A 141893-nucleotide genomic window follows, 5' to 3' on the forward strand; every position below is an offset into this window, starting at 1 on the left:
TATGGGAGTCTGGGTTGTTGCTGGGTTAACTGCGAGGCTCATGAACTACTGTGACTTATGACCCGAGAGATGCTATATAAACTGGAGGATTGTTTGTTGCGGTTGCTAAGTGAGAAAATCTGTGAGTGGGACGTTGACCAATTTGAAAGAGATTTGAAGCCCTGCACTCATTATTCCTCTCCCCACTCAATCTTTCTGATCTCCTCATGTTCTCTTCCGGCTCCTCTTCTCCCCTCCTCCTTCTCCTACCTCCTTCCCCCAATGCTCCCAATTTGTTCAGGGACTGGTTTTTTCCCTTTCATTGGGAGAACCTTGTATATCTCTCTTACAGTCCTCCTGGTTTCCTAGCTTCTCTCGGGAGGTGTGAATTGTAGGTGGGAAATCCTTTGCTCTGTGTCTAAAATCCATATATATAAGTGAGTACATACCATGTTTGTCTTTTTATGACTGGGTTACCTCACTCAGGACGGTTTCTTCTAGTGCCATCCATTTGCCTGGAAATTTCAAGATTTCATTGTTTATTCTGCTGAATAGTACTCCATTGTGTAAATGTAACACATTTTCTCTATCCGCTCTTCAGTTGAGGGACATCTAGGTTGCTTCCAGGTTCTGGCTATTACAAATAATGCTGCTATGAATATAGTGGAAGAGAAGTCCTTGTTGTATGAATGGGCATCTTTCGGATATATGCCTAAGAGTGGAGTTGCTGGATCTTGTGGTAGACTGATTCCCATTTTCCCGAGGAATCTCCATACTGATTTCCAAATTGGCTTTACAAGTTGACACTCCTGCCAGCAATGAAGGATTGTTCCCCTTTCTCCACACCCTCTCCAGCATAAACTGTCATTGGTGTTTTTTATTTTAGCCATTATGACAGGTGTGAGATGGTATCTGAGTTGTTTTGATTTGCATTTCCCTGATGGCTAGGGATGTTTAGCACTTTCTCAAGTGTCTTTCAGACATTTTAGTCTCCTCTATTGAGAATTCTCTATGTAGTTCTGTGCCCCACTTTTTAATTGGATCCTTTGGTGATTTGGAGACTTGCTTCTTGGGTTCTTTGTAAATTTTGGAGATCAGCCCTCTGTCAGATGTGGAGTTAGTGAATATCTTTTCCAAACCTGGGCTACCTTTTGTCTTGCTGACTGTGTCCTTTACATTACAGAAGCTTCTCAGTTTCAGGAGGTCTCATTTATTAATTGGCGATCTTAGTGTCTGTGCTACTGGAGTTATGTTCAGGAAGCTGTCTCCTGTGCCAGTTCATTCAATGGTACCTCCCACTTCTAAGAAGTTCATGTGGCTGGATTTTTGTTGAGGCCTTTGATCCATCTGAACTTAAGTTTGTGCATGGTAATAGATATGGATCCATCTGTAATCTACACGTCCACATCCAGTTATGCCAGCACCATTTATTGAACATGCTTTTTTTCCATTGTATTGTTTTAGCTTCTTTGTCAAATATCAGGTGTTCATAGGTGTGTGGGTTAATATCAGAGTCTTCAATTTAATTCCATTAGTTTACCTGTCTGTTTTGTGCCAATACCAAGCTGTTTTAATAACTATAGACCTATAGTAGGGCTTGAAGTCAGGTATGGTGATGCCTCCTGAAGTTCCTGTATTGTACAGGTTTGTTTTGACCATCCTGGGTCTTTTGTTTTTCCATATAAAGTTGAGTATTGTCCTTTCAAGGTCTGTGAAGAATTGTGCTGAGATTTTGATAGTGATTGCATTGAATCTGTAGATTGCTTTTGGTAAGATTGCCATTTTTACTATGTGGATCCTACCTATCCAAGAGCATGGGAGGTCTTTCCATTTTCTGAAATCTTTAATTTCTTTCTTTAATGACTCAAAGTTCTTGCCATACAGGTCTTTCACCTGTTTGGTTGGAGTTACCCCAAGATATTTTATGTTGTTTGTGGCTATTGTAAAGGGTGATGTTTCACTGATTTCTCTCATAGTGCCTTTATTGTCTATATATAGTAGAGCTACTGATTTTTTGAGTTACTCTTGTATCCTGCCACTTTGCTGAAGGTGTTTATCAGCTGTAGGAGTTCCATGGTAGAATTCTTTGGGTCACTTATGTAAATTATCATATCATCTGCAAATAGTGAAAGTTTGACTTCTTCCTTTCCAATTTGTATCCTTCTCGATCTCCTTTTGTTGTATTGCTCTAACAAGAATTTAAGTACAGTATTGAAGAGATAGAGAGTGGACAACCTTGTCCTGTTACTGATTTTAGAGGAACTGCATTGATTTTCTCTCAATTTAGTTTAATGTTGGCTGTCGGTTTGCTATATATTGCCTTTATTAAGTTTAGTTATGTTCCTGTTATCCCTGATCTGTCCAAGACATTTATCATGAAGGCTTTTTCAGCATCTAGTGACATGATAATGTGGTTTTTTCTTTTTCAGATTGTTTATGTGGTGGGTTACATTGATGGATTTTTGTATGTTGAACCATCCCTGCATCCCTGGGATTAAACCTACTTGATCATGGTACATAATTTTTTTCTGATGTTTTCTTGTATCCAATTTGCCAGTATTTTATTGAGCAGTTCTGCATCAATATTAATGAGTGAGACTGGTCTTTAGTTCTCAATCTTAGTTGTGTCTTTGTGTATTTTCGGTACCAAGGTAATTGTAACCTTGTAAAAAGAGTTTGGCAATGATCTTCTGCTTCTATTGTGTGGAACAATTTAGGGAGTATTGGTATTAGCTCTTGTTTGAATTTCTGGTAAAATTCTATACTAAAACCATCTGGCCCTGAGGGATTTTATGGGGGGTTGGGAGACTTTTAATGACTGTTTCTATCTTGTAGGTGTTAAAGGTATATTTGAATTGCTTATCTAGTCTAGATTAATTTGGTTAAGTGATATCTATAGAGAAAATTGTCCATTTCCTTTAAATTTTCCAAGTTGGGGAGTACAGGTTTTCAAAATATGACCTGATGATTCTCTGGATTTCTCCAGTGTCTGTTGTTATGGCCCCCTTTTCATTTCTAATTAGGTTAATTTGCATGTTCTCTCTCTGCCTTTTTGGTTAGTTTGGATAAAGGTTTGTGTATCTTGTTGCTTCTTTCAAAGAACCAACTCTTTCTTTCATGGATTCTTTGTATTGTTTTCTTTGTTTCTAATTTATTGATTTCAGCTCTCAATTTGATTATTTCTTGGTGCCTACTCCTCCTGGATGAGTTTCTTTTTGTTCTATAGCTTTCAGGTGTTCGGTTAATTCTCTAGTGTGGCTATTCTCCAGTTTCTTCATGTGGGCATTTAATGCTTTGAGCTTTCCTCTTAGCACTGCTTTCAAAGTGTCCCATAGGTTTGGATATGTTGTACATTCCTTTTCACTGAATTCTAGCAAGTCTCTGATTTTATTTCTTCCTTTACCCAGGAGTGATGCAATTGAGAATTGTTCAATTTACATGAGTTTGTGGGTTTCTGCAATTTGTGTTTTTGTTGAATTCTAATTTTAAGCCATAGTGGCCCAACAAGATACAGGGATTATTGCAATTTTTTATCTGTTGAGGTTTGCTCTATTGCCTAGTATGTGGTCAATTTTAGAGAAGGTTCCATGTAGTGCTGAGAAGAATGTATATTCTTTTGTGTTTGCATGGAATGTTCTATAGATTTATGTTAAAGCCAATTGGGTCATAAATTCTGTTAATTTTGGTTTCTTTGTTAAGTTTCTGTCTGGGGGTCCTATTTAGTGGTGAGAGTGGGGGTGTTGAAGTTTCCCACTATAAGTGTGTGGGGTTTAATGTATGATTTGAGTTTTAGTAATGTTTCTTTTACAAATGTGGATGCCTTTGTTACAGTGCATAGATATTCAGAACTGAGACTTCATCATGATGGATTTTTCCTGTGATGAATGGGAAATCACCTTCTTTGTCTCTTTTGATTAATTTTAGTTTGAAGTCTAACTCGTTAGATATTAGGATAGCTACACCAGCTTGCTTCTTAGGGCCATTTGCTTGGAAAATCTTTTCCCAACCCTTAACTCTGAGGTTACTTTTGTCTTTGAAGGCAAAGTGTGTTTCTTTTATGCACCAGAAGGATGGATTCTGCCTTTGTATCCATTATGTTAGTCTGTGTGTTTTAATAGGTGAGTTAAGACCACTGAGGGATATTAATGACCATTCAGTTTTGATTCTTGTTTGTTTTGGATTTGTTTTTGGTGTTGGCATTGTGTGTGATTTTCCCCTATTTCTGGCTTTTGGTAAAGTGTGATTATCTATTGCCTATGTTTTTGAAAGTGTAGTTAACTTCCTTGGGTTGGAGTTTTCCTTCCAGAACTTTCTGCAGGACTGGATTTATGCACATACATTGTGTAAGTCTGGTTTTGTCATGGAATGTCTTGTTTTCTCCATATATAGTAATTGAGAATTTTGCTGGGTATAGTAGTCTGGACTGGCATACGTGATCTCTTATGTTTGTAGAACATCTATTCAGGACCTTCTGGCTTTCAGAGTTAACATGGAGAAGTCAGGTGTAATTCTGATAGGTTTGCCTTCATATGTTACTTGGCCTATTTCTTTCACTGCTCTTAATAGTCTTTCTTGATTCTGTAAGTTTGGTGTTTTGACTATTATGTGGCAAGGGAACATTTTTTTGGTTGAGTCTTTTTGATGTTTGGTAAGCTTCTTGCACTTTCATAACCATGTCATTCTTCAGTTTGGGAAAGTATTCTTCTGTGATTTTGTGGTGGTGCATGCCTTAAATCCCAGACTAGGGGGACAGAGTCAGGTGGATCTCTGTGAGTTCCAGGTCAGCTATAAGACTCTCACAATGACTCCCCCACTCAAAACTTACAACTGCTGTTTGCTTGGCTGTTTGCACAAGTTTTCCATGTTCTTTCTGCTCCCTGTGCTTCCTAGACATTGATGATCCCTAGTGGTTGTGTATACAAAGCATGCATGAGGCTCTGACTTCAGTCTCTTTTGAGTGACAAGAATCATTCAAGAGTCTAGTGATGAGCCAGTCATGATAGTGTAGATCTTCAATCCCAGTGTTTGGATTGGGACGCAGAGATCAGCAGATTTGAGTTCAAGGCTAGCTTGGTCTACATAGCAAGTTTGAGATCAGCTAGAACTATATAGTGAGACCCTGTCTCAAAAATAGTAGTTCGTGATGCCTCCCAGCCACCGTCCTGATGGCTACCTGAATGAATTCACTTGGTTCTCATGATGGCCTAGAGGACTCCTCTGGGCATAAACTGGGTCAATACTTGCTTTAATTCCCCTTCGGTAGTTTGGACATGGAGAGTTCTCATCCCCAGCTGGAGCTTTTGGACTGTGACATATTAGCAGCCTTCTCTCTTCCTCTCTGTTGCAGAAGTCTCAATGAGTAACCCATAAGAAGACAGAGAACCAATCCAGAGTGACCAAGGGCCAGATGAGGGACAGGCCCCAGGTTTGCATGAGTATCTCATAAGTTTGGATATGTTGTATCTTCATTCTCATTGAATTCCAGGAAGTCTTTAATTTCTTTTTTTATTTCTTCCTTATCCCAGGAATGGTGCAATTGTACATTGTTCAGTTTCCATGAGTTTGTAGGGTTTCTGTGATTTGTGTTGTTGTTGAATTCTAATTTTAATGCATGGTTGTCTGATAAGATACAGGGGGTTATTCCATTTTTTGTATCTGTGGAGGTTTGTTATGTTTCCTATTATGTGGTTGATTTTAGAGAAGGCTCCATGTGGCGCTGAGAAGAAGGTATATCCCTTTGTGTTTGTGTGGAATGTTCTATAGATGTCTGTTAAAACCAGTTGGGTCATAACTTCTATTAGTTCTTTTGTTTCTTTGTTAAGTTTCTGCGACCCCCGGAGGGGATCCCCGACCCGCAGGGATGAGGTGATGAGGGTCGCTACTAATTTGGTGGGTCTTCACGAGCAGATCCGATCTTAAAAGTAAACTTCAAGAGGTTAAGGGAAGCAGGCTCAAGACAACTTTTGCTGATCAAGAGTGTTTATATTTGGGGTGAGATGATTCTTATAGGAAAAGAATCTCAGGGGGCAGTACAAGCATGCCAATCAAGTCTCAACTCAAATATACACCAAATAAGGTAAAGACAAAGCTATAATTTTCCATCAGTCGCATTCCACAAATGCTTGTCAGTGTAAGTCAGGTACAGGAATTAGGGAGGGGTAGGAAGTATTCAAAGGAACACTTTAACCTTTTGTTAACAAAGACAATTGCTCTATAAGGGTTACTTCCCCCTGGCTAGGCAGGTGGGCTGCCCTGTGTAAATTTAACTTTTATGGATAACCTTTTCCTTTGTCTCGAGGGCATGTGTGCTCGCAGTCACGTAGGCAAAAGGCCAAGAAGTGGCTGACAGACTCCATTTTGTTCAATGTTCTAGCAGTCCCCAACAAGTTTCTGTCTGGAGGTCCTGTCTAACAGTGAGAGCAAAGGGTTGAAGTCTCCTACTAGTAGTGTGTGAGATTTTATGAGCAATTTGAGTTTTAGTAATGTTTCTTTCACTAATGTGGGTGCCTTTGTATTTGGGGCATAGATGTTCAAAATTGAGACTTCATCTTGATGGACTTTTCCTTTGATGAATATGAAATGTCCTTCTTCATCTCTTTTGATTTTAATTTGAAGTCTAATTTGTTAGATATTAGGATTGCTACACCTACTTGTTTCTTGGGTCCATATGATTGGAAAATCTTTTCCTAACCCTTTACTCTGAAGTAACATCTGTCTTTGACATTGAGATGTGTTTCTTGTATGCAGCAGAAGGATGGGTTCTGTCTGCGTATCCATTCTGCTAGTCTGTGTCTTTTTATAGGCAAGTTGAGACCATTGACGTTGAGGGATATTAATGACCATTGATTGATGATTCTTGTTTGTGTTTGATTTATTGATAATGGTGTTATTGTGTGTAGGTTCTTCTCCCTTTTTCTTTTGGTGTTTGGTAAAGTGGGATTATCTATTGCCTATGTCTTTGTGAGTGTAGTTATCTTTGTTGGGTCTAGGTTTTCCTTCCATCACTTTCTGCAGAGCTGGATTCATGGATACATATTGTTTAAATCTAGCTGTCATGGAATATTTTTTCTCCATCTATGGTAATTGAAAGCTTTGCTGGATATAGTAGTCTGGGCTGGCATCCTTGTTCCCTTAGCGTTTGTAGGACATTTGTCCAGGATCTTCTGGCTTTCATAGTTTCCATTGAGACGTTGGGTGTAATTCGGATAGGTCTGCCTTTATATGTTACTTGGTCTTTTTCTTTAGCTAATCTTAATATTTTGCCTTCTGTAGGTTTGATGTTTTGATTATTATATGGTGAGGTGACTTCCTTTTCTGGTCCAGCCTATTTGGTGTTCTGTAAGATTCTTGTATTTTCATACACATATTCTTCTTTAGGTTAGAGGAGTTTTCTTCTATGATTTTGTTGAGTATGTTTTCTGTACCTTTGAGCTGTATTTCTTCGCCTTCTATACCTATTATTCTCAGGTTTGGCTTCTTCACGTTGTCCCATATTTCCTGGATATTTTGTGTTAGGGATTTGTTGGTTTTGAGACTTTCTTTGGTTGATGACTGTATATCCTCTTATGAGTCTTCAACACCTGATATTCTCTCTTCTATCTCTTGTATGCTATTGGTGATACTTGCATCTGTAGTTCCTGATTGTTTACCCAGCTCTTCTATTTCCAGCATTCCCTCATTCTGTGTTTTCTTTATTGTTTGTATTTCAGCTTTCAATCCTTCAACTCTTTGAGTTGTTTCCTTCATTTTTTGGTTGTTTTTTCTTGGTATACTTTAGATTCTTTAAGAGATTTGTTTATCTCTTGAACTTTTTGTCTCATCTTTTCCTCCATCTCATGTATTTTTTGTTTGTTTTTCTCTTCTATTTCTTTAAGGGATTTCCTCATTTCCTCTTTGAGGGTCTCTATCATCTTCATAAAATGATTTTTATGGTCTGTCTCTTCTGCTTCATCTATGTTGTGCTTTTCAGGTCTTGCTGCATTGGGTCTCTAGATACTGGTGGAGTCATGTTGGTCTCTTTCTATTGCTGAGTGAGCTCTTATTCTGTTTTCTTCCCATCTCTTCTTCCATTAGGTGTTGTTGGGGTCTTTCTGTCTCCACTGGTCTCCTTCTATTCTGAAGCTAAAGCTGGGGATGCCAGAGGATGGAGTCTAGAAGGACTGATGCCTTTCCTGAAGCTAGGGACCGTGGAGGGTGGGGTCTGGAAGGACTGATGCCTTTCTTTTGTGTGCGGGTCCTCTGGATGCCAGGAGCGGCCCCAGGCAGATTGAGGGAGTGGGTCATGGGCAGTGGGGGGTTGGTCCCAGGGGGACCCGAGCTCACCTGAAGCTGGGGAGGCTGGAAGGTGGGGTCTGGAAGAACTGATGCCTTTCCTGTGTGAGCAGGCCCCAGAAGATTGAAGGAATGGGAGATGGATGGAGAAGTATTCCCAGGGGGACCCAAGATCACCTGAGGCTGGGGACACCAGAGGTTGGGGTCTGGAAGGACTGATGCCTTTCCTGTGTGGCAGATCCTCTGAATGCCAGGAGAGGTCCCCTGGAAGATTGAGGGAGTTGGAGGTGGGCAGCAAGGGGGGGGGTTGTCCCAGGGGGACCAAAGCTCACCTGAAGTTGAGGACACTGGAGGGTGGGGTCTGGAAGAGACATCTGCTCTTTACGTAGCTGTTTGCTCTTGTTTTCCGTGTTCTTTCTGCTCCCTGTGCTTGATGATCCCTAGTAGTTGTGTATAGAAAAAAATGCATGAGGCTCTGAATCAGTCTGTTGTATTGCTGTGTACTTAACACAAAAGAGACCATGGCATCAGTCTCTGGTAGTGTGTACATGGCATGTATGATGTGTTGGCTTCTGGAAGTTGTGTATAGTCATGAGTTCCTGGCTTCAATCCCTACTAGTTGTATGGGCTTATCATGCATGAGGCTCTGGCTCAATCTCTAATGATACCGTGTTCATGCGACTCTGGCTGCAATCAAGTATAGTACTCACAAATGTTTCTCGGTCTTTTTTATGATGACATAATCCTATTTAAAAAGGCACCCTGTTGATCTTGAATCTTGTGTGTCATGCATTTCAGATACTACATAGTTGGTTTTTTAAAAAATAGTTTTTATTTTATGTGCATTGATGTTTTGCCTACACCTATGTCTGTGTGAGGGTTTCAGATCTTGGAGCTACAGGCAGTTGACTGTGGCTCTATGGATACTGAGAATTGAACCTGTGTCCTCTAGAAGAGCAGTCTTAACTTGTCCCGCGCTACCGTCTCACCAGCAAGAACGACACGGCACACTTAGGATCCTTCTGCAGAACAGCTTTAATGAGTCTTGAGAGGGAGAGCATAAGCTTACAGAGCGGAGACCCTGGGGAGCGAAAAGCCCAACCCTTATATAGCTCAGCAGTCCCCGCCTCGGACGTGTCATCTCCTGACTGGCTCCTGCTCGTCAGCCCATATGACACCACGGGAGAGGCAGAGAGTAAGGGATGGAAAAGTACCAGGCACGTGCGCACCAAGGTTGTTTACTCCAACTGACAATGGGTGTCGGTGCCATCTTGTAATGGAGAATGTGGGGGCGGCTCCCCACATTAACTTGCTCTTCTGATCCATCTCTCCAGCCCTAAGTAGTTGTGTTTTGCCACTGAGTAGTATTCCATTGTGTAAACATACCACATTTACTTTATCCATACTTCAGTTGAACGGCATCTAGGTTGATTCTGGGTTACCTAAGTAGTTGTTTTAAGGCTACACAAACCTCAGTCCTCCTCCCCAAAAATTAAGTGAATCATTAATTCATTTTTGTTGTGTTTGAAGCAAGAATCAGGTGTCATGTTTGAGTAGCAAGAACCATTCAAGAGTCTAGTGATGAGCCAGGCATGGTAGTGTACCTTCAACCCCAATGCTTGGATTGGGAGGTAGAGACAAGTAGATCTGAGTTCAAGACCAGGTTGAATTATACAGTGTAAGATCCTGTCTCAAAATAGTCTGTGATGCCTCCTAGCAACCCTCCTGCTGGCCACATGAATGAATTCACTTGGTGCTTAGCCTAGGAGATTCTTCCAGGCATAAACTGGGTCAAGACTTGCTCTAATTCCCCCCAGTAATTTAGACATGGAACATTCTCATCCTTAGCTGGAGCACTTAGACTGTGACTTATTTACAGTGCTCTCTCTTCCTCTCTGTTACAGAAGACTCAATGAGTAACCCGGAAGAAGACAGAGAAGCCAATCCAGAATGACCAAGGGCCAGAAGAGGGACAGGCCCGAGGTTTACATGTAGGGCGGCGTGTAAACATGGATACACTTAAAGACACATGGTTTAGAGCATTACCTAAAGAATTAGACCCCTGAACTGTTTTTATTGTTGTTTGTTTTTCAAAACTAGGTTTCTCTGTGTAGTCCAGTCTGTCCTGGAACTCACACTGTAAGCCAGGCTAGCCTCAAGCTCACAGAGATCCACCTGCCTATGCCTCTTTAGTGCTGGTGTAAAAGGTGTGTGCTACCACATCCCAGCTAGACCTCTGAATTCCTATGTGTGTGCATGTGGGGTTGCAGTTTGGTTCTCAGCACCACATCAGATGACATGTAACCACAGGTAACTGCAGCTTCAGGAGATCCAACACCTCTATTCCCTGCAGGTACAAGTGCTCACATGTGCCCATGCAGGCATGTAATAAGCAATTAAGAACCTCTTTTTAAAATAGTAGTCTTTCAGGGAGGAAAATAAGGTTGACCTCTTTCTCTGCCATGGGCATGTACACATATAACCTGCACTTAACCACATACCACACACAAGTGTACACACAATTCTACCGAATTGTCTAGATAGAGGTGTAGGAGGGTGATCTGGGTTCCTCACTTCTACTTAACTAACCTATGTACCTGCCCTTATGCCACTATTCCCCATGAATTAGTGTTTCTTTCAGGGTATATTACATTCTACATTAATCTTCAAAACTTGGGGACCTGTGTTTGTCCCGTTAATTCTATCATGAGCTTTACAATCATTTTGACAATTTCTTGGAGGCCAGTTGGGCTCTTGATATGGACTGCATTTAGTTGCATGGATCTGTGTTTTGATTATAGCTAACTATATTAATAAGGTTGAGACTGAGGTCAATTGCTCAGTCAGTAACATGTTAGTAGCACAAGGACCTGAGTTCAGTTCCCAGAACTCATATTAAAAGGCCAAGTAAAGGGGTATATGACTGTAATCCCAGCACTGAAAATGCAGTCTAGCCATATTGCTAAGATTCAGATTTAATGGGAGAAGCTCAAAAACATGATTAGGAACTAGAGACAGGACTCAGCATTTCAGAGCACTGGCACATTTACATATGACCCAGATTCAGTTTTCAGTGCCCACATGTCATCTCACAACCATCTGTAACTGCAGTTCCAAGAGATCTGCTCTCATGTGGCCTCAGCAGGCATAGCATGCCCAAATACACAGACATATAACATACAGGAAAACAGTCATCAAATATAAATGACTATATCTTCACCAGATGGTACACACCTTTAATCTCACCACTTGGCAGGTAGAGGCAGTCAGATCTTTGTGAGTTTCAGGCCAGTCTGGTCTACAGAGTGAGGAAAGCCATGAATACACAGAGAAACCCTATCTTGGAAAAATGGCAATAGATTAGGTAGATTAGATAGTTTGTATGGAGTGATGGGTGGAGAGATGATGATGGGTGGAGAGATGATGATGGGTGGAGAGATGATGATGGGTAGAGAGAGGATGGGTGGAGAGAGGATGATGGGTGGAGTGATGATGATGGGTAGAGAGAGTATGGGTGAAGAGAGGATGGGTGGAGAGAGGATGATGGGTGGAGTGATGATGGGTGGAGTGATGATGATGGGTAGAGAGAGGATGGGTGAAGAGAGGATAGGTGGAGAGATGATGATGGGTGGAGAGATGATGGGTGGAGTGATGATGATGGGTAGAGAGAGGATGGGTGAAGAGAGGATGGGTGGAGAGATGATGATGGGTGGAGAGATGATGGGGGGAGAGATGATGATGGGTGGAGAGATGATGATGGGTGGAGAGATGATGATGGGTGGAGAGATGGATGGATGGACAGTTAGACAGACAGACAGATGATACATCTTTTAAAAGAAAGAATGAGAGTGATTTAGAAAGACACCAAAAGTCAGCATCAGGTGCTCATATAAGTTCTTGAATGAGTACATAGACCTGTACACACATGTACACACTCACACATGAACAACCAGAGGACACACCCCCTAACATAAGAGACTTCAAATGCTGATACTTCCTCAGCTATAGACAGAATATCCAGAGCCCCTAGCCGATATGTGATGGGATTTTTACTGTCTCTGTCTTGTACAGGTGACCAGAGCTGACTGTTTATTTGTGCCAACCTATAAGCAGGCTGAGGGAGAGCAGGGTATGGCATTCAGATAGGAGGTGGGGTTCTGGTATGATGGGCCTGTCCCCCTGAACCCTTTTTGTGAGTCCTAGGGTTGATCATCATGGGCAGAGCCATGTGGCTCAAGGTGATTTACGTGGGGTGGTCATTTATGAATATTTCAAAATAACTCATAATGCCTGCAAGGTTAGGTACGGGCACAAGCTTATTGGAATTTTTCTAAACACAATTTAGAATAATAGTCTACGCTTAGCAAAATTAGAAGTTTTATTAGGTTTTGAATTAGCATGCATAGTGGATTTTTGTTGTATTTGTATTGGTGTTATGATATATTATACATAGCGTTTTTCTTTATTTTCATTAACCTAGCCCTTTTCGGCAGCATCAGGTAAACAGGCTGGCTTCTGGGCCTGTGTTCCAGTGCCTGGGGATTGCCTGGGAACTGCACAGAGCTTCCAATCCCGGCGGGAGCCAAGCACCCCAGACTCCAGGTCTTCTCTCCCACCAATGAGACCAGGAAACCAGAGGAGCCAGGGAGTCCAGGGAAGCAGCTGTTCCGGCTGCAGCATCAGGTACAACAGGATCCTGCAAAGGGTCCAGGGGGCCAGGTGGGAGGCTAAGCGCCCCAGATTCCTGTTCTTCTTCTCCGCCCATGGGACCAGAAAGAGGACAAGGAATAGAAGAACCACCAGATTATTGGACTTGCTAGCATCCACCAAAAGGGAACTCTGGTCCCCTAACCACCAGACCAGTAAGGGGCTCTTTCTGCACCCACTAGAAGAAGAGACGGGAAAGAGACAATACAAAAACACACTCAGCAACAGAAAAACAAATATGACAGCACCAGATTCTAGAGACTCCACACCAGCAAGACTGCAACATTCCAATGCGAAAGAAGCAGAAGAGAACAACCTTAAAACCACTTTCATGAAAATGATAGAGGCCCTAAAAGAGGATATAGGAAGATCCCTCAAAGAAATGGAAGAAAAAACAAACCAAAAAAATGCAAGAAATGGAAGAAAAAACAAACCAAAAAATGCAAGAATTAGAAGAAAAAACAAACCAAAAAATGCAAGAAATGGAAGAAAAAACAAAGCAAAAAATGAAAGAAATGGAAGAAGAAACATACCAAAAATGGCAGGAAATGGAAGAAGAAACAAACCAAAAAATGCAAGAAATGGTAGAAAAAAAACAAAGCAAAAAATGAAAGAAATGGAAGAAGAAACAAACCAAAAAAGGCAGGAAATGGAAGAAGAAACAAAGCAAAAAAGGCAAGAAATAGAACAAAAAGCAAACCAAAAATGCAAGAAATGGAAGAAAGAACAAACCAAAAAATTCATAAAAGGCAACAAATGGACGAAAAGATAAACCGAAAATTGCAAGAAGCAATGCAAATAATTCAAGGGTTGAAAACTGAAATAGAGACAATAAAAAAACACAATCTGAAGAAAGGCAGGAAATAGAAAAGCTGGGCAAACAGTCAGGTACTACTGATACAAGTATTACCAACAGAATAGAAGAGATGGAAGAGAGAATCTCAAGTGTTGAAGATATACTAGGAGAGATGGATTCATCAACCAAAAAAAACCTTAAGTCCAACAAATCCTTAACACAAAACATCCAGGAAATATGGGACACCATGAAAAGACCAAACCTAAGAATAATAAGTATAGAAGAAGGAGAAGAAATCCACCTCAAAGGGGCAGAAGGCATATTCAACAAAATCATAGAAGAAAACTTTACCAACCTTAAGAAAGACATGCCAATGAAGGTACAAGAAGCTTAGAGGACACCAAATAGAGTGGACCACAAAGAAAATCCCCTTGCCACATAATAATCAAGACCCCAAATATACAGAATAAAGAAAGATAGTAAGAGCAGCTAAGGAAAAAGGTCAAGTGACATATAAAGGCAGACCTATCAGAATTACACCTGACTTCTCCGGGGAAACTCTGAAAGCCGGAAGGTCCTGGATAGATATTCTACCTACATTAAGAGACCATGGATGCCAGCCCAGACTACAATAACCAGCAAAGCTCTCATTCACTATAGATGAAGAAAACAAGATATTCCATGACAAAACTAGATTCAAGCAATACGTATCCACTAACCCTTGGGAAGGAAAACTCCAACCCAAGGAAGTTAACTACAACCAGAAAAACATAGGCATTAGAGAATCCCTCTCTACCAACAGCCAAAAAAACAAAGGGGTGAAATTCCACACATAATTCCACCAACAACAACCACTGCAAATCGAAGAAGGATGAGCAATCAACTGTCATTAATATCCCTCAACATTAATGGCCTTAACTCACCCATAAAAAGACACAGTCTAGCAGAATGGATTCAAAGACAGAACCCTTCCTTCTGCTGCATACAAGAAACACACCTCACCCTCAAAGACAGACATTACCTGAGAGTTAAAGGTTGGGAAAAATGTTTCAATCAAATGGACCCAAGAAACAAGCAGGGGTAGCAAACCTAATATCTAACAAACTAGACTTTAAAATAAAAATCAATCAAAAGAGATGAAGGAGGTCATTACATACTCATCACAGGTGAAACCCACCAAGATGAAGTGTCTATCCTGAACATCTATAACCCAAATACAAAGGCATCCACATTCGTAAAAGAAGCATTATTAGAACTTAAATCACATCTAAAGCCCCACACAGTTATAGTGGGAGATTTCAACACACCACTCTCACCACTAGACAGGAATACCAGACAGAAATTCAACAAAGAAGCAAAGGGTCTAATAGAAGTAATGACCCAACTGGGATTAACAGACATCTATAGAACATTTCATCCACATAAAAAAGAATATACCTTCTTCTCTCCACCACATGGAACCGTCTCAAAAATCAACCACATACTTGGCAACATATCAAACCTCAGCAGCTACAAAAAAATTGGAATAACTCCATGCATCTTATCAGACCACCATGCTTTAAAATTAGAATTCAACAGCAACACAAATTGCAGAAAACCTACAAACTCATGGAAATTGATAATGCTCAACTGCACCATCCCTGGGTCAAAGAGGAAATAAAAAAAGAAATTAAAGACTTCCTCGAATTCAATGAGAATGAAGACACAACATACCCAAACCTATGGGACACTTTGAAAGCAGTGCTACGGGGGAAGTTCATAGCACTAAGTGCCCACATGAAGAAACTGGAGAACAGTTATACCAGAGAATTAACATCACAGCTGAAAGCTCTAGAACACAAAGAAGCAAACTCCCCCAGGAGGAGTAGACACCAGGAAATAATCAAATTGAGGGCTGAAATCAATAAAGTAGAAACTAGGAAAAACAATACAAAGAACCAATGAAACAAAGAGTTGGTTCTTTGAGAAAATCAACAAGATAGACAAACCTTTTGTACAAACTTACCAAACATCAGAGAGTGAACATGCAAATTAACAAAATCAGAAATGAAAAGGGGGACATAATATCAGGCTCTGAGGAAATCCAGAGAATCATCAGGTCATACTTTGAAAACCTGTACTCCACAAAATTTGAAAATTTAAAGGAAATGGACGACTTCCTGGATAGCTATCACTTGCCAAAACTAATCAAGAACAGATAAGCAATTTAAATAGACCTATAACCCCTATAGAAATAGAAGCAGTCATCAAAAGTCTCCCAACCAAAAAAAGTCCAGGTCCAGATGGCCTCAATGCAGAATTCTACCAGAAATTCAAAGAACAGCTTATACCAATTCTTCTCAAAGGATTCCACACAATAGAAGCAGAAGGGTCTTTGCCAAACTCTTTCTATGAGGCTTCAATAACCTTGATCCCCAAACTACACAAAGACAAAACTAAGAAAGAGAACTTCAGACCAATATCCCTCATGAACATTGATGCAAAAATACTCAATAAAATACTGGCAAATCGGATCCAAGAACTCATCAAAACAATCATTCACCATGATCAAGTAGGTTTCATCCCAGGGATGCAGGGATGGTAAAATATACGAAAATCCATCAACGTAATCCACCATATAAACAAGCTGAAAAACAAAAATCACATGATCATCATCTCACTAGATGCTGAAAAAGCCTTGGACAAAATCCAACACCCCTTCATGATAAAGGTCTTGGAGAGATCTGCGATAACAGGAACATACTTAAACATAATAAAAGCTATATACAGTAAACCAACAGCCAACATCAAACTAAATGGACAGAAACTCAACGCAATTCCTCTAAAATCAGGAACAAAACAAGGCTGTCCACTCTCTCCATACCTTTTCAACATGGTTCTTGAAGTTCTAGCCATTGCTATATGACAACAAAGGGAGATCAAGGGGATAGAAATTGGGAAGGCAGAGGTCAAACTTTCACTGTTTGCAGATGATATGATAGTTTACATCAATGACCCAAAGAACTCTACCAGGGAACTCTTACAGCTGAGTAACACCTTCAGCAAAGTGGCAGGCTACAAGATCAACTCAAGAAAATCAGTAGCCCTACTATAAAAAGATGATAAAAGGGCTTAGAAAAAAATCAGAGAAACATCACCCTTTACAATTGCCACAAACAACATAAAATACCTTGGGGTAACGCTAACCAAACAAGTGAAAGACCTGTATCGCAAGAACTTTGAATCTTTAAAGAAAAAGAAGCCCTCAGAAAATGGAAAGATCTCCCATGCTCTTGGATAGGTAGGATCAATGCAGTAAAAATGGCAATCCTGCCAAAAGCAATCTACAGACAATGCAATCCCCATTAAAATCCAAGCACAATTCTTCACAGACCTTGAAAGAACAATAATCAATTTTGTATGGAAAAACAAAAGACCCAGGATAGCCAAAACAACCCTGTTCAACAAGGCAATGTCCGGAGGCATCACCATCCCTGACCTCAAGCTCTATTATAGAGCTGTAATCCTGAAAACAGCTTGGTATTGGCACAACAATAGACAGGTAGACCAATGGAATTGAATTGAAAACCCGGATATTAACCCACACATGTATGAACATCTGATCTTTGACAAAGAAGCTAAAAATATACAATGGAATAAAGAAAGCATCTTTAACAAATGGTGCTGGCATAACTGGAGGCTGGCATGTAGAAGAATGCGGATCGATCCATGTTTATCGCCATGCACAAAACTTAAGTCCAAATGGATCAAAGACCTCAACATAAATCCAGCCACACTGAAACTCTTAGAAGAGAAAGTGGGTGGTACCCTTGAACGAATTGGTACAGGAGACAGATTCCTGAACATAACACCACTAGCACAGACAGTGAGATCAACAATTAATAAATGGGACCTCCTGAAACTGAGAAGCTTCTGTAAGGCAAAGGACACAGTCAGCAAGACAAAAAGGCAGCCCAAAGAATGGGAAAAAATATTCACTAATCCCACATCTGACAGAGGGTTGATATCCAAAATTTACAATGAACTCAAAAGCAAGTCTCCAAAACATCAAACGACCCAATTAAAAAGTGGGCTGCAGACCTAAATAGAGAATTTTCAATAGAGGAGTCTAAAATGGCTGAGAGGCACTTGAGAAAGTGCTCAACATCCTTAGCCATCCAGGAAATGCAAATCAAAACAACTCTGAGATACCATCTCACTCCTGTCAGAATGGCTAAAATCAAAAACACCAAAGACAATTTATGCTGGAGAGGATGTGGTGAAAGGGGGACACTCCTCCATTGCTGGTGGGAGTGCCAACTGGTTCAGCCACTTTGGAAATCAGTATGGAGATTCCTCAGAAAAATGGGAATAAACCTACCACAAGACCCAGCAACTCCACTCTTAGGCATACATCCAAAAGATGCACATTCATACAACAAAGATGTCTGTTCCACTATGTTCATAGCAGCATTATTTGTAATCGCCAGAACTTGGAAGCAACTTAGATGTCCCTCAACCAAAAAGTGGATAGAGAAAATGTGGTACATTTACACAATGGAGTACTATTCAGCAGAAAAAAAAAACAATGGAATCCTGAGATTTGCAGGCAAATGGATGACACTAGAAGAAACCATCCTGAGTGAGGTGACCCAGTCACAAAAAGAGAAACATGGCATGTACTCTCTCATATATGGATTTTAGACATAGATCTGGGGAGTGCCAGCCTACAATCCCATGGCCAGAGAGTCTGGGAAACAGAAACTTCATTCAGTGGCTGATCGAAGAAGAGGCAGACTCCCTCGGTTAAGTACTGAGCTGAACTCAAGAAAGCCAGTAACAGAGAGGGAGGACTGATGACCAAAGGGATTAAGACTAGGCTGGTTTAACCCCCAGAAACAGCTGACCTGACAAAGGTTAACTCTTGAATCCCAGGCATCAGCCTGGGAATCCAGCATGGGACTGATCAAGACCCCCTGAATGTGGGTGTCAGTGAGGAGGCCTAGGTAATCTATTTATCCTTGGGCAGCAGATCAGTACCCATCCCGAGTATACACATGGACTTTGGACTCCCATCCAACAATGTGAGGTGCACTCTCACCCTGAACTCTTGGGGGAGGTCTAGGCACTGCCCTATATGAAATGACAGACTATGGACACCCCCATGGAGGGTCTCACCCTCCCTGGGGAAATGAGGGGACAATGGGGGGTTGGGGGGGAGGGCACGGGAGGAGGGAAAGGGAGAGGGACCTGAAACTGACTTGTGAAGCAACCTTGTTTAACTAAATTTAAACTGAAAAATAAATTTTAAAAAATGAAAATAAAAAACCTAGCCCTTTTCTGCTTTGACTGTTGACCTCCCAACAGGTTTGATCAGGGTTGCTTACAAGAGCTTGGGTGAGGGCTGGAGAGATGGCTCAGAGGTTAAGAGCATTGATTGCTCTCCCAAGGGTCCTAAGTTCAAGTCCCAGCAACCATATGGTGGTTTGCAAACCATCTATAAATGAGATCTGGTGCCCTCTCCTGGCATGGAGACATACATGCAGGCAGAACAGTCTTTATATAATAAGTTATCTTTTTAAAAATTTCCAAGAGGTGGCGGTGCACACCTTTAATCCCTGCACTAGGGACACAGAGGAAGGTGGATCTCTGTGAGTTCCAGGTCGACTATAAAGGATCTCACAATGGCTCTCTATTCAAAATGACACCTGCTATTTCCCTAGGTGTTTACTCAACGTTTCCATGTTCTTTCTGCTCCTTATGCTTCCTAGACACTGATGATCCCTAGTGGTTGTGCATACAAAGCATGCATGAGACTCCGATTCAGTCTCTTGTATTGCTGTGTACTTAATATGTATGAGACCTCCTGGCTTCGGTCTCTAGTAGTGTGTGCATGGCATGCATGATGCCGTAGATTCTGGTGGTGGTGTGTGTATAGTCATGAGGTCCAGCTCCAATCTCTAGTGCTTATGTGCACAGCACACATGAGACTTGGCTTCAATCCCTAGTGGTTACATGTGCTTAGCATGCATGAGTCTCTGGCTCAATCTCTAATGATACTGTGTTCATGAAGCTCTGACTGCAATCAAGTCTAGTACTTACAAATGTTTCTTGGTCTTTTTTATGATGTCATAATCTTATTTAAAAAGGCACTCTGTTGATCTTAAATCTCATGTGTTATGCATTTCAGATACTAGATAGTTTGATTTTAAATAATTTACTTTTTATTTATGTGTATTGATGTTTTGCCTACACATATGTCTGTGTGAGAGTGTCAGATCTTGGAGCTACAGACAGTTGTTTGAGGCTATATGGATACTGGGAATTGAACCTGTGTCCTCTGGAAGAGCAGTCAGTGCTCTTAACCTCTGATCCATCTCTCCAGCTCCAAGTAATGATTTTTGCCACTGAGTAGTACTCCATTGTGTTAATGTACCACATTTTCTGTATCCATTCAGTTGAAGGACATCTAGATTATTTCCAATTTGCCTAAATAATGTTTTTTTTCTTTTGGTTTGGTTTTTGTTTTTTGTTTTTGTTTTTTTTTTTTTTTTGAGACATGGTTTCTCTGTGTTGTTTTGGAGGCTGCCCTGGAACTCCCTCTGTAGACCAAGCTGGCCTCAAACTCACAGAGACCTACCTGCCTCTGCCTCCCAAGTGCTGGAATTAAAGTCGTACGCCACCAATGTCTGGCTTAAGTAGTGGTTTTAAGGCTACCCAAACCTCATCCTTCCTACCCTCAAGCTTAAGTGGATCATTTATTCATTTTTATTGTTATTGAGGCAAGGAGAAGGTGTCATCTTTGAGTAGCAAGAATCATTAAGAGTCTACTGATGAGCCAGTCATGGTAGTGTACAACTTGAACCCCAATGCTTGGGTTGGGAGGCTGAGATCAGCAGATCTGAGTTCAAGGTCAGCTTGGTCCACATAGCAAGTTCTAGGCCAGCTTAAATTATATAGTAAGAACCTGTCTCAAAATAGTCTGTGATGCCTCCCAGCAATGCTCCTGTTGTCCACTTGAATGAATTCACTTGGTGCTCATGGTGGCCTAGAGTACTCCTCTGGCCATAAACTGGGTCAAGACTTGCTCTAATTCCCCTGGGTAGATACACATGGAGTGTTCCTGTCCCCGGCTGGAGCACTTAGACTGTGACTTATTAACAGCATTCTCTCTTCCTCTCTGTTGCAGATGACTCAATGAGTAACCCAGAAGAAGACAGAGAACCAATCCAGAGTGACCAAGTGCCAGATGAGGGACAGGCCCCAGGTTTGCACACAGGGTGTGGTGTAAACATGGATACATTTAAAGGCACATGCTTTATAATGTTACCTAAAAAATTAATCCCATGATCTCTCTTTAATGTTGTATTTGTTTTTTCAAGACAAGGTTTCTCTTTTTTTTTTTTTGGTTTTTCGAGACAGGGTTTCTCTGTGGTTTTGGAGGCTGTGCTGGAACTCACTTTGTAGACCAGGCTGACCTCGAACTTCCAGAGATCCGCCTGCCTCTGCCTCCCGAGTGCTGGGATTAAAGGTGTGCGCCACCAACGCCCGGCAAGACAAGGTTTCTCTGTGTAGTCCTGGTTGTCCTAGAACTCACTCTGTAGACCAGGCTACCCTTGAAATCCCAGAGATCCGCCTGCCTCTGCCTCCCCAAGTGCTGCCGTTAATGGTGTGTGACACCATCTCTCAGCTAGTCCTCTGAATTCTCGTGTGTACATACAGGATTGGAATTTGACCCCATGCACCACATGAAGTGACACATAACCACTGGTAACTCCAGCTCCAAGAGATCCAACACCTCTGTTCTCTACAAGTGCTCACAGGCACCCATGCAGGCATGTAATAAGCAATTAAGAACCTCTTTTTAAAATGGTAGTCTTTCAGAGGGAAAGAAAGCTAAGATTGACCACTTTCACCCCTGTGGGCATGCACACATATAACCTGCACTTAACTATGTACCAAACACATGCGCACACACAATTCCACTAAATTGTCTAGATAGAGGTGTGGGAGGGTAATTAGGGTTCCTCACTTCTACTTAACTAACTTTTGTGCCTGTTCTTATGCCACTATTCCCACTGAATCTTTGGTCCATTGTATTTGGTGTTCGGTAAGCGTCTTGTATTTTCATAGGCATATCCTGCTTCAGGTTGGGAAACTTTTCTTCTATGGTTTTGTTGAATATGTTTTCTGCACCTTTGAGCTGGGCTTCCTCATCTTCTTCTATACCTATTGTTCTTAGGTTTGGTCTTTTCACAATGTCCCATATTTCCTGGATATTTTGTGTTAAGGATTTGTTGGATTTAAGATTTTCTTTGGTTGATGACTCTATTTCCTCTAGTTTGTATTCAGTGCCTGAGATTCTGTCTTCCATCTCTTGTATTCTGTTGGTTACACTTGCATCTGTAGTTCCAGATCATTTATCCAGCTTCTCTATTTCCAGCATTTCTCAGTTTGTGTTTTCGTTATTTTCTCTATTTCAGTTTTCAGGTTGTGAACTGTTTGAATTGCTTCCTTCATCTATTTGATGGTTTTTTCTTGGCTTTCCTTAAGAGATTTTTGGATTTCTTGCAATTTTGGTTTGTTTTTTTCCTTCTATTTCTTTAAGGTACTTTCACATATCTTCTTTGAGGGCCTTTATCATTTTCAAGAGGTTGTTTTGAAGATCATTCTTTTCTGTTTTATCTGTGTTAGGATGTTCAGGTCTTGCTGGTGTAGAGTCCCTAGACTCTAGTAGGGTCATATTGGTTTTTCTACTGTTGACTGTGTTTTTATATTGCTGTCTTCCCATCCCTTCTTTCAGTGGGAGCTCGTGGGGTCTCTTCCTCTCCTGGTGAGTATGGGTATACTGTTCTCTTCCAGTGCGTTCAAGCAGGTCCAGTACTCCGATGGGTCTCACAATGGGTGCAGGTGGGTCTGAGACATGCTAGGCAAGAGACAGGCCCAGAAAGATCTAATCAGGAAGATTTGGGAGTCGGGGCCCCTGAGAAGAGCCCACACTCACCTCAAGCACAGGGTGTGGGGCAGAGGGGACCTAAGAATGAAGTGTGGCCAGACTCAGGGTGCTCCTTTCTGGCAGGGAAGGTCCATTCTAGGTGCAGAGCAGGCCCAGGAAGATGGATGCAGGGGGAATGTTGGGAGTTGGGGACCCGAGAAGAACCCACACTCACCTCAAGCTCAGGGTGGGGAATGGAGGGGACCCAAGACTGAGGTGCCTCCACAAACTCTTAATTTATTTAACAGCCAATCAACCTGTCAGACCAATGATGTCAACAATCAAGTTCAAATTGAGATTCTTATTTTCAGCGGGGTAGTCAGGGGCTGCAGTTCAGGGCAGCATGGAGGATGGAGATGGCCTCTCCTGTCTGCTGGAACAGAAGGGTTGACTGTGGAAGGGAACACAGGCAGCGCAGGGACAGGGTCCTGGTGTGCAGGGCTGGGCTGAGCTCCCAGTTCTTCACATTGAGCCCAGAAGGATCACAGGGATCATGAGACACTGTTGCAGGGAGTCACAGGACAGCTCTGAACACAATGCCACCCTGTCCATGCCAGGCAGCTGTCTTCAAGCTACAGAACAAGAGTCATGAACAATTACTGTGAAGACAACATCCCAACAACCCGCCAGTCACTCACAGGTGATTTGGGGAGTCCCTGAAACCCAATCATGTCCATTTTGCCCTCCCAGACCCCCATATCAGGTCTGGAGTGTCACCTTCACAGTCTGGGAGAGACATATCCGAACTCTGGGAACTGTCCCTGCCTAGTGAACAATATATATATATTCACAGGAAGAAAAAACATGGCCCCTAGAAGACTTTGCTCTAGGAGCTAACACGAGTTGGGAGAGCTCCACAAATATTTCAGGTCCACCCCAAGGGTCTCAGGGACAATCCTGCTCCCCACACTTACCTGGAGTGGGAGCATACTTCCCTCCTTTTCCACCTGTGAGAAGAAAAGCTGTGAGAGACCAGGGATGAGCCCATCCCTAGGAATTTTCCTCAACCTACAGAAGACCCAGGATAGAGACAGGAGCAATGGGGGAGGGGGTGTGTGTGGATGTTTTTCCATGAGGCAGAGCACACTTCTGAAAGGGGCTGAGAGGGAGCTCAGACCCTGCCCTTTCCTACCCGTGTTTCTCCTCATCTTCCTCACAACAATCACCAAGGCTCCAATGATAGTCCCAACTCCAAGGAGGACCAGAACAGCAATGACTGCCATGATGGGGACAGTGGACTGAGGAGGCTCTGGGAATGGAAGGAGAGGAAGGGAAGGTGAGGGTCACGACCCCTGCTCTCAGTGTCACCCTGCTCAGACTCTGCAGAAGGCTCCAAATTTCCCTGAATACAGCTCTGCACCCACTCCCTCCTTACCCCATCTCAGGGTGAGGGGCTCAGGCAGCCCCTCATGCTGCACGTGGCATGTGTATTTCTGTTCCTCCCCAGAAGGCACTACCAGAGATGCCCACTTCTGGAAGGTTCCATCCCCAGAAGGTCTGGTCTCCACCAGCTCCATGTCCTGAGTCTGTTCCTCCTCCTCCTTCTGCCAGGTCAGGGTGATGGCAGCAGGGTAGAAACCCAGGGCCCAGCACCTCAGGGTGACATCATCTTTAGATCCAGGATGATGGGTCACATGTGCCTTTGGGGGATCTATGTGGAAGATTTAAGAAATCCCACAATAACAAGATAAACTGAAATCTGCAAAGACATGCTAAATCAATGATGACACCCTACTATGTGTCTGAACACTTCTGACAGTCATTACTCTAGTGACCTGCAGGTAGAGCTGGTCCCCATAATCACAGATCTGCACATTTTCTTGGGGGGGCGGACCCAGAAGCTAAGAATCAAATGACCCCGCAGGTCCATGTGGTCTTCCTTATGTGATGTTCTACAGCATAAGTTAGGAGCTAAAAGATTGGAAGGAGGGATGGTAAATTCATATCAAAATAAGAAATTAGAGGCACAGAGTACATAACCCTGTCTCTGAGGAAGTTCAACCCCTAATTTGCTGGGGGCAACAATGCAATTTGTTGGGGCTGAGGGAGAGCAAGGGGCTCTGGCTGGTTAATTCTGGCACAAAATAGTTTAAATCGCCTGAGTTCTTCTCGTTTAAAGAGAACACTGACTTAATTTGTCTAATTATCCAGAGCATTAGGGCTTCTTGGCACCTGGGGAGACTGATGCCCATAATACAAGAGGAGGGAGAGAGGCAGCAGCATCTCAGTGAGGAAGAAAAACGGAGTAAAGCAAATGACGAGAGAGAGAGAGAGAGAGAGAGAGAGAGAGAGAGAGAGAGGGAGGGAGGGAGGGAGGGAGGGAGGGAGGGAGGGAGGGAGGGAGGGAGGGAGGGAGGGAGGGAGGGAGGGAGAGAGAGAGAGAGAGAGAGAGAGAGAGGAAAGAAAAAACCCACAATTTAGAATTCTCCCAGGGGACCCCATAAGTGCTCATTCTCAGAATAGACAGAATTGGGGTGAGGGAGGGATGCAAACCTCACTCCCTGGAACCTGCGAGAATGTATTCTTTGCAAAGAGGACAGAGACAGGGACGTGACCCCAGCTGAGGGGGTCTCTGCTTCCTCAGGACTGAGCCCAGCCCGAGGGCAGAGGGGGGAGTTGGCCCATGCACCTGTGCGCAGCAGGTGGTCCTTCCCGGTCTCCAGGTGTCTGTGGAGCCACTCCACGCACTCGCCTTCCAGGTAGGCCCTGTATCTCTCTGTGGCACCAGCCTGCTGCAAATTGTGCCTGGAGATCTGGGCTGCTGTGTCCACAGCCGTCCAGGTCTTCAGGTCGTCGTTCAGGGCTATGTAATCCTCGCCATCGTAGGCATATTGATGGTACCCACGGAGGAGGCGCCCATCCGACCCCACGTGACAGCCGTACATGAGCTGGATGGTGTGAGAGCCTGGGGGCGTGGGCGGGGATGGGGGGACCCTAAGGGCAGCTTGGCCCACCGGTCCCGCCCGGAGGTGGCCTGCATCCCACGTCCGCGCCCCCCCACTTGTCCCACCCCTCGGCCCCGCCCCTCGGCCCCGCCCCTCGGCCAAGTTCAACCTTGGTTACTCTAAACCGAAAGGGAAACGGGATCCCTGTCCCTGCTCTCCTCCTCCTGGACCTCGGACTTGGAACCTGGGGCGACTCTGGCCTGTATGTGGGGACCTAGAGGGGTGTTGTCCTCCCACCCGGGGTCACTCACCGCCCTCGGACTGGTTGTAGTAGCCAAGCAGGGACCTCAGGCTCACTCGGAAAATCTGCTCGCTGTCCTTGGCTTTCCGTGTGTTCCTCTCCCAATACTCCGGCCACTCCTTCTCCAGCCACGGCACCCGGGGCTCGTATCTGGGAGCCTCCGCATAGCTGTCGAAGCGCACGAACTGGGTGTCGTCCACGTAGCCGACGACAATGAACCGGGGCTCCCCGACGCCAGGCCGGGACACGATGGTGTAGAAATTCCTCAGCGAGTGCGAGCCTGGGGGCGGCGCCCCGTGAGACCCCCACCCTCCCCCCGGGACCACGGGCGGGTGTGCGGACCGGGAGGGGAGCAGGGCGCGGGACTCGGGACTTGGGTGGAGAAGGGACCAGAGGGTCTGGCTGGGCGGTACAGGAACGAGGCTTCCCTGGTGCCGCCCCTGCTCCCTCCCCTCCCCCGCAGAGGTTGTTTTCCTCCCGACCCCAGCACTCACCTGCCCTGGTCTGGGTCGGGGCCAGGACAGCCGCCAGCAGCAGAAGCAGCAGCGTGCCCGGCACCATCACCCCCTTCTCAGACCCGGGCGCGTCCGACTTCCGAGGTCAGCTTGGACTTTATAACCCCGGAGTCCGCGGTGATGCTGGTTCAATCTCCGGGATCTCCACACCCAATGTGGATGAGAACTGCAGAGTTATAATCACTATCGTAGCAGAAAGACCTGACACAGGTTAGGAGCTGGAGAACTAAACTGGGGGACATTGGGGATACTGGAGCCCTGGGCTTCTGCACTGCAAACCTTCCCTGGGGACGAACACTTTTCCTCACCCTGCTCTGCTGGACTGAGCACTGTTTGTCATGGCGTCTCTGAGCTGCCTAGGGCCAACTGCTGGTCAGGTTAGTCAGGATGAGTGTAGAGGAGATCAGGAACACTGGGGAGTGTTCAGAGTAGATCAGGACCCCTCAGCTGTGGCTCTAACCCACTCCGTGGCCTGCGAAATGGAAGCTGAGAGTATAATTCTAATTCAACCTTCATCCGGGCCTTGGGATAGTTCAGATCAGAATCAGAGGCTCTAAATGGCCTAACCCTGTGTCTTGATCGGTGTCTGGGCTCAGTGGCCTTCCTCAGCAAGTGTCCTCCAGTGGCCATGGGATCCTGTCCTGTGTGGAGACTGCAAGGTGCTCTCTAGGTTCAGACCCAAAGGCTCATGGCTTCCTTCCTGGGATGCTGTGTCTCCCAACGGTTTCCGTGGAGACCAGAATTTAGATGAAACTAGAAGCTGCACAAAATACCCAGCACACACACCAGCATCATGAGGATGACCAGCAGCGAGGCCACCAACACCAGCAGGTTTGTGACTTCTTAAGGCCAGGGTATGGTCTGGGTAGCTGCATTGCGGCCAATGCTCATTCTCTGTCCACAGAGTCTCCATGGACTCCAGCATCCTCTCCCTCACACAGCAGGGTGTGACAAAGGGTGCAAGCTCCTCCAACTCCAGGTTCAGCCACCCTCTGCAGTCATCGCTGGCAGATGTTTGTTTCAGGATAGGGTCCACTGATCTCAGGCAGCCTTCAGACTCACTGTGTCCCTGAGGCTGGCTTTGAACTCATGGCATCCTGCCTCCACCTCTGCGGTTCTGGGGTCGGAGGCATGCACCTCTGTGCTGAGCTACACAGACACCACAAACCATGTGTATCAGGACGCCATGGTCATTTCACCCTCGGTATTCTTCCTTTCCTCTCTCTCCTGCTGCCCCTCCCCCAAGTGGTCCCCTTGCTCTTCCTGTCCCACAGGGTTAAGTTCTACTCCGCATGTAAAGCCACACATTGTTTCAATATGGTCGTCCCCCTTCTCTGCTGGGAGAGAGATCCCCAGTGAGAACCTGTGGCTGTATCCAGTAGCGCAGTGAACCCTGTCTACACTCCTGTGTTATGTGACCACACTCCTACGACAAGGTTAGTAATTCTAAATCCCCCGCAGTCAGAGACACCAGTAACAATTACAAAGCCTAATGATGACAGCAGGGTAGAGAAGAGAAGAGATTTAAACTGTCCCCTCCCCTTCCCCCCCATGCCCCCACCTCCCCGGGCCCACTCTCCTGCACTCCCTCTTGGGATGATGTGAGGTGACACATGAGCCCGTGAGATGAGGGAGGTTAATGACCAAGGTTGTGGGGCAGTGACTCTGTGGCTCTGAAACCAAGTGGGCCCCTGAGAACTTCGGCTCTGCAAAGCGGACACTGAGGACACTGGACAGAGGTCGGTTCTCACACCACAGGAGACAGATGAGCCGGACAGAAGCTTCATCCCATAATCAGAAAGAAAACATATTGGTTTTTACTTTAGTTGAATATTGAAAGTTTCATTCTTGAGTACTGTGTTTATAGGATTCATTTTTGTCACAAGTTCATTACAAAAATCCCAATCACAGACAATATCTTCTAGGAATTTCCTCCCCTTTTGTTGTTGGATTTGGCAAAGCAGTGCTTTTCTCAAGACAATCAACTTAATTTGTGAGATGTGATGCAATGTGAAGAGACAAGGTTTCTTTCTTTTTTTTAATTTAAATTAGAAATAAGCTTGCTTCACACATCAAACCCAGTTCCCTCTCCCTCCCCTCCTCCCCTGCCGGCCACTAACACTACCCCAATCCCCACTCCCCTCCCCAGGTGAGGCCCTCCAAGGGTAATCTCCAAACTCTGTCATATCATCCAGGGCAGGGTCTAGGCCCTCCACAATAACTCCAGCCTGAGAGAGCATCCCTCCATGTGGAATGGGCTCCCAAAGCCCATTCGTATGCCAGAGATAAATTCTGATCTACTACCTGAGGCCCCATAGATTGCTGAGGCCTCCTCACTGACACTCAAATTTAGGGGGTCTGGATCAGTCACAGGCTGGCCTCTCAGCTATCAGGGAGAAACGTGGTGTCAGGGAAACTCCCATGAATCCACAAGCGTGATCTCTGCTAAGACTCCTGGCAACAGTGGAGAGACTACCTGAACTGGCCATCTACCATGATTGGAGTGGAGACTGTACTAATTGTTGTCAGAGAGCTTTTATCCAGTAACTGATGGAAGCAGATGCAGAGATCCACAGTCAAACACTGGGCAGATCTCCAGGAGTCCTCCTGAAGAAAGGAAGGAGGGATTGTATGAGCAGGGGAAGGGCCAAGATCATGACAGAGGAACCCACAGAGAGAGCTGAAAGCACAGGGACTCTGGACCAAAAGCTAGGGAGCCTACATGACACTGACCTAGGCCCTCTGCATGTGTGTGTGACAGTTGTATAGCTTGGTCTCTTTGTTAGACTTCTAGCAATGAGATCATGACCTGTCCCTAGTGATTAGCTGGCTTTTGGAAACCTGTTCCTCATGCTGAATTACCTTGCCCAGCCTTGATTCAGGAAGAGGAGCTTGGTCCTGCCTCAACTTGACTTGCCATGCCTTGTTGTAGCCCATGGGAGGCCTGCCCCTTTCTGAAGGGACACAGAGGAAGAGTGCAGGAGGAAGTGGGTAGATGAGAATGATGAGCAGGAGGGGGCTCACACAGAAGCAGAGAAGGAAGACAGAGCTGTGGTTGGCAATTAATGTTAATTAAATAGGTTTAATTTCTTAAAAACTAAAAAAGAAATCAAAATAACACAAACAAACAAAAACTCAGGGCCATAAACATATCCAATGATTCAAGAAACCTACCCGCTATGAAATTCCAGAAAAGAGATAACCTTCATTGCATATTCACAGGAAATCTGCTTTATCTTTTATCCTGAGGTTAAAAAAAAAACAACAACAGCAAAAAGCAGTTTATGGCCTTTCTCCCCCTCTACTCTCTGCTACAAAAACTAAGGGTTGTCAGACCCCGCACAAAACCTTCTCCACAGAGCTTGGGGGCAGCAACCTCCGACCAACAGTCTGCTCTTGCTTTTCTGAGGTTGAGCTCAGTCTGTTCTTTCACATGCCCATGAGTAAATCTCTTACAATACAAGCTCTGCACAGTGACCCACACAACACCAGTGGTAAAGCTTATATTTTTGTTATGTTTTGAGACAGGGTCCCACTGTGTAGCCTTGGACGGCAGGGAACTGGCTATGTAGACCAGGCTGGCCATGAGCTCATGGAGACCACCTGCCTCTGCATCACAAGAAAAGCTTACTTTGGACATGTCACTTTCTAGTCAATCCCCACTGTGAAAGGAAGCAAACGGAGGGCTCAGGAGAGGATTCAGTGGGTAAGGCGCTTGCAGGCAAGGCTGAAACACACAGAGTTTAAGAAGCAGAGTCTACACAGTGGAAAGAGAACCAATTCCCAGCTCCCACGAGGGGTCCTCGGACTTCCAAATGCACACTGTGGTACACGTGTACACATACACACAGATAAAAAAGGAAGGAAAGAGAGACAAGGTAAGAGAGGGAGGGAGAGGAAGAGGCAGGGGAAGAGAAGGGAGAGGGGAGAGAGAGAGACACAGAGACAGAGACAGAGACAGAGACAGAGACAAAAAGAGGCAGACCTAAAGATGTCGCCAGGCTTGCCCACTTCCCTTACCTGCACTGATAATCTTTGGGGAAAGGTCTCTCATCACCTCACAGCTCCTGCCCATTCTCTAGTTGACACATCAGCTCTGGTTTGGGACCATGATACCCTTCAAGGAGAGAAATATGGACACGTGGATATATATTCTTTCCCAGTATGTTTTTATTTAAATTAGAAACGTGAATGTTTCACATGTCAATCCCAGCTCCCTCTCCCACCCCTGCTCCCTTGTCCCTCCACCAGCCCCCCAGGCTCCCACCCAATCCCCGCATCATTCCCCAGGAAGGGTGAGACCCTCCTTGGGGGGTCTCTAAAGTCTGTCATTTCATCCTGGGCAGAAGTGTAAGCCAAGGACAACGACAGAATCACAAGCCAAATAAGCCCTTTCCTCCTCAGCTTGCTTTTGGTCGTGGTGTTTCATCACCGCAAGAGAAACCCTAAGACAGCTGGCACTAGGGAGGCCGAGGAAAATAGAAGAATGGCTACAAGTCTGAGGCCAAGCTGGGTTACACACTAAGTACTAAGCCAGCTTAGGATGTAAAGTAAGACATTGTCTTAAAAAATAAAAACAAAAGCAAAAAAAAATCCATACTGGGTGTAGGGACACATTCCTTTAATTCCTGAGCTCAGAAGCAGAGACAAGTAGATCTTTGAGTTCAAGGCCTGCCTGGTCTACATAGTGACCCTGTCTCAAAACAAACAGAAAAGAACCTCCAAAATAAAAATAAATAAGGCAGGTAAAGGTACTTGCCACCAAGCCTTAACCTGACTCCCAGGATCCATGCGGCGGGAAGGAGTGATTCCTACAAGTTGTTTTCTGGGCTCTATGTGTGTATACACACAGACACACAGTGTCATCCTAGCACTTTGGGAATGGGAACAGGATAAAAGGAACTAAACGTCCTCCTCAGCTATATGATGAGTTCAAGGCCAGCCTGGGCTACAAGAGACACCTCCTGATACAGGGCACTCAGAGCTGGAGGTAGCCGCCCCAACTCCTCTTGGGTAAAAATTACAGCCATATCCTCAAAGATGAAAGTCACCTGAAAAGTCACTAAACATATTAGTGTTGGCCTTGAGCTGCTCAGGAGGATGCCAGGTGTGTTTTGCTCAAAGGATACAGACAGGTTAAGGCCCAAACTAGGCAGCACGTCCTGAAGGTCATGCTGTTTCCTGAGATTCGAGGGAGAACGACGCTTTTGGGGCATGTAATAGCTAGACTTACCTGACAGCTTGACACAGTCCACAATCGCCTGGAAAGAGAGTCTCCAGAAGGGACTGTCTAGATCAGGGTGACCTGTGGGCATGTCTCTAGGAGATCATCTTGATTATGTTAAGGTGGAAACACCCAACCTCAAAGTGATTCACACCATCGCTTGGGTTTGTACCTTAGACTGTGCAAAGGGAGAGAGCGGAGTCACTGACTTGGCTCACCATGAAAAGGCACTTGGGGCCAAACTTTACAACTTCATCTATCCCCTGGGACCTTACAAACCAAAAGGCAAGCACTCAACTCCCAAAAGTTGCCTCCTCATTTGCAAACGCAAACCAACACAGACATAAATGAATAAATGCAACTTTCAAATAAATAAAAAATAAGTTCTGCTTGTGACAGCTCACACCTTTAAATCCTAGCACTTCATGAATCAGAGACAGACGGGTCTTTGGGAGTTCCGGGCCAGCCAGGGCTACCTGGTGAGACCCTGCCTCAGGAACAAACGAGAGAGATGAGAGGAGCTCGGGCATGCATGCATCTATTCCTCTCTTTGTCCAACCACGAACACACTTAACTGGTTCTCTCAAACTCCTGCTTCAGTGACTTCCCTGTTCGGGACAGACCTAGAATCGTGAGCCAAATAAACTGCTTCCTTCAAATGCTTTTGTCGGGGTATCCTATCATGGCAATAGGAAGCCAAGCTCAGACAGAGCATAATGCATCGGTGCGGAGCTCTTAGAAAGCAACAAGCAACGAACACAAACTATGGGTTATGAGAGAGGTTCTGTCTCGGGTAACACAATTATGACAAAACAATTGTTATGACAATAGAACCAATACCAATGACGCTAAGAACGTGAGTTCTTGAACTCCGCCGGTCCAGCCAGTTTCCTGCCCATACGGAGTGCTTCACGAGTCCTCGGTCTGAAGTCAGACTCCTACAGCCTCCGTGCAAGCTCCCGAAACTACCACTCCACAGCTGAGCAGCATTGGGTGACTCCCTTCACCTCTGAGCTTCCATTCCCAGATCAGTCCAGTCATTCTCACTCCATGGACAACAGCTACGAGGAAAACAAAAAACACAAACAGGAAAAGGTGAACATGGGTAAAGCGTAGCCACGAGATAGAGACGAGATGTTTGAAAGACAAAACACACCACATCCGGGTCAGGTGGTGGTAGCACACACCTTTGATCCCAGCACTCAGGAGGCAGAGGCCGGTGAATCTCTGAGTTTGAGGCCAGCCTAGCTCAGAAAGCGAGTTCCAGGACACTCAGGGTTATTACACAGAGAAACCCTGTCTCAAAAAAACAAACAAAACATAACACACTTAACAGCCTCAGGTAATACATAGATTAATAGAAATGTTTTAATAGTTGAGAACTCTGTTGATATGAGACATAATTGCTCCAGACAGCACCAAGCTATTCCAGAGAGTATATTGGGCACTGATGACACTCCATCTGGGGTTATTTCTCTTCTTGGCTACTGACCTCTTGGGCAAAGAACTGCCCCTACCTCAACCACTGACTTTGAGCACACTGTCCTAACTGGGCTAGCCGGAGAAAAACTTAAAGAGACTGCTGAACCTTGCCACGTCAGGGGAAGACAGTGTTTAAATTTCCCTGCTTCTGAGATGCTCTGTCTGATAATCTAGGCCTTAGCCAAAGTTGACTGCCCTGATGTTTTTGTGAGACCTTGGGTGGCTGTCCAGGTAGCCTGCTGTTTCTGTCTTCGCTTGCATTTTTAGGAATTCAAATGCTTGCACTTCCCTGCCTACCCGAGTAATATTATTTTCCTTCTCAGGTCTTTGATGAGGTTGAAGACTAGACTGTCACAGCTAATGTTCTCTATTATCTTAGATAGGTACAAACACTAGGTACAAGACTTCAACTTTGCAGGTTAGAATAGCTATCAGAGTAATCTCTATTATATGCCATTACCCTGGGACTGGACATGTAGAATGTGTCTATTGCTCAATGTTGTTCTTGCTGATTGTAAGTCTTTTTTAATTTTTTATTTTAATTTTAAATAGCTTGTTTTACATGTCAATCCCAGTTCCCTCTCCCTCCCCTCCTCCCGCACCCCCATCCCCCCCCAGCCTCCCACCCTATTGCCAATTCCTTCCACATATGGGGATATCTAGAGTCTGTCATTTCACACAGGGTAGGATTCAAGCACTCCCCTAAGAGTCCAGGCTGAGAGACCATCCCTCTTTGTGCTATGGGCACACGATGTCTGTTAGTATTCGAGGGATAAACACTGATCCACTGCTCAGGGCCCAATAGGTTGCCCAGGCCTCCTCACTGACACTCACATTTGGGGGTCCGGATCAGTCCCATGCTGGCCTCCCCACTGACAGGCTGGGGTCCAAGAGCTCTCCCATGTTCAGATCAGCTGTCTCTGCTGGTTTTGCCAGCCCATTCTTTGCCAATTTACTCATCGCTCCTCCCTCTGTCACTGGGTTCCTTGGGTTCAGTTCAGTGTTTAACTGTGTTTGCCTCTGCTTCCATCAGTCACAGGATGAAGGCTCACAGATGGTTATAGACATCAAGTTCATTATCAGGAATGGGCATTCGAGGTGGTCTCTCCACTATTGCTTAGCTTGCCAGTTGGTGTCATCCCTTTAGATCACTAGAGGTCACACTGGTGGCTGATCTATCTTCTAACCTATGATTCCCTCTTCCCCCTATTCTACCCCTCCCACTCAACCTTCCTGTTCCCCCATGACCTACTCTCTCTTCCTCTTCTCCCCCTCTCTTCTTCCCAGCTCCCACTCCCCCACACCCCTCGCCGTGTTCCCCATCTCTTCAGAGGATCTTTCCTCATTCCTCTTCTCTTGGGTACTATGCATATCTTTTAGGTTCTTTGTTGTTTCCCAGACTCTCTGTCAGTGGAAGTGCAGACTGGCACTATCCTGATCCATGTCTAAAATTCATGTATGAGTTGAGTACATACCATGTTTGTCTTTTTGTGACTGGGTTACCTCACTCAGGATGGTTTCTTCTAGTGCCATCCATTTACCTGCGAATTTCAAGATTTCATTTTTTTCTGCTGAGTAACACTCCATTGTGTAAATATACCACATTTTCTCTATCCACTCTTCAGTTGAGGGGCATCTAGGTTGCTTCGAGGTTGTGGCTCTTACAAATAATGCTGCTATGAACATAGTGGAGCAGATGCCCTTGTTGTATGAATTTGCCTCATTTGGATATATGCCTAAGAGTGGAATTGCTGGGTCTTGTGGTAGATTGATTCCCATTTTCCTGAGGAATCTCCATACTGCTTTCCAAAGTGGCTGTATGAATTGGCACTCCCACCAGCAATGGAGGAGTGTTCCCCTCTCTTCCACATCCTCTCCAGCATAAATTGTCTTCAGTGTTTTTGATTTTAGCCATTCTGACAGGAGTAAGATGGTATCTCAGAGTTGTTTTGATTTGCATTTCCCTGATAGCTAAGGATGTTGAGCACTTTCTTAAGTGTCTCTTGGCCATTTTAGCCTCCTCTATTGAGAATTCTCTATTTAGTTCTGTACCCCACCTTTTAATTGGATCCTTTGGTGTTTTGGAGACTTGCTTCTTAAATTTTGGAGATTAGCCCTCTGTCAGATGTGGGGTTAGTGAATATCTTTTCCCATTCTGTGGACTGCCTTTTGTCTTGTTGACTGTGTCCTTTGCCTTACAGAAGCTTCTCAGTTTCAGGAGGTCCCATTTGTTAATTGTCGATCTCTGTGTTTGTGCCACTGGTGTTATGTTCAGGAAGTGGTCTCCTGTACAACTCGTTGAAGAGTATCTCCCACTTTCTCTTCTAAAAGTTTCAGTGTGGCTGGATTTATGTTGAGGTCTTTGATCCATTTGGACTTAAGTTTTGTACAAGGCGATAAACATGGATCTATCTGCAGTCTTCTGCATCCCAGTATCCAGTTATGCCAGCACCATTTGTTGAAGATGCTTTCTTTTTTCCATTGTATAGTTTTAGCTTCTTTGTCAAAAATCAAGTGTTCATAGGTGTGTGAGTTAAAATTAGGGTTTTCAATTCGGTTCCATTGGTCTACCTGCCTATTTTTGTGCCAATACCAAGCTGTTTTCAGGACTATAGCTCTATAATAGAGCTTGAAGTCAGGTATGGTGATGCCTCCTGAAGTTCCTTTATTGTATAGGGATGTTTTGGCTATCCTGGGCCTTTTGTTTTTCCATATAAAGTTGATTATTGTTCTTTCCAGGTCCTTGAAGAATTGTGATGAAATTTTGATAGGGATTGCATTGAATCTGTAGACTGCTTTTGGCAAGATTGCCAATTTTATTATGTTGATCCTACCAATCCAAGAGCATGGGAGATCTTTCCATTATCTGGTATCCTCTTTGATTTCTTTCTTTAAAGACTCAAAGTTCTTGATATACAGGTCTTTCACTTCCTTGGTTAACATTATCCCCAGATATTTGATGCTGTTTATGGCTATTGTAAAGGGTGATGTTTCTCTGATTTCTTTCTCAGTCACTTCATCATCTGTATATAATAGGGCCACTGATTTTTTTGAGTTTACCTTGTATCCTGCCACATTGCTGAAGGTGTTTATCAGCTCTAGGAGTTCCCTTATGGAGTTTTTAGGGTCACTTATGTAAACTATCATATCATCTGCAAATAGTGAAAGTTTGACTTCTTTTCCTATTTGTATCCCCTTTATCTCCTTTTGTTGTCTTATTGCTGTAGCTAGAACTTCATGTACAATATTGAAGAGATATGGAGAAAGTGGACAGCCTTGTCTTGTTCCTGATTTTAGAGGAATTGCTTTGAGTTTCTCTGCATTTAGTTTAATGTTAGCTGTTGGTTTACTGTATATTGCTTTTATTAGGTTTAGTTATGTTCCTGTTATCCCTGATCTCTTTAGGACATTTATCATGAAAGGGTATTGGATTTTGTCAAAGGCGTTTTCAGCATCTAGTGAGATGATCATGTGGCTTTTCTTTCACAGTTTGTTTATATGGTGGATTACATTGATAGATTTTCTAATGCTGAACCATCCCTGCATTCCTGGGATGAAGCCTACTTGATCATGGTGGATGATTTTTCTGAAGTGTTCTTGAATCCGGTTTGTGAGTATTTTATTGAGTATTTTTGCATCGATGTTCATGAGGGAAATTGGTCTATAGTTCTCTTTCTTAGTTGTGTCTTTGTGTGGCTTGGGTATCAAGATAATTGTAGCCTCGTAAAAAGAGTTTGGCAGTGAGCCTCCTGCTTCTATTGTGTGGAGTACTTTGAGGAGTATTGGAATTAGCTCTTCTTTGAATTTCTGGTAGAATTCTGCACTGAAGCCATCTGGGCCTGGGCTTTTTTTGTTTGGGAGAGGATGACTACTTCTATTTCATTAGGGGTTATAGGTCTGTTTAGGTTGTTTATCTGTTCTTGATTTAGTTTTGGCAAGTGATATCTATCCAGGAAATTGTCCATTTTCTTTAAATTTTCAAATTTTGTGGAGTACAGATTTTCAAAGTATGCCCTGATGGTTCTCTGGCTTTCCTCAGAGTCCATTGTTATCTTCCCTTTTTCATTCTTGATTTTGTTAATTAGCATGCACTCTCTCTCTCTTTTTCTTTTGGTTAGTTTGGACAGAGGTTTGTCTATTTTGTTGATTTTCTCAAAGAACCAACTCTTTGTTTCATTGGTTCTTCTCAGTGTTTTTCTGGTTTCTACTTGATTGATTTCAGCCCTCAATTTGATTATTTCCTGGCATCTGCTCCTCCTGGGTGAGTTTGCTTCTTTTTGTTCTAGAACATTCAGCTGTGTTATTAATTCTCTAGTATGACTGTTCTCCAGTTTCTTCATGTGGGCACTTAGTGCTATGAACTCTCCTCTCAGCACTGCTTTCAAAGTGCCCCATAAGTTTGCATATGTTGTGTATTCATTCTCATTGAATTCCAGAAAGTCTTTAATTTCTTTTTTTATTTCTTCCTTTACCCAGGGATGGTGCAATTGTGCATTGTTCAATTTCCATGTGTTTGTAGGGTTTCTGTGATTTGTGTTGTGGTTGAATTCTAATTTTAATGCATGGTTGTCTGAATAGATACAGGGGGTTATTCCATTTTTTGTATCTGTGAAGGTTTGCTATGTTTCCTATTATGTGGTCAATTTTAGAGAAGGTTCCATGTGGCACCAAGAAGAAGGTATATCCCTTTGTATTTGGGTGGAATGTTCTATAGATGTCTGTTAAACCCAGTTGGGTCATAACTTCTATTAGTTCTTTTGTTTCTTTGTTTCTGTCTGGAGGTCCCGTCTAGCGGTGAGAGCGGAGTGTTGAAGTCTCCTACTATTCGTGTGTGAGATTTTATGTGCAATTTGAGCTTCAGTAGTGTTTCTTTCACGAATGTAGGTGCCTTTGTATTTGGGGCGTAGATGTTTAAAATCGAGACTTCATCTTGATGTACTTTTCCTTTGATGAATATGAAGTGTCCTTCTTCATCTCTTTTGATTGATTTTAATTTGAAGTCTAATTTGTTAGATATTAGGATTGCTACGCCCGCTTGTTTCTTGGGACCGTTTGATTGGAAGATCTTTTCCCAACCCTTTACTCTGAGATAACGTCTGTCTTTGATGTTGAGATGTGTTTCTTGTATGCAGCAGAAGGAAGGGTTCTGTCTTTGTATCCATTCTGCTAGTCTGTGTCTTTTTATAGGCAAGTCGAGGCCGTTGACATTGAGGGATATTAATGACCATTGATTGATTCTTGTTTGTGTTTGATTTATTATTAGTGACGTTATTTTGTGTAGTTTCTCCTCCCTTTTTCTTTTGGTGTTTTGTAAAGTGGGATTATATATTGCCTGTGTCTTTGTGAGTATAGTTATCTTCCTTGGATCTAGGTTTTCCTTCTAGCACTTTCTGTAGAGCTGGATTCATGGATATGTATTGTTTAAATCTGGCTTTGTCATGGAATATTTTGTTTTCTTCATCTATGGTAATTGAAAGCTTTGCTGGATATAGTAGTCTGGGCTGGTATCCTTGTTCCCTTAGTGTTTGTAGGATTGTAAGTCTCAATTTGTATATGTTTTTACCTTTCCTTCTCCTGTAATATACTTGACATTTGTTATCATTGTATATGGTTTTTTATATTTTTATTTAAATTAGAAACAATCTTATTTTACATATCAATCCCAGTTCCATCTCCCTCCCATTCTTCCATGACCCCCACTGACTTCCCATCCCACCCCCATCTACTCCCCAGGTAAGGTGAGGTCTTCCATGGGGGATCATCAAAATCTGTTACATGACTTGGGGCAGGACCTTGGCCCTCACCCTTGTATCTAGGCTGAGAGAGTATTACTTCATAGGTAATGGGCTCCAAAAGTCCATTTGTGCACTAGGGATAAATACTGGTTTCACTGCCAGAGGCCCCATAGCCTGCCCAAGCCCCCCAACTGACACCCACGTTCAGGGGGACCTGCTTCAGTCCTATGCTGTCGGACTGGGGTCCATGAGTTCCCACTTGCTCTGGTCAGCTATTTCTGTGGGTTCCCCCAGCTTAGTCTTAACCCCTTTGCTCATCACTACTTCCCTTCTACAACTAGATTCCAGGAGTTTGGCTCAGTGCTTAGCTGTCTTCCATCAGCTGTTAGATGAAGGTTCTATGATGGCAAACAAGATAGTCATCAATATCATTATAGGGAAGGACTTTTAAGGTAGCCTTTCCGCTATTGCTTGGATTCTTAGTTGGGGTCATCCTTGTGGATCCCTGGAGATCTCCGAAGTGCCAGATTTCTCTTTAAACCTATAATGGCTCCCTCTATTAAGGTATATCCTTTCTGGCTCTCCTCTATTCTTCCCCCGACTCAATCTTCCTGACCCCTCAGGTTCTCCAACCTCCTCCTCTTCTCCCCTTCTCTTTCTCCTACCTCCCACTGCTCCTGCCCCACTACAACATGATCACAATTTGCTCAGGAGCTCTTGTTTCTTTCGCCTTCTCCAAGGGACCATGTATGTCTCTCATAGGATCCTCTTTGTTTCCTAGCTTCTCTGGAGGTGTAGATTGTAGGCTGATAATCCTTTGCTCTATGTCTAATATCCATATATGAGTGAGTGCATACCATGTTTGTCTTACTGAGTCTGGGTTACCTCATTCAGGATGGTTTCTTCTAGTTCCCTCCTTTTGCTTGTGAATTTCAAGATTTTATTGTTGTTTTCCACTGAGTAGTACTCCATTGTGTAAATATACCACATTTTCTTTACCATTGTTCAGTTGAGGGCCATCTAGGTTGCTTCCAGGTTCTGGCTACTACAAATAATGCTGCTATGAACATGGTTGCACAGATGTCCTAGTGGTATGAATGTGCTTCTTTTGGGTATATGCCTAAGAGTGGAATTGCTGGATCATTCGGTAGACTGATTCCTTACAAGCTACCACACTTATTTCCAAAGTGGCTGTACAAGTTTGCATTCCCACCAGCAATGTAGGAGTGTTCCCCTTTCTCCACATCCTCTCCAGCATAAACTGTCATTGGTGTTTCTTATTTTAGCCACTCTGACTGTATAAGAGTAAGGTAAACTGGAGAGGATGGAGATAACTCCATCCTCAGAAAGAGCCACCCTGAGAAGTTCCCTCTGTGGCACAAGGCTGTTTGAGCTCCAGCCAAGGAACCATGAACAGTTCCAGGGAGCACCCAAACTGTGCCCACCCTGGACAAAGTGATCCCATCTGAGTGGTCAGGCAATGACTAATTGGGGTAAATAACATCTTCTTGCCACAACTGTCCTTGTGGGCAACTGTTAGTCAATTTTGAAATTCCCCTATAGCCCCCAGTCAATGAATGCAAATGTCACCTACTCTTACCCAATCCTGAACAGACAGGGCACGTACCACCCTGCTTGTGATTTTTTTCCTTTAAAAACCCCTTGCAATTGAGGCCAGGCACCCTTTTCCTGCAGCTGCTGTGCCAGTTTGCTGCACAGGGTCCCTGCCGAGGCTTATAACTTAACACTTAACCTTATGCATTTGCATCAGGGAGTCGGCTCCTTGGTAGCCTCTTTTGGGGTCTCATGAACTTGGCATCACACTGACAGGTCTAAGATGGTATCTCAAAGTTGTTTTGATTTGCATTTCCCTGATGGCTAAGGATGTTGAGCACTTTCTTAAGTGTTGTTCAGTCATTTTAGACTACTCTATTGAGAATTCTCTATTTAGTTCTGTGCCCCACTTTTTAATTGGATTATTTGGTGTTTTGGTGACCAGCTTCTTGGGTTCTTCGAATATTTTGGAAATCAGCCCTCTGTCAGATATGGGGTTGGTGAATATCCTTTGCCATTCTGTGGCTGCCGTTTTTTCTTGTTGACTGTGTCCTTTGCCTTACTGAAGCTTCTCAGTTTCAGGAAGTCCCATGTATTAATTGTGGATCACAGAGTCTGTTAAGGAAGCAGTCTCCTGTACCAATTCATTTAAGGCTACTTAACCATGTTATGATAGTTTACATAAAAGACCTGAAAAATTCTACAGCTGATAAACACCTTCAGCAAAGTGACAGGATACAAGATTAATGAAAAAATCAGACGATCAATGGGCTGAGAAGGAAATCAGAGAATATCACCCTTTTCAATATCAACAAACAATATAAAATATATTGGGGTAATGCTAACCAAACATGTGAAAGACGTGTATGACAAGAACTATGAATCTTTAAATAACAAAATTACAGAAGATACCAGAAAATGGAAAGATCTCTCATGCTCTTGGATAAGTAAGATCAATATAGTAAAAATGGCAATCTTATCAAAAGCAATCTACAGATTCAATGCAATCTCCATCAAATCCCAGCACAATTGTTCACAGACTTTAAAGCAACAATACTCAACTGTAAATGAAAAAACAAAATTTCCAGGACAGCCAAAACAACCCTGTACAATAAAGGAACTTCTGGGGGCATCTCCATCCCTGACTTAAAGCTCTATTATAGAGCTATAGTCCTGAAAACAGCTTTGTATTGGCACAAAAATAGACAGGTAGACCAATGGAATCAAATTGAAAACCCTGATATGGACTCACCCACCTAGGAACACATAATTTTTGACAAAAACACTAAAATTATACAATGGAAAAAAGAAAGCATCTTCAACAAATGGTGCTGGAATAACTGGATGCTGGCATGAAGAAGACTGCAGATAGATCCATATATATTGTCATGCACAAAACTCAAGTCCAAATGGATCAAAGACCTCAACATAAATTAGCCACACTGAACCTCTTACAAGAGAAAGTCAGAAGTATCCTTGAACGAATTGGTACATGAGACCACTTCCTGAACGTAAAACCAGTAGCACAGAAACTGAGATCGACAAAATGGGACCTCCTGAAACTGAGAAGCTTCAGAAAGGCAAAGGACACAGTCAGCAAGACAAAAAGGGAGCCCACAGAATGGGAAAAGATATTCACCAACACCACATCTGACAGAGGGCTGATTTCCAAAATATTCGAAGAACCCAAGAAGCTGGTCACCAAAACACCAAATAATCCTATTAAGAAGTGGGGTACAGAACTAAATAAAGCATTCTCAATAGAGGAGTCTAAAATGGCTGAAAGACACATTAAAAAGTGCTCAACATCTTTAGCCATCAGGGAAATGCAAATCAAAACAACTCTGAGATACCCTCTTGCTCCTGTCAGAATGGCTAATATCAAAACCACCAATGACAGTTTATGCTGGAGAGGATGTGGAGATAGGGGAACACTCCTCCACTGCTGATGGGAGTGCAAACTCTTACAACCACTATGGTAATCAGTCTGACGGTTCCTCAGAAAAATGGGAATCAATCTGCCACAAGATCCAGCAATTCCACTCTTAGGAATATACCCAAAAGTTGCACATTACTACAAAGACATCTGTTCAACTATGTTCATAGCAGCATTATTTCTAATAGCCAGATCCTGGAAGCAACCTAGATAGTTCTCAACTGAAGAAAGGTAAAGAAAATGTGGTACATTTATACAATGGAGTACTACTCAGTGGGAAAAAAAAACAATGGAACCTTGAAATTCGCAGACAAATGGATAGAACGAAAGGACACCATTCTGAGGGAGAAGAGGAGGGGAGAGGAAGACATGAGTGAGCAGGAAGATTGAGTCAGGGGAAGAATAGAGGAGAGCAAGAAAGGAGATATCATAATAGAGGGGGGCATTATAGATTTAAAGAGAAATCTGGCAGTAGGGAAATGTCCAGGGATCTGCAAGGATGACCCCAACTAAGAATCTAAGCTATAGTAGAGTCTACCTTAAATGCCCTTCCCCTATAATGAGATTGATGACTACCTTAAAAGCCATCCTAGAGCCTTCATCCAGTAGCTGATGGAATCAGAAGCAGACACCACAGCTAAACACTGAATCGAACTCCTGGAATCCAGTTGCAGAGAGGGAGGAGTGATGAGCACAGGGGTCACAACCAGGCTGGAGAAACACACAGAAACAGGTGACCTGAACAAGGTGGAGCTCATGGACCCCAGAATGACAGCTGGAAAACCAGCATAGGACTGATCCAGACCCCCTGAATGTGGATGTCAGTTTGGAGATCTGGGAAATCAATGAGGCCTCTAGCAGTGGATCAATATTTATCTCTAGTATACAAATGGACTTTGGAAGCCTATTATACATAGAGGGATACCCTCTCAGCCTAGACACGCCAGAGAGGGTCTAGGCCCTGATCCAATGATATGACAGATTTTGAAGCTCCCCCATGGAAGACCTCACCCTCCCTGGGGAGCAGAAAATGGATGGGATAAGGGGTTGTTGGGGGGGCAGGGGAGGAGGGGAGGGAAAGGGAACTGGAATTGACATGTCAAACAAGGTTGTTTCGAATTTAAATATAAAAGAATTTTAAAAATCTAAGGCTGGTTGTTGGTGGCTCATGCCTTTAATCCCAGGACTTTGAAGGCAGAGGCAGGCAGATATCAGGGAGTTCAAGGCCACCCTGGTCTACAAAGTGAGTTCCAGGACAACCAGAACTGTTACACAGAAAAACCCTGTCTCAAACATCCAAAATAATCTGTAAAATCTGTTACAAAAATTTTGCTTAAAACTAGTAATGGAAGGCTGATAGTTAAATCTATACATAGGCAATTTTAATTTACTTCACCATTATATATATACACACACACACACAGAAAGACAGAGACAGAGACAGAGAGAGACAGACAGAGAGAGAGAGAGAGAGAGAGAGAGAGAGAGAGAGAGAGAGAGAGAGAGAGAGAGAGAGAGATATGATTCAGAACTTGTTTAAACCAGTTAGGTCTGCTACAACATAGATTATAAAACACACACACACACTCAAGTCTGTATGTATATGTGTATGTATATGTGTGTATGTATGTATGTTTATGTATGTATATGTATGTGTGTATGTGTGTATGTGTGTGTATGCATATATGTATGTATGTGTATGTAAGAACAGCATCCACATAGTTTGTCTTTGTCTTAGCTGATGCCTCATCAGAACAAAAAGACCATGTGTCTGGTATCCATCTTTACTAAGGTTAAATAGATTCCATATAATTTCAACACCAACTTAAGATGACCACTTGGTATAAACCAAGTAAGACAACATACCTAAAGCTTAGTATTACATATTTGGCAGTGGTGACACACACATTTAGTCCTAGGGTCGAGGCTAGCCTAGTCTAAAAACGCTAATTCCAGAACAGCCTCCAAAGTCACAGAGAAACCCTGTCCCAAAAACTACCCCCCCACAAACACAAAAAGGAAAGAAAGAATAGGTAACAATGTACCTTCTCTGAATTTGTCAAATGCTAATGCACTAGACATTGTTGATGTACTTATTGCCTGTATATATTCTATATACTTATTGTGTATAGTTTTCCTTATAATAGTTATAACATTTTTAGACAAAAAAGGGGGACATGTAGTGATATCTTGCTTGTACAAATAAAGCCTGTCTAGTTCCAGAACAGGCATCAAATCTATAGAGAAACCGTGTCTGCTAAAGACAAATCTCCTGTGTAAACTGGGAAAGGAGTAGAAGGGGGGATATGGGGGCTGGGAACGTGAATGATATAGATGGCCAAGTTGGGGAGGGACAGAGAGGGAGAGCAATGAAAGAGATACCATGACAGAGGGAGCCATTATATGGTTAGGGAAACCTGGTGCTAGGGAAATTCCCAGGAATCCACAAGGATGACCCAGCTAAGACTCCCGGCTATAGTGGAGAGGATGCCTGGACTAGCCTTGCCCTGTAACCCCATTAGTGACCACACTAACTCCCCTCGTAGAATCCACATCCAGTAACTGATGGAAGCAGACGCAGTGACCCACAGCCATGCACTGGGCTGGGCTCCTGGAGTTCAGATGAAGAGAGGGAGGAGACATCATATGAACAAGGGGGAATCAAGAGCATGATGGGAAAAACCACAGAGACAGCCTACCCAAGCTAGTAGTTGCTCAGGAGCTCTGGACTGACACCTGGGGAAGCTGCATGGGACCAAACGAGGCCCTCTGAGTGTGGGTGATGGTTTTGTCGCTTGATCTCTTTTGGGGCCCCTGGCTATGGGACCAGGACTTATCCCGGGTACATGAACTCTCATTCCCTATGGTTGGATGACTTTCCCAACCTGATTCCAGGGGAGAGGGGCTTGGTCCTGCCTCAACTTGGTATGCCAGAATTTGGGACTCTCCACGGGAGACCTTTTGCCCTCCTAGGAGTGGATAGGGGGTAGGATGGGAGATAGTTGGGAGTCAGGACAGGGGTAGGGAAGGGGTACTTGGTTGGAATGTAAAATAAAATTTTAATTAAATAAAAAATAAGAAATTTTATCTTGACTTTCACCACACAAACTTCATTTTTAAATTTGTGTTCACAAGAACACAACATAACAAAATTTAAAAATAACAATTTCCCAAAAATACAAATATATTTATTAACTTGTCAACTTTCTTGTAGGCCAAAGGAAATTACACCAAAAATACTCAATGAAAGAATAGGTTCTCTTACAATTCAGTAGATGGAGGTACCTGCTGCCAAGTATCTGAGTTTGATTCCAGAGATGATATGGGGAAATACGCAAGCCACTCCCACACCCAGTCTTCTCCCTGATCTCCACAGGACACCACAGCAAAGAAATAAAAATGTTAAGCAAAAAAAAAAAAAAAAAAAAGACAGACAGGTACGGTGTCTTCAACTTCTAATCCCAGTATTAGGGAGACATGGACAAAAGCTTCTTAGTTCCAGGCCACCCCAACCTACACATGGAATTTCAGGACAGCCAGGGCTATACAGAACAACCCTGCCTCAAATATGGAAAGCTTATGACATACTTGGTCATGTGTATGTATATGTAGACAAAGTGAATCCACACAGTATAACTAATATACATAAATTAATTTCACTGTCTTCGACAAACGGCTGTACTTGAAAAGGACATTGCCTTCAGTTTCCAAGAATTTCTTGAGCACTCGGTTTTCAGGGTCTACACATTCATGTGTGTGTATGCATGTGTATGAGACACCTGTGTGCGTGTGGATGTTGGGTTGAGGTTGGGTATCTTCCTCTGTCCCCACCTTCTCCTTTTAGAGACAAGGTCTCTCGTTGAGCCTAGAGCTCAATGAATCATCCAGACTCGTTCACAAACAAGTTCCTGGATCCTCTTGTCTTCCCTTCCCCAGTGCAGGAACCACAGGCACATCACTGCACTCACTGCAGGAATCACAGGCACATCACTGCACTCACTGCAGGAATCACAGGCACATCACTGCACTCAGCCTTCTCTACGGGTGCAGCTACACTCATGGATTATAACTCAGGGCCTCACTTGGGTGGTAAGCCCTTTACCTTCCACAGTCTACTAAACACCTATTATAACCGCCAGCCTGGCCTGGCTTTCTGAAGGGCTTAGCCAGGTGCTGTAGTCAACGTCTGTAATCCTACTTTCAGGAGGCAGGTTCTAGGCTAACCTGGGTTAGTGTGAGACCCTTGTCTCTACCAGCAGTCCTAGACAAGACTAATTCATGATGGTATCTTCTTGGTACATTAACTTCCAGAATGTGTGACCCTGGCTTTGCCAGGTTGGCCCTTTCATAGGAGACTTCATGGATGAAGAAACATCCAGAACCAGCTAGGGTGAACAAATTTTGCAACCTGAAATCAAACAAAAATAAAGCCACAGGAAACCCTAATAGGTTGGAGCTATTGAAGATTGCTTTTCCTCCAAGACACAGTTGAGATAAATGATTCTCTCAAAAAATCAAGTGAGGTGGGGAGGGTCAAAGACGTAAAGTCAAAAAAGAAACATGCCTCCCCATTCCTCTTCCTCCCAGCCATCAAGAAAAGGTTTTGATATCAGTGGTTCTATAATTTTCTGCATGTGTGTTGGTGCATTTAAGGCCAGAAGAGAGCGTCAGATCCTTTTGAGCTGGGATTCAGGCAAATGGGAGCCATTCAACATGGGTGAAGAGAATCAAACTCAGGTCCTCTGGAAGAAGGCAAATGAACTGAAACTAGGCATCTGTTTTGCACCACTTTAAAGGAGTGTGTGTGCCCATGTGTCGTAAGTGGGGAGTACAGGACAATTTCCAAACTCTTCTACCTGTGTGGGGGATCAAACTCAAGTAGGTGGAGTCATCAGCAAGTGCCTTTGCCTACTGAACCATCCCACCATGCCTTGAACTTCTGATGCTCTCATTTAGCTCTCAAAGTCTGAGATTAAAAGCATGGACCACATTTCTAGCTTTGTTTTACAACCTTTTTTGTTTTCAAAGAGAGGGTTTCTATGTGTAACAGCCCTAGCTGCCTTGGAAGTAGAGCTGTAGACCAGGCAGGCCTGGAACTCACATCATTCTGCCTGTCTCTGCTTCCCCAGTGCTGGGATTAAATGCCTGCACCGCCACTGCCTGCTTCCTTTTACAACTTTTTTCATTTCCACTGTTGAGGTAGGATGCAGCTTTGTGGTAGAGTAAATGAATCCTGTAGGCAAGGCCCTGGGTTCTATACCCAGTAGACAAACACACAAAGAGAGAGAGGGAGAAGTATTTACTATTCCACTTGGAATTCCAAATTAGATATTTAATAACAGCAACAACCAAAATTCCAAACAAAATATAGTATCAACCTGGCACAGATTTGTAACATTGTATAACATTACGATTTCTGATTTGAACTATCAAAGAAATGGCTGCCACTGATTATTATTCAGTACAATGAAACTCCAGGAAAACAAAAACTCGATGAAGGTTTCAGACACATTCAGTTAGGCAAAAGGCACTTTATAAATATTTGCTGATTGGCAGTCATGGTGTTGCATACCTGAAGCCCCAGCTACTTAGGAGGCTGAGGCAAGAAGATCCCCTGAGTCCAGAAGTTCCAGTCCAGTCTGAGCAATATAAAAAGATTTCATCTCAAAAATAGCACAACAGGGGCTGCGGAGATGGTCCAGGAGCTCATGGCATTGTCTGCTCTTCCACGTGACTTGGGTTCAATTCTAACAAGCTACATGGCAGTCACAACCTTCTGTGATTCCAGTCCCAGGATATCCAATGCTCATTTCTATGTCCATCAGGGATACGTGTGGGCACACACACACACACACACACACACACACACACACACACACACACACACACACACAGGGGGGGGCAGAAGGGACAATTAGAAATAGTGAAACAGGAGGCTTGGGAGATGATTCAGCATTTAGGAACACTTGATGCTCTTACAGAACAATGAAATTGGTTCCCTGCACCCAACTGAGGCAGCTCACTACCATCTGGAACTCCTTGAGATCTGATGTCATCACTTGGCTCCTCCAGGCACCTGGACACCCATGACACATATACATATACACACATACATTTTAAAAAGACAAAATAAATATCTGGGAGTGGATGAGTTAAACCTATCCTCAAAGGATAGTCACTGTAAGTTTAAGTCTTCTGTGTTCTCTGTGATAGACTCAAAATTGTAGGCCATTTTTCGATCAGTTTTTGGGATGACTCTTCTCATAGTTTTGAAATGCTCAAAGTCCCTCACTAGGGTGAATTCTTTACTGTTGTCCATCAACTTACGACTTGTCAGCAGAGGCTTTTCCACACTCAGAGCATTTATAAGGTTTTTGCCCAGTATGGAGCTTTTAATGAAAATCAATGGGTTCCTATCGACTGAAGGATTTGTTACATTCATTACATGCATGGGCTCTTTCTCCACTGTGGATTTTCTGATAAACTCAAAGGTTTGACTTCAATGAGAAGGCTTTCCCACATTGATGATATTCATATGATCTTCCTCCAGTGTGGTTTTTTTTATGTTCAGTATGGTTTGCCTTCTGAGCAAAAGCCCCATCACAGAGATTACACTGGCAAGCCTTAACACCGGCATGAGTTTTCTCATGATCGATGGCATTTGCTTTGTGTATGTTATCTGGTGTTTCATAAGGGCAGACTTGCACCTGAAAGACTTTGTACACTCTTTACCTCTGTGTGGCTTCTGCTCCTTGTGGTTTTCTGTTGACTGAAGGCTGAGTTCTGTTTGAAGGTCTTGCCACATACAATGCACTCATAGGCTTTGTCATCTGTGTGGATTTTCTTTGATTACTGGAGGATGACATCTAGGAGAAGGCTTAAACACAAGCCTGGCTTTTATAGGGTTTGTCTTTGGTGTGAATTTTCTGATATTGAGCGAGACTGGTCTTCTGCCCGTAGACTTTTCCACACTCATCACACTGGTAGCCTTTTCTCTCTGGATGAGTTTTCTGATGCTTATTCAGGCTCCACAGCGTTTTGAATGTTCTTCCACATTTATTACAGTTGAAGGATTTCTCCCTAGTATGAATCCTCCGATGCCTCTCAGGGAATGGCTTTGAACTGAGTAACTTGCCACAGGCATTACATTCAAACTGCTTTCCCATAGCATGGCACGAACTAGGGCTAACTGATTTTGTATACTCATGAGAATTGTTTTCTGTGCAAGGTTTCCTATCCAAACCCTGTCTCAAATGCCTTCCAAGTAGATGGAATTCTGAGAGCCTGATTCTTGAGGGACCACCTTCATTGCTTGGGAGAAACATCTTCTCGTGGGCATTAGTGACTGTCTTCTTGTGTGTTAATACAACTCCTCTCTAGAGACTCTTCTCCACATTCATGGACATCCCAACCTGTCTTTCAATACCCTGGTCTTTTTCTGGAATGGATCACAGAAAAATGTTCTGTGAGAAACTTTCCACTCCTGTGATTTGAGATGAAGATGCTAGAAGTGGGCCCATTCTGGTCTCAGGGAATTGGACTTATTAGTCTAGCCTCAGTGAGGAAGTGGCTGATCCGATAGGTGCCACCAAGAAGATGGGCTATCGGGGACCCACTGCCAGTCAAGAGATTGTGACAGGGGCAGGAGAGATGCCCTCTTCTGGACACACATGAGCATGCTCACACACAGATACATAAACTAAAAATGAAAGCTATCAGGACTGGAGAGGCGGCTCAGCACTTAAGAACACCTGCTGCTCTTCCAGAGGACCCCAGTTAGCCACCAAGCACTCACTTCTGGTGACTTATAATTGCCTACAACCCCAGACCCAGGGGGATCTGATGCCCTATTATGCCTTCCCCATCCACCCGAATACACAGGGCATACACTCACACAAATGCACACTAAATTTAGAATAATTATCTGTAAACAAAGACAATAACAAAATGGGTGGTGGAGATGGCTTGGTGGGTAACGTCCTGGCTGTGTGAGTGTTAGGACCTGAGTTTGGATCTGCAGGACTCAGGAAAGACTGACATGGCAAGGACACATCTGTAATGGCAGCAACGCAGAGACAGGAGAACTGCTGAAGGCTCATGGACCAGTTAATCGGTTGCAATCAGGACTGAATGAGAGACCCTGTCGCAAATAAGGTGGATGGGTAGGATGGGTGGATTTCCAAGGTTGTCCTCTGACCTCCACCTGGCATCCATGACATGAACACACACACAGATTTTATATATATACACACAGATGGACAGACATAGAGACATACAGAGAGAGAACTTGCATGCAGGCCTTACTGGGAGGAGGGGGCAAGAAGTGTTTTGCTAAAAGCTCCTAGTAACAAGCAGTCAACAGACCCCCATGGGGGAAGGGTGCAACATCCATAGCCAGACACTGTCTCAAAAAACCAAAAACAAACCCCTAAAAACCAAAAAACCAAAACCAAACAAAACTGATAACAAAAACATTGCAGTGGCTTCTGAAAACTAGGACTACAGAAATCTGTTTCACTCCCTTGTAGGCAGAGTTCACTGAGTACTCTGGTAGAAATCAAATTGAACCTTTAAATATCACACAGTCAAATCAGAACCCCGAGGCTTATTCATGCAACCATGAATAAGCCAAGCTAAAAGAAAAGACTCCTGCAATTTAATATTTCAGGGAAGCATCTGGAGATGAACTTTAGACAAGGTCTGTGGTGGCAGCGGTCATACGTGTTCGCTTTGGCTGGACATGGTGGTGCACACCTTCAATGCCAGCACGAGGGAAGTAGAGGCAGGAGGATTGAGAATTCAGGGCAGCCGCAGCTATAAAGCAAAGTCCTGCCTCAGATAAACCAAACTTGGCCCGGCATTGGTTGCATATTCCTTTAATCCCAGCAGATTAATAGAGGCAGAGACAGGTGGCTAGTTGGGAGGCCAGCCTGGTCTACAGAGCGAGTTTCAACTCAGCCAGTGCTACACAGATCCTGCCTCAGAAGTAAATAACAATAATCTTATAATTTAAAGATATTCAGCTTTCCTAGAATGTTCTTTCTGTTTTGCTTTTAAAAAAATATATAGTAATTTTTTTGATTTTTTGAGACAGGGTTTCTCTGTATTGTTTTGGAGCCTCTCCTGGAACTTGCTCTGTAGACTAGGCTGTCCTGGAACTCAGAGATCTGCCTGCCTCTGCCTCCCGAGTGCTGGGATTAAAGGCGTGCACCACCAACGCCCAGCAATTTTTTTATGTAACTTTTTATACATGTTACTCTCAGTTCCCTCTCCCTCCCCCATTCTACTCCATCTCCCCTCTGCTCCCCAGGGAGGGTAAGGCCTTCCATGAGGGATTTTCAGAGTCTGTCATATAATCCCGGGTAGGGCCTAGGTCCTCCCCCATGTGTCCAGGCTGAGAGAGCATCCCTCCATGTCTGTTTTGCTTTTTGAGGCTGGATTTTTCTGTGTATCCTTGGCTGTCTTGAAACTCCCTCTGTAGACCAGGCTGGCCTCGACCTCAGGGATCCACCTACCTCTACCTCCCTGAGTGGAAATGTTTCCACTCTTACAAGAAAGGTAAAATTGGCTGAGGTAACCTCAGCTGTAAGTCAAGGCCAGACCAAGTCACTCAGGAAGACATCATCTCACATTGAAAACATACAGAAAGACATGGAGATCTGCAGTTCAGTAGCACAGTATCTGTCTAGCTGGTGCCAGGCCCTGGGTTCAATCCCTCTCTCTCAACACTAGCACCAACGACAGAAACCAGAGTATAGGACATTTTTTTTAATACAGGCAAGGAAGGAAACATGGGAAAGTCAATATCAGATGGTAACTGTGAACAATGGGAGAATGAGTAACATATGATTTTTTGGGGGGAGGGATTTCACATTTGTAAAAGTTATTATTGCATTTTGCTAATTTTTTGTTTTCATGTGTAGGTGCGTAGGTGCATGAGTGCGTGTGTGCGTGCGTGCGTGTGTGGACAACCTACAGGATTTGGTTCTCTCCTCCCACAATGTGGCTTCTAGGGATGGAACCGAGACCAACAGCCTTGGAAGCAGGAGCCTTTACCCACTGAGCCATCTGCCGGCCGAGCCACCTTGCTGGCTTCTACTGTTATTGTAGTTTTGTTTGTGATACGGTCTCATGCAGCTCAGAACGGCACTGAACTTACTACCCAGCCAGAGATGGTCTTGGACATCTGACTCTCCTGCCTCTGCCCACCAAGTGCTGGAATTACAAGTGTGTATCACCACCCCCAGCTGATTTCCAAGGTCTCTGTTGTTGCTGCTTAGACTTCTTGTATTGTATGCGTACGAATGCTTAGCTGCATATGTGTGTGGACACCGCGTGCATGCCTGGTGCTTGCAGAAGTCAGACTCGGACACCGGATTCCCTAGAACCGGAGTTATAGATGGTTGTGAGCCACAATTCAGGTACTGAGGATTGAACCCAAGTCCTCTGCAAGAGCAATAAGTGCTCTTGACCTCTGAACCATCTCTTCAGCCCCCCGGATTTCAAGTTTTAATAAAACTCACTGGAGGGGCTGGTGATACAGCTCTGTAGTAAAAAACTATTTACCATATGCTAGATCAAGGTCCTGTTCCCCCCAACCCCCCCAAAAAAAACCTCACCTTGGAATCATTCGTTTCTTGTTCTTTTCTAGTCAAGACAACCCTGGGGAGGAATATTTGCTTAGAACTGGGGGGGGGGGAGGCCATGAAAATCAGAATTTCTTTGGAATGTGCCATACTCCCCCATGATCGTGGTCTGTATTTGCCTCCCTGTATTAATTACTTTTCTCCTCACCAGCCAGGCCACAATGAGGAAAGGTCCCACAACCTTCCAAATCACCACCGTTGGCTGTTTTAGATCTTGCGGCCTGGTGGGATAATGGGGAGCAGGCAGAGGGACTCCGGGTAAGGCTGGAGCTCTGAGTTTGATCCCTGGCGACCCCCACAGTAGGAAAGAGCCACCTCCTCCAGGCTGTCCTCTAACTGCGACGCTTGGGCCTTGGCATACACACATTCACCCATACTCACACATACATGCAACGTAAATACATCAAATGAAATTTAAAAACCGCATATGATCCTGTGGGAGGATGGTATAGAGTCAAATATAACACCTTCCTTTTCGTTTTTTTTCCCTCATTTCTTATTTAATTGGTTTATTTATTCCGTGTATGGGTATGTGTGCAGGAACACCGCAGCACACAGGCCGGCAGAGGGCAACTTCCTAAGAATCTGTTTTCTCCTTCTATGACAATGGGTCCCAGGGATCAAACTCAAGTTGTTAGGCATGGTGACAAGTGCCTTAACCTGCTGAGCCATCTCACTGGCCCCAATACCCTCCTTTCTTACTTATAACTCATATATATATATATATGTATGTATGATACATAAACTATATACTATCACATACTATATATGAAATATGTAGCATTAGTAACATAATACATCTTATTACATTTATCACTTACATGTTACACAGTTATTTATTTATTAATTTATACATATTGTTATGACTAAAATGTTAATATATTGAAAGCATATGATTAAAATATATGTGCACATATATGAACATTTTATGTTCTACATGATATATAATATGCGCATAATATATGTATATATGTAAAAGACCCAAAAATACATAAATGAAAAGAGTAACAAAGCACAAATATATAATAAATGATGTTTTAAGTCTACAATCCCAACAGTGAGAAGGCTGACAGGAGGCTAACTGTGAGTTCGAGGTCAGCCTCCTCTGCATCGGGAGTTTGGAAGGCCAGGCAGGGCGACAGTGTGAACGCCTGTCTCAAAAGAACTCAAAGCAAAATGCAGCATTCCCACTTCAATTACATATCCAAAAGAAACAAGAGTAAAACTAGCAGCCGGGCGTTGGTGGCGCACGCCTTTAATCCCAGCACTAGGGAGGCAGAGGCAGGCGGGTCTCTGTGAGTTCGAAACCAGCCTGGTTTACAAGAGCTAGTTCCAGGACAGGCCACTGAGAAACCTTGCCTCAAAAAACCAAAACCAAAAATAAGAAAGAAAGAAAGAAAGAAAGAAAGAAAGAAAGAAAGAAAGAAGAAAGAAAGGAAAAAGAAAAGGAAAAAAAGAATAGAACTAGGCTTAGCGGTGCATTCCTGAAATCCAAGCACTGAAGATCAGAGACAGGAGAAACATGTGTTTTAGGCCAAACTGAGCTATGCAGCAAGACTTTGATCCTAACAACAACAACAGCAAAAAGCCCCACATGGTGGCACACGCCTTTAATCCCAGCACTCAGGTGACAGAGACAGGAGGATCTCTGTGAGTTCAAGGCCAGCCTGGTCTACAGAGGGAGTTCCAGCATAGCCAGAGGTGTTACACAGAGAAACCCTGTCTCAAAAAAACCGAAAGCCAACCAAACCAAACCAAACCAAACCAAAACAACTCCCCCCTAAAAATCCACCACCACCAACAATGAAAACATCTTAGGAAATAAAATCAAGAGGGTGAAGAGATATCTGTACTCCAAGTTTTGTTACAGCACTGTTCAGAATAGGTAAGAAGCTGAATCCCCCTATATGTTCATGGACAATAAAATGTGGTATGTTCATATAATGGAATACTATTCAGCCATATAAAATAAATCTTGTCAATGACAACATGGAAGGAAACAAAGGCCATTATGCTAAGTGACTTAAACTGGGCACTGAAACTGGCGTATAATCACATTCATTTGCAGAACCTAAAGTAAGAACCTTTGTTTCATAGAAGATTTTTCTGTTGTTGGTTTTGCTCTTTTTGAGACAATGTCTCACCTAGCTCAGGCTGGCCTCATACTTAACTGCAGGGCTGACTAGGAGTTCAGACTACTGATCCTTCAATCTCCTCTTCTCGAGTGCTGAAACCACAGGCAAACATCGCCATGCCTAGCAGGAAGCCGGGAGTATAGACTAGTTTATCTATCGCAGAAAGGAAAGGGGTTACAGACGAGGAAGGAGAGCCTGAAGCTCACAAATGTACTCCATGCTGGTATGAAGTTTACGGTAATTCTCTTGCACAAGTGTGGGCAACCACATAGGGCTCATAACCCCCAAACTTATGTGCCCAGTCTTAGGTACGATGCCAGTATTGAGACCTAGACTCAACTACTTATATGACACAGTTTCTTCTCTGTTTTACAGACTTATCAGACTGACCCTGAGGCCCCTAAACCTCCTATCCTTGCAGCCCTCACAGGTCAGGAAACTGCAAATCCAATGATCTAGTGACCCAGAAGTCCCGGGAAGCTGTTTTGGGCCGCAAAAGACCTAGGATGGATTATGGAATAGATAATGCTCAGCTGAGGCCTCCAGCATCCTCCCCAGGAAGAATGGCATGCTACATTTTCTGTCGTCAGCCCAGAAAATGATCTGGTAGGAAGTATCCGAGAGCAATCAAGAGGTCAGCTGGGCTCCGGACCCACACTCAGTCGTGCTAACCTAAGGTGGGCAAATCCTTTTGCCTCCCAAGCCTCGATTTCCCCGGATGAAGAATGGTGGTCTTACACCTGTTCTGGGGGGGGGTCCTTCCCCACAAACTCGGTCCTCTAGCTGTCCCGGCATTGGGGAGAAACTTGGACCTTTGAGCGCCTTCCACTCTTGGCGTGACTTAACCGGGAGAAGCGCTCCCAGTTTAGTTGGACAGAGTGGCAAAACGTTTAAAAACAAAAAGAAAAAAACTACATTACCCAGAAGACTCTGCTGCGCCCGGGCCCAATAACGGACCGGGGTGAGTAGCACTTCCTTGTTGCTCGCCAAGGACGCTGTTTGCTCTGCACATCGGTTCCCGGGGAGGGAGGCTCAATTTGACACCGGGACCCTAGGGTCAAGGCCGGACGCACTTGGGGCAAAGCGCTCGATTCCCCCCCCGGAAAGTCGCGACTATGGAGGCCGGGAAGGACCGCACGCAGTGAATGCACTGTAAACGTGAAGTCGCTGCTCGGGGAACTGAGACAGCCGCCCCCCCCCCATGGAACTCCACCGTTGTCATTGCTTTGGGCACGGGGGGGGGGGGAAGTGGGGGTCCCGGACGTTTCCGAAAGATGCTCAGTTTGAGCTGCACCTGACAGCAGGAAGGACCGGTTAGAAAGCCAGTGACCGTGGAGGGACCGGAACGATGCAGGTCAACAAGAGCCCGTTTGCTAAATTGTCTTGGGCTAACTTTTAGCCCACCTTATTAACTGTTCCTCGCCGGCCTCGGTGACTGCCCTGACACCGTTGTGAAACACAGATGGAACGTTTGGGGTGTCCTAACTTAGCAGACCGCTGGCTTCCACCAACCAGAAAGCAAAGAAAAGAGAGATCTGAGACCTATAGCAGAGGTTTCTCCACTGGCCTCTAACCTACCCGACTGATGTACTCGGGAGTGTATTTGAAAAATCTTTGTTCTGTATCTTCTTTAAACATTTTTAAATTATTATTATTTTTTTACATTCCAATCCCGGTTCCCCTCCCTCCTCTTCCCATCCCCCCCCCCATCTGCCCCACACAGAAGGTAAGGCCTTCCCTAGGAAGTCTACTAAGTCTGTGCCATCATCTCGCTGAGGCAGACGCAAAGCACCTCTCCATCCCAACACCCCTGTGTGTAGGCTGGGCAAGGTATCTCTCCATACAGAACAGGCTCCACTAAGTCAGTCTGTGCATTAGAGTTAGGTCTTGGACCCACTGCCAGTGGCCTCATTTATTGTCCCAGTCGTATCATTGTCACCTATATTAAGGGAGTCTAGTTCAGTCTTATGCAGGATCCCCATTTGTCAGACCTGAGTCAGTGATCTCTCCCTAGCTCGGGTCAGTTGATTCTGTGGTTTCTCCATCATGGTCTTGACTCCTTTGTTCATATTATCACTCCTCCCTCACTTCCATTGTACTCCAGGAGCTTGGTCCATTGGTTAGTTGTGGATTTCTGCTTCTGCTTCCATCTGTTTCTAGAAGAGGGCTCTAACTTCTCTGGGGCTGTGGATTGCGGGCTGGGTATCTTTTGCTTTATGTCTGGTATCCACTTATGAGTGAGTACATACTGTGTTCGTCTTTCTGGTTCTGGGTTACCTCACTCAGGATGTTTTTTTTTCTAGTTCTGTCCATTTGCCTGCAAATTTTAGGATGTCATTGTTTCTTACCACTGAATAGTATTCCATTGTGTAAATGTACCACATTTTCTTTGTCCATTCTTCAGTTGAAGAGCATCTAGGGTGTTTCTAGGATCTGCCTATTATAAATAATGTTGCTATGAACATAGTTGAGCAAATGTTCCTGTGTGAATGTATCTCCTTTGGGCACGTTCCCAAATGTTCTGTATCTTAAAACTTTTGGAACATAGCATTTGGGTTAACCTAAATCTGAGTTCCAGGGCCATGGTCACCCATATTTGGCTTCTGCTTTAAGGTGAGAGCTGTGTTTTTTCCGTCGTCACCGATGGCAAGCAGTTGCACGAGTCATGATGCTTCCTCTAAGGGATCCAGTCATACTAATAACTCCACCTGTTCAGGTACAGATCCACTGAGACTTACGAGATCTCTGTGCAACAGTACTGGTTTAAGAAAGGCAAGGAAGATTAGCGCATTCCAGTTAGGGAGATTTCCTTGAAGGAATACAGGTATTGAAAGACCCCAGGCGGGGGACTTTCACGGGAGGGAGACCCGAACCCAAGGAACACCGAGGCCACGAGCTTGGATGCAAACAGCAAGAGGCTTTATTGATAATACACGGGTACCCGGGGCGTCTCAGTCTCGGGAACTGAGAGCCCCGAGCTGGGGACTCAGGGGTTCTTTTATAGCAAAAAGCGCAGTACAGAAGCGAGAAGCCTAGTTACGGGACCCTGATTGGGTAATTTAAATGAGGCTGGGGCTCAGAACGAGATTTCTCTCATCTGGACAGAGAGGCAATTAAGGTTTCTCTCATCTGGACAGAGAGGCAATTAAGGTTTCTCTCATCTGGACAGAGAGGCAATTAAGGTTTCTCTCATCTGGACAGAGAGGCAATTAAGGTTTCTCTCAGAACTCAATTCTCGGCCTTGGCCCTATCTGAAGAACAAAGGTTTCTGTGCCTGCCCAATCTTTCTGGGCTGGCTGTGCAGACCATAGACACCTGGGCCCCTATCTGGACAGAGATAGTAGTGACTATGCAGCTGTAAAGACCTTGAGCTGAGCTTCCTTCTGATCAAAAAATGACTATTCGGCTGAGCTGTGGGGGAAAGGAATTTTCCATAGGCCTCAGCCACCTGTGCTGGGCCGGGGTCTTTCAGTATATTGGCCCATTAAGAAGCCCCCAGCAGTACCTATGAGGTTGCCTCGATGGAGAAATGAATAGCAAAACAGTGAAGTCGTCTCCAAGTATTTCCAGCTTCCAATCACCTGTAGCCAGTGAAGGGACTTGATTCTGAGAACCACAGCTGGTATTATTTGTCCTTGGCCATTGTGTCCCCTGTTTTTGAAGTGTCCTAACATCAGGGACAGGGCTGTCAGTATCCTGCGAGGAAAATGGTAGGCATCTCATTGTGGAATTTCTCTCGGAATCTAGGAGGCCTAAGAAAGGTCTAGGCCACTTGGGAAGCTGGTCAGGACCTTGTCTCAAGTAGACACTTGTAATTTTCTCATTGTTCTTGTATTCAGGCAAGGTCTTAGTGCACAGCCCAGGCTGGCTTCAAATTGGGAGTTCTGCTGCTGGGATTACAGGTGGACGCCATGGCAACCAACACAAGCACATTTGTTGTGACACCAGCTATAAACCCTACTTTGTCTAGCCATGTCTGAAGGGCATTTTTCAAAGGTTATTTAATGGGTTTGTCAGGAGGAAAAAAAGAGTGGAAATGCTATACGAACTCACTATTTTTTTAAAGAAAAAATATTTCTTAAATGATAGCATATGCTAGCGTAAGGGCATGTGCACATGAGCCCTCAAAGGCCTGAATAGAGCATGTGATGCCTGGAGCTGGAGGTACTGATGTGGGTGCTGGGGGCCAGACTCAGGTCCACTGTTGGTAGCCACTGAGCCAGTTCTCCAGCTCTGCAACTCCTTTGTGGAATAAACGTGTCACCTTAGAGTCTCCTTGGTGCTAATGGAGGGTCAGAATTACTGTTACAACAACCTTGAACCCGAGTGCACTTCCTGCTGTGAGCCGGTAAAGCACCCTTAGCCTGGAGTCACCGGCTACCACGTGAGGATCTGATGATGGGGACTTCACAGGCCATGGGAATTTTCTCTTTTAAGAATTCTTATTGCCAGGGGCTGAAGAGATGGCTCCGTGGCTAAGAGCACTGGCTGTTCTAGAGGGCTGGGGGTTTGATTCCCAGCACCCACACGCAGCTCACAACTGTCTGTAACTACAGTTCTAGGACTCGGCATCTTCAATCAGACAGGCAGACATAAATGCAGGCAAAAACATCCGCCCACATAAAAATAAGTAAATTAGTCAGGCGGTGGTGGCGCACGCCTTTAATCCCAGCACTCGGGAGGCAGAGGCAGGCGGATCCGTGTGAGATCTAGGTCAGCCTGGTCTACAGAGCAAGTTCCAGGTCAGCTAGGGCTGTTACACAGAGAAACCCTGTCTCAAAACCCCCTCCCCAAAAAAGGAATTAAAAATGTCCTATTATCGGATAGAACTATCTTTGTTGTTTGTATATTTATTTAGTGTGTATGCGTGCATGCTTGTACAGGGGTAGGGAAGTCAGAGGGTAACTTACGGGAGTTGCGTCTCACTTTCCACCATGACAGTTGCAGGGATGGAAATCACGTCATCAGGCTGGACAGCAAGCGCTTTTACCCACTGAGCCATCCTGGCAGCCCTAGAACTATTGTTGTGAAACAGCGTGGAGAGGCTCTGTTTGTGCCTGTATTGCTATCACACTCATGTCTTCGTTCTTCTGATTTCTTAGAATCCTTTCTCTCTGCATCTCAGAACCCACATGTTTTTGTTGTCTGCCCTTCTGACTTTGTTTGAGGTAGTTGTCTTTTTCATGAGTATTTATTTATTAATTTATCATATCTGGTTTTTGTTTTTTACTTTATTTATGGTTTGTGTGTGTGTGTGTGTAAACGCACACACACGCACGCATGTAACAGCCTGGGTACAGAGGTCAGAGGACAACTTCAGGGAGTCGGTTCTCTTTCTATGCCATCTGAGTCCAAGATAATCAAACTTGGGTGGGCAAGCTTAGCCACAAGTCCTCTAAACCACTGAGCCATCTTGCCAGCCCCATTACCTGGTTTCTTTTTTGTTTTTGAGACAGTCTCATGTAACCCAGGCTGGCCTTGAGCTTGCTGTATAGCTTTGAAATAATAGCGATCTTCCTGCCTTCGGCCTTGAAGTCCTGGGGTTGTCGGTGTGAGTTTCAGGCCCTGATGACTCTCAACACGGGAGGCTTCTCTCCTTATACCTCTGTGCTTTTCCCAGCATTATGTCCCTGACCCTGAGACTCACAACGGAGCCTGGGCATGACGATAACCTGCGTGGTTTTTGGGCCTTCGTCTCTCTTAAGCTCTTTCAGTGAGGCATGGGCCAGCTCCTCCCATAGAACCCCAAGGCTAACACCAATGCCTCTGTTTGACTTTGCAAGCTTTCTCTGACCTTTGAAGATGTGGCCGTGGCTTTCACCCAGGAGGAGTGGGGGCAGCTGGACCCTGCTCAGAAGACTTTGTACCAGGAGGTGATGCTGGTACATCTGGGTTCCTGGTCTCTCTGGGTAAAGGCTTTCTACTCTACTCGAAAAAAAATACTTTTAAAATATGTTTTGTTTATTTAGTATACGTGAGTGGGTACCACACATGCTGTGTGTGGAGGTCAAAGGGCAATTTGCGGAAACGAACGCTCTCCTTGCACCATTACGGGTCCTAAGAATCAAACTCAGGTCGTCAGGCATGGTGGCGAGCAAGTTTACCCACTCAGCCATCTTGCAAGCCCCCCCACCGTACCCTACCCCACACTAAGACCTCAGACTCATAGGCAGTCTTTTCGGGATCGCACGCACATTTCCGCACATGCACGCACCGTGAGTCAAATGAGAAATATCCCCATAGACTGGGTTGGTGATGCTGTTTGAAGAGGTTATGAGGAAGTGCAGCCTCGCATCACTGAGGGTGGACTTTGAGAGGCTAAGGCCTCGTCCTCGGATTTTTCAGCTTCCTGTCCCGACTTCCATTGCCTGCCTGCTGCTGTGTCTCCCTACCGCTGTGAACTCTGATCCCACTGAAACCCCATGAGCTCTTCCCTGCTATAATTGCCTTGGGCATGGTATTTTATCGCAGCAAAAGAGAAGTAACTGATACACGCATAAATGACACAAAAAAATCTTGAAAAAGAAGAAGACCCTTATGGTCTCATTTCACGCGTTCACGTCAGCCTGACACTCACCCCGCTGCAGGCGCCGGGGCTCCCTGCTCAGCATCAAGATGGCGCTGAGCATCTTCCTTCGTTTGGGCGTGTTCTCAGCACAATGCAGCATTGCACACGGCTGCCATTTCTCAGCGGAGGCGGCGTCTTCTCATAAGATCTTTCTTGACCATTAAATAATCTGCCCTGTGGCGTGGCTCGGTGACAAGGGCGCATGCCTCCAAGCCTGGTGACCTCAGTTTGATTCCCAGATCCCACGTGGGGTGCGAGCCATGCCACCCCAATAGACACGAAACCTTTTGTTTTTGTTTTTTTGAGAAAGGGTTTCTCTGTGTAACCCTTGGCTGTCCGGCTGTCCTAGAATTCATTCTGTAGACCAGGCTGGCTTCAAACTCCAAGATCCACTGCCTTTTCCTCCTAAATGCTGGGAATAAAGGCATGCGCCATTACCATCTGTCTTAAATGTATGGTTTTCTTAAAATCAAAGTGCTGTGGTGTGATCACCAAATGTGCCCCTCTCTGGCATCTACTACCTGAAGGTGATGTATCTGCCTGGCTAAGGCCCTGCCTCATCACCACCTACTACTCGGCCTCTGCTGTAGAGTTCTCTGCGGGGCCTGTGGCTCTCTCCATTTTGTGGTACTTGGGAGCCCGGAGTCCGCAGCCCGGTGTCCGGTGTCCAAAGCCAGTGTTGCTTCCTTTTTCTTCTGGTTTTTGTTTGTTTTTGAGACAGGGTTTCTCTGTGGCTTTGGAGGCTGTCCTGGAACTAGCTCTTGTAGACCAGGCTGGTCCTGAACTCAGAGATCCACTCTCCCTCCCGAGTGCTGGGATTAAAGGCGTGCACCACCACCGCCCGGCCTCTTCTGGTTGTTTTTTAAGTTCTTTGTGCATGTGTATAATGTGTATATGTCTCCTTGTCGGTATGTGTACCACATGCATGCAATGCTCATGGAGGCCAGAAGAGGGCGTCAGTTCCCCTGGAACTGGAGTTAACAGGCGGTTGTGAACTGCCATGTGGGTGCTGGGAACTCAACCGAGGTCCTCTGCAAGTGAGTGCTTGTAACCACTGAGCTATCTCTCCAGCCCCCAGCTCTGCTCCTTAAAGTTGAGTCACCCTGGACCTGTTATCCGGCTCCCCTGTGGCCCAGCATCATCTGCTTAGATGTGGACACACTGAATATCCACTTCCGTGGCTCTTGTCTGTAAGTAAGCTGTTACAGGAGAGGATCCAGACCAGCACTGCGCTGCAGTCTCCGTGTGGATCGTCCTTGCTGAGGTCCTCATGGATAGCACTACAGTCCACACCTTCAGGATTTCGTGGTTAAACAGCACATCGAAAAGAGATGGCTGGGACTAGGAGTCTGTGGTAGCTTATCCGCACCCCCTCGGACCCCTCCTGCGATGAAACCCGAGCCTTGGTTTGGCCATGTATGAACTGATCCTGATAATGGTTATGGATGCTGTGAGAAATTTCTGAAATAGACTCCATATTGAGTCTTTGACCTACAGGAAGAACACTAAAAAACCCTGCTTAGTTCCCCCCCATTTTTTGAGGTGAAACGGTCTACAGTGATAGCCCAGGCTAGCCCTCATGCTTGTAGTGCTTTAGCTGCTTCAGCCTTACAGGTTCCAGGGTTACATGCATATGCTACCATGCCCATCTCAGAATTTTGCATTGCATCTAACTAAAAACTTGTATCAGTGAAGATGCATGCTGGCTGTCTCCCTGGCTTTTTTTTTTTTTTCTTGTCTCCCTGGCTTTTTTTTTTTCTTTTTTTCCTTGTCTTCCTGGCTTTTGTGAGGGCAGGACCGTTCTCCTATACAAGGTTGTTGGGATAGTGGGATCTTTAAGAATGGGATGTAGCACCGGGCGTTGGTGGCGCACGCCTTTAATCCCAGCACTCGGGAGGCAGAGGCAGGCGGATCTGTGAATTCGAGGCTGGGCTGGACCGACAGCCTCCAAAAACAATACAGAGAAACCCTGTCTTGTAAAAAAGAATGGGATGTAGCTCGTTAGAGTTCAGGACTGCTGCCTAGGGAGTGACCCGCCCACACTGGGCTGAGTCTTTCCACATCAACTAATTAAAGACAGTCCTCTGGCAAACATACCCATAGGCCAACCCAGTGTATAGATACGTCACTGAGTTTCTCCTCCAGGTAATTGCAGGTAGTGTTGTGTTGACAGAGCTGACCTCGAACTAGTGATTAGTGTATTCCTTCCTCCACTGTTGTTTTTGTGGGACCCCAGCTAGATCCTGTGAGAGCAGGCAGTGTTCCTACCTTGCCATATCATGCCTACCTCATCCTCCTGCTCCTGTCTGTCCTCCACCAGGGGGGGCACATCAATGGGGTTACCGAGGTAGACTTCAAGAGTGAGCTAAACCTTACTGTTCATTGTATTATCCTCTGCTACAGCAGAAAGACCAAACTAGTACACATAACTTGTTTTGTTTGTTCTGGGTTTTGAGGCAGATTTTCTTATGTAGCCCAGGCTGCCCTGAAACTCACTATGTAGCCCAGGCTGGCCTATAAAGGGCTGTTCCCCCTAACCCCCCCCCCCCCAGACAGGGTTTCTCTGTATTGTTTTGGAGGCTGTCCTGGAACTGGCTCTGTAGACCAGGCTGGCCTTGAACTCACAGAAATCTGCCTGCCTCTGCCTCCCGAGTGCTGGGATTGAAGGGGTGCGCCACCACTAACCCCAGAGGTTGTCTGCTTTACTCAGCTTCTAAAATGCTGCGATTACAGCATTTTACACAGGATGACATATTGTATCTTTGTTTTTCTTCTTTTAACAGAGTTTCTCTGTGTAGCTCTGGCTATACTGGAACTTGGAGATTCACCTGTTACTGTCTCCCAGGTGCTGGGATTAAAGGTGTGCACCATCAACATCTGGCTGTTAGTTACATTCATATATATATACATACACACACATATACATATATATATATGATTTATTTATTATATATTCAGTGTTTTACCTCTATATACCCTGCAGGCCAGAAGAGGGCACCAGATTGAATTGTAGATGGTTGTGAGCCACCATGTGGTTGCTGGGAATTGAACTCAGGACCTCTGGAAGAGCAGCCAGTGCTCCTATTCTCTGAGCCATCTCTCCAGTCCCCGTTATTAGTTTCTTTAAAAAATAAATTAATACAGCCCAGCATGGTGGTTGCACACCTTTAATCATAGTACTTGGAAGGCAGAGGCAGAAAGATCTCTGTGAGTTGGAGCCTAGGTTGGTCTACCTAGTGAGTTCCAGGACGGCAGAACTATATAGTGAGACTCTGTCTTGAAAAGAAAAAAAAGCTTGCAGGGCCTTGGTGGCACACGCCTTTAATCCCAGCACTCGGGAGGCAGGAGGATCTCTGTGAGTTCGAGACCAGCCTGGTCTACAGAGCGAGTTCCAGGGCAGCCTCCAAAACAATACAGAGAAACCCTGTCTCGAAAAAAACAACAACAAAAAAGTTTGGTATGGTGACACATGCCTTTGATCCCAGCACTTGGGAGTCAGAGGCAGGTGGGTCTCTGTGAGTTCAAGGCTAGTCTCATCTACATAGTGGGTTCCAGGACAGTCAGGGCTGTTACACAGAGAAAGAGTAGGTAAAAAAATAACAACAAACCCAAACAAACAGAAAAAAAGTAAAAAAAAAAACCAATCCATTAAAACTTTTAATTTTTGCATGCACACATGCACTCGAATGCTACTTTATTTACTGAGTGATCTTGCCAGCCAAGTATTAGTTTCTGATGGACTGTTTAGTGTGGCGTAGCAAACTTGTAGCTTCTGGGTTATGTGTCACCATTTTTTTTGTGTTGCTGGGAGCAGCTTCATTCCAAGATCCAGGCCAATTCCTGAGGGCTCACAGGTCTTTCTCTTGTTTCTTCAAAATCTCCATCTGCTTTTTTTTTCTCCCTGAAGGGTATCCTGTTCCCAAACTGGAGCTGCAGGGATCATGGATGGTGGCAGAATCCCTTTCCCAAAGCTCCTGCTCTGGTAAGCATCCAGGTGGAAGGGCATGGAAGTCTGGACCAGGTGTCTTCTGGAAAGCTTCTTTTTTATGTCTTTGAGTGTATACCACAGGTGTGTAGTTGCCCTCAGAGGCCACAAGAGGGCGCCAGATCCCCTGCTACCGCAGTTACAGGCAGTCATGAGCTGCCTGATGCGAGTGCTGGGAACTGAACTCAGATTTTTTGAAAGATCAAGTGTTCTTAACGACTGAGCTATCTCCAGCCTGCTGGGGTAGATCTTAGTGTGTCCCTTCAGGATCTGTGGAACCCTGTGATCTGTGGCTCTTCTGATTCTCCAGCCCTGTCCCATGTGTCACTCCTCCTGGGAAGGAGTCCGTTCCATAAGCTACTGTCTCAGGACCCTGTCTGTCTGCTCGAGCTACGACCTAGCTTCTTTGTCACGGACTCTGCGGCTCAAGTGAATCTGAGTGATCACCTGTGGTTTGAAGCATATTCGTTGCTTTTCTATTGCTGTGATAAAACACCATGACCAAAGCAACTTCTAGAAGGGAGCGTTTATCCTTGGCTTATGGTTAGCAAAGGATGAGAGTCCATTATGGCAGGGGAGTAAGATGGCAAGCAGCCAAAATGGCACCTAGAGACACTCACCTTTTGAACCACAATCAGGAAGCAGAGACCACGCTGGGAATGTGTAAGGCTTTTGAGACCTCTAAGCCTGCCCCTAGTGATGTGCTTGCTGGAGTAGTGTCACAGCTCCTAAGCATCCCTAAACAGGGCCACCACCTGGAGACAACATATTCAAATGCCTAACCGCCATTCAGACCACCACAATAAGTGTCACTAAGATTAGCTTCCATGTCCAACTCTAAACTCAGGGACTCGGCATACAACCTTTTCTTGTTCATTCCTGTGTCTGTGTGGACATCTGGGAGCTTTGTAGCACACAGCTAGCTGTTGAGGGACTCTCACACTTTCTGTCTTCAGCCTGTTGCTTTAAGGTCGTCTTGCCATCTGTGGCTGGCTCAGAGATTGCAAGAGGAAGAGACGTCATACCCACTTCCAGGAACACCCGTTCTTACTCAAAGAACTAGGTATTTGAACTTCTCAGAGTACACAGGACTGGGATATGTTACTGAGTGAGCGGTGTGTCCAAGAAGAACAGCTCTCTTTGTCAACGTTAGTGGCCTACACCCGGTCTGTCCCTGGAAATCGATGGCACTCACTGGAGAAGATACAATCCCCAAGTGGTTCTTTTGTTTTGTTTTCTTGTGTTTTTTTTTTTCCAAAACAGGGTTTCTCTGAGTAGCCCTGGCTGTCCTGCAACATCAATTTATCCACCAGCAGTCTAAATTCACAGAGATCCACCTGCTTCTCCCTCCAGAGCACTTGGATTAAAGGTGTAGGCAACCACCACCCAGCTTCCATAAAGAGTAAGGAGTATTTTCCAGGTCAGATAAAGCAAAGGATAATAGCTCTGCCAAGTGTGGCTGTGTAGCTCTAATCTTTTCTTCTCGCTCTCTCTCTTTTCTGAAGCAAGGTCTGTCTACATAGCCCTGTAGCCGAAATAGCTCAGTGTTAAGAGCACTTGTGGAATCCTAGGGTCTGGCTCCCAGCATCTACACGGTGGTCCTGTTGCGCCAGGTTCGCAGAGCCCAGAGACTAACCCAGGAGTCGACACTCTGATGCAAAAGCAAAAGGTCCCTTTTACTGTGCAAGCTGGCCAGCTTGGGCCTCTTTCCATGGTGGAGGAAAGGAGATGCCAACCAGGCCAAAAGAGAAGCTTTTAAAGGGGCAGACCATAAGGTTGAAGGCTACAAATTTCAGTTTCCATGGTTACTTAAGGTCATACAAAGTACAGAGTGAAGCTGTAGTTAGATATTTTAAGCAAGATACATTTGAGTAAGATAAGACGAGACATGAGGTTGCAGCGTTACAGGGTCATAGGGTCTGTCACTTATCCCCTGGGCTGAGGGATCTTTACAACCTTAAGACTAACAATTAGCAGACGTAGGAATTTGGACCCAGGTGGTGGAGGGTCACCTCCCCTTCTCTGAGAGCAGGGCTCAGGTGCCAGCCATGGCATTCCCAGTCATTGGAAGTTCCCTTTTCAGGGCCTGAGTTTTTAATTTTTTTTTTTTTTTGGTTTTACGAGACAGGGTTTCTCTGTATTGTTTTGGAGGCTGTCCGTCCAGTCCGACCTCGAACTCACAGAGATCCGCCTGCCTCTGCCTCCCGAGTGCTGGGGTTAAAGGCGTGCGCCACCACCGCCCGTGGAGTTTTTAAACTTTAATTAATTTAAATTTTTGGTCCTTCAGACCCAACAGCAATCCCTAACTCCATTTGCAACTGTCAACAGAGGAGGGGAAAGGCTTACTGCTCCCGGCCATCAAATAGCTAACAGAAAGCAGCGAACCTTTGTGAAAACGAAACTTACTGAATAAGGAAGGTTAAAACACTTGGATAGACAATGAGGGATGCTTTCTCAATCTGGACACTTTGGGGGAGGGCCCGGGCCCTCCCCGGAACAAAATGACAGACTCTAGAGATCCCCTTGGAGGGCCTTACCATCCCTGGGGAATGGAGTAGGGATTGGGTGGGGGGCTGGAGGGGCTGGGGGTAGGGAGTGGGTGTGGAGGGGAAGGAGAGGGAGCTGGGAATGAAATAGGAAGCAAGCTTATTTCTAATTTAAATATATAATTTTAAAAAGTGTATTAAAAAACCCAAAACACTTGGATAGGCCCTAGGTCATGTTTTTCAGAGCTTGGGAGGCAGAGACAGGCAAATTCACTTGTGAATTGGAGGCCAGCCTGGTCTACTTAGTAACAGGACAGCCAGAGCTATCTACACAAGGAGACCCTGTCTTCAGGGGGGGTGGGGAATGAAAAACCTAAAAGCAAAAACACAGTATGAAAGTCTTACAGAGTCTGAGTGGGCAAGATTTTCCTAGCCTTGGCTGTCTGTCCGGCAACCGCTCTGTAGAACAGCCTAGTTTTGAACTCAGATCTGCCTGTCTCTGCCTCTAAAGTGTTCTTATTAAAGGCGTGCGAGGAAACCGCCCTTCACGGGCAGAATTTTTTTTTAAGGTTTTAATTCGCTATCATAAACAAGTTTGGCCAGGTTATTGGTGGCGCATGCCTTTAATCCCAGCAATCGGGAGGCAGAGGCAGGCCGATCTCTGTGAGTTCAAGGCCAGCATGGTCTACAGAGCTAGTTCCAGGACAGCCTCCAAAACAATACAGAGAAACCCTATCTCGAAAAACAACAACAACAAAATACCATAAGTTTTACAGTTCTTACCTGAAGATGCACATACTCAATAGTGCTTACAGCAAGGTCCTTCAAGTCGATCGACATTCATTTCCACGGGCATTGACACGTCCCTATCTGCATGCTGACTTCTGCAAGCCTTGCTTCCCAACATCCCAGACCCTTTAGGCTTCCAGAGGCCGTCTGGTCCCGCCCCCACCATCCTATTGGCCGAGCGCCCTCGTGGCGGAAACTTGCTTCTCCCGTGCACGTCTTTGACGTCATAAGGATCAGCCAATGGGAATCAGCCGTGGACTCAGTTAGTCCCGAACCAGGTGCGTTCTCCAAAAGGTGCCCCTGTTCCATTGGTTTGCTTGTGGCTGGGTGGCCAGTGTCCTGGAGCGGGCTGGTGCGTGGAGGACACGGCTGCAGGAGAGTTACCCGCCCACCCCTCTCCAGCAACCCGCGGGACTCCAGGTGGCTGCCACTTCTCCAGAGGTCAGGGAAAGCGGTGGCCGCCCTCGGGCGCAGCTTCGCCCACAAGTAAGCGGGATGGGAGCCGGGACAGAAACCCAGGGTGGTGGAGGCCGGTGGGTATCATCCCCACACGGCGGAGGCCGAGGCAGGAGGATGGACGCACTTAGAGGCCAGTTTCGTCTACCATGGAACCCTGTCTTAAGCAGAAGCAGGACACTAACGAGAGGAGGAGCAGAAAGGACTGGGGTCTGCCCTCAGGGTCAGCCTTCCCCCCGCGGCTCCTCCTCCTGCAAGTCCTTCACTTTCTCTGACAGGTTCTCAGCGGGCCTCAAAGTTGCCATGTAGTGGGGGATGGCTTTGAACTCGTGATCCTCCCGCCTCCACCTCCCACGGACTGGGATTGCAGTTGAGCATCGCCACGACAATCTTTTCTCCCACTTTGTTTAGCTACTGGCCGGATGGAGCCCAGCACTTCAACCAGGTGAGCGCCTTGCCACGGCATCCAGAAGACAGGAGTTGGGACTCTGGGGGGAGCACGCTGGGCAAATGGAGCCTCGGCTGATGAATCCAAGATGCAGTTTTTTTTTTCCCCCGGTGAACACCTAGTACCGGGGCTGTGAGCTGAGTGGATGGGGGAGGGGCAATTGAGGGTCCTAACTGTCCTAGTCTCTGAGATGTGGCCAACTCTTCCTCCTTTTCAGGAGGCGGTTCACCATCAATGACTTTGAAATAGGGCGCCCTCTGGGCAAGGGGAAATTTGGGAACGTGTACCTGGCCCGGCTCAAGGAAAACCATTTCATCGTGGCCCTGAAGGTCCTGTTCAAGTCCCAGATCGAGAAAGAGGGATTGGAGCACCAGCTTCGAAGGGAAGTGGAGATCCAGGCGCACCTCCAGTAAGCTTGGGCTGACTGGGACTATCGACTGGGGATTTCAAGCTTCTGGTTCCCTCTGGCTGGCCTGACCTCTGAATTGGCCTGCTTCAGGAGTATCTGCATTTGGTTTTCACTTTGAAGATGTTTTTCTCCGTAGCTGATTCCAGTTAGACCATGTAACATTCTCTCCCCGTGTTGGACACACTTGTGTGGGTCAGATAGCCGCCTCCAGCGTTGCTCCTCGGTCGGGTGACATCTTTAAAAGAAATCATCCCTTTATCCCCAGCACCTGGGAGGCAGAAGCAGGTAGATCACTGTGCTTGAGGCCAGCCTGGTGTACACAGTGAGCTCCAGCACAGCTAGGTTACACAATGAGACCCTGTCTCAAAAGTAGTTGGGTTTTGGTTGTTTGTTTTTGGGGAGAGGTTTGGTTGTATAGCGCTTGCTGTCCTGGAACTTGCTCTGTGGACTACGATGACTTGAACTCTGCCTCCTGGCTGCTGGGATTACAGGTGTGCTCTGCTCCTGTCCCACGAAAAGTAGTCAGTTTTTTTGTTATCTGTGTGTGTGTGAGGGGGGTAAGGACGTGGACCACGTGTGTCACAGTGCACATGTGGAGAACAATTTTCAGGGGTTGGTTCTGACTTTCCACCATGTGGATCCTGGGGGCGGAACTCAGGCTGGCAGGCTTGGCAACAAGTGCCTTCATTTGCTGGGCCATCTGGCCTGTCCCAGCTCTTCTTCATTCCTCCTTCAGACACCCGAACATCCTCCGCCTGTACAACTACTTCTACGACAAACGCCGGGTGTACTTGATTCTGGAATACGCTCCGCGGGGCGAGCTGTATAAGGAGCTCCAGAGGATGCAGAGACTCAATGAGCAGCGCACAGCCACGGTGAGGGGGGTGCTCTGAGGCCAGGGGTTGGCATCTGAGGATGGGAGTTGCTGTCTGTGTCTAGCCAGTACCCCCTTCCCAGTTTTCTTCCTCTATTTTCGTGTGTGTTTGTGTGCGGTGTGGGGGAGGGCACACACGCCGCAGTGTACGTGTGGAAGTCGTGAGACAGCTTGGGGGGAGGAGTCTGTTTTCTCTTTCCATCTTTACAAGGATTACAGGGAACTGGGGTCACCAGGCTTGCACAGCAGACTTCCCTACCCACTGAGCTACCTGGTTGGCTTTCCTTCGTTGGGAATTCTTTCTGTAAAGCCCAGGCTAGCTCAGACTTCCCAGAATTCCCCGCTGATCTGAAATGTGTGATTCTCCTGGGTGAGCCTCACAGGTGCTAGTCTTATAGACATGCCATTATGCCTGGCTCAGGGTGCTATGATTTTCCTCACACAGGGTCATTCCAGATAGTGAGGAGAATGACTTAGAACTGCTCGTACAGCCCAAGCTGGCCTTGAACTTGCAGCTTCCTGAGTGCTAGGATGACAGGCTTGTGCCACCACACCCAGTTTTGGACTGTTTGCATTAGGAATTATTTTTTTGAAGCCAGGTGTTAGTGGCCCACGCCTTTAATCCCAGCACTCGGGAGTCAGAGGTAGGCGGATCTCTGTGAGTTCGAGGCCAGCCTGGTATACAGAGTGAATTCCAGGACAACCTCCAAAACAATACAGAGAAACCCTGGCTCAGAAACCGAAAAACAAACAAACAAAAAAGAAGAATTATTTTTCTGGGGTGCTGAGATGTAACTGGATGGTCCAGTTTCGTGTCTAGTATGTGTATGGTCCTGGGTTTGATCCCCAGTGCAGTTCTAGAATACTAGAGCTCATAGTGTCAACTTGGCACAAGCTAGGGTCTTCAGGGGAAGGGGCCTCAGCTGAGGAAATGCCTCCATGAGATCCAGCTGTGGGGTGTCTTCTCAATTAGTGATCAAAGAGAAAGGCCCCGCCCATGGCGGTTGGTGCAATCCCTGGGCTGCTGGTCCTGGGTTCTATAAGGAGGTAGATTGAGCACGTCTGTAAGAAGGTTCCCTCCATGGTCTGTGCATCAGCTCCTGCCTCTAGGATCCTGCCCTGTTTTGTTCCTGTCCTGACTTCCTTCAGTGATGACCAACAATGCTGAAGTGTAAGTCTAATAAACCCTTTTCTCCCCAACTCGCGTGTTATTTTTTATTTTTCATTTATTAAACTCACAGAGATCTGCCTGTCTCTGCCTCCCAATAGCTTGGATTAAAGATGTGCGGCACCAGTGCCTGGTTTTTAAGCTGTGCTTTTTTGGTTTTGTTTTGGCCCATCTTGCTCTTTGGTCGTGTTGTGTCATTGCAGCAATAGAAACCCCAACTAAGACAGTAGCCCTGACCTGGAATGTTCTATGCAGTCCAGACTGGCCTCAAACTCAAACTGGGAGATGCCCTGACACCAGAGTGCTGCTACTGCACCATACCTGGGGTCCTTTTATACCAAGCGTCAGATTCTAACTGAGCTGGAAAGCTGGATGAGCTGGAAGAGATGCTTGCTGCCTAGGCTGAGCACCTACCTCAGTTAGGCCTCCTGGGACCCACATGGTAGAAGGAGAGACTAAATCCAGAAGGTAGTCATGGGAAGCTGTGCATGCACTCACACATAGAACCACACAAAAACAATAAATAAATATAATGAGAATAGCGTATAAACAAGCCGACTCTGTCATACAGAAACGGGAACCATACAGGTAGTACTGGCAGGTGAGCTGGGTGGAGGTTTGCAGGCCTAGAATTCCAGCTCCTGGCAGGCTGAGGCTGAAGGATCAGGAGTTCAAGGTGAGCCTGATTCATGTCAAGTTCCAGGCCAGTACAGTAGGATCACATAGTGAAAGCCAGTCTGGGCGGTGGTGGCGCACGCCTTTAATCCCAGCATTTGGGAGGCAGAGGCAGGCGGATCTCTGTGAGTTCCAGGCCAGCCTGGTCTACAAAGGGAGTTCCAGGACAGGCTGCAAAGCTGTCTAGAAACACTCTCTTGATAAAACAAAACAGATAAGGAGCCACAGTGAAGACTGTGCTCTGGGCTCCACATATCATCCATGTGTATAAACACAGAAATGTTGGAATCACTGACCAGTGTAAAAAGAAGCTTTCCATTGCTAGCCACTTTGGTTTATCCCCCGCCAGCCGCCTGGGCTCTGCCGCTTTGTAGTCCCCAAATAAACACACAGGAGGCTATATTAATTATGAAGTTGTTGGCCTTGCTTGTTTCTTACTGGCTAGCTCTGACTTAAGTAATTACCCCATAATTGTTAATCTAAGTATTTCTCTTACCGGAGAGGTTTCCCGGCTTTCTACCCCAATGGCGTTACATCTCGACTCTGTTGTGTTTCTCCTTCCCAGAGTTCTCCTGCACTCCTAGTCCCTCCTATCTTGGTTCCCTATAGGCTCAACAGTACTTTATTGACAAATGCACAGGACTTCCCCCAACAGACCAGGAAATGAGATTGCAGTCTTAAAATGCATAATGCCCATTCTGCCTCACCGGGAGTCGGAGAAAGACTGTCCCCCACCAGATTGCTTTTGTTCCTGCAGATAATAGAGGAGGTGGCGCTTGCCCTGACCTACTGTCATGAGAAGAAGGTCATTCACAGGGACATCAAGCCAGAGAATCTCCTGCTGGGGCTCATGGGTGAAGTGAAGATAGCAGACTTTGGTTGGTCTGTGCACACGCCCTCTCTCAGGTAGGTCCGGTGGGAGGGGTCTCCTAGGTGAACTCATCTCACACGAACTCATCTCACACCTATGAGGTGTGAGGATGCCGTTTTTCCCAATTGCATACATTTAAAATGCATTTGCAGATTGAAAGCCTTGGGTGTCCTGATGACTAGGTGGTTAAGATCTCTTCCTTTTGTAAGCATGGAATTAAGGGGTGCAAACAGGCAGATCCTGGAAGCTTGCTGGCCAGTCAGCCTGGCAGAACTGACCAGTTTAGATTTAGTGAGAGACCTTGCCTGAACGGAATAGAGTGGAGAGCAATAAAGACACCGAATGGCCTCTGAATGTGTGTGTGTGTGTGTGTGTGTGTGTGTGTGTGTGTGTGTGTGTGTGTGTGTGTGTGTGTGTGTGTGTGTGTCGTGTATGTACTCAGAAAGATGACACCACCAGAGCTTTTCTGGTCTTTCTTAGCATTTACCTTTGCTAATAAGATTCGGTGCCAAATCAGCAAGCATTCCAGGAAAGCCCTGTTGTGTCTGTGTGGGAGGGGGCATGTCAGGACAACCTCAGGTGTGAATCTTCACCTTATTTGAGACAGGGTCTCTTGTTTGATGCTCATAGTCGGCCGGCTGGCCCACTGGCCTAGGGGTTTCCAGGGATTCTCCTCGGCCTCCCGTCTCACTGTAGAAGGGCTGGGACTATAGATGTGCGCCCAGCTTTATGTGGATCCTGGGGCTCGAACTCAGGCCGTGGGAGCTTTACTCCTGAGTCACTTCCCACAGCCCTCTGATTCTTAATTCATATCTACAGTTAGTGTTTCGGAAACCCCCTTCTTGGGAGGGGGCTCTTCAGGATGTCCCACTACCTGAACAGGGAAGATTCCCCTCATTCTGAGTCCCTATGCACAGCACTCCCTTCTGTGTCCTGCTCTAGGAGAAAGACAATGTGCGGTACTCTGGACTACTTGTCCCCAGAAGTAATTGAAGGGAGAACGTACGATGAGAAGGTGGACCTGTGGTGTGTTGGGGTGCTCTGCTATGAGCTGCTGGTGGGCCAGCCACCCTTTGAGAGCAGCACCCACAGCGAGACTTACAAACGTATCCTCAAGGTGAGACGGGCACCCACGTACATACATGCCATTCGTCAGCGATAACTAGCTATGGTCTGCGGTAGCCAGAAGGTGCCCTGAAGAGTCAGACTGACAGAAAGATCAGGGAGAAATTAACGAAAGAGATTAACTCGATTCTCCTCCTCCTTCCCCGACCTCACTAGGTGGACTTGAAGTTTCCGGAATCAGTGCCCTTGGGAGCCCAGGACTTGATCTCCAAGCTGCTTAGATACAATCCCTCAGAGCGGCTGAACTTGGCCGAGACCCTGAAGCACCCCTGGGTGCGGGAACACTCACGTAGGGTTCTGCCTCCTGTTGCTCAGGTGGTTTCCTGAGCCCTGTCTGCCTCTGTTCCTTTCTTCAGGGAGCTCTCTGGGCTCTGTCTTCTCATCTCTTCTGCCTTTTAAGATGCAAATTAAATAAAAGTGTTTTTACCTGTTTTCTCCTTTAAGTGCACCTTAAAACTGATCGATTCAGTCTTTTTGCTTGTGTGAGTTAGTATTTCAATTTGCGTGGCAGGGGTGAAGGCCAGGGGTCCATATCGGGTATCTCCCTCTTTTTTTTTTTTTTTTTTTTTTTTTTGTCTGTTTGTTTCCTTTTTGTTTGGTTTGTTTTTTTGAAACAGCGTTTCTCTGTGTTAACAGCTTGGTTGGCTGTCTTTGAACTCCCTTTAGAGACTAGACTGGCCTCCAGTTTACAGGTATCCACCTGCCTCTGCCTCCCAGTTGGCGGGAATTAAAGGCATTCACCACCACGCCTGGCTTCCATCTCATTTTTTGAGACGGTGGGTCTCTCAACTTGGACATGAAAGTCACCGGTGGGGCTAGACTGATCAAGGAAACACTGATCCTATCTCCAGCTCCCAGCACTAAGATGACAGGTACACATCGTTGTGTCTGTCCACCTTGTACCTTGGTGCCAGGGCTCAGATGCAGTCCCGTGCTTCCATTCGTGCAGGGAGGAACGCCCTCACCACACACATAAAAACTAAGTACATAGATGAAGGGAGGGGTGGATAGGGAGAAACGATATGTGCGTTGGTGTTTGGGGTCCTGTAGAGTGACCAGTTTCTCACTTTTCACATGCCCAGATTTTTGGCGAAGTTTCTAGACCTGCCCTCACCTCCTGTAGTCTACACTGTATGTTGAAAGGATGATAGTCTCACCCAGTCCTGAATCCTCCCGAGCCGGGTGCACTGTCATGGGTGTGTGTGAAGCCTCCTCTGGTGGGTGACCTGTGCCTACAGTCTTCAGTATTCAGGACGCTGTGGCAGGACAATTTTCAAAGCCTGCCTGCTTCGAAGCCCACTGGACCAACTTATTGAGGAGGCTGTCTCTAAACTTCAAAGGAAACTATTTCAAATAATAAAAGCAATAGCAATAGGTATATCTAAGCTGGATCTGTAGCCTGTTTAAAGAAAAGACAACACTCTTCTTTAGGGGTGGGCGATAGCAGAGAACGAACTACATTACCCAGAAGGCACAGCAGACGTGGTCAGGACCCAGGATTGGGCACATCCATTCTGTCGAGGAGTAGGGGGTGGGGCTTACTGTCCTAGTGCGATACAAATCCTGGACTGCGGGGGGTCCCTTGTCCTGAGCACAGACACCCACGGTGTCTCCGGATGGCTTCGGTGCTGATGAACTTCGGGCAGGTGTGTTGGCAGAGCTTTTTTGATGACCCCTAGGTTTGGAAAGCCTGTCAGTCAAGAGAGCCTCTTGGCTTGTCTTTGGAGTTGTGTCTGTTCAGGAAAAGTGGCTCTGCATGGTCACCCAGTTTCTCTCCGGTCTTAGGTGTCACACCCGGGACAAACGGCTGAGGTGCCTGCTTGACATATCTAAGTGCACCTGGTGGCCAGGGTCTCCCAGCAGCCCTCAGTGTCTACCTGTTCCAGGGTCGTCTTGGGTGGCTTAGCCCACCCTCTACTGTAAATTCCAGCTCAGGGGCTGGGCTGCCCATCCCCCGCTAGCCTTCCCTGTGTGATCCAACCATTTGGTTACCCCTCCTCTATTGGGCTCCTGAATGCTGCACCTGGTCTCCACCCTAGACCCCGACTTGGCTCAGGGTCGTGTCTACTCTGGACTCTTCCAGGTGTCCCTGTCTCTGACTATCCCCGCCCCATATCTACAATGAACTTTCTAGGCCAACATACCTAGAAGCGGCCATGGCCTTTCCTTTTATTTCTTTTATTTATCTTAAATTCACTTAGTAACTGAGAGGGTCATTTATACACATGGACAGTATAGACCATATCTAAAGACGTAGGACTTTGAACCATAGTCTGTAGCAACCTGCCACTTTTTCTGTAACAAAACACCTTGGAAGTCAGTCTGTAAGTCATAACTACAGTGAGCCAGATGACTATTTTCTCGTGATAATCTAGAGGCTTAACCATAACTTCTGTGACTATAGGCAACAGGCGTCTAGGATTTGGTTTAATAACTAGTTCCTACTTGTTGTTGTTGCGTCTGACTCTAATAAAGGTCACACATGGCCCTCAGTTTCCAGAATGCCCCTCTGCTACTTAGCTACCTCAAGCGAAGAATGTCAGGCCTCCAGTAGTTATTTAAAGGACTGAAAGGTGAACAATCCGGAGGCAGAGGCAGTGCATTCCAGACCAGCCTGGTGTACAAAGGATAGCCAGGACTGTTACACAGAGAACCCCTGACTAGAATAAAGAAAGGGGAAAAAAAAGGAATAAAGGAAGGAAGGAAGGATGTCAGGCCTCCAACAGTTGTTTAAGAGAATGGAAGGTGAGTGAAGCCCAGTGTAAGGACTCCATGAACTCATAATCCAGTAGGGCATGGTCTGTAAGTCTCTGTCAACTCATAATCCAATAGGACAAGGTCTGTAAGTCTCCATCAACTCATAATCCAATAGGACAAGGTCTGTAAGTCTCCATCAACTCATAATCCAGTAGGGCATGGTCTGTAAGTCTCTGTCAACTCATAACCCAATAGGACATGATCTGTAAATCTCCATCAACTCATAATCCAATAGGACAAGGTCTGTAAGTCTCTGTCAACTCATAATCCAATAGCACAAGGTCTGTAAGTCTCTGTCAACTCATAACCCAATAGGACATGGTCTGTAAGTCTCCATTAACTCATAATCCAATAGGACAAGGTCTGTAAATCTCTGTCAACTCATAATCCAATAGGACAAGGTCTGTAAGTCTCTGTCAACTCATAATCCAATAGCACAAGGTCTGTAAGTCTCTGTCAACTCATAACCCAATAGGACATGGTCTGTAAGTCTCCATTAACTCATAATCCAATAGGACATGGTCTGTAAGTCTCCATCAACTCATAATCCAGTAGGGCATGGTCTGTAAGTCTCTGTCAACTCATAACCCAATAGGACATGGTCTGTAAGTCTCCATCAACTCATAACCCAATAGGACATGGTCCGTAAATCTCTGTTCTTCCTGACACTTATGATCCTGTTTCCTTTTCTCTCTGGCTCACTGCTGTGCAGCTTTACCCACTGGACCAAAAGTTCCATTGACGTCGCCAGCCTTTACTCTTGCAGTTCACTCTGCCTCAGACAGTCCTCAGATCCCTGCAAGAGTATTCTCCTCACCATTACTGATCATATGGCACTCTTCAAAAATTATAAAATCTGTGTAATTTGTTCGAGCTGTGCAACGAATGATGGGGAAGCCATGGCTGGAGTGTGGAGGTCAAAGGACAGCTTTTAGAGATGATGGGTTCTGGAGTGAAGGTGGGTGATAAAGAATTCTCTAGACTCAAGGTAAATGGGTGTTTTATTGGGGAACAACTTTCACAGATAATAATACAGAACCGCCACATTGTTTCTCAGCCCTTCAGATCCAGTAGGTGGCCCAAAAGAGAGCTAGCCCCTCCTCATGCTTCCCTCTTTCCATCACCTGAGGCCACACACAAGAGGGTGTGGTCATTAACACAAATATGCCAGCTAGGAAGATGCCCCTACACTGGAGATTGAACTCAGGTGGTCTGGTTTGGGGAGAAGTACTTTTACTCTCTGAATTGTCTCATTTGCCCTAATAGAACTCATTCAGTTTTTCCTATAAATCCCAGAACTGGAGATGTGGGAGCAGGAAGATCAGGAGTTCAGAGTCAGCTGTGGCTACATAGAAAATTTGAGAACAGCTTGGACTACTCGTGACCTTGTAACAAAAACAAAGACATGACACCCTACTTGAATCTGTGCACATCCTTTACCCTCAAGTCTCTGACTGATGCATAGGTGACCAGAGGCTGTAAAAGTTAATAGAAACTGATGGAAGCAGATGCAGAGATCCACAGCCAAGCACTGGGCAGATCTCCAGGAGTCCTGAAGAAAGGAAGGAGGGATTGTGTGAGCAGGGGAAGGGCCAAGATCATGACAGAGGAACCCACAGAGACAGCTGACCTGAGCTCGTGGGAGCACATGGACTCTGAACCAAACATTAGGGAGCCTGCATGACACTGACCTAGGCCCTCTGCATGTGTGTAACAGTTGTATAGCTTGGTCTCTTTGTTAGACTCCTAGCAATGAGATCAGGACCTGTCCCTAGTGATTAGCTGGCTTTTGGAAACCTGTTCCCTGTTCTGAATTACCTTGCCTAGCCTTGATGCAGGAAGAGGAGCTCGGTCCTGCCTTAACTTGACTTGCCATGCTTTGTTCAAGTCCATGGGAGGCCTGCCCCTTTCTGAAGAGAGAGAGAGAGGGGTCGGCTGGCTCCAGTTCAGAGGACCCTGTACCAGGAGGTGATGCTGGAAACCCGTAGGCTCCTGGTCTCTCCGGGTAAGTGATGTTACCTCCCCCTTCCAGGAAATATATCCTCAGCTGCCTTCAGTGTACCCTCTGGCTCCAGGCCTTGATTGTCAGGAGCACCCCGGAGTCTACCTTCTTTTCTTTCCACTGCTCCAGACATTTTCTACAACTCTTCCTCAGCTGTATCTCTTCGGGCAAGAAATGTAGTACCTGCAGGCTGCAGGGATAATGTAGAGAGTTTGGCAGTGGTAGAAAAGGGGTGTTTGGTAGAACCTAGAGGCAGAATTTCCAGCTTCTTTAACTAATGCTTTTTTTCCCCCAGGATGCATTTTTATTATTTTTAGTCATTTGTGTGTGTATGTGAGTATCCACAAACACCACAGCCAGCAGGGAATTGATCTAATGAGTCAAGAAGGAAGTCTGGTCTCAGACAGCTCAGTGACTGGTGTTGGTTCAAACTTGGAGAGTTTCACACCAGGCAGCTTATTTTAGACATATTTAAGTAGAGTTCAATGTAGAAAACAATTCCTGGTAATACACAACAAATCTTAAGGCACAGCTGCATTGAAACTCTTTGTAAAGTACTTTTGACCTCTTCTGTAAAGAGAAGTAGCATAGGTTACCTAGGAAAGCAGCCTCAAAGTAATAGCTCACAGGAAGGATCCGATAGAGGACAGCACTTAGATTGACTGAGATGAACACATGAGTCTGGGGGAGCTGGGTGTGGGGATCACAGACCCTCGCCGGAAACCCACCCCTCCATCAGCCTGGGAGCAGGCAGCTTCGAGATAATGTTTACTGAAAACAGTTCAGTGCTATAAAGCTCTTGATAGGGCTCCGATAAGGGCTCGCTCACTGAAACACCATGACTTTGATCCTCCCTACGGCTACATGCTTCTTCCTGCTCCCTGCTGTTTCTCCCCGATTCTGGTGCCAGAGTTTTAACGACCAGCCAGGAGGGTGAGAAGTCTGTGAGAGCTGTGAGAGGTGTGTGAGAGCTCGGTTGGAGAATTGTGTGTGTATGGATGGCAGAAGTCTTTTAAAAGGGAAGCGTTTTTTCTTGGGGAGTTCTCCTAAGCCGACTTGGGGAGCATAAAGTTTTCTTAAAGCAACCGACCAGTCTCTGTGTCATCTATCCCGACCACCTCGCTACATTCTCAGATCCAGGCTGCTCAGCAGGTGCGACAGCCGGGTGTGGCCTGACCAGACAGATAGCACGAAGGTCACCAGGCTACAACTGCCTTCACTTCCAGGCTTCTGGGTGGAAAACGGGTCATGCATCTCTCTGTTTGAAGAGACAACCCTGCATGTTTAACTTTCCTGGTTTCCCGAGTACGTACCTATGAGCATACAGACACCATGTCTCCTACATAAGCGAGTGTGTCAGCGTGTGAGTGCAGGCGATGGAGGAGGCCAGGAGTATTGGGTGACCTTGGAGTTGGAATGAAAGGGAGTTGTGAGCCATGGGTGCCATGGGTGTTAGGAATAAAACCCAGGTCCTCTGGAAGAGCAGAACATGCTCTTCACCTCTAAGCCATCTCTCCAGCCCCTGTAGCTAGAACTTTTTCCTGCTAAGCCCTCTCCCTAGCTTGTCCCCCATTTTCCCCCAAATCTAGTGATACTCTTATGCTTGCATTTGAGAGGCTGAGGGAGGAGGATTGTGAGCGGATGGACAGGTTCAGCTAAGAGTGAGACCCTTGGTACTTTTCTTTTTCTCTGTTTTATCAAATTTGCAGCCGGAAAGGCTCATTTAGTCCTTACTCAGCAGTCTCTGCTTTTCTGCATGTTTTTGTTTTTCTAAAGTGCCTTATGTGGGGCTTTTTTTTTAATCATTTATATTTTGTGGCAAGAGAGTGGCATTTGTGCTATTATGTGTGTATGGAGGTCAGAGGATAACCTGTGTGAGTCCATTCTTTCTGTCTACCATGTGACATCTGAGATTGAAATCAGGTCCTCAGCCCTGGGGGAATTTGGACTTGGAAGTGTCTTTTCTGCTGAGCCATCTTGCTGGTCCTGTGGGGAACATTTTATTATAAGGCAGCAAATGCCATCCATGAGCCTGGCCCCTTAGAAATTTTTTTCCTTGTTTCTTTTTTTTTAGTTCCTTAACAGATTTTTTTTTTGGTTTTTCGAGATAGGGTTTCTCTGTATTGGTTTGGAGGCTGTCTGGAACATGTTCTGTAGACCAGGCTGGCCTCGAACTCAAACTCACAGAGATCCTCCTGCCTCTGACACCAGGTTTCTCCCTATCCCTGCAATGCTCTACCTCTACTGAGATGTCTTTTTCTTTACTCTCCCCCTCTGTACTGCTCTCAACTCCCCTCCAGCCCTCAACCTGTCCAGCACACCCAACTCACTCCCTCAGGTTCCTATCCTCCTATCTCCCAACCCCTGCTCCTGGTTAACCCTGGAGATCTCTTTTTCCCCTTCCCAGGGAAATCCATGCATCCCTCTTTGGGCCGCCTTTGTTCTCTAGCCTCTCTGTGCTGTGGAATATAAATTGGTTATCCTGTACTTTGTGTCTGATATCCACTTATGAGTGAGTATATATAGTGTTTATCTTTCTGGGTCTGGGTTACCTCAGAATGACTTTTTCTAGTTCTCTCTATTTGCCTGCAGATTTCATGATGCTATTGGTTTTTTTGTTTTGTTTTGTTTGGTTTGGTTTGGTTTTTTCGAGACAGGGTTTCTCTGTGGCTTTGGAGGCTGTCCTGGAACGCACTTGGTAGTCCAGGCTGGTCTCGAACTCACAGAGATCCACCTGCCTCTGCCTCCCGAGTGCTGAGATTAAAGCTGTGTGCCACCAATGCCCGGCTTTTTTTTTTTACAGCTGAGTAATACTCTGTTGTGTAAATTTGACCACATTTTCTTTATCTATGTTTCAGTTTGGGGATATCCAGGTTGTTTCCAGGTTCTGGCCGTTATGAATAATGATGCAAAGAATATAGTTGGGCAAGTGTCATTGTAGTATTTTGAGCATCCTTTGGGGGATGTGCCCAAGATTGGTATAGCTGGGTCTTGAGGTAGTTTGATTCCCATTTTTCTAAGAAACTTCCACATTGATTTTCAGAGTGGCTGTTTCAGTTTGTACTCCCATTAAGAGTGGGGAAGTGTTTCCCTTACTCCATATCCTCTCTAACATAAGTTGTCATCATTGTTTTTTAATTTAGCCATTCTGGCAAGTGTAAGATGGGATCTCAGAGTCATTTTAATTTGCATTTACCTGGTGACTAAGGGTATTAAACAATTCTTTAAGAGTGTATCTTGGCCGTTTGAGATTCTTCTTTTGGGAATTCTCTGTTTAGATCTGTACCCCATTTTTTAATTGGATCATTTGTTATTTTGATGTCTAGTTTCTTGAGTTCTTTTTATATATTGGAGATCAGCCCTCTTTCAGACGTGGGGTTGGTGACGATCTTTTCCCATTCCGTAGGCTGCTGTTTTGTCATATTTACTGTGTCCTTGGCCTTACAGAAGCTTTTTAGTTTCAGGATGTACCATTTATTCATTGTTGATCTCAATGTCTGTGCTACCGGTATTATATTTAGGAAGTAGTCTCCTGTGCCATGTGTTCAAGGCTACTTCCTACTTTCTCTTCTATCAGGTTCAGTATAATTGAGTTTATGTTGAGATCTTTGATCCACTTAGACTTGAGTTTTGTGCAGGGTGGTAGATATGGATCTATTTGCAATCTTCTACATGTTGCTAACCAGTTATACCAGCACCATTTGTTGAAGATACTCTCTTTTTTCCATTGTATACTTTTTGTTTCTTTGCCAAAACTCAGGCATTCATAGGTGTGTGGATCTATGTCAGGGTCTTTGATTCAATTTCTTTGATCCACCCGTCTGCTTATCCAACACTAAGCTGTTTTATTCCTTGAGGTGGCTAATGACATCACATCCACAGAAAACAATGAAGTAGTACATTAATGCAAGTGTTCATCTTACTTTCTTCACTCTTTCTAGATTTTTATTATTTTACATAAATAGATGCTTTGAATGCATTTATCTCTGCACTGTGTGCTTGCAGTACCCTTGGAGGCCAGAAGAGGTCATCAGCTCCTCTGGAACTGGAGTTGTTTTCAGTAGTCCCTGTGCCAGGCACTGAAGCTGAGTCCTTTGGAGGAAGTGCAGGTACTCTTAAATGCTGTCTCCAGCCCTTTCTGGTGCAGTCCACAATTCCCTGTACAGGGTATGGTGCTGGCCACAATGCACAGGTCTTCTCCCTTCAGTTAATATAATCCAGGTAATCCCTCACAGATAAACCCTGATCTAGACAGTTGCTCCCTGAGTGTCCCTTCATAGAGATTCTCGATTATGTGAAATAACCACACCAATACAGGACTTTAACATTGAGCACTTCTGGTGTATATAGAGATACCTTATTGCCATGGTTCCTTTTTCCCAGTTTCCTTTCCATTTTTTTCTTGAAATTAAGAAACCTGTTAAATTTCCTTATTAGTTAGTGGATCTCGTCTATAGTAGGCTGGTAACATTCTCATTTCTTTCATATAAGGATGCCCTCACATTCCTTTCTTTCCTGGATGCTGTTTTTATGGCATAAAGGATCCATAGTGGACAAGTCTTTTCAGTTTTTACAGTATTATTCCATTCCTTTCCTCCATTATGGCTTCTGCATAGAAGTCTTCTGTCAATTGACCTGTTCATAATCTGCCCTTTCACTTGAGGTATATTCAAAATGGTTTTGTCTGTAATGTTCAAAGTTTGTAACATGGTAGGTATGAAATTTTTGAGTTTCTCTTTCTTTGTTTTTTTTAAATAATGTCTTGATACATAGTCAGGGCAGGTGGTATGACTTAACCTAGGCTAGCTTTGAACTTGAAGCAGTGCTCCTGTCTTGGTGTCCTGAATAGTGAGATCCCAGCTATGGCAGTCTATCTTGATTGGTGTTGACTTTTCTTTTTGTCTGAGGGTTTATGCCCCTTACCAAACTTGATAGACTTAAAGTTATCTTTCATTCCCATTCTTGGTGTTCTTTTTCAGGAATTTCTGTGCTATGAATGATAAATAAGTTGTTATTGTCCCATGTATCCTTGGGTTCATGCTTTTTGTTTTTCTCTTTATAAAAATTAATGTCTATTGATTTGAAATACCATGTCTTTTGTCATGTCTAGTCTGTTGTACTTCCCCTTTAATACTGTCTGTTTTTAGAGTTTTCAATGTCTTCATTTGCATGTGGTTGTTTTTGTTGTTGTGTTTTTGTTGGGTTGTGAGATGGGGTCTCACATAACCCATGCTGTCCTCAAACATACTGTGTATTCAAGAATGACCTGGATACATGTCGTTTAGGCTGACACCATATTTTAACTCTATCCTGCAGGTGACCTAAGACTCATAATCCTCCTGCTTCCGTGTTCTGAGTATTGGGAAGACAGTGTGTGTGTGTGTGTGTGTGTGTGTGTGTGTGTGTGTGTGCTCCATCACATCTTGCTGTGAGTCAAGTTTCTTTAGTGAACATTAGGGAAATGCAACTCTCTACCACAAATGTAAGTCACAGCCTTGAGGTGAAAGCTTTATATTTGTATACTCTAGTTAAAATGCCACAACAAAAACACTGAAGTCACACAACAAATTTTAGCAGGCTATCTAGCGTTCAGGGGTGACAAAATACAGAGGAGAGCCTGAGAAATATCCCCGCATGTGCCTAATACCTTCTTCTCTCCATAGATGACTCTTCCAGTCCTTTAACTTGCAAATATGAGCAGAGTTACCATTTGTTACTGTGATGATGCTATATATTTCCATAGCACGTGACAAGAAATTTCTCATCTATTCTTTGTTCATGCTAATTCAAGAATATGAGGCTCATAATCCTTCCTATATCCTGAAATGTGGATAACGTAAGATTAGGGAATAATGTTGTCCCATGCTTAGACGCCCGTTTCACTGCGAGGAAGGAGCAGTTGGCCTCAGCTAGGAAGGCTCCCTGCAGTGATAGCCAACTGGAGAATCTGGTCGGTCCCCAGTGTTACGTGTAGCTGTCCTTTTACGGAGGCTTGGTTCCACATGTCCCTTCCTGTTCCCACTCTAGAAAACAGGGTTTCTTTGCAATAGCTGATGATGCCTGGCTTTATTGTATTTGTTTCTGGAGATACAGTCTGACAAGGTAGTCCAGGGTGGTCTTGAACGCGCGAGATTGTCAGGCTGACCTTGATTTGTAGTCCTCCTGTCTCAGCGCTTAGAAATCCTCCTGTCTCAGCTTCCTAAGTGCTGAGATTACACATGTGTGCCATGTTTCCTGCCCCCCCCCATACATGTGTCTCTCTTAGGGTCCTCCTTTTACCTAGCTTCTCTGAGGTTGTGCATTGCAGCCTTGTTATGCTTTGCTGAACATTTCATATCCACTTACGAGTGAATGCACACTGTGGCAAGTCAGTAGTGTTATAACATTGGGGTTGCTATCACTAAAGGTTAAAGTTTTAAATGAAGGAATCTGGACACTCCAAACATTGGCTTTTCAAGGTTTTTGTCATTTATTTTTTATTCTGTTTTTTTTTTTTTTTTTTTTTTTTTGAGACACGGTCTCACTTTGCAGGCTTGGAACTTGCTGTGCACACTGGGATGGACGGGAATTAATAGTCATCTGCCTGCTTACTGAGATTAGAATCGGGTACCACTGTGCGTGGCTTTCAAGATTTCCTTTGTGATCATTTTAAACATTTGTATGTGTATGTGCCCATTCACATTTGAGTGCGATGTCTTCAGATGCCGTAAGAGGTGTCCCCTCGGGTGGAACTCTTCAGCTGGTCATGTGCAGCCTAAAGTTGCTGGGTGCTGGAAACTCAACGCGGGTCTTCAGCAAGAGCAGCAAGTGTTCATAGACACTGAGCTCTCTCTCGCCAAGTCCCCTGAACTGGCATTGCCAACGTGCCATTATTCTTATTCTGTCAACTAAGATATGCAAATTCGGGGCCCATGAACTAGAGGGACTATTTAACTTTGAAAGGCAAGGGCCCCACGAGTGATTTACGTGTTGAAAAACTAAAACCTCCATCCCCAAGACTGGTAGATGCGAAGCCGCTCTTCCTCAACCTCGGAAACAGGAAGGTTAAAGAACAAGTCATGTGCTGGAGATTCCTGAGACACGGCATTAGCCCAAGTAGCCAGAGAAATCAGAGTGAGGGTAGTGGGCCAGGATACGGTTTTCTCCGTCTTTCTTCTGTCCAGGCAGTGGCCTGAAGGAGTCCGGATCAGATAGAGGCGGCGTACAGAGAAGAAACTACATTACCCACAGTCCTATGCCAGGGGCACTATTGGACAGGGCGGGACTTCCGCCTGGGTTGGTGCAGGCTGTGTTCAAACTGGTTTGGAAGTAGGCTGCCTGGTCCTATCCCACCGGCGGAGCCCAGTGGGGAAGACATCCAGACTACAATCTCTTTCTCCATGCCCCTGTGACAGCTGGCGTTCCTGTCCTGGTCGTACCTGGGAGTCATTTCCCCCAGGCTTTGTAGGCGTGTCTGCACCGGGTAGGCTGGGGGCATTTCCAGGTGTGGGTTTGCGACCGAGCCCCCTCTGCCCGCCCACCCGGCTGCTGCACCGATGGACAGAGCTCAGGTGATTGGAAGTTCTCCTAGATTCTCGCCCAGGTCCAGAGGTGTGAGCGTCTCGGACTTGTCACCCTCATTCCCTCATTGCTTCCTCGCCCTAAGTATGAGCACTCGGGGATGTGGAGTAGGGGTGGGGGGTAGTCAGGGGGAACTCCAGGCCCTGCTACTTCGCCTCGGCGGCGGGGTGAAATGTGGAAGGGTTGCAAGGAAGCAATACTCGGGTGCAACAGTGACTTAGGAGAGTTTCAGAAACCGGAAGACTTCCGAGAGCAGTGGTTCAGGCTCCCACTGAGAACCGTAGCCTGAGGCTCAGAGCGTACTTCCTGTGGGTGACTGGGAAATTCATTGTGGAGATGGAGGGACTGTGGCAGGTTTTGTTTTGTTTGTTTTGTTTGACATTTCAACCCCAGTTCCCCTTCTCTCTTCTCTTCTCATCTCCCCCCCATCCCATCTGCTCCTTGGAGAGGGTAAGGCCTCCCCTAGGAAATCTACTAAGTCTGTCCCATCATCTAGTTGAGGTAGAACCAAGATAACCTCTCCACGCCTCACACCCCTATGTCTAGGCTTGGCAAGGTGTCTCTCCATATAGGAAACAAAACAAAACTTTGTGTGGTACAGTTTTCACCAGCAGTCCACTAGCTTCAGAGCAGAAATGTGAGATTGCTGTGTGTGTGTGTGTGTGTGTGTCTTCAAGTGCAGGTGTCAGAAAAGGGTCATCTGGATCCTGAAGTCTGTCAGTACTGGAAACTGAGTCCGGTCCTCTGCACAAGCAGTATACAGTCTTAACCACTGAGCCCTGACAACCATTTGGAATTATTATTATTATTGTGTACGTGTGTAATGTATGCCTGTTCACATGTGCCAAGAAATGTGCATGCTACCGAATGCTTGTTGAAGTCAGAGGACAACCTTGGAGGATTGGGTCTCTCTTTTCACCTTTATGCAGATTCTAGGAATTGAACTCAGGTCATCAGACTTGCAAGGTAAGAGCTTTATCCCCTGAGCCATATCTACTACCTAGCAATTGATAATCTTGTGTCTCTACTATTGATGGCTTGTAGGAGAAGGCAGAGCTGAGATTTGGTTGCGACAGGGAGGTATATTGTAGACAAATTCAAGAAAACCCAGTGTTACAAGTATCTGACTGCTCTCATGCCAGACTGTGTTTAAATGTATTCAGTTATTTCTATTGTGCATACATATGAGGCATGTGAGTGAATGAGTGAGTGAGTGAGAGAGAGAGAGAGAGAGAGAGAGAGAGAGAGAGAGAGAGAGAGAGTTTGGGTTAAAGGCCAATTTTGTAGATTTGGTTCTCTTTCACTTTTACATGGGTTCTGGGCATCAAGCTCAGGTCACCAGGCAAGTGCCTTTCCTCACTAGCCTAAGATGCCATGATTAGCTATCATTTTGCACACTTCCTGGCTCTTTGCTGGTCTGGACACAGTGGAATGACAGAGACACACAGGAATAGAGTAGGCGTCAGTAGTTTCATGACTTAGTGTATCCTATAAGGCTGTAGACTTGGGGAGGAGAGGGATTAAGGGATGTGTATACATGAGATAGACTGAAGGGTATGCTTCTGGTGGGCTCAAGTGTCTCTTCCCATCATGCTAGGGCCGTGTGACCTTTGGAGATGTGCTTGTCGACTTCTCCTGGGAGGAATGGGAACTCCTTGATGAGCCGCAGAGGCTCCTCTACCTCAATGTGATGCTGGAGAACTTTTCCCTTGTGGCCACACTTGGTAAGTGTCTGTGACATTGCTACTTGGCAGATTGCAAATTTCATAGCTTCATAAGTTGAAAACCTATCTCTTAGCCGGGTGTGGTGGATGTATGCCTTTAATCCCAGCACTGTGGTTTGAAGCCAGCCTGGTCTACAAAGCAAGTTCCAGGACAGCCAGGGCTGTTACACAGAGAAACCTGTCTTGGGGGAAAAAAGGTTATTATCACCCCATTTTAATCCCTTTGGATTGTGGAAATGCTTAGCTCAAAGTGTGATGGAGTTTCAGTCAAACTGTCAGGCAGCCATCTGGTGTCTTCTGAAGGCCTGTCTTTGGAAGAATCTGCCCACAAGGATGTGGGTTGTTGAGCTGGGAGCATGTTTCTCAGTCATGTCTGTTGTATGGTGACCCTCAGAACATGGATGGCTACTTCTGGGAGACGGATCTCAAAAGTGATATTTCGTCTTATTTGTACCTGAGTTAGTGAGTGCATCCTATGTTAGGGGCAGAGGTTTACATGGGAGCCAGTGTGTCAGAAGGCAGCCATCATGTGTGGCCATCTTTCAAGCTGCTCTCCACAGGACTTCATACCAACTCATGTTCATGCCAGTGTTTGCTCCTATCTTAGGAAGAACTATTTGTGTGGTGTGTGTGTGAGAGAGAGTGATGGTGGAGGGAGAACACTGATCTGTACTCTTCCACATAGGTTTTGGTTGTTGTTTTTGGTTTTTTTGAGGGTTTTTCAGTGTAATGGCCCTGCCTATCCTATAACTTGCTTTGTCCTTGAACTTACAGAGACTCACCTGTCTCTGCCTCCCAAGTGCTGTGATTAAAACAAGCACCACTAACCCCCTCCTGCCCTTCCACAAACTTTTAAGGGTACCACGAACAAAACCATTAGAGGGTTTCATCAACATGACTGTGCCTGACGTTTCCAACTAAACCAGGTAGATTCTGTGTGAAATCACTTTTGTCTTAGCGCCTCCCAATGACCGAGTCATAGAGCATTCCTGGTTGACATCGACATTAACTGTTTTTCTGTCAGAATGTTACTGATAACCAGTTCTTACCCTGCTCCTGGCTCCTCAGACAAACGGGTAGGCTGTCATTCTGATGAGCGGCCTCTTCACGACAGAGGCAACATGCTGTTCATGAGCTTTCCTGTGCTTTCAGGTTGTTGGTGTGGAGCAGACAGCAAGGAGGCACCTTGTGAGGAGAGCGTCTCGACAGAAGCAGTGCCGCAGGCCGGGACTGCGGAACCAAGTCTCGGGATGCCAACCGCCCACCCCTGTGAGAAGTATGGCCCACTCCTGAAGAGCATTCTGTACCTGGTTGAGCACCATGGCCCATGCCCTAAGCAGGCCCTGCATAGATGTGGGCTCAATGGGACAGGATGCTTCCTCACTGCAAAACCTTCCCGGCACCGGGAGCAATGCCGTGGAGAGAATGCCGTTGGATGGGGTGGCGGAGAAGCCTCAGGTGGGAAGAGCGCAGTTCGCATGGCTGAGCCACCATCTGCGTGCCCAGAAGACGAGATAGACTGGCCAAACAGCGCCAGCCTCCTGCAGCAGCACACCCAGCGCCCGGCGCCCAAGGAGGTGAACCTGCACAGAAACGCTGAGTGCCTGGAGCCTCTCACACAGAGCTCCAGCCTTGGGAAACACCAAGGAGATGGCCATGGGCAGACGGTCTGCAACAGTGACCACTGGAAAGCCTCCCCGCACACCTTCGCCTCTCTCGACAATCGCATGCCTCTTCCTGAGGGGAACCCCTTCAGCTGTCTGCCGGTTGGGGACGTGTTCAAGGAGATGCCAGCTCTTCTGAATCACAGAAGCCTCCCCGACAGAGGAGCACCTTATGTATGTGAAGAGTGTGGCAAGGCCTTTATTCGCCTGTCGCATCTAAACAGGCACCAGAAGTTTCACAGCGCGAAAAGTCACTACACGTGTGACGAATGTGGGAAGCTCTTCCGCCGCAAAGACACACTTACACAGCACCAGAGAGTTCACACAGGGGAGAGGCCTTTTAAGTGCAGTGACTGTGACAAAGCCTTCAGTCGCAAAGACGTCCTTGTTCAGCATCAACGATTCCATGCGGGAGAGAAACCTTACCCGTGTGGCGAATGTGGGAAATTCTTTAGTCAAAGTTCCCACCTTAGGGAGCACTGGAGAATCCACACAGGAGCAAGGCCTTACGATTGCACCGAGTGTGGGAAATTCTTTAGCCACACATCCAGCCTTGTCAAACATCAGAGGGCCCATACTGGAGCCAGGGCCTATGTTTGCAGCAAGTGCGGGAAAGCGTTCGGCTGCAAAGACACACTTCTTCAGCACCAGAAAACTCACACTGGTGCAAAGCCCTATGGGTGTAGTCAGTGTGGGAAGGCCTTCAGCCAGAAACAAATGCTTGTAAGGCACGAGAAAATCCACACTGGGGAAAGGCCCTACGGATGCGGTGAATGTGGGAAATGCTTCAGACACAGCTCCAACCTTGTCGTGCACCAGAGGATCCACACTGGAGCCAAACCTTATGGATGCAATGAATGTGGGAAATGCTTCAGTCACAACTCGAGCCTCGTCCTGCATCAGAGAGTCCACAGCGGAGCGAGGCCTTACGTGTGTAGCGAATGTGGGAAAGCCTACATTAGTAGCGCCAACCTTGTTCAGCACAAGAAAGTTCACACCGGAGCCAGGCCTTACGAGTGCAGGGAATGTGGGAAATCCTTCAGCCGCAATTCTAACCTCATCCTTCACCAGAGAGTTCACACCGGGGAAAAGCCTTTTACCTGCACCGAGTGTGGAAAAGCCTATACGCGAAGCTCTCATCTTCTACAGCATCAGAAAGTGCACGTGGAAGAAGACAGGCTTCCGGTGTGCAGCAGCCCTGGCGACCCTTCAGCTGTAGCTCTTAAGCTTGTTTAGCATAGAATAATTCAGCTGGGCATGGTGGGCCTTGCCTTTAATCACGACGCTTGGGAGGCAGAGGTAGGTGGATCTTTGTGTGTTCTAGGCTAGCCTGGTCTGCAAAAAAAAAAAAAAAAAAAAAAAAAATTCATCCTAGAGAAAAGCCTTATGCAACGAGAGAAATCTGATGCTTCCAGTTTTCAGGCTAATGGTCACACGAGGGCAATGCCCAATTTACTGAGCACTGTTTACGGAGCAGCCATCATCCTGCAGGTTACCATGATCCGTTCTTATATCTAGTCAGGGGAGATTCCCAGTTGGCATCAGGTGTAGGGAGTTCTCATGCGATGTATTCCACTGTCTAAACTGTCCAGGGCTCCTCAGAGAGACATGTCACTGCTCTCTCACTATTACCATTGTTTCCACCCGTCCTTTCTGCCCTAGGAAGACAGACGCTTGCTGGCCCCTCCAGGCAATCATGAATGTCCAAAGCCCACTGAGGCTTCTTTCTCCCACCTCGGGTGGAGTCTAAGCAGGCAGCTAACTTCAACTAAAAGGATCCCAGCTAAGCCCTTCTGCAGACTTGCAGGCATTTTTGTTCTGGAGAACGTTGCCTGTGACAGTAATCTTGCCCAGGATGCCACCTGGAAACTGCCTCGTCCTTCGCAGTTGCTTTTCACGGTGACAAAGCATACTACAGCAGCCGGTATGCTTAGCTTTGTTTGCAATGTGGAGTGGATAGAGAAAGCAGTTTTGCTACGGCCATACCACCCTGAACGTGCCCGATCTCGTCTGATCTCGGAAGCTAAGCAGGGTCGAGCCTGGTTAGTACCTGGATGGGAGAAGGCAGTTTTGTTCTGCCAATGCGGTGCGATCTTTATTTACAGGCGTATTTATGGTGACATATATAGGCACCGTCTTTATTTGCGTCAGATAAGACGACGGGTTAACGCAGAGTTCTTGGTCTAGTTTAACATAGTGTGCCCCCTGGCTGAGGCTTTAATAGAAAGAGCTTTGGGTACTAAGTTACATACTCGAGTGTAAGGATCACCTGTGGTCCCAGTGTTCCTTTCCAAGAACAGCAGGCGTGGAAAGTACATTTGCTCCTGGGAGCGGTGTGAAATGGGTCCCCTGGATGTCACAGATTCCCCCAAGCGTGACTGAGAGCTTTTCATCTTGGATCTCTAGAGTACAGAGCAAGACTCTGGCCTTCCTGGTCACACAGACAAGTGCGACTGACCCAGCCAGTGAGGTGGGGACCAGGAATGGGGCAGGGACAGGGAGATGATGGGGTCGGGGTGACGGTTGGGTGGGCAAAAGGTTTGCTCACTGGAAAGGATCTTCCGCAAATGTGTGTGCACTTAGCCACGTGAAGGCAACGTGCAGAAGAGTCCGAGCCTGTCTCTATGGCAGCCAAGTCCTTGTCAGAGTAAACATCTGAAGTTTTGCCCTGTGGGTCTCAACTCCTTTGGGGTTGAGTGACCCTTTCCCAGGGGTCTCCTAAGCCCATCAGAAAACAAAAATATTTACATTACAATTCATAGCAGTCGCAAAATTACAGTTACAAAGTCACAACAAAATAATGTTGTGGCTGGGGTCACTGCACCACAAGGAACTGTGTCAATGGGTCACAGCGCTGGGAAGGTTGAGAACCCCTGATCTAAAGGTTTGAATTTCTTTTCCATCCTGGATGTCAAGCTTGTGGCCGTTACTGTCCAGTTGGGAATCCCAGCACTGACAGCAGAGGGTGGGTTTCTGTGACTCCAAAAGTCTTCCTAATTTCTACAGGGGGCATGGGCTTCATTGCTTGCCCATTGTTCATGGGTCAAGCATCACTCCTAAATTGTGAAGGGAATGCTACAGGACAGCCAGACTACTTGACAGCTCTGACGTTCTAAGAGGAATGAGAACAGGGATCTCATTGGAAAATCATGTTTTAACAGTAATTTGAATCACTACACGGAATAGTTGATCTAGTAAATACTGGCAGAGTTAAGCTTTCCGTTGGTACCATATTGCTTGAGGTTTTTTTTTTTTTTTTCCTGTTTCTCCTCCTTAATATCTGGTTCTCCTGTTGTTTTCTATGGTAAGTTACAATTAGAAGATATTGCCCATCCCATGAGATCTTGAAGGAATACATCCCAGAAATGTTGATCTATATTTCTTTTTTCTTTAAGAAGACACAAATCCAGGCTGCTGAAATTTTTTCCCTACCACTATCATGGAGTTTGGAATGTTCTCTGAAAGCCTCAAGGCTTACCAATGGCCAAGAGCAAGTACCCCTCTAAGTCAGTGGTTCTCTATCTTCCTGATGCTGCAATCCTTTCATGTGCCCCCAGCCATAAAATTATTTAATTGCTGCTTCATATGTATACTTTTGCTACTCTTTTGAACTGTTTCTCGATGGTCTTAGATCTTTGCTAAGGGATTGTTTGACCCCAAGGGAGTCATGACCCACAGGTTGAGAACCTCTGCTCTGAACCATGTCACCTGTGGTTCTGGGACAGACACTAAGCACTGCCCTTGGATTCAAAACCCACTGTTAACTATTGATTGATTGGCATGATGCAGCCCAGGTAGGTAGGCAGGTGATAGGCAGAACTACCCTCTTGCGGTAGCACCCATATTCTGTCTTGTAAACCTACTCTGACTCCCTCCTCAGTGGTATCCAATGTCCCGAGAAAATTAGTCATTAACCTTAGCCAGGCTGTGGTGGCACACGCCTTTAATCCCAGCACTTGGTGTGAGTTCAAGGCCAGCCTGATCTACAGAGTGAGTTCAAGGACAGCCAGGGCTACACAGAGAAACCCTGTCTTGGAAAACAAAACAAGACTTTATTGATGTATAGTTAACGTGCAATGCGTTACAGATGTATAAAATATAAGATGTATGCTTTCTCAGCATCTGGAGACCCCTGTGAACTCAAAGTATTTGGGATCATGTGTTGGGGCTGAAGAATGGTTCAATGCTTAAGATCACTGTCTGTTCTAGAAGATGTGGGTTTTGCTCACAACAGCCATATTGGTTGGCACACAACCACCTGTAAATCCAAGCCCAGGAGGGGAAACACACACACATACACACACAACTAAACTTAAAAGATAACATGTGTATCCCACATAGCCAAATGACTTGTGTTCCTTCCTACTTCTCCCATCTGTTTCTGTCCCTGTCCACAGACATTAGCACATATTTCGTAGAATTTAGCAGTTGACATTTGGTTAGTATTTTCACGAGGAAACAGTGTTCTGGCATACACACACATGATGCGTGACTGAGTGCTGTTGTTTTGTATCACTGAACAGCCAGCATTTCATTGTATGCCACGTGTTTAAAATCCGTTCAGTTAATGGGCATTCTAGTTGTTTATAGCTTTGGCTATTACAGATAAAGCTGCTATAGGATCTGGATTCAAGGTCAGAGAGAATAAAATTTTATTGCGTGTTACGTGCTGCATCTTACCCATTCGCCAGTTGAAGATGTATTAGCTGTTTTCAGCATTTGACAGTCATGAATAAATCTGCTACGTATATTTGTGTGCAGCTTCTCTTTGGACAGAAGTTTTTCACGCCAAGGAGCAGTATCTACCAAGGAATCTATTAAATGCGTATTTAATGTGGGTAAATTGTCAAGTTGTCAACTGAAGTGTCTCCTCCGTCACCAGTGGATGTAGCTCAAACACAGAGAACTTGGCCAGCATGCGTGAGGTCCTAGGTTCAGTCCTCTGCGTTTGGGGGTGGTGTTGCAAGGATCCTACAAGCAACAGGTATTTGAAGGTGTTATTGGCGGGCCCAGTGGAATGGCTTAGCAGGCACAGGCACCTGCTGTCAAGCGTGACTACCTGAGTTTGATTCCCTTGTACCCATGTAGTGGAGGGGGATAACTGAATCCTGCAAGTTGTCCTCTGACCTCGACGTGAACACGCACACACACACGCACGCACGCATGCACGAGTAAATGGAATTTGAAAAGGTTCAAGTGGCTACCACTTTGAATTGCAACAAGCAGCCAATGGCAGACATTTCCATTTCTTATTGGCATTTTGCATTGTCGACGTTTTGAGATGTGGCTATATAGTCGAGCAGATTTATCAGTTTTTCCTTTTGTTTGCGGTTCCATGATGACAAGTGATGGACATCTTTCCGTTGTTTTTTTGTTTATTTGCTTGTTTCTATAATGGGGTTTGAACCTACAGGCTAGCACATGCCAGGAAAGTGCTCGACTTAGCTGTATCCCTACCCTTCCAAATATGTTTGAGGCCATGGCAAGAGAGCTCAGCAGGTAAAGATGCTTGCCACCAAGACCATCGACCTGTGTGTGACCTCTGGGACTGATGGGATAGAAGGACGTGTCATTATGTGGGGAGGTCCGAAGACAAGCTGCAAAGGCTGCAGACGTCCGTTTCCTTCTCCTTCCATGTGAGAACTAGGGATCAAATTCAGGTCATCAGACTTGGCAGCAAACGGGCTTCAGCAGCCAAGCTATTGCGATGATCTGTGCATTGTATTTCTAGTGTTTGTATTAGCTTGCTTTTGTGCCGCTATAACAAAATGCCTAACGTAGAGCAGTTACGAAGGATTCTGGGTCCAGGATTCTGGGGAGGAAGAGTGGTAGAGACAAAAAATGCAGTGTGATTGAGGAAGACAGGGTTCTCAGATGTGAGAGGAAAGGGCCTCACGGTGTCTGGTCTCCAGACCTGGTGTCGCTTCAAAGCTGGTGGCTAAGTTGAGATTTTCCCATATTGGTCCCAAAGAGAGGAATTGTAGAAAGTAATGGGATGCTTAAGGAATAAAAAATTGAAGTACATTATTATGCCAAGCAGTGGAAGCACATGCTTTTAATCCCAGCACTCAGGAGGCAGAGGTAGGTGAATCTCTGTGAGTTCGAGGCCAGCTTGATCTACAGAGCGAGTTCCAGGACAGCCAAGGCTACACGGAGAAACACTGTCTTGAAAAACCAAGACAACAACATCAAAAATTTTACTCTTTAGGGGCTGGAGATGGTTCAACAGTTAAGAGCACTGGCTGTTCTTCCAAAGGATCCTGGTCTAATTTCCAGCACCATGGTAGCTTACAACTTCCTGTAACTCCTTCCGGCCTTCATAGGCACAAGGCCTGTGAGTGGCACACAGAAATACATGTAGGCAAACTACCTAAAATATCTAAATAAATCAATTAACGAAATAAAATCAATAAAACTATTTTAAAGGCCAGGCATGCCTGAACTGCTGGTACCACACACCTTTAGTCCCAGCACTCAGTAAGCAGAGACAGGCAGACCTCTTGAGTTTGAAGCCAGCCTGGTCTCTATTAGTTCGACTCCAGCCTCGTCTACATACTGAGTTCCAGAGCAGCAAAGACTACACAGTAAGACTCAGTCTTTAAAACACTACACCACTAAGCCATCTCTCCAGTACCCTGCTTTTCACTGTCAAATTGGAGGAATTTAAAAATATATATTCCGGGGGGACTGGAGAGATGGCTCAGAGGTTAAGATCACTGGTTTGCTCTTCCAGAGGTCCTAAGCTCAAATCCCCAGCAACCACATGGTGATTCACAGCCATCTATAATGAGATCTGGTGCCCTCTACTGGTGTGTAGGCAGACATGCTGGCAGAACACTGTATATGTAATAAATAAATAATTACAAATAAAGTCAGCATCCTCTCTTCTCTCTCTCTCTCTCTCTCTCTCTCTCTCTCTCTCTCTCTCTCTCTCTCTCTCTCCCTCTCTCTCTCCTCTCTCCTCTTCTCTCCTCTGTTTTTTGGAGACAGGGTTTCTCTGTGTAACCCTGGCTGTCCTGGAACATGCTCTGTAGACCAGGCTGGCCTCAAATGCAGAGATCTACCATCCTCTGCTTCCCAAGTGCTAGGATTAAAGGCATGTACCCCTACTTTTTGTTTTTAGACAGGGTATTATTGTTTCCTGCCTAGGCTAGTCTTGAACTCCTATTAAGTGATATGTATTAATTCTTTAGCCTCTTAGTTGTTGAAACAGGCTTGTACCATTATGCCCAGATGCAGCCTGTCAACTCCCTGTTAGCATCCCATACTGATGATTCCGTCTGTTCCTTTTTTTCCTAGTGTTTTTAAAGATTTATTTATTTGTTATATATACAGTGTTCTGTCTGAATGCATACCTACGTGCCAGAAGAGGACCCAGATCTCATTATATACGGTTGTGGCCTGCCTTATGGTTGCTGGGAATTGAGCTCAGGACCTCTGGTAGAGCAGCCAGTGTTCTTTTTTTATTATTTAAATTTAAATTAGAAACAAGGTTGCTTCACATGTCGATCCCAGGTCCCTCTCCCTTTCCCTCCCCTCCTCCCACGCCCTCCCACCAATCCCCCCAGTACTCCCTCCTTTCTCCAGGGAGTGTGAGGCCATAAATGGATGTCCATAGTCTGTCATTTCATCCAGGGCAGGGCCTAGAACTTCCCCCCAAGAGTCCAGGGTGAGAGTCCATTTCTCATTGTGGGATAAATACTGATCTACTACCCAAGGCCCCATAGATTGCCTAGGCCTCCTCACTGACACCCACATTCAGGGGGTCTTGATCAGTCCCATGCTGGATTCCCAGCCATCAGTCTGGGATTCAAGAGCTCCCCCTTGTTCAGGTCAGCTGTTTCTGGGGCTTAAACCAGCCCAGTCTTAGCCCCTTTGGTCATCAGTCCTCCATCTCTGTCACTGGATTCCTTGAGTTTAGCTCAGTGTTTAGCTGTGGGAGTCTGCCTCTGCTTCCATCAGTCATTGGTTGAAGGTTCTGTCTCCCAGACTCTCTGGCCATGGGATTGTAGGCTGGCACTCCCCAGATCTATGTTTAAAATCCATATGTGAGAGAGTGCATGCCATGTTTCTCTTTTTGTGATTGGGTTACCTCACTCAGGATGGTTTCTTCTAGTGACATCCATTTGCCTGCAAATTTCAGGATGACGTTTCCCCCCCCCCCACTGAGTAGTACTCCATTGTGTGAATGTACCACATTTTCTCTATCCACTCTTCAGTTGAAGGGCATCTAGGTTGCTTCCAGGTTCTGGCTATTACAAATAATGCTGCTGTGAACATTTCTTAACCTATGATCCATTTCTCTAGCCCTCCTCTGTTCCTTTTATAGAACCCAGTGATACCTACCTACAGATGAGGCTGCAGATCCCAGAGGGTCATATTCTCCTCCAAGGGGTGAGGAACATAAACTAGTCTCTGGAACAAGATACCCAATTGAAACTGCTCTGAGACACATTAGAGATTGCTACAACAACTCTCCCAGTGCTCTTAGCCAAACACTGGACCTCCAAAGATCTTTTTTAAAAATATTTTTCAAAGATTTATAATTATGTACACAGTGTTCTGCCTGCATGTATGCTTGCACACCAGAAGAGGGCACCAGATCTCTTTACTGATGGCTTTGAGCCACCATGTGGTTGCTGGGAATTGAACTCAGGACCTCTGGAAGAGCAGTCAGTGCTCTTAACCTCTGAGCCATCTCTCCAGGCCCCAGTGTTCTTTCTCAGGATAGCTGAAGCAGAAATGTACGTGAGGCTGCCACTAGAATGAGAGTTATTTCTGCCGCGTCCGAGACACACTTGAGGTTTTCTCTCTTTATCCCTTCCACAGTTCCCACCACTCTCAACACAGCCCTAACTGTTCACAGTGAAAGTCACGGGTCCTGGAGTACCAGGAACCCGCCTTCCAGAGACGCATCCCTGGGCAGGGACCCTCGGGAGGCGCCAGTGCTGAGCCCCCAGCCCGCCTCATTTAGGGAAGACAGTTTGCATCCTTCACTGGTCTCCTGCAACTTTTGAGTTTGATACTTAGCTACTAATGGAAAAGCAAACAGTACGTCCACCCTAGAATGCGACATTAAGTCTCGGCTTGTCGTTTTCACAGAACAAGAAAGGTTCCTTTCCTGGATCTTGATTGGTTTCTGGATTATGTAGTTCTTACAACACCAAAGCAAGTTGAATTATAAAGGAGTGACTTATTCTTTTAATACATTTTTATTTAAATTAGAAACAATTTTATTCTACATATCAGTGCCTGTTTCCTCTCCCTCCCATTCTTCCATGCCCCCCTCCGATGCCCCACCCACTCCCCAGGAAGTTTGAGGCCTCCCATGGGGTATCATCAAAGTCTGTCACAACATTTGGGAGAGGGCCTAGGCCCTCCCTCATGTATCTAGACTGAGAGAGTTTCCTTCCATGGGGAATAGGCTCCCAAAGTCCATTCATGCACTAGGGATAAATACTGGTTCCACTGCCAGAGGCCCCACAGACTGCCCAGGCTTCCTAACTGACACCCACATTCGGGGGGCCTGGTTCGGTCCCCAGCTGTCAGATTTCCATCCATGAGCTCCCACTTGCTTAGGTCAGCTGTCTTTGTGGGTTTCCCCAGCATGGTCTTGACCCCTTTACTCATCTCTCCTCCCTCTCTACAATTGGATTCCAGGAGTTCAACTCAGTATTTAGCTGTGGATCACTGCTTCTGCTTCCATCAGGCACTGGATGAAGGCTCTAGGATGGCATTTAAGGTAGTCAGCAATCTCATTATAGGGGAAGTGCATTTAAGGTAGCCTCTCCAATATTGCTTAGATTCTTAGTTGGGGGTCATCCTTGTGGATCTCTGGACATTTCCCTCATGCCAGATTTCTCTTTAAACCTATAATGGCTCCCTCTATTAAGATACCTCTTTTCTTGCTCTCCTCTATTCCTCCCCCAACTCAATCTTCATGGTCCCTCTTGTCCTCCTCCCCCTCCTCTTTCTCCTCCCACCCTCCCCCCTCCCCTTCCCCCACCCTCCCAGTTCCCCACTTCTCAATTTGTTCAGGAGATCTTGTCCCTTTCCCTTTCTCCGGGGGACCATGTGTGTCTCTTGGAGTGACTTCTGAGGGTGTCTGGAATTTGTGTCTCTGTAGCCCAAGCTGTATCTGTATTCTTGGTGCATGTACTCTGTAACTTTATTTTAACGTAACAGGGTCTTTCTCCAGTAGCCCTGGCTGTCCTGGAACTCACAACAATCTGCCTGCCTTTGCCTCCCAAGTGCTGAGACTAAGGGAGTAAGTACACTACCATGCCTGGCCCCTCTGCAACTAAAACACATCAATATTCAGAGATATAGTTCAGGTTTCTTTGTGCACGGAATGCTAGCACATAGGAAATGAACATATCTTACAATACGGATGTGTATTGCTAGAACTGATACACAACAGGGTAGATATGTTTAGTGTGGTTATTCTGGATGTACAGACTAGTTTTCTGAGCCTAAGTGTTTTGGGGCAGGTACTAGAAAAAGATTCCAGATGTGCCAAGTCCTGCCCAATGGGATGGAAATAAAACCCTGTGTTTTTTGAAAAAAGAAAAAAGAAAAGAAAGAATCTCTGTTCTTGTGTACTTGTGAAAACATTCTTTAAGGCCTCTAGTATGATGTAATTTAGAGAATGCATGGGCTACTGAGAAGAACATATATCCCACGGTATTGCACACAATGGTCTAGAAATTTCTGTTAAGTCCCTTTGACTTCTGGTACAATTTAACTCTTCATTTTCTGTTTTCTTAATTAGAATTGCAAATCTTTTGATAACAGTGAGATAGTGAAATCACCCACTATTACTATATTTAGACTTACGTGTCTTTTCATGGCTAGCATTATTTAATGAATATTATGTGCCTTAATATTTGATGCATGAATTTTATACTGCTAGGTTCTTAACATATCCCCTATATGTTAATATGTAGATACATGTGTTGTGACCTGTCTTACCTATTTTAATTTGAAGTAAAGTCTAATCAGATAGAAGTATAACTCTCCAGGACTTGTTTTATTTTCCACTTGCTTGGTATATTGACTTATATCCTTTTTTTTTATCTCTTTGCCAGTGAGAGTGTTAATTATACAAACAACTTAAGTGACTGTTGCTTTAAATACAATCAGTTATTCTTTGCCTTGTAACTAGAGACTTCAGACTAAGGTAGTTATTGGAGGTATTTGGTTATTCTGGTCATTTTCTTTTCTTTTTTTTGAGATTTTATTTATTTATTATGTAGCGTTTTGTCTGCATATATGCATGCATGCCAGAAGAGGGCACCAAGTCTCATTACAGATGGTTGTGAACCACCATGTGGTTACTGGGAATTGAACTCATGACCTCTGGAAGAGCAGCCAGTGCTCTTAACCTCTGAACCATCTCTCCAGTCCCTCTGGTCATTTTCTTGGTTGCTCATATACTTGGTTGATTTATCTGCTCATTTCTTTCGTCTGCATTAGGTGTTTACTTTTCTAGTTTTTATCCATTATACCATTTTACAAAATATTTTTCAAAATGCTGTTATTTTTATGAGTGTTTCACGTGTATGTGTGCATGTGTTTCTGTGGAGTCAACTTCTTCCAGTACCGGGCATGGATAGGATGTTTATACACACATGCAGGGAAAAGCTCACATACATGAAGTAAATAAGGAAATCTTTGTAATTTTTTAAAATTTATTCTTTGGAAATGTGATACATACAAAGAATCATTTTTATTTAAAAATTTCAGACAATGTAGTTCTTTCCCTTCTCCCAACTCCTCCCAGACCCTTCCCACCTTCCAACCTGCCCAACTTCATGTTCTCTGCAAAAACGTTAAAACAAAAACTAAACAAACAAAACAATAAAAAAACACATCAAAGCAATAAAAAAAAAACTCATGCGTTTGCATGCACCCACACGAATACACACAGTCTGTTTTCTGTTGGCCATCTACTCCTGGGCACAGGGTTTGCCCTAGAGCGTGGGGTTGACATACCTAACGACTATTCATTGGAGAAAAGCTGATTTTCCCTTTGCCAGCAGGTATCAAGGGCTTCTTGGTTAGAAGTGGGATGTTGTGTGCACTTGCCCTGTCAGTACCAGGATGTCATCTGGTTTGAATCTTTCTGCCTTGAGCACGCTGCCTGTCTCCGTGGGTTGGCATGTGCGTCAGTCCTGCTTCATAAAGACTTGCCTTTTCCTGGGAGTCATCCTCATACAGTGTTTTTGCCTCGTCTTCCAGAGAGACCCCTGAGCCTTGAGGGGAGGGGTCTGAAGAAGACATCCTGTGCAGGGCTTAGTGATGCAAAGTCTCTCACTATCTGCACACTGTCTAGTTGTGGCTCCCCTAGTTAATTACCAGCAACAAGTTCCTCAGACGAGGGTTCCACCAAGCGCTGGTCTGGTAGAAAGTTCTCCACATCTGAAGCATTTAAGTTTTTTCCAGTGATTTTTTTTACCTTTTGGAATCAGACGACCAGAGGACTTTCCCACATCCGTGCTCTCATCGGTGTTTATCTATTGTGACTCTTCTGATGTTTATAGAGGCCAGAGCTATGGCAATACACTTTGTCACATTCCTTGCATTCATACTGCTTTCTTGTAATATGAACTCTCTTGTGCCTAATGAGGTTGTAATCTGAGGTGAAGACTCTGCCGCACTCATTGCACACACAGGGTGTGCTATGAATTTTTTGGTGTTTCACCAGGTGACAATTTTGCATAAAACACTTCCCACATTCATTGCACTGGAAAGGCCTTTCCCCGTTGTGCACCCGGCCATGATACAAAAGGCTGGACTTTTCCCTAAAGGACTTCCCACACTGATCGCACTTGTAGGGCTTTTCGCCACTATGAAACCGATAGTGACTTGCAAGGCTGACTCTGTTCCTGTAGGATTCCCCACACTGACTGCACTCAAAGGGTTTTTCTCCAGTATGAACACGATAATGACATATTAAGCTCGATTTGTTCCTGTATAATTTCCCACACTGGCTACACTTATAAGGCATTTTCCCACTGTGAGCATTCAGGTGGTTAATGAGAGATCTCTTATAATTGAAGGCTTTGCCGCACTCGCTGCATTTAAAACGCTTTTCTCCAGTGTGGGTTCTCAAGTGCACCGCGAGATGCGCGTTCTGGCTGAAGGATTTCCCACACTGACCGCACTTAAAAGGCCTTTCTCCGGTGTGTATCTTCTGGTGTCGAATAAGCCGGAACTTATGACTAAAGATTTTGCCACAGTCACTACACTTGTAGTTTCTGTTCTCGGAGTGAGCGTCCTCGGCGTCCTCAGAGCGTCTGTGTGGCTGCCCAGCACTGGGGGTCCCCTGAGACTCAAGAGGACTTGAGGCCTCCAGGGAGTCCACCCCTTTGTCTGTGCCTTGTGACATTGTCTCTGACGGGTCACTTCTGCTGGTCTTCACAGCTGGAATCCTGGCCCTTGCTGTTGGTAGGGGTTCGTTATCATAATTCTGCTTCTGCTGTTCGAGTGTGGTTGCATTGACCCCTTCTTCTGCAGAAATACTCTGCTCAACGGCTGATGGCTTGCTCTCCTCTCTGTTCCCACATCCTGAACACAGAGAAATACTAATGAATGGAACAGAGACTACGGAGTGACAGACAACGCATATTGCTACCAATGTTGAGATTTTCCCCAGAATAATGGGGCTAGTTAGGGGTGATAAGGGCCTATTAGCATGCTGACATTGTCAAGATCATCGTGGCTTTCTGTAAGCCTCGGCTACTGGAGATGCAGAGGGCAGCACTAGGTGATCTAGGACCATAAGACATGACAACCAAAGAACCTGCATTCAAGGACTGCTCAGGGTATTTCACACACTAGCACAATCCAGGAAATCCTGTGCTTCACTATTGCAAAGATGGTCCATGGGGAACTGCTTTGGTTTAAAATAACAGGGAAAACTGGGATGGAATCTGTCATTATCCTTTGGCTTGGCACCAAAACATCAGACCCATCAGAAAGACACTTCATATGAACTCATACTGAGTGCGTGTATGAGTAACATCCATCCACCCTCCAAGTACCTGTCCACATACCTGGAGTCAGGAATCTCAGTGCAGGGCTGAAGGGATCTCCTGAAGACTCCAGCTGAGTGATGCCACAGATCTCGGAAGGAACAAGTCCTAAAGTCAAACACAGGACACGTGAACATTCCATGCTAGATAGAACAGAGTGACACGGACCATGACAATCCATGGGAAGGAAACAAGTAAGAATGATCCCAGCAGGAGTGGCTTGCAAGAAACCTCCATCAACCAAAGATCACAGCCGTGTAACAGTCAATGTCAGGGGCTCACCCAGTGTGTGTCACTTGGAGGAGAAAGCAGTAGGTGGGTCATAGGAATGCTGTGTATTTACAGTGTCACTCTGGCCTACCGGTCACCTGGCAGAATGCACTCAGGCAGAATCCTGGTCAGCCCGGGTGCAAAGGACCCCTTTAAAAGAAAGAGCTCCGCCCACTTATGCTGTCTTCTGTTTGCCCCTTCTCTTCCGTTCTCTCTCTGTCCCTTTACCTCTTTTCTCTTTCCTTTCCCCCTCCCCTGTCTAATAAAACTTCTCACTTAAGCTCTGTCTTCCTGGAGTGTTTGTCCCTCCCCCTAGGTCACCCTCGCCTGCCATGGAATCCTCCAAGGTCCCCCATGCACATTATTCCTAACAACCAGACCTTGAGAGCTATAAAGTTGACCTCTATTATGCTCACTATGTGGCTCCTGATCCCACACTGCTTCCTGTGGATCTTTCTGTGCCCAAGAGCAAGAGAAGATGGAAATGGTTCAAGAGAAGATGGAAATAGTTCATGCCCAGGATTATCACTTGCATCCAGGACGGTGGGAAAAGATTCATGGAGCATGGTGTAGCTTTGGGAAAATACATTTCTCCGCGGAAAAGAAGCCAAGCCCCTCAGACATGTTCTGACAAGATGGGTTGCCCTTACCCAATGAGGCCATGATAATGAAGATCTCCGTCATTATTCTGCGGTGCAGGAGCCTCTGAGAGTCATCAAGAAGTGACCATTCTTCCTCTGAGAAGTAGATAGCCACGTCCTTAAATGTCACACAGCCCTGCCACAATGAAGATATATCTGAGTTCATACGAAGCCTCCCTCTTTGGTGCTCTGGCCATCTCCAAGATGGCCATTCCCACTTAGCTTCCTTCCTCAGAGGGTAACCAAGCTCTGAAGCCACAGAAATCCAATCTCTCCAGGTTTCTTGGACTACCGTGTTCAAGAGTCTAATCTAACAGGTAGATGGACAGAAGGAGTCGATCTGTCTTTGCAGTGTGACATCTAAAGGCCCTCGTTTCTATCATACAATTCATATGGATTGCTCTAGATGATCTTACTACGTATGACCAGATTTGTGCCACTGTACTATGCCAAGGCACATGGACTTGGAGGCCATCTATGCACACTCAACATTCACCCATTCTCTATCTGTATTTCTACGTAGCATTCAAGTCCAGGTGCTTAGCCTCTGAGTTATGCACACATTCTGTCTGTCACAAAATCCAACAAAGACCACGGATACCCGTGGATTTCTGAGCATTCTCAATCCATCTCAGTTCCGGGGTTTCTTTCTTCCTTCATTTTCTTTTTTAGTTCCTTGCTTTCTATGATGGTCATCACTGGAATTTTTGTTGTTTATTTTTTGTTTTTGGAGACAGGGTTTCTCTGTAGCCCTGGCTGTCCTAGAACTCACTCTGTACATGAGGTTGATCTTGAACTCACAGAGATCCATCTGCCTTTGCCTCCTGAACGCTGAGATTTATGGTGTCCACCACCATGCCCATCATCATCACTAGAATTTTAATTCCTCTGATTCTTTTAAGACAGTTCTGCCGAAAGTTGGAAACGGTGCTGGCTACTCTTATGTTAACTTGACACAGAAATTAGAGTTATCTGAAGGGAGGGAAACTCAATTGAGAAAATGCCACCATAAAATCCATCTGTAAGGCATTTTCTTAATTGGTGATTGATGGGGGAGGGCCTGGCCCATTGTGGGTGGGTGGTTGTATCCCCGGGTTGGTGGTCCTGGGTTCTATAAGAAAGCAGGCAGAGTGTACTCAGCAAAGGTGTTCCCTCCACACACGATTAATCTTTTGAAGTGTTTTAGCACAGAGTCAGGTGTGGTGGTGCATGCTTTGCATTTCAGCACTCAGGAGGCAGAGGCAGGTGAGTTTGGAGAGTTTGAGGCCAGCCTGGTCTACATCGTGAGCCAGTGTCAGAACAAACAAACAAAAACAGTGTCAATACAAAGACTTGCATGTGCCCTCCGAATGGATGACTCGGTTCACGAATATCCAGCGAAGAATAATACTACACCAGGCATAGAGGCACAGCCTTTAATCACAACACTCCAGAAGCTGAAACAGGTGGGACTCTGAGAAAGAGGCCAGCCTGCTCTACATAATGAGTTCTAGATCAGCCAGGGCTACAGAGTGTGGCCTTGTTGAAACAAGACAAAACAAATACAATAATCAGCACATTAGACATCAAACATCGAATATGCTTTTTAGCAATTATTAGGTGCTTATAATAATGCTATCCGTGATAATATATACACATGTGTGTGTACCTATAAATATGTGTCTATCAATAGAGTCTCATTATGCTTACGTGGCTATCCTTGACTTCACAGAGATCAGCCTGCCTCTGAGTGATGATGAGATTAAAGTTTTGTGCCCCCAAAGCCCAGCCATGCTGTTTTAATTGCCACTGAGTAAGGATAATGACCAGATCCTGTTGAAATGAACACCTTTTTATTTGCTAAGTTCCACAGTCCAGAATCCTACATCCTATGATACACATCAAGATCCCCTGCCCTGCCCTGCTCTGCCGGTTCATGACCCCAGGGCTCTTGTATTCAGGTAGGCCTGGGACCACGTGGCACTTACTTGGGTCTGGGATCCTGGCTCAGCGGCTGCCATCACACTCTGCTGGCTGTCAGGGGACAGGGATCTTTGAACCAAGGTCAACACAAAGGTGTCACAGACTTCAGACATACCTTGGTACCAGAAGACAAAGCTCTTCTTTGGTAACTTCCTGCCCTGGACTACTCAATGTGACACCGATTTTCTGTGGAACTGGGTAACTCAACCAGGAACGTTTTGAAGAGTCTTTTGCCAGCAACGCTTTAAAAAAGAAAGTTTCACACCCCAGGCCTGAATATATCACACCCCATGGCAGGCCTCAGGAGCTGGTGGTCAACACAAAAGGGACTACCCAGGCTTTTGGTGGTGGTGTGTTTATTCAACTGCCTTTTTAAAAAAAATAAACCGAGAAAGTGTATGAAGTTGAGTGTGGGTGTGGGTGAAATCTGGGGGGGAGTTTGTTGTGGAGGGGAAATTATATGACTAATATATTGTATGAAAAATTAAATTTGTTCATCTAGTGAAAAACGGTGTCTCTGTAACGAAAAATAGTTTAGGATCAGATGTCTTGTGCTGCTGGGGGTGATTCCTCACAAAGTTCCTGGATGGGTACAAACTGGTTTACCCTGTATTGACCAGGGCAGGGAGGCAGGAGAGGAGGAAGTCAGACACTCAAGCGACCTGCTCAAGCCTTGGGTAGGGACTGCCAAGTTTTTCTGCCTTGTTCTCCAAGGCAGAAAGGATGCCCGTATCGAGTGAATTCTGAGCGATCCCTAACCCGATTGCTTGATTGTCCCAGGGCGTATGTCATAACCTGGAACACAGGGCCATGATCCCATACAGGGATCTATCCCGGTAGCCCGGTACGGTGAACTTCAACTTTGCCCTCTTTAGGATTGGGGATTTCTCATCTGCATTGAGGCTCATTAAGGCAGTTGGGGACTACAATCTAAATTCCAGGTCTAGGTGGAGACTTGATTTTGTTTTGTTTTGTTTTTCCGAGACAGAGTTTCTCTGTGTCCTGGAACTCACTCTGTAGACCAGACTGACCTTGAACTCACAGAGATCCTCTTGCCTCTCCACCTTGCAAGTGCTAGGAGTCATGGTGTGTGCCACCACTGCCCAGCTGAGAATTGATATTTTAAACTCTGTGTTCTATTACATGTGTCCTTTCCTACTTTAAAATGCCAATCCAGAGGTTAGAGAGAGATGGCTCAGAGGCTGAACGAAGGGTCTTGGTGTGTGAAACCAAAAACAGGAGCCACATCGTTATACATTGTTACTAACCCTCAATGCCTTACAAGAGTAAGTTTCTGTCTCCTAACCCTAATATATCCTGCCAACCATGTTTGTCAACCTATGCTGAACTTGTGACCCGATGATGTGAGCCTACCTCTTTGCCTTGCTAATCTCCTGAACCTAGGATTGCCCTTTTGCCTTAGGAAAATGTGTCTTCCCAGACACCTTGTTGACTTCCCTGTCACATGACACATTCTTGCACTTATCTACCCCACAGGCAGCGGTGAGCCCCGAGTCCCCCAGGTGCTTGAGCCCTGAGTTCCCCAACTCTCCTGTCCGGGTGCTAATGGCCAATTACCTCCACAGCTTTTCTCTATCAACCCCAACCCGTCCCAGGAAAAGGGACCTCAAATGCCAATGAGGTTCTGTTCTCTGGAATCCCAGCTTTGGGAGTGGCAGCCCAGCTGGCTAGTCTACTAAAACAGGAATTAGTTTTTCTCAGGTCTAACAGCCACTCTTGCAGAGGACCCAGGTTCAGGTCCCACGGGCACATCTATCCAGGGTATCTGTTGCCCTCTTCTGGTTCCCACGGGCACACAGGTGTCCACTCTTACACAGGCACCAAAGATTCATACACATAAAATAAGTAAATCCTTCTCAGGGTTGATCCAACTGGGCTTGTCAGTCATCTGCCCAAGAGCAGTTCTAACTCTTTCAGCTGGAATTCTCAATCCCTAAGCAATCTAGGTCCCCTGAGGAGATTCTAAGATGAGGTGGCACTGAGTGTCTGAAACTGTCCTCCGTAGACTTCGCCCGCACAGACACATTTCCCAGCATCCCGCAGAGCCTCTCTTCTTACTTAGAAAAGCAGCCCGGCTGGCTTTGCTCTCCTGGCCAAAGACTGGGTGGCCTTTTCCAGACACTTAGTCTTTTCTTGTTGGTTCCTCAACCCACATCCCTTCCAGCACGAAGCCACTGTGTCCACGAACTCGCTTTAGGGTCTCCATTAGAGGAACAGGACAGCGCCACTCAGACTCAAACATAGCTTCCCGTACGTTTTCTTCTGGCAGCTTCTGGGAGTTACAGTTTGTCTTATCCGCTAAAGTTTTTTGTTCGTTTTTCTTCTTACCAACCCTGGGAAATTGGCTTTGAACTTTCTTTCTAGTCTATTTCATGTATGTATATACATATATATATATATATTTTCATGTATGTATATATATATATTTCATGTATGTATATATATATTTTTGTTTTACATTTTCTTTGCAACCCTCTTTACGTTTTTTCATTTTCTGTATGCTCACAGTTGGGAACGAGGGTCAGATGAATCTCCTGGCATGCAGGTTGTCAGGCTTGGTGGCCGGCAACCCCCCCTCGGCCCCCGCCCCTAGAACCGTCTCACAAGCCCCTAAGTTGTTTTGTTTCTTCTTTTTTTTTCCTCTGTAGATTGTATTTTAATTTACATTAGTGTTTGTGAGCAAGAGTGGGCATGCATATGTTTGCCTCCAGGGGCAATGGGACTTGGATCCCCAGGAGCTGAGGTTCCTGGCAGCTATAAGCTACCAGGACTAGGTGCTGGGAGCTGCACTTTGTCCTCGGAGAGAAGAAAGCATTCGTGACCATGGGGCTATCTCTCCAGTAGCAGCCCCACCCCTGGTTACTTATTTATTTGTGGGTGGGACTTATGTTGTAGCCCTGGCTATCCTGGAACTTGTAGAGCAGAGTGGCCTTGAAATCAGAGATCTTCTTCTCTGTCTCCCAAATGCAGAGATTAAATGCATGTACCACATCTGGCTTCATCCATCCATCCATCCATCCATCCATCCATCCATCCATCCATCTATACTAAGAGAGGGCTGGAGAGACTGCTCAGTGGTTAAGAGCACTGGTTTTTTCTTCCAGAGGCCCTGGGTTCAATTCCCAGTACTTACGTGGCAGCTCACAACTGCCTGTAACTCCACCTCCAGGGCATCTGACCCCTCACACAGGCATTCATGCAGGCAAACCACCAACACACACAAAGTAAAAATAAATAAATAAATAAAAAAGACTAAGAACCCAGAGATGGGCACAGCTAAGCGCGTGTGAGGACTAAAGTTGTGTTTTAAGTTCACATCACTGTGCTTAAGAAATCTATAAAGCTGGACATTGGTGGCGCATGCCTTTAACCCCAGCGCTCGGGGAGGCAGAGGCAGGCAGATCTCTGTGAGTGTGAGGCCAACCTGGTCTTCAAAGAGAGTTCCAGGACAATCTCTAATCCTACAGAGAAACCCTGTCTCGAAAAACCAAAAAAAAAAAAAAAAAAAAAAAAGAAATCTATAAAAACAAAAATGCCTCTAACTTGTAAGCCTCACTTGTCCAAGGACCAACAAGTTCCTAGTATGTCGGGGGCTGTTGTTCATGGAAGATAACAAGAAGACGCATGTTTCCATGTTTGTGAACACAGTTGGCTGCCCCATCACACCTAGCTGGGAGGTACCCAGGCAGGAAGGAGAAGCGTGTCAAGATGCCCACCTGTCACCAACTGGTTGAGGGCAGGAAGGATGTGGTCTTGTCGTTCTCGCCTTTATAAATCTCTGACTAATGTAATTTGGTGCCGTACTCTGGGAATCCCGGGTATGGACATGGCCACTATCCGTCATCCTGGCCAAATCTGACTCAAAAATTGTGCTCGTGGTCTTATTCTTGCCCCATGGGATTAACAGAAAAGCCTTCAAAGGCTTTGGGAAGAAGTAGCCCTCAAGGAGAGGCTGACCTTCAGCTTCTGAAGTCCTCTCCTCTCTCTATGTGTTTGCTGCACCTATTTCCTCATCCCTAGGAAAAAACTTTCTGACTGGCTGATGCTATCTGCTCATGACTGCCACGCTTAAAAGTTTCCACGCTGCTACCTGTATGACTGGAGATTTTTTCCCAGCCTTTTAATTCTTTTAAGTGAGAGAAAACAAAGCTTGCTTCAAACTGTGCTCAAATGTTGTGGTAAGATCTTATTCTCGCCCGGTGTTGGTGTCCATACAATCCCAGCGCTCGGGAAACTTGGGTTTGGAGAATCAAGAGCCTGAGGCCAGCCAGGCACACAGCTCTGTCATAAAACACTCAAGGACAGACACGGAAAGGAAATGGACTTTGCTACTTGTCCTCAGACATATGAAGTCAAGTCAAAACATTGCTAAGTGCAGTAGCACTCACCTCAATCCCAGAATTCAAGAGGCATAGACCGGCAGATCTGTCAGTTCTGACCTAGTCTACATAGAGTTCCAGGCTAGTCAGGGCTATAAAGGGACATCCTACCTCCCTCCCCAATAAAGGCAAAAACAAACAAACCCCACACTCATGTACATAAAAATTTAAAACAATACTATAGAACTATGCTGGGGAATATGCTCTCTCTCTCTCTCTCTCTCTCTCTCTCTCTCTCTCTCACACACACACACACACACACACACACAGAGAAAACCAAGAAAAGCACAAAGTTTGAAGGGTCACTCTTCAAAATCATACATATGTACATGCCTTTAATGTCACCACTGGGAAGGCAGAGGCAGGTGGATCTCTCAGTTCAGCAAGTTTCAGACAGCCAGTGATACACAGAGAAATGCTGTCACTAACCCATATAAAACACAGAATGAGACAGTGCTGCTTAGGAGCACCTGCTGTCTTGCAAAAGGCTTAGGGTTCAACCCAGAACACACACACACACACACACACACACACACACACACACACACACACACACACACACACACACAGCCACTCACAGTCATATGGAAGTCCAGTTCCAGGAGATCCAATGACTTACTTCCTCAGGCATCACGCCTGCATTCAGCACACACACAGACACACAGGCAAACACATAAATGAAAGCATTTGGGTTACACTTCAACATGCGATCACAGGGGGACACCATGGAGCTCAAAACTAGCAAGAATCAGGGCTAGAGAGAGACCTCAGTGCTGAAGAGCACTGTGGCTTTCAGAGAACAGTGGTTTCGTTCTGAGCATTGATACTGTGATTCACAACTCTGTCCCTCTAGTTCCAGGGGGAGAATATGCCCTCTTTTCACCTTTGCAAGCACCAGACACACGTGTGATGACATACATAGACATAAGTAGTATGTGGGCGGACATACAAATATGCAACCAAACACACACACACACAAAAATGAGTGCAGGGTGGTGGCGGCACATGCCTTTAGTACCAGTACTGGGGAGCCAGAGACAGGCCGACCTCTGTGAGTTCCAGAGGCCAGCCTGGTCTAGAGAGTGAGATCCAGGACAGCCAAGGCTATCCAAAGAAACTCTGTCCTGGGGGGAGGGGCGGAGAATCTAACAACAGAAACCCAGCTGAAATTCGGGAGCCCAGAAGAAAAACCTCTGAAAACAGTCATGAAAGACTACAGAGGGGGAGAGCAAACATTTATTCAGGGCACTGTAACACTGAGTAAGAACGAGAAGTCACGTGTCATTACAAACCCAAGGCCCTTCTGTCCCCGCCCCTAGCCAAACTGAGCCACATGGAAACTCCGCTCCAAACTCCACAGTCAAGAACAGAGCTCCCTCCCTCTCTTTTATCTCCCTGGCATCCACTTCTTGGGAAGAGATCTACGAGAGGAGGACAGATCAATGGGCGTGTCTCTCACGGGGGGGGGGAGGCACTCTCCTAACTTCTGAGGTCACGGGTTCACGACATACCCTAGTCCAGTGACCAACCTTTCATGAATTGGAGGTGTGTATGAATGGTGCTGACATCTGCTCTTTTGTCAACGCTCCTTTGGTCCCACTGGGATGTCAGGTGTGCATTTAGATGGCCAAGGGACTTCCGACTTTGGGTTGCCCTTGTTGGACCTTCGTTTATCGAGCGTGAACCTTCCGGTGTTTATACAGGCTAGAGCTACTGCAATACACTTTGTCACACTCCCTGCAGGCGTACTGCTTCGCTACAATGTGAACTTTCATGTGTCTCACGAAGTTGTAACTTGAATTGAAGACCCTCCCGCACTCACTGCACTTAAAGGGCTTGCCATGGACAGTGAGGTGTTCAATGAGGTCAGAGTTTTGGGTGAAATACTCCCCGCACTCACTGCAGCCGTAGGGCTTTTCTGCAGTGTGGCTGTAGAAATGGTTCAGGAGGCCTTCCCGGCTTCTGTACGATTTCCCACACTCGCTGCACTCAAAGGGCATTTCTCCCGTGTGGAACCGGTAATGGACTTTAAGGCCTTCCCTGCTCCTGTACGATTTCCCACACTCGCCGCACTTAAAAGGCATTTCTCCCGTGTGAAGTCCCTGATGGGAAACGAGGGAGATGTTGTGCTTGAAGGCTTTGCCACACTCGCCGCACCTATAAGGCTTCTCCCCAGTGTGCATTCTGAAATGCTTAATGAGAAAGGCTTTCTGGCTGAAGGACTTCCCACACTCGCTGCACTGGAAAGGCTTTTCTCCCGTGTGTATCTTCCAGTGCCGGTTAAGGTGAGATATACTAGTAAAGACTTTGCCACAGTAAGTGCATTTGCAGTTTTTCTTCTCGGTGGCAATGGCCTCTCCACTCACAGTGCTCCTGGATGCCTCCCCACCACTGGAAGTCACCTGATGCCCGAGGAGACCCGAGGAAGTCTGGAGGACCATCGCATTGTCTGCCCTTAGCAAGGCTGCCTCAGCATGTCGGAGCATGGATGAATTAAGGTCTCCTTCCACAGAAAGACTCTGCTCAAAGGGGGGGGTTTCACTCTCCACTTTGATCCAACAACCTGAACAGTGAGAGACACTGATGAATGGCGTGGAGACTGTTGAGTGACAGACAGACAGCGCATATCACTAACAGTGTTCTGAGATTTCTCACAGAACACGGGGGCTAGTTCAGGGTGGCGAGGACCCATCGCCATGCTCGATTTGTCAGTGTCACAGGGCCTAGGGACGTCAGGGACAGCAAGAACGCAAGCATGGAGTGAATAACGGGGAGAAGGGCTGCGAGCCTTAACGCTGTCCTCAGCAACAGCTCTCTACAAGCATCAGCTGCTGAAGATGCAGGACACAGTGCAGGAGGTTGTCTAGGCCCCCAAAGACATGGTGACTGCAGAATCTGCAGTCAAGGATTGCCCTAGATATAATACACTCTAGCAACGGGCAAAACACAACATAAGAGACTGAACCAAGAGGGGGCAGTCCTGGTTCTAATATGTGCATACACCTACAATCTCCACTCTAGTAGTACCTGTCCACAAGCATGGAGTCGTGAATCTCAGTGCAGGCACGGAGAGATCTCCACAAGACTCCACCTGAGTTATGTCACTGATCCCAGAAAGCTCAAGTCCTAAAGGAAAATGACACAAGAGGTGAGTGTTCCGGACAAGGACTGGCTGATCCTCCAGCCCTTAACAGTCCAAAGTAAAAACACCTAATGAGAACAATCGCTATAAGAGTGTCTCGCGAGAGAAATAAATACTGAGCCCACCCCTGCCACAATTCCTGCCACCTGCAGACACAGGCATGCTACCTACAAGGAGACACAAGTATCTGCGTCACAGAGATGCCATGGCATCACCTCAAGGAAGACTGATCACTGTTGAGACTCCCAACCACCTAGTGATGCATGCCATTAATCCCAGCACTTGGAAGGCAAAGGCAGGAGGATCTCTTTGCGTTCCAGACGGCTTGGTTAATACTGTGAGTACCAGGAGCTCTTCCATAACCCGCCACAGAGACAAATATTGTCACCTCAAATGATTTGTTTGCCTTTACTGTTCTTAAGAGAGAAAATGTATTGTGTAACAAGCTGTGTGTATAACCTGCACTTTCAACTACAGGACAGTGTGGGGACAGACAGTGTTCACAAGCCACCTTTGAGAAGGATACGTCTCTTTGTAGGAAAAAAAAAATCTAAGCCTGTACAGACATGCTTTAACAGCATTGGGGGGGGGCTTACTCAGCGAGGACACAAGTTCGAAGATGTCTGTCATGACAGTCTGGTACAGGAGCCTTTGCGAGTCGTCAAGCAGTTTCCATTCCTCCCAGGAGAAGTACACAGCCACATCCTCAAAGGACACACAGCCCTGCCACAACGGGAAAGTTGAGTTTATATGAAGCCCCTTCTCAGGGACTCTTGTCATCCTCAAGACAGTCATTCCCACCTAGATTCCTACACCAGAGGGTACCAGGCTCTGAAGCTATGACATCGAGTCTGTCTTCAAGGTCCCACCAACCACTCTGGTCAGCACTCAGCAAGAACAGGCAGGTGGACTGATGGTATCTTAGTTACCTTTCTATTACTGTCAAGAGACACCACGACCAAGGCAGTTTACAGAACAAAGAGTTTATTGGGGGCTTACAACTCAGAGAGTGAGCCCATGACCCTCACAGCAGCAGGCATGCATGGCACTCGTACAGTAGCTGACAGCTTACATCCTGAACCATGGGTACCAGGCAGAGACAGCTAACTGACAATGGCATGGGCTTTTGAAACCTACAAGTCCATCCCCAGTGACACACCTCCTCCAGCAAGGCCACACCTCATAATCCTTCCCAAACTGTTCCACCAAGGGGGACCAAGTGTTGAAGTCTATGAGCCTATGGGGGGGCATGTGCATTGAAACCACCACAGCTGGAGTCAATCCCAGCTTCAAGGGTGCCACGAACAGTCCCTCCTTTCTAGCAGAGGATTCACGTAGGCTCCCCCAATCATCTGCCTCACACAGATCATATTTGGGTCACTGTCGTCCACTATGTCCCGGGCAGGAAGGCCAGGAAGCATCTACACACACTCTCACAGCTCACACAGCCGTCTTCACACCGAACTTCCATTCCCATCCCAGCATGCAAGCCCAGCCCTCAGCTACCGTGTAACCCCCAGCTCCCACCTTCCAGCTAATCCTGCAGACCTCATGCACACCTCAGGATTCCCCAGCCTTCCCGACCCATCTCCCTTCCAGGCTCCCTCCAATGCTCATCCCTGGAGCTTTAGGACCTCTGAAACTCAAGCCAGTGACTGCCATGAATGGAAACCTGGCCACGCATTCCCTGCTGTGGACATGGGGACCTTACAGCCTGAGCACCTGCCCGGGAAATCCAATGGGAGCAGAGAGAGAACGCCGAGCAAAGAGTCCCCAGACCCCACCATCACAGAGGTCTCTTCTGTGAAGACCGAGGAGTGTGACTCCTGGGCACCCTCCGCTTACCTCTTCCTGGTTGGGAGGCTTCATTGAATAATGGGAAACCTGTAGAGAAACAAGACTGTAGGTAACAAGCGAGGGTGCTGGTCTCCCAAAGGTTCATCCAGGTCCCTCTCATCACTGCAGTTGGGCATACCCAGCTGCCCCCTGGGCTGCACCCCTCAATGCTGTCCCTTACTGGGTGACCATGGACAAGCAATCAGTCTCCTCAATTTGTTCTTTGAGGATACGAATGGCAGCTTGCCTGTCTTATTTACCGTTCTATTGCTGTGAAGAGACACCATGACCCAGGCAACTCTTATAAAAGTATTTAATCGGGGTGGGAAGCAGAGTGGAGAGAGAGAGAGAGGGAGGGAGAGAGAGAAGCAGAGTGGAGAGAGAGAGAGAGAGACAGAGACAGAGACAGAGAGACACAGAGACAGAGAGAGAGAGAGAGAGAGAGAGAGAGAGAGAGAGAGAGAGAGAGAGAGAGAGAGACAGAGAGAGAGAGAATTTGACAACGGCAAATTTTCTCAGCTACACACTTCCAACCAGGCTACACCTCCTAATCTTTCTCAAACAGTGCCACTCCCTGGTGACTAAGCACTGAAACACATGAGCCTATGAGAACCGTTCTCCCCCAAACCACCACACACAGTCCTAGTCCAAAAGGAAAACCATTGCATCAAAGTCAGTCCTACGTGTCAAGGCTCAGTACAGGCTCTTCCTGGGCACATGACTGATGCTTGTCTCAAGAGCTTCACAAACACTTAAACAATCATTTCAGAATGCATGCATGGTTTTATCTACACACATTTAGTTACGAATTTAGCAGCCCACTTGTAGTGGGTGGTCCACGCTGTTAATCCTACAGAGAAACCGAGTGTGTGTGTGTGTGATTTAATTTTAGCCAGGTATAGTGGGGCACTCCTTTAATTGCAACACATGAAAGGCAAAGGAAAGTAGGTCTCTGTGAGTCTGAGGCCAGCATGGGCTACATAGGGCAATCGGGGTCACATGGAGAATTCAAATTGGGTACATAGTAACAGTTAACACAGTAGACTTTACTCAAATGATGAATGTTTTCACATTAAAAAAAAAAGGAAAGGGAAGTACTTCTTTTTTAATCTATCAGAGAGGCTGGAGGTGGAGGCCTTGCCTTTAATCCAATCACTCTGGATGGGGCTTTGTGAGTTTGTGGCCAGCCGCACCTACATGGCGAGGTTCCAGGACAGCCAGTACTGTCTCCGAAGGGGAAAAGAAATCTATCAGATATCTGAAGACTGCTCTACACCCCCAACTCCTGCATTAGTCCACAGGATAAACCTCCATCCACAACACCTTCTCCATACCCAGTATTCCTCGGGGAGGTTTGGAAAACTCCGAATAGATAGATAGTCTCTCCTCCATTCAGATCTTCCGCCACCCGCAGCATCCACAGATAAAAGCTCCTCAGGAGCACTGCGTCCTCCCCCCCCGCCCCATCTAATGCCAGCAGGGGTCACTCCAGGGTTTCTGTCTTTGAGCTCGCGCGGGCCTGCAAGCCTTTGGATGCACTAAGCATCTACTACTAAGCGTTGTGAGTCAGAGGGAATCGCTAGCTAGCATTTAAACGTCAAAACCATAACCTCGTCCACCAGTGCCCTACAATCGGGGACACCGGGCCTGCCCTGACCCAGATCTCAAAGCTCTAGAACTCAGGTAGGCGGGCGATCACGAAGCACTCACCTGGGGCAGGGCTCCACCCGAAGCCTCCACGATCACCATCGGGCTCCACAGGATGGTGGGGCCCTGGGACATGGCTTATCCCCGCTCCAAGCCTGGATCAGGTCACACGGGTGGTCACAAACCTCGGGTCCGTCTCTGTGATCAAGGAGAAACGTTTCTAACGCTCCGGTTTTCTTGTCATGGCCAACGCAGACGAAACCAGCTTTCTGTGAGCCATACTGACGGGTCCAGGAAGTTACAAAGAATCTCCTTCACATAAAGCCCAAAGTCCCGCCCAACGGTCTCGGTCGTCGCAGAACTACCGATTTTCATTGGCTGAGCTTCTTGCAATGCTTTCTGGGCAATGTAGTTCAAAAAGGATCCACTGTCAGCTCAGGACACAAACGCCTAGATGGAGACGACTCAGGTTCCCTGGACTTCATGGACATAGTGTGGATAATAGTGTAATTATAGACACGGCAATATTTGGGTGTGGGTTATGAATAGTAGGGGGTGAGCTACAAGGCCGAGCTTGCTGGAACTCTTCTAAATTCCAGAACTGCAGGCAGAGGCAGGGCTCTGTTTTAGAAGCCAGCCTGTCTTGTCATTCTGTGTTCCAGGCCAGGGGGGGCTACATAGTGAGACCTCGTTGTTTTGTTTAATGCTTAGAAATGCATGACATAGGGCAATGTTGTCTTTTGCATTTGAGACCTTCACCTTGTGTGACATGGCCCCTGCCAGTCAGTAACGGTAACCATGGAAGAGGACAAAAAGGACATACTTGGGATTCCTTCACCACGGGTTTCTAGTTTCAGGCTTCTCTCCCAACCCTTCTCCCATCAGCTTTTTGGTTTGTTTGTTTGTTTGTTTGTTTGTTTGTTTGCTTTGAGACAGTTTCTCCATGTAGCCCTGGCTCTTCTGTAACTCTTCTTTAGACCAGGTTGGCCTCGAACTCACAGGGGTTGAAGGCGTGTGACACCATGCCCGGTGACGCTTCTCGTTTTTTGCACACCAGAGTGGAGTCGTCAGGAGTAACTTTTTATGGTGCATGCCCATTGCTGAGGGAAACTGAGAGAGGACTCAGTTTTGGAAACAGCCTTGCTGTGACACTGTAGATGTGCTTCTGAAGGAAAGATTTGGGCAACAGCTGCTCTGGGAAACTGGAACACTGGCGCATCTGTAACCATGACAGCACCAGCAGGAGTCCTGCTAATTTCTTCTTTTTTTTTTTAATTTTTAAAGGTTTGTTTATTTATTACATATATAGTGTTCTGCCTACAGGCCAGAAGAGGGCGCCAGATTGAATTGTAGATGGCTGTGAGCCACCATGTGGTTGCTGGGAACTGAACTCAGGACCTCTGGAAGAGCAATCAGTGCTCTTAACCTCTGAGCCATCTCTCCAGCCCTCTGCTAACTTTTTGTATATGGCTTCTGCATGGTCCACTTTTACTTACAACTGCCATGGTCTCCATAGTGCATGCTCTCTGAACTACATTACCCAGAGGAGACTGCGCAGAAACGCCGGAAGGTTAGCCAGGCACAGTGGCACACACTTTTAATTTCAGCACTTGAGGAGGCAGAGAGGCAGAGTCAGTTGAATCTCTGAGTTCAAGACCCACCCTCTCTACGGAGTGAATTCCAGGACAGCCAGTGCTACACAAGAAACACTCTCTCGGTGCCTGAACAGGCCTTTCCCTTTAATCAGATTAATGACTGCCCTAATTGTCATCATAGAACCTACGTCCAGTAACTGATGGAAGCAGACGCAGTGACCCTCAGCAACTCCTGGAGTTCAGTTGAAGAGAGGGAGGACATATGAAGCGGGGGTGGAGGGTGGGGAGTGGGGGAGGTGTGGGGGAGCTTGGGGTAGAGGGTGGGGGCAGAGCATGATGGGGAAAATCATGGAGACCGCTGACCCAAGCTAGTGGGAACTCTCAGACTCTGGATTGACAAGCGGGGAAATTGCATGGGACGGAACTAGATCTTCTGAATGTGGATGGCAGTTATGTGGCTTGCTCTGTTGGGGGCTGGGACTGGCAGTGGGACCAGGACCTATCTCGGGTGCATGAACTGGCTTTTTGGAGCCCATTCCCTATTACAGGGTACCTTGCTTGGCATTGATACAGTGGGGAGGGGCTTGGTCCTGCCTCAAGTTGGTATGCCAGACTTTGTGGACTACCCAAGGGAGGCCTTAGCCACTCTGAGGCGTGGATGCAGGAAAGAAGGGGAGGGAGGGGGAACTGGGATTAGTATGTAAAATGAAAAAAAAAATTAAAGAAAGAAAGAAACCTTTCTAAAAGAAAACCAAGAAGGTGGGAGAGGCTAAGAGTCTTGTCCTCTGGCATCTAGACGGGTCTGAAGTCTGCACCGCCGTGGAGAGTCTGGCTCTAAGCCTTGGGTAGGGAAGTCCCTGTACATGTGCAGCCCAGTCAGTTGGTCTGGGAACTCTGGATGAGGTGATAAACGATCCCCGACCTACCTGATTGTTACAGCACCCTGGGATCCTGGGCATAGGGCTGCCATTCCTGATGTGATCAGTTTTTATTTTATTTTATTTTTACTCTTTTAAAAACGGTATGTACTTTCGGTGCCAATGCTGCTCCTGTAAACATGGTGAATATTTCTAAAACCCGTTGGACTTTCTACAAGGATGTGGCAAGCACCAGCTCCGCAAAAACTTCACAGGACCAAAGGACAAGGAAAACGGCCTCATGGCAGAACAGCAAATGGTGGGCAGATGAAGTCTGCTTTCTTCAGCAAGTCAGAAATAGCACCTGGTGCTCTTAAGTCCTGAGCCATCTCAGCAGTTCCTCCGGGGTTTTGTTTGTTTCTCTTGTTACCCAGTGGGTTAAACCAGGACCATGTGTTAGCCATCTATTTGAAGCTGTTCACTGGAGCATCTTGGTCTCAACAGTGGGTAGACAACCAATAATTCCCCTTCTCCCAAAATCTACCCACAGCCTATGGTTCTGCAGTGAAAGGTGGGCACCCCTGAAAAACTCCCCATTGATGGTCCCATTCTTGTGCAAACAATGGGCAGGTGACAGAAGACTGTGTGGCGTTGTTCTTGGGATCACTATGTCTTGCCCAGAAGATGACATCTCACAAACCTTCCAATCTTCTAGCTCTTACGTTCTGTCTCCTCTTCCTCAGTGTCCCTTAGCCTGCCAGGGACGAGGCTAAATGCCTTGTCCAGGGCTGAACATTCACCTGTGATTTCTCATCAGCCCCTCAAGCAAACAAGAGGCGCTTCTTCATCTGCTCAAATTCACTTCATAGAGGGACTTCTCTCATTAAGGGTGACAGTAGCATTTGTCTATGAATATAGACATGTAGTTAGTAGTCAGTTCTATGCTCTGTCTGTGAGCTAAGCAGCAGTATTAAATTCTGGTCTGGGGCCTGTGATCTCCCCAATCATGGGTTTTTGCCTGGGTTAACAGACCCAGGCATGGCTTCCCTACCGGGGAGTGGGACTACATCTCCTCAAAGAGTTGTTGCCCACCCCCAAGTCATACCAGTATTCCACAAGTATGCATATCTTGCCTACCGGAAGCAATCGGTTATTAAACAAAAGCCCCAATACTGAGGGTGAGACACCTCCTTATGAGTTGTTAGCCAGGGAAGCCCATGGAGGCATCCAAAAAATTACAAGCTTCTGTCACCCCTCTTGGCTGCCCACCAGTTGGTGTTGTTTGTTTGTTTTTTGAGACAGAGGCTCTCTCTGTAGCACTGGCTGGCCTGCAACTCATGATAAAGACCATGCAACCACAAGCTCTGAGATCCACCTGCTATGGCTGGAATTAAAGGCACGTGCTACCACCCCTACTGGAGTCATTTTTTAAAAATAGATTAATCTGTGTGTATTTGTGTATGCGTGTGCATCTGGGTGTGTGCACTTGGTCCAGCTGCAGTGTCTCCTTCACCGACTCCCTGCCCAGAAACATGAACCAGATAATATAAATCTCAAGTCCCTATCATCTTAAACATTTCATCGTATCAATGAGAAAAGTAACTAGGAAAGCTCTCATAGCTATTAGCCCTCATTTGTGATCCTGTCTATTATGTTATTGTGTATCTGTTATTAGAATAAGTATCTTATGTGTTTCTTTTCCCTTTTCTCTCTCTCTCTCTCTCCCTCCCTCCCTCCCTCCCTTTAAAATTATTCAGCAGGGTTTCTTTATATGCCCCTGGCTGTTCTAGAACTCTATATAGATCAGTAGGCTGGCCTCAGATTCAGAGATCTGCCTGCCTCTGCCTCCCAAGTGCTGGGGGGGCGGTGGGAAGGGGTATAAGCCAAAGCCCACATTGTCCTGCAGCAAGTGGTATGTTCATTTGCATTTGACTTTTAAGAATTTTTAAATTTTCCCCCTGATTTCTTTATTGATCCTCGGGTCACTCAAAAGCAGTGCTCAATTGCTTTTCTTTGCATAGTTTCTAGTGCTTTTTACTTGTTTATTTATTTTTGCTATTGACATTTACTTATTTCACTGTGAAACTAGTAGATACAAGTAATAATTTTGATTCTTTTGTATTTGTTAAGTTCTCATTTACAATGGGCATAGTGGGGCACACCTCTAACTGAAGCACTTGTGAGACCGGGGACCCGTCAACAAAGAGAGTTTCAGGACAGTCAGGGTTGTTACTTAGAGAAACCCTGTCTGGAAAAACCAAACGAAACCAACCAAACAAAAGACATAATTTATAGTTCACAATGTGATCTATGTTAGAAAATGCTTCACCAGCTGCAGACAATTTATCTTCAATAGTTGTTGATCCCAAATATTCTCTTTTTGAAAGTTTTTAATGTGTATAAGTATTTTTCATACATATCTGTCTGTGGACCATTCCCATCTCTCCAGCCCATCTGCAATAGTCTGAAGATCTCTTGCAATTTAATTATTCCCTTTTGTTTTTAAATTATTTTTATATCTAGGGGACAGATATTTTCGATGAATATGAAGTATAAGTCACCCACTATGAATGTCTGTGTGTTATTTACCTGTTTATGTCTAGCAATGTTTGTTTTAGAAAATCGCGTACGTGAATAGGTGCATATATATTTATTATTCCATGTTCTTAACAAATCGGTCCTCGTATTATGTTGTAGTGTGTTTTATCTAATCCAGCCTTAAGTAAAGTATAAGTTACCAGATGTAAGTTTAACTACGCATGGCTAGCTTGTGTCTTCCATGTGCTTTGCATATTATCTTACATCTTTTATTTTCCATCTCTTTGCCAACGATTTATTTGTTGGAGACAAAAAAAAAATGGCGAGATCTTGCTATGAACCTATGCAGTGGGTCTTTGTCCTATAACTAGAGAGCTCAGACTAATAGTAGATAGGCTATTTACTGGGGACTATTTGTTGATTCTAGTAATTTTGTTGGGTGCTTATGTTTAGTTGGATTGTTTATTCATTTCTTTCTCCTCTATTTCTTCTCAGAATGTGCTGGTTTCATGAGTTCCACACGACTGACTTTTTCCTGGTTCTCCTTTAGCTCCGTCTCTTGCTTGTACACTCACGATCGAGAAGGTCTTTCTTCAAACAGAGCATGTTGATGCATGGCTGTAACCCCAGGACTTGGGATCTGAAGGAAGGTTATGCATTCACGATCATCGTCAGCGATAGACTGACACACGTTAGTGCAGTGGTTCTCAACCTGTGGGTCTGGACCCTTTTGGGTGTCAAACAACCCTTTCACGGGGGTCTCCCAAGACCGTTGGAAAACACAGATATTTACATTACAATGTATAACGGTAGCAACGTTAGAGTTATGAAGTAACAACACAAGCAATCCTACCTATGGTTGGGGTCACGACAGCATGAGGGACCGAGTTAAAGAGTCACAGCACTCGGAAGGCTGAGAACCACTGCTTTTGTGTGTGCTTTATGTCGTTCTATTTTCTTTCATGTATTGAGGCCTGCTTGTTGCTAGGCTTTACCCACAAATGTCTCCTTTTCATTTGCTACTGCAGGGTCCCGCCGCTGTCCCTGGAAAGCACTCAGCTGGGGGTAAAGCCCAGGGCATACCAGGCAGAAGTACAAGACCCCCCCTCTCTCACATCGTACCACGGGCCTCTGCAGGGGGTCCTGCCTCCAGTCTGGGAAAGCATGAAAGGAGAGAAGTCTGTGCAGACACTGGAAGATCCTGTGTCACACGCCTCTGTTCATAGGCATAGTTATACCCTGTATATTAGGGATAAATATGCCTACACCTTCATGATTAGAGAATTCTCAACTCTTTAGAGGAACAAACCCTTAAGTCAGCAAGTTGACTAAATGCCCAAGTCTTGAGGGATCAAAGGAAATAGCTGGGTATGTTGACATTCAGACAGTCTCAGTTCTCAGGAGATTCTGCTGGGGTGGGGTGGGGGTGGGGGGAGAATCAAGAGTTTGAGGACCTCCTGGGATCAACAGTGAGACCTTATTACAGAATAAAAAGAAAAACCAAAACCCACAGACTTTGAGATTTTTCACAGGAATATCAAAAACTTTCAAAACGATAACAGAAAATAAGGGTTTTTTTTCTTTCGTATTCGTGTGTGTGTGTGTGTGTGTGTGTGTGTGTGAGAGAGAGAGAGAGAGAGAGAGAGAGAGAGAGAGAGAGAGAGGAAAGAAGGAAGAAAGGAAGGAAGGAAACACGAATCAGGAGAACAGAGAAAGAGAGAAAGACTCACTGGCTAACAGTAGTTGCTATTCTTGCAGATAACCTTGGTTCCATTGTCAGCATTGACTAGAAATTCACAAAGATCTACAATTCCAGTTCAAGGGCTGCTGCTGACTACTCTTACCTGCAAGGGGACCAGACGTACATGAGGTCCACATACATACATGGAGGCTTTGACATAAACCCACAAAATTAAACAAATCTTTATGATAACAAATGATGACAACACAAAATTAAAACTACAATTATACGCTGTTACATAGATATTAAAACGATTCATGTGAACACCTCACAACTTATAAAGGGACGATATGATGAGTTGGTATCTGAAATACTTCAGGAGGAAGTCTGAAACATACAGTTTAACTTCTTTAAAACTTAAAACTTGGGGCTGGAGAGATGGCTCAGAGGTTAAGAGCACTGGCTGTTCTTCCTAAGGTCCTGAGTTCAATTCCCAGCACCACATGGTGGCTCACAACAATGAGATCTGGTGCCTTCTACTGGCCTGCAGGCAGACATACAGACAGAACCCTGTGTAGATAATAAATTAAAAAAAACCAAACTTAACACTTGTGCTTGAGAGAGGACTCAGTATTTAAGACCACTTGCTGCTGTTGCAGAGGACCTGGTTTCCATTTCCAGAAAACACACTGGTTCATAACCATCTATAACTCCACTACCATTTTTGAACCTTGGCAGGCGGCAGGTACCAGGCACCAGGCATGTACTCAGTGTACATACAGATACACAGACAAAATACTCACATCTGAAAAAAAAAGCAACAAACACCTGTTGTGTGAGATTTTGCTTGTATTCTGACAAATAAAGCTTGCCAGGAAATCAGAGCCTGGAGCTAGCCACTAGTAACCATAGAGGTCTGGGGGTCTGTACAAACAGGAGACAGGAAGTGATAAGACTGGGCAGAGAGAGGAAATGATAAGGAGAGGGCGGAGACAGGATCCTGGCCCTTTTAATCTAAAGATTCAAGAGGTAAGTCGTCTCTGGTGGCTGACGCTTTGCTTCTCTGATCTTTCAGCTCTTACCTCGATATCTGAATCTGTTTTTTTTTTTAATTGAAACAGTAATTAGGATCAAACGTCAAACACCTAAAGCATATGGGTTTCACTTTTACATGAAAGGTGGTCCCCAACAAAACTAGTGATACTTAGGAACATGACGGTCATGAAGACTACACAGCAAACATTTATTCCAGGAACTGAACCTTTAAGTGAGGACAGCACAAACAACAGTGCCAATAAAAACCGTGTCTTATTTAAACAGAGACTGCTGTGTTCCTCCTCCATTCGAACTCGGTAACATGGAAACTCCACTATACACTGGCCTGTGTAGTGTGGTCAAGAATACAGGGCTTGGCCTACTGAAGGTGGTGCACGTGCCTTTAATCCCAGCACTTGGGAGGTGGAGGCACGCTCATCTCTGTGTTCGAAGCCAGCCTGTTTTACAGAATGAATTCCAGGACAAGTCAGGGCTACCAAACAACCCCCCTCAACCTCCCCAACCCAAACCAAATCAACAACAAAAACCCACGTACAACAGCAACTACAATAACAACATCACAGGGCTTTTGCTAAGTTTCCTAGAAAGCATCAATTTCTTGGGAATAGGAGAATGACAACAATTCTCATCTTGTCCCAATGTTCTTATTTGAGTAACTTTCATTGAATGGCGCCCTCACAAAGGCCACTCTCAGGACTTCTCTTCAGAATCTGGTTCACTCTTAAGGCTGAACAAGGTTGACCCACTGCTGAAGAGTTTTGTCTGCGTTCTCAGACCTATCTGGGTGTCGTGTATATTACCCATAAGAGCAGACATTTGCTCAGAGGCTTTCCCAGAGTCCGTGGGTTCATGATGCATCCCAGAGCTGTGTCCTCTCCAGTTAAAGAGGATGGAGGTGTGGGTCAAGGCTCCTCCCGTTTGCAACGCTCTAGACGTTTGTCCAGCGAACATTCTCTCGTGTGCATACAGGAGATGACGGAAACGGTTTCCCATGTTCGCGCCACTCAGCACTCCTACTCCGCATGAGTCTTTCGGTGTCTAGAAAGTCCAGTCCTGTAGCAAAACACTTTGCCACATTCCTTGCACTCATGGTGCTTTGCCGCAGTGTGAAATCTCTGGTGTTTAATGAGGCTGCACCTCACCGCGAAGCATCTCCCACACACGCCGCACTTAAAAGGTTTTCCTCTGCTGTGAACTTTCCGGTGTTTCACGAGGTGGGAGTTCTTTTTGAAACACTTCCCACACTGGCTGCACTTAAAAGGCCTTTCTCCAGTGTGCACCCGGGCGTGGTAGACAAGGCTGGATCTTTCCTTAAACAATTTCCCGCACTCGCTGCACTTGTAAGGCTTCTCTCCGGTATGAAGTCGGTTGTGCCGTATGAGGCTGGACTTGTTCATGTACGACTCCCCACACTGGCCGCATTTGTAAGGTCTTTCTCCGGTGTGAAGTCTTTGATGCCCAACGAGGGAGCGGTTATGTTTGAAGTCTTTCCCGCATTCGCCGCACCTGAAGGGCTTCTCTCCAGTGTGAACTTTGACATGTTGGTTCAGATCAGCCTTCTGGATGAAGGATTTCTCACACTCGCTGCACTTGAAAGGCTTGTCTCCAGTGTGTATCCTCCGGTGCCGAATAAGCAGAGACCTGCAGCTGAAGGATTTGCCGCAGTCACAGCATTTGAAGTTCCTCTTACTGAGAATGGCCTTTTTTCTCTCGGGGCTCCCGGGCGGCTCTGTATTACTATGAGTCGCAGGATGCCCAGGAGGCCCAGAGGGAGTCTGGAGGTCCCCCACATTGTCTGTGCTTTGTAAACTCTTCTCTGAAAGGTCAATTTTCTTGATCTTCACGACTGGAATCCTGCTCTCTTCTCTCCGTAAGGAATTCTCAGCACAGCTCAGCTCTGGCTGTTGGAACGTGGTCACATTAAGCCCTCCTTCACTGGGAGTCTTCGGCTTACAAAGTATCTTTTCCACCTCCACTCCTTTGCAGCAACCCAAACACAGAGAAACAGTGATAAAGGGACATGTAGACTTTGAAGTGGCACCACACACAGTACCTGAGGTTCCTCACAGAAACCTTAAGATGGACAGGGCCTACTACCACAGTGAAGTCAGAAGATCCCTGTCCCAGGAAACCTCATGAACAAAAACACAAGAATGGCACAGGAGTGACGAGGACCCGAACTCCTTCCTCAAAAGATTGCTTTCTGCAGAGCCTCATTTGTTGGAGACTGTCCTGGCTGGGCTTTTTTTTTTTCTTTTCTCTGCTTGACACAAGCTAGGCTCATCTGAGAATAGGGAACCTCAATTGTGAAAGTACCTTCATAGAATAATCAAGGGTCATAGTTTTATTACTAATTGATGTAGGTGAGCCAAGCTCATAGGGGCTGGTCCCATCCCTGAGCAGATGATGTTGGTTGAGCAAGTCATGAGGAGTAAGCCAGTAAGAAGTGTTCCTCCATGGCCTCTGCTCCAGTTCTTGCCTTAAGTTCCTGCCTTGAATTATTCTTAGAGATGGGCTGTTACTGGGAAATGTAGGATGAAATAAACTCTTTCGAGTTGCTTTTGGTCATGTTTTTATTACAGTAAAAGAAACTCTAAGGCCGGGAGTTGGTGGCACACTCCTTTAATCCCAGTACTCAGGAGGCAGAAACAGGAGGATCTCTGTGAGTTCGAGGCCAGCCTGGTCTACAGAGCGAGTTCCAGGACAGCCTCCAAAACAATACAGAGAACCCCTGTCTTGAAAAACCAGAAAAAGAAAAACAAAAAAAAAAGAAAGAAAAAGATGCTCAACTTGATGCAGAAGGCTGTGTCTGTGCCCCTTAAATACAACACCCAAAGAACCTGTATTCAAGGACTGCTCAGGGGACTTGTGTGCACTAAGAACACAGTCAAGGAAAACCAGTGTTACATAGTGCCAAGAGGAGCCGGCAAAACACCAACGATTCGTAGGTGAGAGAAAGAGAGCCCTGACTCTGAAATCATAGCAACGACTGGTAGGCAACTGGGCAAACATAGACAGATGGATGCTACCACGATCCTTTGCCCTGGCAACAAAACATCAGAACCACTAGAAGGATCCTTCATATGAACCCATCCAGAGTGCATACATCAGCAACCTCCACCCTACCAGGACTTGTCCACCTACTTGGAGTCAGGAATCTCAGTGCAGGGATGAAGCGATCTCCTGAAGACGCCAGTTGAGCGATGTCGTGGGTTCCTGAAGGTATAAGTCCTAAATTAAAGAGCAGGACAGGTCAATGTCCTATACCAAGTCAGAGTGATGTAACTCATAGCAATCCACTGGAAAGAAAACTAATGACAAGGACCCTTGCAGAGATCTTGCTAAAAAAAAAATTCCCCAAATAGTGTCCACATCACTGCCACAATTTCTGTCACAGGCAGACCTAAGTCACCTAGAGGAAGAGAATGGTACCCGGGTCATAGGAATGCCACGTATTTGCAGTGTCACGGAGGGACATTCAGTGTGAACTCTGTAAAGCTACTATAAGATTCTTCACCACAGGCTGCTTTCCATGTCCCTTTGCTGTATTTAAGGGAGAGAAGGTGGTAGTGTACCATGCCCAGCCCCTTCATCTCTACTTCCTACTCCAGGATGCTGGGGAAAGAATCAATGGTCCATGGACCAGTTTGGGAAGGAGACAACTCTCTCTAGAAAAGAAGCCAAGCCAGAGAGGATGCTTTTACAGAATAGAATGTGTGTGTGTGTGGGGGGCTTACCCAATGAGGACATGAGAACAAAGACCTCCATCATCACATGGTGGTACAGACGCTTCTGAGAGCCATCAAGCAGTGTCCATTCTTCCCTCAAGAAGTAGATGGCCACATCATTAAAGGCCACACAACCCTGCCACAAGAGAGAACATTGAGTTAATAAGAAAAAGTCTCCTTTTCTTGAACTTTTGACATGCCAGATACAGCCCCTCCCACTTAGTTTCCTTCTCCAGAGGGCACCAAGATCTTCATCCGTTGACAGTCAGTATCTACTCAAGGTTGCAGGGACCCTGAGACCGACAATTAACAAATGGGATACCTCCTCAAACTGAGAAGCTTCTGTAAGGCAAAGGACACAGTCAACAAGACAGAATGGCAGTCCACAGAGTGGGAAAAGACATTCACCAATATCACATCTGACAGAGGGCTGATTTCCAAAATATACAAAGAACTCAAGAAGCTAGTCACCAAAACACCAAATAATCCAATTTAAAAGTGGGGTACAGAACTAAATAGAGAATTCTCAATAGAGGAATCTAAAATGGCTGAAAGACACTTAAGAAAGTGCTCAACATCCTTAGCCATCAGGGAAATGTAAATCAAAACAACTCTGAGATACCATCTCACTCCTGTCAGAATGGCTAAAATCAAAAACACTAATGACAGTTTATGCTGGAGAGGATGTGGAGAAAAGGGAATACTCCTCCACTGCTGGTGGGAATGCAAACTTGTACACACACTTTGGAAATCAGTATGGCATATCCTCAGGAAAATGGGAACCAATCTACCACAAGATCCACCAATTCCACTCTTAGGCATTTACCCAAAGGGTGCACATTCATACAACAAGGACATCTGTTCAGCTAAGTTCATAGAAGCATTATTTGTAATAGCCAGAACCTGGATGCAACCTAGATGCCCCTCAACTGAAGAATGGATAAAGAAAATGTGGTACATTTACACAATGAAGTACTATTCAGCAGAAAAAAAAAGGAATCTTGAAATTTGCAGGCAAATTTCCAGCACTAGAAGAAACCATTTTGTGTGAGGTAACCCAGTCTCAAAAAGACAAACATGGTATGTACTCACTCATATATGGATATTACACATAGAGGAAAGGTTACCAGCCTAAAATCCACACTGCTAGAGAAGCTAGGAAGCAAGGAGAAGCCTAAGAGACATACATGGTCCCCTGGAGAAGGGGAAAGGGACAAGATCTTCTGAGCAAATTGGGAGCATGGGAGGAGGGGAGAGGGAGTTAGGAGAAAGAGAAGGGGAGATGGGGAGATGATAGAGCAGGAAGATTGAGTCGAGAGAAGAATAGAGGAGAACAAGAAAAGAGATACTATAATAGAGGGAGCCATTATAGTTTTAAAAAGAAATCTGGGACTAGGGAAATGTCCAGAGATCTACAAGGATAACCCCAACTAACAATCTAGGCAATAGTGGGGAGGCTATCTTAAATGCTCTTTCTCTATAATCAGACTGATGACTTCCTTATATACCATCCTAGAGCCTTCATCCAGTAGCTGATGGAAGCAGAAGCAGACACCCACAGCTAAACACTGAGTCCAACTCCTGGATCCAGTTGCAGAGAGGGAGGAGTGATGAGCAAAGAGGTCAAAACCAGGCTGGAGAAACCCACAGAAACAGCTGACCTGAACAAGGGGGGAGCTAATGAACCCCAGATTGATAGGTGGGAAACCAGCATAGGACTGACCCAGACCCCTGAACGTGTATGTCAGTTAGGAGGCTTGGGTAATACATGGGGTCTCTGGCAGTGGATCAGTATTTATCCCTAGTATATCAGCCGTTTCCACATAGAGGGATACTCTCTCAGCCTAGACACATGGGGAATAGCCTAGGCCCTGCTCCAAATGATGTGACAGACTTTGAAGACTCCCCCATGGAAGGCCTCACCCTCCCTGGGTAGCAGAAAGGGAATGGGGTTGGGGGTTGGTGGGGGGCAGGGGAGGAGGGGAGGGAGAGGGAACTGGGATTGACAGGTAAAACAGGATTGATTCTAATTTAAATAAAAGAGAGAAAAAAAGTTTGCAGTGACCCCTGTTTTCAGCCCCAGCCACAGGCAGACAGATGAATAAAATCAACCCAGTTTTGACATTTGGTGTGGACATCTCCACTTTTCTACCACGCAGTTTCCATATGTTCCTCGACGTCATGCTAAGCAGATCTGCCCAGGTCTGAGCCACTGTTCTCCACTATACCCCGGGCATGTGGGCTTGGAGTCCATGTACTCATAACTCCTGTTACAATGCACATCGCTCTTTGGAATGTCCCTCCTTTCCCATTTTAGTATTCAAGCCTACAGCTTCTCATCCACTGTACCACTCCCAAGGGCTGCCTTCCACCACATCTAGCAAATCCCCAACACGCCCGAGGACTTCTGAGCGTTCCTAACCCACCTCACTTTCAGGCATTTTCCACCGCTCATCACGGGAACTTGGATACCTCTGAAGCTTAACGGAGTGGCTTCCATAGATGCAGCCTACCCATGTAATTCCTGCTCTGGATGCACAGACCTTATATCCTATAACCACCTTCCATGAAAATCAGACAGAGGGATAGGAGAACAGCACACAGAGCGCCCCGAAGGACTATAATCCCAGACGTCACTTATGAGGGAATTGAAGAGCGTGAGTTCCCCGTGGCACCTTCCACTTACCTCTCTAAAGTTAGTCGATGTCTTTGCACTCACAGGAACCTGTGGGTAAAGAAGGCTGTGATTTAAAAGCAGTGATGTTGGCATCCTGAAGGACCATCCAGCCCCCCTCACGCCTCAGGCGGGTATATCTAAGATGAGCTTCAGACCTCAATGAGGTCTCTTATTAACTGTGTGCCCTTGGACAAGCCGTCAACTCCTCAGTGTTGTCTTCCGGAACGTGGGGATGAGAACGACACCCACTCCTCGACAGGAGTACTATTCTACTGCACTTAGTACTGCCTGTCAAATACTCTGTGTGGTCCCTTCCTGGCTGTATAATACTGCAGTCAAGACTTTCAGCACAAATGGGCCCACCAGGTTGTTGGTATAGGTTCAGGGTGCCCAGCTGGTTAAGATTAGTAATTGGTAGCATGCATAGCACCTTCCAGCACTGTGAAAGGTACCATGCAGGGATGACACTTGCAGGTGAGTGCCAGTGTGACTTCTCCATGGCTTGTGACTCAAGTGTACTGTGTCTTCAACCCTAGGGTGTGACTGCCAAGTTCTGGAAGGTAGCCAAGTGCACTTGCGATAGCCTGTAATGTTTGACGGCCTATGGGATCTCACTGGCCTACATCTCCAAAAGTAACCTGCTCTTGGGCACTAGGCTTAGTTAGTCTAGTTGGGGGTGGGGTGTACTGTTTCCTGGTACGCTCGTCAGTCTCTGTCAACTTGAGACAAAGAAACGGGGAATATCAACTGAGGAATTATCATCAGATTGTTCTGTGGCCACGTGGATGGGGGACTTCCTTGATTAATGGCTGATGTGCCAGGACCCAGCCTATGGTGGGAGCCAGCAAGAAAGCAATATTTCTCTGTTGCAGTTCCTCTCTTGAGTCCTTGCCTGACTTGCTTAGTGAATCACTATGAAACGGAAGTACAAGTCAACATGATGGCTACTTTTATGGCAACTCGACACAACTAGAGTTATCTGAAGGAAGGGAACCTCAACTGAGATAATGCCTCCATACGAATGGCTGTAGAGCATTTTGTTAATTAGTAGTTAATGGGGAAAGCAGCCCGAGCAAGCCATAAGGAGCAAGCCAGTAAACAGCACCCCTCCGAGACCTCTCCATCAATTCTCACCTTCCTGCCCTGTTTGAGTTTCTGTCCTGACTTCCTCTGATGATGAACAGTGCTGTGGTCAAATAAACTCTTTTCTTCCCAAGCTTTGTTAGTCATGGTGTTTTGTCACAGCCATAGAACCTCTAAGACAGCCAAATAAACCCTTTCCTCCAATGTTTGGTTTAATAGTGGTCTTATTACATCAAGAAATCAAGCACACCCCATGTGTGTGTTAGAAAGCTTCTACAGTAGTGGATTTCTATTAGATTTTTTAATTTGTTTGCTTGTTTGGTTTTTTTCGAGACAGGGTCTCTCTACATGGCTCTGGCTGCTCTGGAACTCATCATGTAGACCAGGCTGGCTTTGATCTCACAGAAATCCACCTGCATCTGCTTTACTCCTGCTGGGATTAAAGGCATGTGCCACCACACCCAGTTCTCATATGATTTCTCAAAAAGTGTTTAGTGCTATTTATCCCTCCCACAACCCCATCTCTATCCTTACCTCCCACACCCACCTAAATTTAACTCTTACTGTTCCATTATTCCCTTTTATCCCTTGATACCATTACATCTCCCCTCCCTTGAAAGCCCCCACCCCCTGTCAATTTTCTAGCTTCTCTGGGTAATCCAAATTTAACACACACATCTGAAGATTCAAAGTTAACATCCACAAATGAAAGAAAACATACAAAATTTCTCTTTCTGGACATGGGTTACCTCACTCCAAATGACTGTTTCCAACTCTATCCGTTTACCTGTGAATTTCATAATTTTGTTTTTCTCAACAGTGGAATAATATTCCATTGGGTAAATGTACCAAGTTTTCATTATCCAGTACTAGTTGAGGAACATCTAGGCAGTTTCTCTTTACGGCTATTGCGAACACAATAGCAAGGATATGGATTCACTAATCAACCACTTTCTGATTGGATTTCTGCCCCAGAAGAAGAACTCCCATCCTGACACCATTCTGGGGCCAAAAATCTCTGTCTACGCAGGTCTTAGTCCCTGGAGGAGAACCTACTATTATTCTGCTACATGGGTATGAATTCTCAGTACCTTATTGTTTCACCCACAGATCAGTCACCTCTCAACCCTCATCAGAGAAGCTTCTATTGCAGCAGATGGCAACCAATACAAATACAACTAACCAAGATGCAAGGAGTAGGAGATTTTGGAATGCCTAACCTGCACTAAGCCCTCTTCCCATGGCTCAGGGATCACTGGGAAAGGGGGAGTGGCAGAAAGAACGTAAGAGCCAGAGGTAGAAACTAACTACAAGGAAATAGTGTTTCCCAGACACAGCAAGGCAGCTGCACATATGAACTCATGACAACTGTGACAGCATACACAAGAGCTGGGCGTGGGTGGTCAAGCCAGACCATGGAGAGAGATGGCTGACACAAAGTACCTCTCCTAACAAAGGAGCTTCTGGAAGCTGATAGCTGCTGGGGAGAGGCAGAGTCTGTTTTCTTTAAGAGCATAGTTCTTGGTGAATCAACCAAGCCCCAGTAGAAGGCCATACATCCAAGAGTGTATAGCTAACACAAAGTGAGCTTGATGGTTTGAATAGGTAAGCAGAGTGGATCTGGGAGGACTTAGGAGAGGGGATGGATATGATCAAAAGACAGTGAAGGACATTCTCAGAGAACTAATCATTTCCCCCTCAAAACCAAATATGTGGGCATGCTTTCATAAAGCATGCTTTTATTTTATATACACTTATTTGAGAGTTTGCTATTTGGGGACAGAGAGATGGCTCAGCTATTGGGAACACTGGTTGCTTTGATTCCCAGCATTCACATGGTAGCTCACATTGCAGTGCCAATCCCAGGGATTCTAACACCTCCGCTGGCCCCTGCAGGCCCCGAGCACACAGTCATGCACAGACAGACAAACATGCATAAAAGACACCCATAACATAAAAGCAAGCAAGAAAGCAAGCAAATAAAAGAATGTGACATCTAACTCGTTAGGCTTTACCCAAATTCGGTATATGTTCTCAAGCAATTGTTAAGTGCTCATAATAACGCTATTTCCATGATGTTTTCATTGTCCACTTATGTATGAATCTTGACCAAATACTGTTTCAACAAGTACTCATCAGATAGCTCCGAGTGCATACACACAGAGAAATACACACACTGAGAAATCAGACTCTAGGCTTCAGCTCAATGCCTGGTGTGCACGTGAAGGAGGGAATTCCGCTGAGGGTCCTTCCATGGGGACAGGGGAATCATCCCTCTGCATAAGGCTGAGCAGGTGAGGCACAGACAGGCTACTCGTGCCAACTGCGTGACTGACCTTCCTTTTCTCCACAGGGAGTGGCCATGAAGGCCTGCTGAGCTGAATCTATGCCACCAGTAGCCAGGTCTCAGTCACAATCCAGAATCCTCACACTCCAGGAATGCCCAGTCCTAAGACACCAGCAAATAACACATCCCATCACAGGACTCTATCCTTGGAGCAGGCTGCAGCTCAGCTGCAGAGTCCGGGCCACCAGTTAAGGGCTGGGGACGACCATGCAGGAGATTCTGGGTTCCACTCTCAAGACCATAAAGTAGGAACAAACCTCCAACCTTTCCCCCTCAGCCTGGAGATGAGTGGATTAGGGAAACTGTAGTGTCAGACAGTGAGGCAGACAGACACCCCAGGCAGTGGAGACCCAGACTGGCCAATGCAGGACAGGAGAGCCTAGGCAGAGCCCTAAGGGGAAACTTGACCCATTCTGTGGGGATTTCTTTCTTGTGGAGGGAAAAAAATTCGGATTTACAGAATGAATTCGGGTCAGAAACCAGACGATCTAAGTTCAATTCCCAGATGCCATACGAAGGTGGGTGGAGAGAAACAATTAGCAAATGTTGTCCCCTGTCCTCTGCATGGACCGCCCCCCCACACACACACGGAGGCCGGCCATGGTGGCCCATGCCAAATGCCAGCAAACCTCTTTGAGTTCAGAGCCAGCCTGAACTACTGTTCAGGTAACATTTCCAGGCCAGCCAGGGCTACACAGTAAGACCCTGTCTCAAACAAAAAGAGAAAACGGGAAGAAGGAAGGGAGGGAGGGAGGGGAGGGAGGGGAGGGAGGAAAGTTGACTGTTTAAGTACAGGGGTGTGTGTGTGTAACACATCTGTAATCCCAGCATCCCTAAGGGAGGCTATAACAGGATGATTATGAGTTTGAGGCTAGCCTGTGAGATCCCATTTTCAAGCACACTAAAACCCAAACCCAAAAAAAAAAAAAAAGAAAAGAAAGAAAGAAAAGAAAAAGAAAAAAAAAGAAAAAGAAAAAAAAAAGAAAAAGAAAAAAATTGCCCAGCCTTCTGTGGTCCTGAACATGTCTTACACTCACAAATCTTCCCAGGTTTTTGGACCAACAGCCAAGCCTCCTTTCAGCCAAGCCGTGATCACGTGGTACGCACCTGTGCCTGGGCTCCCGGTTCAGCCTCGGCAGTCGGACTCTGCTGGACAGCTGGGTCCATGGCTGTCTCCCCGGGCCAGCAACCTGTCACACGGGATCGTTGTAGACTTCAAACCCGTTTGTGCGCTAGAGCACAAAGCCTCCCTCCTCTCCAGCCTTCCAGTCCTGGACAACGAGGTGTAAAAACCCAGTCTTCCGAAGGCTTGGTGCGAGCATCCAGGAAAACAGTCACCTGCCCACAACCGCTAAGTCCCAATGCTTTTTTGTCTTGTCTTTCCTTTTTTCTTTTTGTTAAAGCCCGCGGAAGCGGCCGCTTTCATTGGCTGAGCGCTTCTGCGCTGTCTCTTCTGGGTAATGTAGTTCAGAGAAGGATGCGCCCTGGAAACAAGGACACAGCCGGAGAAGTGGGAGCTATAGCAGCGGTAAGCAAGGAGCTCAAGGGACTCCTGTAGACGCTGTAATGGTTACAGATGCGCCAGTGTTTCCATTTCTCTGACCATCAAGGCCACACAGTAAGGTGGATTCCTGGGTCTGAATCTGGTATGCATTCCCAAATTTCCCTTCTCAAAGGGATGCTCAGCTTAAAAGCCATATCTGATGTTTAAAAATGTGAAAACAGTCCGAATTCTGGAAACAGGTCTCCTCCACCTGTATTCCTGTCTTTTATCATGGACCTAGGAGATGCCCATTATGGCAGAGCAAAAGGCCACATCCGTAAGCCAACACACGCACGCACGCACACACGCACCCACGCACACGGTCCCCTGTGTCCTTCCCTCTTCCGTATTCCCACTACTCCACTACTTGTGAATTCCGAACCAACTCCCCACAGACGGGCGGGATGCCGCCAGTGCTGCGGACAGAAGAGATGGGAAGCCTTCATTGTACACTGTTCTGCTGCTTTGGACTCCGCTATTGTGTCTCTGATTCTCCCAACGCTCCTTCCTCTACGAAGTAGTGATCAGTCTCCACAGGTTTAAGGAGACCCCAGAAGACAAGATATAATGAAGTAGTCCTGTCATTCTGGAACCTTCTGGCATTGGATGGAGAGTGTTGATTCTGGAAAGGGGGGGGGGTCAATATTGCTACTGATCACGTGATGCGGTAGAGAAAGCTCTAACATTTTTTTTTGTCCTTTCTGCAATGGTCATCATTTTGTAGGCAGCTCCTCTCTGTTAGGACACAGTGTGCTGTGAGGAAGAGGCGGTGCTGAGGTGTGATTGGCACAGAAAGGCACTGGGACAATGGGTGGGAAGCCTCCCCCTTCCTAAGTCAAGTGAAGGAGATAAACCGCTAAGCTGGGTGTGGCGGCACAGGTCTTTAGTCTCAGCATGCAGGGGAGACAGAGGGATAGCCTGGACTACATAGTGAGGTCCAGGCCAGCCAGGGCTAGATGGGAAGATCTTGTCTCAAAAATCGTAATAATAATAATGATGATGATGATGATGATGGTGGTGGTGGTAGATGGGCATTGGTGGCGCACGCCCTTAATCGCAGCACTGAGGAGGTAGAGGCAGGTGGATCTCTGTGAGTTTGAGGCCAGCCTGGTCTATGCAGGGAGTTCCAGGGCAGTAAGGGCTACACAGAGAAATTCTGTCTCCAAAAACCAAAATAATAATAATAAGTCATTGTGTTGAAATGTATTAGAAAGCAGATTCTAGATTTATTATGTATATAGTGCTCAGCATGCATGCCAGAAGAGGGCACCGTATCTCATTACAGATGGTTGTGAGCCACCATGTGGGTTCTGGGACTTGAACTCAGGACCTCTGGAAGATCAGCTGGTGCTCTTAACCTCTGAGCCATCTCTCCTGTTTTAGACTATTCTTCTAATCTGAGCCATTGAGTGGAGCTGGCCACCGTGGCATGGACCTTCTTTGATGAATCTGATATACATATTATAAAATATGGTCACAGCAAAATTCATGAGTCTAGTAAAACCTGCAGGAAATTCAGAGCCCAGGGATAAGAGGCTATCACCCAGAGAGATCAAAACAGATAACAGGGGACGCTATAAAAGCATCGATGGACTGACTCTAAAATGTCCATTGGCACCATTTCTAGGGCGTTTTCCAGGAATGTGGGGGAGCACAAGAGAGCCTCCTAAGCTGCTTCATTCCAAGTGGCTGAACCCGAAGACTGCTTGCAGGGAGCTGGAGAGTTGGTGCACAGGTTAGGGACACTTGTTGATCTTGCAGAGAACTCCGGTTTGATTCCCAGCCCCCAGTGGTGGCCCATAACTGTCTGTAACTCCAGTTCCAGTGGATCAAATGCCCTCTTCTGACCTCCCGAGGGCACCGAGGAACCAGACATGTTTGTGGTTCATACACGATGCACGTAGGTAGGTTAAACGCTCAAGCAAGTGAAATGATAAAATATATCTAAAGAAAATTGTTTAGACACGCTGTAAGAATTTCTCAGGAACATTTCATTGAATTTGCAAACACACTAAAATACAGAAGTAGATTTTGAAGGGGGTTTAATGTTGCTACAGGATTAAACAAATGGGTTATATAAACAAGACTGTGTATGTGTAGAATTGTAAGAACGCCATTATGGTAGAAATAACACACTACTTACTTTTCTTTCTCATTTTCTTCATATTAAATTATCTCCTTGTTAAACTCACATATATCTCCCTGAATTTGCACAATAAATTCCAGGACACAGCCTTAAACAACAACAGGTTGGGTCGAATATGTTCAATGAGTTTTCTCTGTAAGCTCCAGCGTCCTTCAGATTTTATTTAGACTGCGCTTGTTGGTGGGCACAGCAGGGAAGTGAGCCCCCAAGGGGTGAGAATGAAAACTACAGTCAGATTGAATGGAAACCTGGATGGAGACTCCAGGGAGGCTGATCTCAGGCTGTTTATTTGCAACAAATTTAAACACTGCAATTAAAAAAAAAAGGCAAAAAAGCTTTCCCAGTGTAACACAATCCCTGGTGCATGAGGAAGCATAATTATGTTGGAACTTGACTCGGGGAACATGTCATTTCTTCCAAAAGGATGACTTCTAGAGATAGGCTACCTGTACTAGCTTAAGGCCCTAAGGGTCTGGCCTGGTCTCCGTCATACAGATAGCACAGAGGTATTTTGGGGCTATTTGCCACCTCTGGTCCTGATTGTGGGAATTTTGTGGGACCTCTAACTACACAGATAGTGTAATAAGAGTCATTTAGACTATTCAGTGTCTTTAGTCGTGGGTGTGGGAGCTTAGGGAGGCCCTGTCCGTAAGGGTCATTTAGATCACTAGCCTCCTCCGGTCCTGGTTGTAGGAGGTTGACATGGCCTGCCCCAACAGATACTGCTGGTCACTAGGCTATTAATTGCTTCCAATTCCCATCTTTCTGGAATAACAGGTTTTACGTCCTTGCCTTTGAAAGAACAACCCTGAGTGCTTTATACTCTTAGGTTCTTTGGAGATCTGTGGGCACAGGGACCTTTGTGCTCACAACACCCCTGAACTCTTAATCTACCCCTTTTCTTTTTCCCTAAGGCTGTGTTTAATTGCTGTTGTTTTCAGACAAAGTCATAAGTAGCCTTGGGTAAATCAGACTTGCTACGTAGCTAAGAATGACCTTGGACCTCTGATAAAGCACCTGCCTCTACTTATTGAATTTATGGGACACTCCTTTGGGGTGGTGTTGACAGAGCTCAAACGCTAAGCTGTGCACATACGAGGCAATAATGCTACCAACCAAGTGCCACACCCAGGCACTCTCGGTAGGTGTTTGCATCACCATTACATTGGAAGTCTTTTCTTTGTTTTCTATTTCTAAAGAAAAAAATATTTTTCATTTTACATAGCTGCCCCAGTTCCCCCAGAATATCAATCCACAGCCCTAGGGAGGCTAGGTAGCAAGGAGGGCTCAAAGAGGGATATGCATGGATTTCCCTGGGAAAGGAATATAGAAGGGATCTCCTGGGTAAACTGGGGGCGGGGGAGGAAGGAATGGAGGGGGAGAGCCATGAAAGAGATGTCTTGATGGGGGTGGTATTTGGGGGTTAGGGAGGAACCTGGAGCCAGGAAAACCTCCAGGAATTCACAAGGATGACCCTAGCTAAGACTCCTAGCAATAGTGGAGAAGATGCCTGGGCTGACCATCTACTGTAATCAGATTGGTGACTACCCTATTGCCATCAGAGATGCTCTATCTAGTAACTGATGGAAACAGATGCAGAGATCCACAGCCAAGCACTGGGCAGATCTCCAGGAGTCCTCCTGAAGAAAGGAAGGAGGGATTGTATGAGCAGGGGAAGGGCCAAGATCATGACAGAGGAACCCACAGAGACAGCTGACCTGAGCTCGTGAAAGCACATGGACTCTGCATCAAAAGTTAGGGAGCCTGCATGGGACTGAACTAGGCCCTCTGTATGTGTGTGTGACAGTGTGTAGTTTGGTCTGTAAGGTTTCTAGCAATGAGATCAGTACCCCTCCCTTGTGCTTAGCTGGCTTTTGGGAACATGCTCCCCACGCTGGATTACCTTGCCTAGTCTTGACAAAAAGGGGAGGAGCTCGGTCCTGCCTCAACTTGACCTGCCATGCTTTGCAAATCAAACCCGTGGGAGGGCTGCCGCATTCTGAGTGA

At 45.8% G+C, this 141893-nt stretch overlaps 6 protein-coding genes and 1 long non-coding RNA gene across 12 annotated transcripts; 2 read left to right on the top strand and 5 right to left on the bottom strand.

Moving 5' to 3' along the window:
* Positions 1-22944: 22944 nt before the first annotated feature.
* LOC101837025 (H-2 class I histocompatibility antigen, Q10 alpha chain-like) lies at positions 22945-26633 on the bottom strand. 2 transcript variants are annotated; one of them, XM_040734017.1, is made up of 8 exons: positions 26408-26630; positions 25924-26193; positions 25357-25632; positions 24103-24378; positions 23860-23976; positions 23642-23674; positions 23445-23492; positions 22945-23299 (listed from the first exon to the last, which is right to left on the bottom strand). In XM_040734017.1, the coding sequence occupies exons 1-8, from the start codon at positions 26472-26474 to the stop codon at positions 23295-23297; spliced, it is 1092 nt and encodes a 363-aa protein (XP_040589951.1). In that variant the 5' UTR covers positions 26475-26630; the 3' UTR covers positions 22945-23294. The 2 variants fall into 2 exon arrangements, with proteins under 2 accessions (XP_040589951.1, XP_040589952.1); XM_040734018.1 differs by lacking the exon at positions 23445-23492 and having other exon boundaries at positions 26408-26633.
* A 2079-nt stretch (positions 26634-28712) lies between these two features.
* LOC121135364 lies at positions 28713-56221 on the bottom strand. Its single transcript, XR_005872509.1, has 6 exons — positions 56061-56221; positions 31662-32713; positions 30449-30545; positions 29603-29672; positions 29291-29477; positions 28713-29035 (listed from the first exon to the last, which is right to left on the bottom strand). It is a non-coding gene; the product is annotated as an uncharacterized LOC121135364 (long non-coding RNA).
* A 13007-nt stretch (positions 56222-69228) lies between these two features.
* On the top strand, positions 69229-75437 carry Aurkc (aurora kinase C). 3 transcript variants are annotated; one of them, XM_040734025.1, is made up of 7 exons: positions 69229-69246; positions 69703-69869; positions 70090-70281; positions 71018-71156; positions 73756-73904; positions 74812-74986; positions 75151-75437. In XM_040734025.1, the coding sequence occupies exons 2-7, from the start codon at positions 69847-69849 to the stop codon at positions 75319-75321; spliced, it is 849 nt and encodes a 282-aa protein (XP_040589959.1). In that variant the 5' UTR covers positions 69229-69246; positions 69703-69846; the 3' UTR covers positions 75322-75437. The 3 variants fall into 3 exon arrangements, with proteins under 3 accessions (XP_040589959.1, XP_040589961.1, XP_040589960.1); XM_040734027.1 differs by having other exon boundaries at positions 69235-69454; positions 69836-69869; XM_040734026.1 differs by lacking the exon at positions 69229-69246 and adding an exon at positions 69332-69454.
* Positions 75438-86276: 10839 nt separating this feature from the next.
* Znf304 (zinc finger protein 304) lies at positions 86277-93246 on the top strand. Of its 3 annotated transcripts, none has more exons than XM_013124952.3 (3): positions 86277-87303; positions 88911-89037; positions 90190-93246. In XM_013124952.3, the coding sequence occupies exons 1-3, from the start codon at positions 87289-87291 to the stop codon at positions 91935-91937; spliced, it is 1890 nt and encodes a 629-aa protein (XP_012980406.1). In that variant the 5' UTR covers positions 86277-87288; the 3' UTR covers positions 91938-93246. The 3 variants fall into 3 exon arrangements, with proteins under 3 accessions (XP_012980406.1, XP_021091940.1, XP_021091941.1); XM_021236281.2 differs by having other exon boundaries at positions 86277-87215; XM_021236282.2 differs by lacking the exon at positions 86277-87303 and adding an exon at positions 87740-88279.
* Positions 93247-102371: 9125 nt separating this feature from the next.
* On the bottom strand, positions 102372-105650 carry LOC121135357 (zinc finger protein 501-like). Its single transcript, XM_040734013.1, has 2 exons — positions 104759-105650; positions 102372-104270 (listed from the first exon to the last, which is right to left on the bottom strand). Exons 1-2 carry the CDS (start codon positions 104916-104918, stop codon positions 103213-103215), a joined length of 1218 nt encoding a protein of 405 aa, XP_040589947.1. The 5' UTR covers positions 104919-105650; the 3' UTR covers positions 102372-103212.
* A 7825-nt stretch (positions 105651-113475) lies between these two features.
* On the bottom strand, positions 113476-118959 carry LOC101835723 (zinc finger protein 773). Its single transcript, XM_040734012.1, has 5 exons — positions 118699-118959; positions 116998-117036; positions 115749-115875; positions 115038-115136; positions 113476-114573 (listed from the first exon to the last, which is right to left on the bottom strand). Exons 1-5 carry the CDS (start codon positions 118768-118770, stop codon positions 113681-113683), a joined length of 1230 nt encoding a protein of 409 aa, XP_040589946.1. The 5' UTR covers positions 118771-118959; the 3' UTR covers positions 113476-113680.
* Positions 118960-126528: 7569 nt separating this feature from the next.
* On the bottom strand, positions 126529-137962 carry LOC101835463 (zinc finger protein 773-like). Its single transcript, XM_040734011.1, has 5 exons — positions 137305-137962; positions 132777-132815; positions 130100-130226; positions 129507-129593; positions 126529-128340 (listed from the first exon to the last, which is right to left on the bottom strand). Exons 1-5 carry the CDS (start codon positions 137362-137364, stop codon positions 127376-127378), a joined length of 1278 nt encoding a protein of 425 aa, XP_040589945.1. The 5' UTR covers positions 137365-137962; the 3' UTR covers positions 126529-127375.
* Between the last annotated feature and the right edge of the window lie 3931 nt (positions 137963-141893).

Source organism: Mesocricetus auratus, unplaced genomic scaffold, assembly GCF_017639785.1.
Source record: "Mesocricetus auratus isolate SY011 unplaced genomic scaffold, BCM_Maur_2.0 Super-Scaffold_100037, whole genome shotgun sequence".
NCBI classification, from domain to species: domain Eukaryota; kingdom Metazoa; phylum Chordata; class Mammalia; order Rodentia; family Cricetidae; genus Mesocricetus; species Mesocricetus auratus.

Coding starts and splice junctions, on each gene's coding strand:
- Aurkc (XM_040734025.1), top strand. CDS start 69,847: ATGGAGCCCAGCACTTCAACCAG. Junction 71,157..73,755: donor ATGAGCAGCGCACAGCCACG/GTGAGGGGGGTG, acceptor TTGTTCCTGCAG/ATAATAGAGGAGGTGGCGCT. Junction 73,905..74,811: donor GTGCACACGCCCTCTCTCAG/GTAGGTCCGGTG, acceptor GTCCTGCTCTAG/GAGAAAGACAATGTGCGGTA.
- Znf304 (XM_013124952.3), top strand. Junction 89,038..90,189: donor TTCCCTTGTGGCCACACTTG/GTAAGTGTCTGT, acceptor CTGTGCTTTCAG/GTTGTTGGTGTGGAGCAGAC.
- LOC101835723 (XM_040734012.1), bottom strand. CDS start 118,770: ATGTCCCAGGGCCCCACCATCCTGTGGAGCCCGATGGTGATCGTGGAG. Junction 117,037..118,698: donor CGGGTGGAGCCCTGCCCCAG/GTGAGTGCTTCG, acceptor GTTTCTCTACAG/GTTTCCCATTATTCAATGAA. Junction 114,574..115,037: donor GACTCCATGCTTGTGGACAG/GTACTACTAGAG, acceptor CTCACTGTTCAG/GTTGTTGGATCAAAGTGGAG.
- LOC121135357 (XM_040734013.1), bottom strand. CDS start 104,918: ATGGATTGTCATGGTCCGTGTCACTCTGTTCTATCTAGCATGGAATGT. Junction 104,271..104,758: donor ACTGAGATTCCTGACTCCAG/GTATGTGGACAG, acceptor CTCTGTGTTCAG/GATGTGGGAACAGAGAGGAG.
- LOC101837025 (XM_040734017.1), bottom strand. CDS start 26,474: ATGGTGCCGGGCACGCTGCTGCTTCTGCTGCTGGCGGCTGTCCTGGCC. Junction 23,977..24,102: donor GCCCCTCACCCTGAGATGGG/GTAAGGAGGGAG, acceptor TTCCATTCCCAG/AGCCTCCTCAGTCCACTGTC. Junction 23,675..23,859: donor GAAGATGAGGAGAAACACGG/GTAGGAAAGGGC, acceptor TTCTTCTCACAG/GTGGAAAAGGAGGGAAGTAT.
- LOC101835463 (XM_040734011.1), bottom strand. CDS start 137,364: ATGGACCCAGCTGTCCAGCAGAGTCCGACTGCCGAGGCTGAACCGGGA. Junction 132,816..137,304: donor AACCGGGAGCCCAGGCACAG/GTGCGTACCACG, acceptor CTTTACCCACAG/GTTCCTGTGAGTGCAAAGAC. Junction 128,341..129,506: donor ACTGAGATTCCTGACTCCAA/GTAGGTGGACAA, acceptor GTTGCTGCAAAG/GAGTGGAGGTGGAAAAGATA.